Source organism: Taudactylus pleione, unplaced genomic scaffold, assembly GCF_031769625.1.
Source record: "Taudactylus pleione unplaced genomic scaffold, aTauple2 ptg000140l, whole genome shotgun sequence".
Taxonomy (NCBI): domain Eukaryota; kingdom Metazoa; phylum Chordata; class Amphibia; order Anura; family Myobatrachidae; genus Taudactylus; species Taudactylus pleione.
In genome coordinates, this window is record NW_028284542.1 from 2,661,440 (window position 1) to 2,783,335 (window position 121,896).

At 47.1% G+C, this 121,896-nt stretch overlaps 1 protein-coding gene across 2 annotated transcripts; it reads right to left on the reverse strand.

Moving 5' to 3' along the window:
• Positions 1-28,087: 28,087 nt before the first annotated feature.
• PAK1 (p21 (RAC1) activated kinase 1) lies at positions 28,088-120,294 on the reverse strand. 2 transcript variants are annotated; one of them, XM_088473813.1, is made up of 15 exons: positions 120,075-120,294; positions 86,759-86,977; positions 82,267-82,367; positions 74,202-74,349; positions 72,906-72,943; positions 65,989-66,105; positions 64,234-64,405; positions 62,471-62,534; positions 54,565-54,613; positions 53,092-53,204; positions 52,039-52,156; positions 50,968-51,067; positions 49,604-49,800; positions 49,242-49,379; positions 28,088-28,461 (listed from the first exon to the last, which is right to left on the reverse strand). In XM_088473813.1, the coding sequence occupies exons 2-15, from the start codon at positions 86,952-86,954 to the stop codon at positions 28,375-28,377; spliced, it is 1,638 nt and encodes a 545-aa protein (XP_088329939.1). In that variant the 5' UTR covers positions 86,955-86,977; positions 120,075-120,294; the 3' UTR covers positions 28,088-28,374. The 2 variants fall into 2 exon arrangements, with proteins under 2 accessions (XP_088329939.1, XP_088329940.1); XM_088473814.1 differs by lacking the exon at positions 120,075-120,294 and adding an exon at positions 94,283-94,376.
• Between the last annotated feature and the right edge of the window lie 1,602 nt (positions 120,295-121,896).

Below are 121,896 nucleotides of genomic sequence, written 5' to 3' on the forward strand. Positions count from 1 at the left end.
AACCTAACTATAACCTTACCCTAACCTAAACTGTAATCTTGCCCTAACCTAACCCTAACTGTAACCTTACCCTAACCCTAAATGTAACCTAACCCTAATTGTAATCTTACCCTAACTGTAACCAGGGGTGTAGAGAGCGCCGCCGGGCCCAGTTAAAGTGGGGGTGTGGCCTAATCACGGGAGGCGTGGCCACACCCCCTGAGCAAACCCCCCCCCCCAAAAAAAACAGGCGCTACATGCCGGGGAGGGGGCGCTGTGAGCCCCTCAGCCCAGCGCAAAGTCAGGGGGGGGCGCGATCAGTGTGATAGCTACCCCCCTAAGGCCTAGGAGATTGCTGTGGCTGCTGCTTAGCAGCCCCGAGCAGTCTCCCACTGCATCGGCTGCTGCGAGGGAGGGAGGAAGGGAGGGGGGGGCGGTCCCGGGCCCCTCTGGAAGCCCGGGCCCGGGTAAATTGTACCTGCTCCCCCTGACTGTAACCCTAAAATCAGGTGTCGACATTCACGATGTTGCCATTCTGACAATGTTGAGATTATTTACTGTTGACACATTGAATGTCGACATTCTGACTGCATACCGTTCTGGGTCCTGTGTTGTTTTATCTCCCTCTAGGGGAAGAAAAACGTATTTATTTATTAAGTAGCACACGCCTGTAATAATTATTTGTTTATTTATTTCCTAACACTAATTTATATAAGTGTTACTAAATACATAAGCAAATAATAAAACTTTCTGTAGAGAAATTGACAATTGGGAACACATAAAACAATGGGGGCTCATTTATTTAGTTATTGGGTTTTTGACACGATAATTCTAATTTCTTATAGACGCTAATTCTGATAGTAGTCTGTCCCTGCGATATGTGTGTGCGGTCACTTTAATTTTAGTTTCCAAGGGCCGCGGCGCTGCCGCACGTGTTATCCACTGACCGCGGATCCTACAGTTCCCTTTCCTGGTACATTTTGTGAAGTGTAGCCTATAGGATACAACAGCTAAAGCCATATTCAGGCAACGTTAGCTACCAGGGCCAAGCTCCGGAATGCCAGACCTCTGACGTGCTACTGTGCATATGTGCCCTGTTCATGCCTCTGTCCTCCCTGGCATTCCTAGTGAATGGAGGCACCTCTGAGTCTCCGGCAGATATACCAGCCCTGCAGAGCCCAGTGTACCGCAAGCATAATATATCACAGCTGCTCATTAGAGGGGTATAGTACCACTATCCACAGGTGTATTTACCACTCTAATGCCCGGCTCACTACATCGCCCAGCCATACCCTAATGCTCCAGGCTGCATCAATACAACTATTTGTGCTCCTGTTATATCCCTGTGTCTTATGCTACTTGTTGTACTACCTAGTGCAATAAACCGAAGACCTGGCTAAGCTGTACCACGTGTGGATTAACCACCACCAGCGCCAAACAACTGCGCTACACATCTATCACCTTATACACTCTGACACAGTGTACTGACTTATCTAATGGGACTATTTACATAACCTTAACTCCGCCCAGTGCCATTCCTCTGCACATCTGCGCTAATGCTACTCTGCTAATACATAGGTTCTGAGACCAGCAGCTTCAACCAGTGAGCTTGGCAACACGCTCTGACCAGAGCGCTCGCTCTGAATCAAGGCCGGGCTACCTAAAATTGGAGCGGCCCCTTGGACGCTCGCATAGCTGTGGGTTACCACCCACAGCTTATGCGAGCGTCCATGATGATGGTCGCGATGGTCAAGACCATCGCGACCATCGGGCTTGCGACGAGACCCTTGCGGTAGGGTCTCATTGCTGCAAGCCCTGGAGTGATTTTGGCTCTATCAGAGCCAAAATCATTCCCACTGACATCACTAGTGATGTCAGTGGGGCCGGACTCAGATGGTAGGCGTTCCCATGGGAACGCCTCCGTCTGGGCAGCCACGCCCCCGGCACGCCCGCCAAAGGGGGCGTGATGTCACTCACCATCGACAGCACTCCCCCTTTGGTGCGAGACCCCGAGTGACGAATTCCTCGTCGCTTGCCGGGTCTCGCGCATGCGCACGACGGAGCTCCCTCCGTCGTGCGCATGCTCATTCGGGCACCATCGACCCGCTTGCGAGCGGGTCTGAATTAGGCCCACAGACATCAGTGTTGGCATTTAAAATCTTTGTCAAGTTTATTTCGACAAATAACTAGATTTTTAACTATAAGTTAATCATAATAATGGTGCATACACACGGTCAGATTTGTTGTCAGATATGAACGATAAAAATCATTCAATCGTTCATATCTGAAAGAAAAGCTGGCATGTGGGCCTGCAACGATGAACGATGCGCGTTTCCGCATGTCAGGTAACGTATCTGACATCGTCTGTGTTTGCAGTCAGATTTTGAGGATTTCATTCATTTTAATAATGTCCGAAATCGTTCAAATCGTTGAAATATTGAACGATTTTACCATCTCACAGCTCTGACCGTGTGTATGCACCATAAGGCGTCTATAACTTTATTGCAATTAAAGACACTATAACAACTTACAACTAACTTATACTAAAATAAAGACACGGACACAGACTGCTTTGGTTATATGATCATAACTTGCTTTTATTGAAGGTATGACCCTGAGCTTTTAATTTAAATTTGGGAGGCAAAGAGGGATGCTACAAACACTCAGCTCCAGCCATATGTTACTTAACCAATATTAGGGAGCGACTGATACGCCCCCCCTTTGCAGGGTGAGGCCCCCCACATCAAAGGCATGCGTGCCGGAACCTGCAATGGGCTCTCGCTGAGCAGCTGGAACCGTTGAAGACATAGCACTGTCCTGTGTTTGATTAAGGGGGGGGCCCCCCAAAAGGGAGTTTGCTCGCACCTAGGGGCAGGTACTGAAGGGGTGGGGGCCGGCTGAGTCACCTCCAGCCAAACCTCCACATCCTTGCAGCCAAAATCAGCGATCGAGGATCCCGACTGCTTATGCCTGAACTCGTCATATGTCCTCCAGGAGGAGTTACTCACAGAACGAAACATAGAATGCATCAAGTGAAGATACCTGATGACATTCAAGTGTTCCTGAGGGCGGGATTCCATATAGCCCGCTTGACAATTATGGTACAAGCAATATGCCTCCTCCCCCATACCCCCGCGTCGCGTAGACGCCCTGAAATCCTTTTTAGCTTTTGCCGTAAGGGCAAAAACATTAACATATTTACCCTTGTGAATCCCGACACTAATCCTCCAACGCAGTCCTCTAAGTACCGCCGTATTATCGCAGTGCAGCACTGGATTCCACCCTTATATGTCCCCGGGGAAACCGAACTGTCCTCACTAGAAGAGTGACCAGTGTTTCCCAACCTCGGCCCTCAAGGCACACTAACAGTCCAGGTTTTAGTGATATCCATGCCTGAGCACAGATAGTTAAATCAAATAATTGAGGTACTATTTAAAACATATGTGCTCAAGTATGGCTATCCTTAAAACCTGGACTGTTAGTGTGCCTTGAGGACCCCCTGACCTGGACCGACGATGGGTTCAGCGGCGGCGGTGGTGATGTGACCGCTTCCTGCCTCTATCCCCTCAGCTATCAGTATCTGAGCTGGATGAAGAGGACAAGGAACACACCCCTTACGAGCAGGCGCTATGGACTCACCAGGAGTATCGAAACAGACGCCAGTAGTCGACTCATTGCTCACCGCAACAGGCTCATCCGCCATGGCCTTCGAAGGGATAGGCATAGGTGTAGGGGAAACCGGAGGAGGTGGGAGAATGGGGGTCTGTATACCCAGCGCAGTGAGGAGCTGGGCAGCCAAAGGGCCCAGCTGCGCTGGAACCTGAGAGGGCAGTGGAGATGACAACTTCGGTGTAGGCGCACCTGGAGAGACCACCGCTGCTTAACGAAAAGGGGTCAACGTGCCAGCCAGAGATGCCAGCATAAGTCGCGTGGTCTACGCCTCACCAGAATCCGGGGAACTTTCTGGCAATGCGGGAGCTAACACAGGCGGAACCACGGCAGAAACGTTGGACAATCAAGCCCGCTGCAGACAAGACCGCCGCGCTCTACGCAGGGGGGAAAGGCCAACTGCCAGCGCACTGGAGAGAGGGGCGCCCCCTCTGCATGATGCATTACACCATGTAGGTGGGGCTATAATGAAGGGATTCACTCTGCCCCACCCCACGGTGGCCACTGCATCACCACTTTGGGACTCTCTGAGGAGGAGAAAGAAAAAATGTCTGTACGTATGATTTATACCTCTCAGACACATATATCGTATAATTAGGCAGGGTGTCCTGCATAGTCATTCTTCTCAACGTTTACACACATGCCAAATCAGGTCAAAATAGCCCTTGCCCCACCAAAACTCCACCGCAATCCACCAAAACCCTGACCCACTCCTGCCAGAAATGCACACCATTGGTCAAAATTCTGCCCCTTTCGTGGCCCACAACTTCCCATAAAAATCAGTATACTTGGGAGGTAGGCATATTGAGAATAAAGGTTAAGCCTATGTACTGTGAACTACAATTATGTATTTCGTTGTGTGGTATTTTACATGTTCTTAAATGATGCCAGGTGGAAGAGCCATAACTTGACTTTGAACAGGCTGGCTAGGGGTTAGGGTTCCTGCCAGATTTATTTAGGGTAATATCTGCTAGACACCCATGGACCTTGCTACTATGTGGACCTGTCAAACGCAGGAAGACATTAGGCTTGGACTCTGCGTTGCTGGCAGAGAAATTAATGGTGTGGCTTGGTGGCAGGGACAATGGCCCAGAGCAACAGTGACAATAACCAATAACCTCTTTAGGGTGGGGTAGTCTAGTAGGTTTTTAATACAGCGAACACCCTCACTGTTATTAATTGTATGTTCATATGTTTGTGTGATTTCTATAAATATATATATTACTTGAGTGGAATATAAGGCACTCCGGGGTAGCCGACCGGGCTAAGTGATTAGCCATGTATACTCACATTTGGTGGTAGAAGTGGGATCACTGAGTACTGGGCACTCATCCAGGAGAACTTGTAAGAGATTGTATGCGAAATACAGCCCAGAGCCCTGCAAAACCACTGACTGTCTGGAACCAAGTACCGCACAGAGCTAAAACACATCCCGGCTCAGAGACAAACATGTTATACAATGCCAGTGTAGAGGTCCAGTCTGAACTGGAACAGCCTAAGAATCCACTTTTGCAAGAGATGTGTCGGGTAAGTTTTAATAGCGTCACCCCTGCGAATGTAGCAGACACACTCATCAGTCGGTTGGCAGAATGCAACTGGTAACACCAAAGAAAATCGGGGAAACAGATGGTAGTCACGCCAGCTCCCATTACAAGAAAACCAGAGAGAGAGAAACATCCAGGAGCAGGGACTACAGTGACTTTTACAGTTGTTTGCAGTGCTAGGACCACAAGCAATAGAGAGGGAAGGGGTGTGCGAAAGTATAGGCTTTGATACAGAGTTGCACCCACCTTTAATAAAGCCATAACAGGCTTATGTACATCCAGGCCTTCGAATCCATGATGACTGCCTGCAAGCTTGAGGAGTCAGCCAAGCACCCAGTACTTGGAACCCAGCTTAAAGAGTTGATCCTTGGAAGCTTGCCACACCGTAAGCCCGAAGGAATTCAGTTGCTATGAGTAGGTGAGAGGGGCCTTATTAGCTCACTGTCACAAACTTTAGCCATGTTTGTGCTTACTTCTGCCCTACAGCACACATATGCTCTCACAGCTAGTCTATATAGAGAGCCGCCTATAAGAGATAACTCACATGATTTCTCCTTGTCGGCTTCCAGGCTTGGGTGTGGTGTGGGTGGATGGTCGTATTACACGGTGACTAGCTGCAATCCAGCAACCGTCTTTGGGTGATGGTTTGTGGGAAACCAACCAGTGTGGCAAGGATCTTCCGTGCCTGACCACTGACGGCCCCAGTACTTTACCCTAGATCCTGAGACGACACACTCAGGATATTTCTCCAGTACAGTGATCCTCAGTGGCACCCATTAACCCACTGAGGAGAAACACTCCAGAATTCCCAGAGCCCCTTAGATGCCATCACTGTAACCAACTCCTGGGCACCTGCCCTGATTCAACTATGGTGGCTTTCTGCCCAGAGGCGCTTCATTTGTCCCAGGAGAGCTATACCACTTTAATGTGCCACAAGTGAAAGAGATTGTTTACTAGTCATTACTCTACTGGTTTCTCCCCATTACAGTTTCTATATGGCCTTAAGGTATGAGAAACCTCTGGGCTCAGTCTGTGATAGCTGGGAGGAAAGCTTCAGGAAGGAGAGGTACCTGCTACAGGAGTAACTTAACTGATTACTTAAATCAACTCGCTCTAGCCACTGGGTAGCATAGGCTGGGCTGGCCTTAAGCAGGGCTAAAATAGGTGCACATGGGACCATGTGTTGGCCACAGAACCACCAGGAAGAATACGTTTCAGACTATCTGGGCAGACACTATATGATGTCACTGAGACATGGCAAGATGGATTACTCTGTGGTCCTAGATTGTGCAGGCACCCCACATCAACTGGGCCAAAGTCAGAAAGGTGGGAAAACCGCTGTCTACTGCCAGCCCATGGACAGCCCCCAAGATCAACCCAACTTGTTTGCACCTAGCAGCAAGAGTGTTGTTATTGTCCAATAAGGACTGGACCACCTGGTTCTTCATCGACTACCGTAGGCTGAACAAGGTCACCATGATGGATGTCTATCCCATGACCCAGGTAGATGGGCCATTGAGCAGACTGTAAGCAGCAAGCTATGTACTCACCCTGGATCTTAGTAAGGGGTACTGGCAGACACCCCTTACTTAGGAGGAACAGGAAAAGGGTATCTGCCAGTACAAATACATCATTGCTGCAAATGACTCCCTTCAGAAAGTGTCATTTAGGAATATACTAGGAAAGCCTACCACCAGTGGTGGCTTAAGAGGTGGGGCTGCAGAACAGTCCAAGATTCAAATAGGGGAGCCACACCAACTGCCAGTGAGTCCTGTCCGGTGATGATTAACAGCATTTGGGGTGGCAGTTGGTGCGGCTCTCCTATATAAATTTTGGACTGCACTGCAGCCCCACCTCTGGGGCCACCAGTGCCCACCACGATATTATCACCTTATCCTAAAATCACTTTGTGGAATGTTGGGTGTATAATGAAATAATGAACCCATTTCATGATTGTTTTGTGTAATATACAATGTGCTGGACCCAATGTTCTAAGTACAATATAAAATATAGAAACGAGACAGGTTACCGGATATGGAAGATATTAGCAGTTGTTTGGCATGAAGCGTAAATACTGCAGACTATTTTCCTTCTCTGCAGAGCGAGTGGGTGACATTTTCCCTAAGCCTCGTCATAATAAAATATTGTGAAATCACCGGAAAGTCATTTATATTGTATTACAAAGTCGGACTAATGTATCCTGAGCTGCTGCACCTGCGGTATCCACTCTGCAGACTGTAAATGACAGCATGTGGGTGGGACACTGCAGAGTAAATATAGAACGTTAGAGCAGACGCCTCTGTAACCTGCCAAGCGGGGACCCGATTTGTCCCAGACGTAAAGTAAGACAAAATATAACAATACAACATCTCCATGCATTCAGCTTTCCCCATACGTGATAGCACTTAATAACTCCCTATGGGGCCCATTTATCATTCAATATCTGCGGCTTATTCTCGAAAACACACAATTTCGAGGAGTAACTGCAAATATTTAGCATCACCCATATGTATGAAGGGGGTGACCATTGCAGTGCTTAAAGTGGTCCTAGAGAAGTGGTGGAACTCCCCCTCCCCCTTGGCGCTTTTCTAAAAAAAAGGGACAGCCGGCGTGGTCTCAAAAGAAATGGGCATGGGCACACAATAGTATTCCCAATTCAAATTACACCACACAGTAGCACAATCTTGATTCACCCGATTCACATAACACCACATAGTAGTGTCCCTTATACATGTATGACACACAGCAGTGCCCCTTTTACACAATGCCCACATTTGTGCCCCTTATACACAATGCACACAGTAGTAGTGCCCCTTATACAGTGCCCACAGCAGTAGTGCCCGTTATGCAATTGCAATGCCAATTGTAGTGGTGCCCCTGATGCAGTGCCCCCAGTAGTGGTGCCCCTTATGCAGTGCCCACAGTAGTGGTAATGCCCCTTATGCAGTGTTTCCAGTAGTGGTAGTGCCCCTTATGCAGTGTTTTCAGTAGTTGTAGTGGCCCTTATGCAGTGCCTACACTGGTAGTGTCCCTTAATCAGTGACCCCAGTAGTGGTGCCCTTTATGCAGAGTCCACAGTAGTGGTAGTGCCCATTATGCAGTGCCCCCAGGAGTGGTGCCCCTTATGCAGTGCCCCTTGTAGTAATTCCCCCATAGTAGTGCCCCCAATAGTAATGCCCCCAGTAATAGTAGTGCCCGTGTGTAATGCCCCCAGTAGCAATGCCTACTACGCTTACACACAAAAAAATAAATACAATACTTACCTTAAGCCCCGCTCCTGTGTGCCTCCGGTCCGCCTGGCTGCTCAGAGTTCTCTGAAGTTACTATGGGAGAGACATCATGACGTCTCTCCCATAGTGCTCGTGGGGGGAGCAGAGCCGGAAGCCGGAGGTCAAGAGTGAGCTCCAGGCTCCAGCTACCGCTGCGGGGAGGGAGCCGGGCGCCCGCTGGTAACAAAATCTCAGCAGGCACCCGGCAAATGGAGCCTCCCTGCGGTGCTGGGCTGGGGTGGGCTGGAGAAAGCGGAACTTAATTCGTCTCCAAATAGAAGTGACGGAACGCAGTTCCGCTCCGTTCCGGCCCACTTTGACACCTGGACCACTGCAGCTATCTCCGATACCTGCTGCGATCCCTTCTACCCACTGGCAGCCACAGCCCCCATAGGTGTCTATAGGGGATGCAATGATGCCAGATTTACAGAAGTTATGGAATGCAAAGCTCTCTGGAGATTGGTCCCCGCAGCTAACGCCATGTGAGGGTGGTGTCAGTCTGTTGTAGCCTATAGTCTACACTTCTCATAATTAGCCGGGAGAGGGTTCCCCCGGAAACCTCCCCGGCAATGGCGGCTGTGCATGTGCAGTCAGCTGGAGTGCGCAGTAGCCCCGGCAGCCCTCCGGGCACATTGCGAGCCTATGTCCCTGCGGGTGCTGGATAATACATTCCAGCACTGTGGTTGCATTTTGCATTGATCATGGGCGGTAATACTGTGCAGCATCGCTTCTTTCAACAGTCCTTGACCAGAAATGGATCAACCTGAACAATGAATAAGAGGAGAGAGAGCGCACATGGTAATATAAATCCCCATCAGTATTGCACAGTGGCAACTCCATGTACTGGGAACGGAATGTAGTTATGAGACTGGCAGCCGCGATGCGGCCGGTCTCAATACCGACAGGGGAATCCCGACAAGGGAACTGAGATAGGCACAGAAATACCGACGCCTATCTCAATCCCAACGCTGGAACGTCGAAGGACGCCAGCCCGAACGAGGTAAGTCCTGGGCGCCCTTAGCATTAGCTGCGAGGGGGGTTGGGGGGGTGGTTAGGTTTAGGGAGCATAGGGGGTTGGTTTTGGGGGGGGAGGTCAGAGTTAGGCACCCCTAGGGGGGAGGGTTAGGGTCAGGCACCACTGGGGGGGGTTAGAGTTAGGCACTAAGGGGGAGGGTTAGGGTGCGGGGAGGGTTAGGCTACAAAAAGGGAGGGTTAGGGGGGGAAGGGAGAGGGGATGTCGGTATTCTGGCAGGAGGCATGCCGACAGCCGGCATTACATACCCATTCCCTGGGAACAATATATGCGCAAACTCATCTCCATAAGTCTGTCCCTGGGTACAGGTCACTCATATAATGTTTGGAACAAGTCATTTTCCATCATCATCATCACGACCACAGCAGATATCAGAGTCCATCCGTCTCCAACTTCACAAGCAGCCCCCATAAGTTTGTATGGGGGCTGCTTAATTGGGGAATTTACCAAGCTCCAGAATGAGAATCAGCCTTGGCCGCGGCATTACCCATTGTAGCCTATGGGTGGGTCCGGCGCTACCATTAAGTAGCTTTAGGCAGCTGCCTGAGAGCGCCGGAGAGTCCACCTAACAAAAAAAACCAGAAGGATGCCTCCCAGAAACAGCCTTCTATTACATGGTGCCGACAGGGCCGGATACTGGTAGGGTGGCCGCCAGGGTCCCCCTCACACAGGGATCATCAACAGGATGGTGCAGAGCCCGGAACATAAGCCTCCATTTGCCAGGCGGTACCTGATCCCGGCAGCATCGTGGATGTGATGTAATGAGGTTGCAACGCTGCCACAATTCTGGACCGGAGGAGCCGGCTGCTGAAACACAGCGCTGCACAATGTTAGGTCAGTGGAGGCAGAGCAGACACAGACGATGAGTGGAGGAACACAGCACTGCAGAACGTTAGGTCAGTGGAGGCGGAGCAGACACAGATGATGGAGGAGCACAGACGAGACAGGAGGAAGGCCTGAGGTAAGGGAACAAGTGGATAGAAAACTGGGGGGAGCAGGGGCAGCAGAGTGAAGCTTTGTCTAGGGCGCTTGCAAACCTAGCACCGGCCCTGCCTACGGGCTAAATTACGCAGAGGTAACCAGGAGAGGGATTTGGACGATCCCTCCCTGACACTTTGTGCATACGCAGTAGTGAGCTGGGGTCCTAAACAAGCTGCAATGAGAGAGAGAGATAGAAGATTCCTGCCACCACGTGGGCAACACGGGATCGCATTTGCTGAAATATGCTAATGCCCTCCAAAGCTGCCTCCTCATATTCGTCCGAAGACGTGCAACAGCGCAAACATCGGTAACACTGACGCAAATCAGGCAGTCACCCAGCATGTAAGTCATGTCTGACCAGCCGCAGACTCAGCAGCTCTCCTGACACACAAAGGTCTCATGCTGCACAGGAGGACGCAAGGACAAATTTATGCACACCCATGGTTTAAATGGTCAGACACGTCTGCGTTTTTCTAACCCCCACAAAATGCTGACTGTCACTCACTTTGCGTGTGATTCCTATATACGATCGCTGTGCGTGCACAATAGCAAACAATCACTCGTTCTGCAAAAATATCACCATTACGGCCATCTCCGAATCAGGCACTGTGTGTACTGTACAGGGCAAATGTAAATTAAAACATTATTAGATCTATCCATGTACTAATATAATATATTTTATTTGTTTACTTTTGCATCAAGGAAATAAAATGCATTCAGCGACCCTGCACTAATAATGGCATAAAAAATAAAACCCATGTAACTTGCAGTAGCTGATGAGATAAACTATTTGTACACTAGATGGTGCTGTGACCTAACAAACCATATTCCTATGTCTACATTTCATTTTACAGTTCTACTCATACAGTATACACACACATACAGTATATATATCATGGGTCAAGGAACTTTTTTACCTTTTACCCCAAAATATATTTAGATACACCGACGTTACCCCCTTGATTTGAAAAAAAGGAATTCATATAGTGCCCCCATATAATTCCCCTCTAGTAGTGACCCCATATAATGTCCCTGTAGTAGTGCCCTCATATAATGTCCCTGTAGTAGTACCCCCATATAATTCCCCTCTAGTAGTGCCCACATATAATGCCCCTGTAGTAGTGCCCCCATATAATGTCCCTGTAGTAATGCCCCCCTAGTAGTGCCCCCATATAATGTCCCTGTAGTAGTGCCCCCATATAATGCCCCTGTAGTAGTGCCCCCATATAATGCCCCTGTAGTAGTGCTCCCATATAATGCCCCTGTAGTAGTGACCCCATATAATGTCCCTGTAGTAGTGCCCCCATATAATGCCCCTGTAGTAGTGCCCCCATATAATGCCCCTGTAGTAGTGCCCCATATAATGCCCCTGTAGTAGTGTCCCCATATAATGCCCCTGTAGTAGTACCCCCATATAATGCCCCTGTAGTAGTACCCACATATAATGTCCCTGTAGTAGTGCCCCCATATAATGCCCCTGTAGTAGTACCCACATATAATGCCCCTGTAGTGCCGCTTGTGCAAAAAAAAACAACCCAAAAAAACACCTTAATCCCCGCTCCTGCATCTGCCGCCGTCCTGTCCGCCCGGCTGCTCCTCGCGCACGCACACTGTGATGCATATGCATGTGCAGACGGGCAACAATCGCCCATAGCGAGCGATCGCAGCTTAGCGTCCGGGTCTGAATCAGGCCCACAGTCCATTATCTTCCCAACAACGTTTAATCCAGCCACATCAGGCAGCTCTTCATCACCACCCAGTAAAATTAGTTAGCATTAAACTCCCAGCACAATCCACCTTGCTATCAACAGCCTTCAGGCTGATCCATAGTCACCCAGCATATGTATGATGCCATGATTACTTGTGGATACTTAATTCACCAAATTAATAAAAGTTTTTCTCTTTCTTGAAAGACAGTGCCCTCTTGACCGTGGAACTATATATATATTTATTTTCTGTTTTGTTTAAAAATGTTGCCTTGTGCTATCATGGCAGCTTTCAGTTAAGGCTATAAAAGGCCTAGTTGGATGTGGCTCACAGCCAGCCCTGTATAGATGTGTCCCTCTGTATCTAGGAGGTGAGTACATGTAACTGCAATGTAATGATGTGCTGGGCATATATGCTAGTGTTATAGATGTGCCCCTCTGTATCTAGGAGGTGAGTACATGTAACTGCAATGTAATGATGTGCTGGGCATATATGCTAGTGTTATAGATGTGCCCCTCTGTATCTAGGAGGTGAGTACATGTAACTGCAATGTAATGATGTGCTGGGCATATATGCTAGTGTTATAGATGTGCCCCTCTGTATCTAGGAGGTGAGTACATGTAACTGCAATGTAATGAGTGTGCTGGGCATATACGCTAGTGTTATAGATGTGCCCCTCTGTATCTAGGAGGTGAGTACATGTAACTGCAATGTAATGAGTGTGCTGGGCATATACGCTAGTGTTATAGATGTGCCCCTCTGTATCTAGGAGGTGAGTACATGTAACTGCAATGTAACGATGTGCTGGTCATATATGCTAGTGTTATAGATGTGTCCCTCTGTATCTAGGAGGTGAGTACATGTAACTGCAATGTAATGAGTGTGCTGGGCATATACGCTAGTGTTATAGATGTGCCCCTCTGTATCTAGGAGGTGAGTACATATAACTGCAATGTAATGATGTGCTGGTCATATATGCTAGTGTTATAGATGTGCCCCTCTGTATCTAGGAGGTGAGTACATGTAACTGCAATGTAATGAGTGTGCTGGGCATATACGCTAGTGTTATAGATGTGCCCCTCTGTATCTAGGTGAGTACATGTAACTGCAATGTAATGAGTGTGCTGGGCATATACGCTAGTGTTATAGATGTGCCCCTCTGTATCTAGGTGAGTACATGTAACTGCAATGTAATGAGTGTGCTGGGCATATACGCTAGTGTTATAGATGTGCCCCTCTGTATCTAGGTGAGTACATGTAACTGCAATGTAATGAGTGTGCTGGGCATATACGCTAGTGTTATAGATGTGCCCCTCTGTATCTAGGAGGTGAGTACATGTAACTGCAATGTAATGATGTGCTGGGCATATACGCTAATGTTATAGATGTGCCCCTCTGTATCTAAGAGGTGAGTACATGTAACTGCAATGTAATGAGTGTGCTGGGCATATACGCTAGTGTTATAGATGTGTCCCTCTGTATCTAGGAGGTGAGTACATGTAACTGCAATGTAACGATGTGCTGGTCATATATGCTAGTGTTATAGATGTGCCCCTCTGTATCTAGGAGGTGAGTACATGTAACTGCAATGTAACGATGTGCTGGGCATATACGCTAGTGTTATAGATGTGCCCCTCTGTATCTAGGAGATGAGTACATGTAACTGCAATGTAACGATGTGCTGGGCATATACGCTAGTGTTATAGATGTGCCCCTCTGTATCTAGGAGATGAGTACATGTAACTGCAATGTAACGATGTGCTGGGTATATACGCTAGTGTTATAGATGTGCCCCTCTGTATCTAGGAGGTGAGTACATGTAACTGCAATGTAACGATGTGCTGGGCATATACGTTAGTGTTATAGATGTGCCCCTCTGTATCTAGGAGGTGAGTACATGTAACTGCAATGTAACGATGTGCTGGGCATATATGCTAGTGTTATAGATGTGCCCCTCTGTATCTAGGAGGTGAGTACATGTAACTGCAATGTAATGATGTGCTGGGCATATATGCTAGTGTTATAGATGTGCCCCTCTGTATCTAGGAGGTGAGTACATGTAACTGCAATGTAATGATGTGCTGGGCATATATGCTAGTGTTATAGATGTGTCCCTCTGTATCTAGGAGGTGAGTACATGTAACTGCAATGTAATGATGTGCTGGGCATATATGCTAGTGTTATAGATGTGCCCCTCTGTATCTAGGAGGTGAGTACATGTAACTGCAATGTAATGATGTGCTGGGCATATATGCTAGTGTTATAGATGTGTCCCTCTGTATCTAGGAGGTGAGTACATGTAACTGCAATGTAATGATGTGCTGGCCATATATGCTAGTGTTATAGATGTGTCCCTCTGTATCTAGGAGGTGAGTACATGTAACTGCAATGTAATGATGTGCTGGGCATATATGCTAGTGTTATAGATGTGTCCCTCTGTATCTAGGAGGTGAGTACATGTAACTGCAATGTAAAGATGTGCTGGGCATATATGCTAGTGTTGGGGACCTGCAGAAAAATGGGGTCCCTTGATGCTGGGCTGCAGGCTTAAATGCTTTGATCAAATCATGACAAAATCCCCTTTGTTTTATTTGCTGCACACACATAAATTTGCAGCATATTATTGTTAGTGCCGTTAGCAAAAGTGTTTCTGTTTTGTATACATTTATGGCATTACTATTGCCATGCTGCTGGTACCAAGTATGATATGGGTAAAACCCAGCCATGCCTACCCTCCCGATTTGGCCGGGAACTTCCCGAATATTGAGTGCAGCTCCCGGTCCCCCGGAATGGCAGGCAATCCTCCCGAATTCCTCCAACCCTCCCGACTTGCCCCGTAGAATAAACTAGAAATCCCCACAGCGTGACGCGATTTCGTGATGAATCGCGTCATCGTGGACCCGCCCCCTGCTTCACAATAACGACTTTGTGAAGAGTGGGCGGAGCCACGATGACGTGATCACTTGGACCCGCCCCTGGCTTCGCCCCCAATGTGTCACTGCCTGGACACAACCCTCGCTGTTAGCCGACAATGAGCTGATTGTCAGCAAGTATGGTAAAGTCAAGCGCGGGCATATTTCTTTTATATATATATATATATATATATATATATACACACACACATACAGTAGACATGCACACACAGTATATACACACTATAAATACACACAAAGGGCTAAATGTAATAGCCTGCGAGCCAGTGCTGCTGCGGGAATACATGCGAGTATGCCCGTATTTTTGGAATCGGTATGTAATACCGGCAAACAGGATCCAGGCGGTCAGAATCCCATCGCCTATTTCCCAACAGGGTTAACATACCGAGACTTGGTGGCTGGTATGCTAACCCTCTCCCTACCCTAACCCTCCCTCCCTGGTGCCTGAACCTAATTCCCCCCTAGTGCCTAAACCTAAGCTCCCCCTCCCCACACCCTTAACCAAACCACCCCCCCAGTGCCTAACCCTAACCCCTAAACCTAACCCTCCCCCCATCCCGCTACTTACCTTCAGCATCCTGGAGGTCGGGATGCCGGCACTGGGTTTCTGACCGGCGTCGGTATTCTGGTGCTGGTAAGGTAAGCATCGGCATCCAGAGCACCAGGATGCCTAACGCATATCGTATTTTTAAAGCAGCATGATAAGAGGCTGTACTCCTTTACATGCTTGCTGCTTTAATTTGTTCCACGCAGTTCGAGGTTCTGTTATTCGACCTCACTTTTGCGATGGCCTTTCATGGGACTTTTCGCATCAGCAAGCTGGTCGCGGCTTCACGGCATGCCCAACCCTCTCTACTTCATTCCCACATTCTTCTGTGCGATACGATGTTGTGCCGTATTCGGCGTTCTAAGACCGATCAGATGGGTAAGTGTTGTTGGGTGTCCCTGAGGTATTGTCCTGATGACAGGATTTGTCCGGTACGCTTGGCCTCCCGGTATTTTCACTGCCGTCCTCCGCTGCCGGGGGCTTGGCTCATGCTCGAGGATGGTTCTCGTCTGACTAAATTTAAATTTCGGTCGGTCTTTCATTTCATCGCTGAATACGGCACCTCAGGCTTTCCCGTTCGGTGTATGGCACACATTCTTTTAGAATTGGTGCTGCGACTTTTGCGGCCTCTTCGGGTCTTTCTTCACAGGAGATCCGGGCTCTCAGATGGAAGTCCAATGCCTACAGAAGATATATTCGTGTGGAATCATAAATTGTTATGCTTTATTCGGTTGACTTGAGTGCTTCGGCCAACTCGCCACCATTCCGGTGGGGATCTCGAGGGATTTTGCCCTGTTTTTTTGCCCTGTTTTGTACATTGATTGGTTAGTTTAAGAAAAAAAAATAAAATATACAAAACACATGAAAGAAAGTATTACAAAATGAAAAGATCCAGCAGGTTTTTTGTAGGTTTTTACCTCGGGTCAAGTCTTCCTCCCCCTTCCCAACCTCCTCCTTTATGTTTTGACATGTTGCATATTTATTTACTCATCTATTATTATTTCTGTATATTGCAGGTTTCCTGGATGCTAGGCCCATTTGGTTTATTGGCCACTCTTTTATTTTTTGGGCTGGGCAGTCGCGCTTCTCAACGGATGCCTCTGTGTTCCCTCGTTGGGATTGTGGCCCTGATTCAGAGCCAGATGCTTTGACAGAGCGCTCATTCTGAATCAGGGCTGGCCTCCTTGATTTTTAGAGCGGCCTCCTGGCCGCTCGCATAGCTGTGAGTCATCACCCACAGCTATAGCGAGCGGCCAGGAAGATGGTCAAGACCATCGCGACCATCGGGCTTGCGACGAGACCCTTGTGGTAGGGTCTCGTGGCCACAAGCCCCAGAGAGATTTTGGCTCTCAAAGAGCCAAAATCTCTCCCACTGACATCAGTCGTGATGTCAGTGGGGCCGCCCCCAAACGGAGGCGTTCACATGGGAACACCTCCGTTTGGGCAGCCACTCCCCCGGCCCGCCCACCAAAGGGGGCGTGCTGTCACTCAACATCGACAGCATGCCCCCTTTGGTACAAGACCAGGAGCTATCCAGGTCTCGTGCATGCACACGACGGAGCCGGCTCCGTCGTGCGCACTGGGCCACCATCGATCCGCTTGCGAGCGCATAGCGCTCGCGAGCGGGTCTGAATCAGGCCCAGTGTTAGGTGGTTGGGACAGAGGGGCATGCTGTGGGAAGCTTTGTTGCGCAGCTTACACAGGTCAGTGGCTGAATTCGGAGCCCCCTTAGTGTTAATTATTCATCTCAGGGGCAATGATTTGGGTCAGTGAACTTCTTTAGAGCTGCACCATGCGATGGCTCGGTACTTGAGGGAGGTTGTGCGGCTATGGCCTAACTGCGTGGTAGTGTGGTCCTCTATCATCACCAGGCTCTCCTGACGCTATTGTTATAGTAGTGTGGCGTTAGACAGATCCAAGAGGAAGGTGAACAAATGGGTGGGCAGGCATGTGATGGAGTTGGGAGGGCTAGTGGTGCATCATCCTTAAATTCGGATCCAGGATGCCCATCTTCTTCGTAGAGATGGGGTTCATCTCACTGAGGAGGGTAATTTTTTGATTTTGGAAGGCATGGTTTCGGTGTTAGGTTTAGTTAGTTAGTATGGTGGCGGATTGGTTCTGTACTGAGAGCTGCTGTGGTGGCAAAGACCGGCAATATTGAAGCGTCCATCTTGCGGCAGTAATAGCGGTGCGCACCCCTTCAATGCACTGGTTAGGCTGATTTCACCCTATTAGGGTCAGCGGCACCTCTCGACCGAGCAGGATGAATGGTGCATTGGCATGAGTGTTGGCGCCGCATCACTTGCTTTGAAAGGGATAGTTGGCCCTTGCAAGTTTTAAGATCACACTTGCCCTTATCTGGGATAGTTGGCCCTCGTGAGTTGTGATATACTTTTGACCTAAGACAAGTGGATGCTGGTTGTTTGCCGTTCCTTCTTCTGCCACCATACCTACCATTGTAACTAAATAAAGCTGACCCCTTATTTTTTCAAAGGCATAACTTGGTCTCGTGTGTTTATTTTAGTTAAGTATAGTTTAAGTTTATGGGTCACATCTATCATCTGACGATGGAAAGTCTATTGATTTTTCCCAACTAATAGGGAAAAAGGGAAGTTTTCCAACTTTGCCCCAAACTGAACGATAAGTAGGCGGACGCTGGCCGGCAGTGTCCGTCTACTTTTTCACTAGCTGCCTGTACCTTTTAGCCCGGTATCCAGATTCCCCGGTGGCGGCTCAGGGGTGGGGAGATGGAGATAGAGGAGGATCTGTGTTTTTGCTTCTGCTGCCACGTTCCCTCTGTCCATGTAGCACCCGTCACCCTGCACCCAATGCCCTCCAGTTTGATCTCTAGGGCGCTGGTGGTGCAGTGTCAAACTGCCCAAGCCTCTCACCCCCACCCCCCTCCCAGCGCGGGTCAGCGGCAGAGATGGAGATAGAGGAGGACCTGGGCTGCTGCTTCTGCTGCACGTTCCCTCTGTCCCTGCAGCACCCGGCTCTCTACACCACTGCCCCCAATGCCCAGTGTCCTCCAGCATGATCTCCGGTGAAGTGTCAAACTGGCCTTGCCTCTCATACACCCAACCCCCACCCCCGGGACCCCTTCCCTTGATGACCTTGATCCTCTCCACGACGTACGCTATAGTCCCTGCTGCCGGTGTATGCTCTGCTGGGGTGCTGTTGATGCAGGTACCCAGGTTATTACACAAAACGCATATACAGCCTTTTGCCCTCCACCACAATAGCACCCTGAATATTAACCCCCCCACATGATAGCTCTCTGCATTTATCCCCCTCCCCCCCTCAATCACTTTCGAAAAGGCTTAGGGGGGCCATTTATTTATGATCGCATTTGCAGTGCGATCCGGGTGCAATATAAGCGCCCATAATCGCATTGCAGGATGCAATCATACCGCCCAGATGTTACAAATAGCACCCACATGTACAGGGGCTCCGAAAAGGAGCCCGTCCCTCCTATGTGCTGTAAGTGAAATGACCACATCGGCGGTCTCTCCACTCCTGTGCCGGGACTCCTGCGCACGCCTGGTCTGCAGACCATCTCCCGGCTCGCTATGCTAGTATCAGCCAGTGATATATCTCAGTGTTGGGAATCGTGGATTCCCAATTGGGCACAGGTCAGGCCCAGTGGGATTGTTATGGCGCTGAAAGACCGGCGGTTCTAATCCCGTCAGGTAAGTATTTTAGTATTTAGTAACCTAACACCCCCCATAACCCTAACCCTCCCTTAGGGGTGCCTGTGCCTAACCCCCCTGTAAGTGCCTAAACCTAAGTCTCTCCGGGGGTGCCTAACCCTAACCTCCCCTCGGGGGTGCTTAACCCTTCCTTCCCCTAGCCTAACCCTCCCTATCAAGGGCTGTCCGCACCTAGCTTACCTTCGATCGGGATGCCAGGCGTCGGGCTCCCGACCTATGTAAATTTACAGGTGTCGGGATTTCGATGCCTGTCATTAGACCCTTGCCGGGATTAGACCATCGGCATCCCAACTGCATATCGACCCAGCCAGTAGCGCACGCAGGGGGGGTTTCTGAGTACCTAGAAACCCCCCCTGCTCTCCAAGCCATCGCCACAGCTGGCCGTTTTCTGGGGGGGGGGTTTGAGACGTAGATCTTTGTATCCGTCTCTTCAGAGATGGGCTCCTAACGGACTTTGCTAGTGACAGCTCTGAACGGGCTGTGTTAGTGAAAGGAGCTGCTGCGCATGTGCGGCTGCTCCTCGTAGCCACAGCCATGAGGGAATCTCTGCGGCCGCGTGTAACTCCTCCCAGCAAGTTCCCATGGACCTCTGCTCCGGTGGCACTGTGACTGCACTGTACTCCTCCGATGCTCCTGTCTGCTTCAGGTAAGATAGATGGCTGCAGACCATATTAAACACTGTAGGCATATTATTATTACTGTGTGTTAGGGACAGCAGGTATAGGGCTGGCTACTGAGTTACATTAAATAGGACTTTGTACATGAAGTGCTAAATGTAGATGCTGCCTAGCAGAACCCAAATGGAAGCAGAGCAGAGGGTGTTTCAGTTTTATATGTGTTTACCTCTCCCTCTGACTCCCCATGTGTGCCTCTGCCCATACTTGCCGACATTCAGCTCCAGCCTTCCGGGAGGGAGCTGATTGTCGGCTAATAGCAGGGGGCGGGGCCAGCCATTGGGGGCGGAGCCTGGGGCGGGGCAGCCATTTGGTGTCACACTGAGGGTGGGACCGGGGGCGGGGCCGCACGAACGCGTCATCGTGACTCCGCCCCCTCTTCACAATGCGAATCGTGTCACCGGGCCCCCTGCTGCTGGGGTTTCCGTTTTTTTCAGGGGGAGGTCGGGAGGGTTGCAAGCTTCCGGGAGGCTTGCCTGCCTTTCCGGGGGGCCGGGAGCGGCACCCGAAAATCGGGAGGGTAGGCAAGCCTGCCTCTGCCACCTCCCGACACAACACACACTTTGTATATGTGTATGTATGTTTTATGTGCACATCTCTGTCCAACTGGAGGGGTCTCACTCTGTCTCTTCTTGCCTGCCCTCCATCCACCAGGGGTTTGTGTTTCTGTTATTCCTTCTTTGTGTATGTATTTTGCCCTTTCATATCACCTATACCCCATATGCACATGTAATGGAGCTTTCTTTTGGTCAGAATTCCATCCTTGTGCTCCAAACATGCCTTTCTGATTGGTGCAAATTACATTTATTTAAAAAAATTTACAAATATTTGATAGGGTAGGGTACGGAATGCCGGCATTTGGGATCCCTGGGGTCAGAATCCCGAAGCCAGCATCCCGTCAGGGTTAGGATACACACACACTTGTAAGTCAGTAATCTAATCCTCCCCTCCCCTCCCCCCCCCGATGCCTGACCCTAACCTCTCCCTCTAGTGCCTAAACCTAACCTCCCCCTCCCCCTCCCCGCACCACAAACCTAATCCTCCCTCTAGTGCCTAACCCTAACCCCTAACGCTAACCCTCCCCCCAACCCCGCTACTTACCTTCGGGATTCTGAGCGCCGGAATCCCCAGTCGGGATATTGACCGCATCCCATTTGAAAGCCTTTATTCAATTTAAAAAATCATTATTCAACAATAATACACATTTTTTAAATATATTACTCTGTTACTACCATCTGTAGATGGCAATGTCATAACAGTTATTGGGTGGTACAAGTACCGCTGCAATATTTGTTAAATAGTCTTCTCCATTCAAGCATCTGGAAACCCCCCTCTGGAAATCCTGCGTTTGCCCCTGGACCCAACCTATTTTCATACACACAAGTAAAACATCTACAGTACATGACATTTCAAGGACTTCTCATAACAATCTCGTGACAAATTGGTTATTTTTTCATTAAAGTCAGCAGAGATAAAACAGGGAGGAAGGCACCAGGCATCAGCACGGGCACCGATACATGCAGGGTATACTGCCAGCTCTCTGTGAGATACCTGATGTATGACGCACTCTGTACAGACGCCTTCTCCCCCCACACACACACACACACAAAACCTGCTCCTTCTCCTCCAGGATCCAGCTCCCACCGTCTGTCACCCAGTTACTCAGCTACAGAGCTGAGAATCATTTTAACTCTTCACTACAAGCAAAAAAAACATTTAAAACATGCGGAGAAACCTGAAGGAAATAGAACAATTTTCTAGTTGTATAATAAAGTGCATCTAAATAATGTTTTCTAGAGAAGACACAATCTATTGCAAAGAACAAACATTTAAAAAAAAAAAATAAACCCACAAAAATGCTTTGGAACGAAGGGGGGCGAAGTGATACTTTAACGTCAAAGCAGATATTTAGGGGCTTATTCAGTATTAGCACCAGATGATCTCACATAAATTATGTATCCAACTTGCTGCCAGTCGCGGTGGCGGACACCGATGAAATGGTGCAATTCAGCATTGCTCTGGTGCCAGGACTGTGGCTCCGAAAGGCAACTTCCCTGCCGGCCCTGTCACCACTAGTTCGGCCGCTAACTAGTAGCAGAGAAAGTTTATACAGCCTGGAAGTGTTCCTGTGCATGCGTGCGAACGGCGAAGGCCGAAAGGAGGTGAGGGTATATTATCCGCTGATCCAATAGGAAGGAATGGGGCACAGCTAATGCCATGTGAAATTAGCAAATTTCTTAAATGGACTTCTTTCTATTAATTAAAATCACTACGCTCGATGTGGTGTGTGGGAAACACCGTACAGCCATTCTCACTGTTCATGCCTGCATCTGGTGGGCATATAAATAAAGCTAGTAGAATGAAAAAAATTGTATTTGAGCACATATCCTTAAAGGTTGCTCACTGAGCGCTGCTAGATTACTATAAAAATCAGTCACAGATTATAATCTACTACCAGGGATAAGTGACCCCCCCACTCTGTGGCTGGTTTGATGCTTCCAGCTCCTAGAGTATATACCTGGGTGGGAGTTTATATATCAGAACGGAGATCACTGGACTAATGGAGGTCTATAATAATTACACAGTAGGCTGATGCAGAGATGTACGCTAATGCTGCGTCTGTGTACGCAGCTGGTATGCGAAAATATGCAAATGACGTAGATGATGTGAGACGAAGGCAGCTTTGCAAATCCACACATCTGTGTACAAAGACGCAGCATCAAACGCAGACCATTCGATTATCGCAGTCCTGAGTGAGTCTATGGGCCCGCAAAATGCCACGGGAACGGAGAAGCTGCAGTCATATTTATTGTGTACAGGACCGCAGACGCAGGGGGCGTCACCCACTAAACAGCAGCGACACGCCTGCGTTCTATGCTGCCACTCCGTTACCTCCCCCAAATGCTCCCTGACAGTCAATCACACGGTGAGTAATGTACCTTGGCACATACGCAGTGCCGCTTACACTCCTGCGCGGTTCACTGATAATTCCTCAACTGCGTAAACATCAGCACTGCCCATAGAACATTAACGAGACATGGGGGGGAGGGGGGGGTTGTAACAACCTCCCATTTTTGGAAAGTGGTGCTTTTCGGGCGAGTTTCCAGTCAAGAATCTTCATCCACCATTTTCAGCACGAGACAATGCGCCCTCCAGATGTTTCTAATGTGGAACATACAAGTCGCCGGATGTAATAAGTACTGAGGGCCTGATTCAGCAAGGAACGCACGCTAGCAGATGCACGCACCCAGCCGCTGCGAGAATATGCTAATCAATGCACACCCAGCAAAACATAAAGCCGCCTACTAATGCCGTGATTGACAGCGTAAACATCGGGAACATCGAGTGCCATCGAAGCTGCGTGTAAGCTAAGGGCAGACCTGACCCTGCCCCAGGAATTGAGAGATTCCCACACATAGAGAGGCGCTCGGCTGCGTGCGGCGCCGCTGAGATTAATTTATGTACACTGTGCAAATCCACAGGCGCGCCTGCGTTCAGCCGACCACCCCCGTCACCACCCACTAACGGCACTTCCTGTCAATCAACATTGAAGGTCTCTGCGGGCTCCCTGCACAGCCTGAGAGAGCCCTTACCATACTCAGCGAAATTTGGAGGCGGGACTTTGTGATCGCATCCTTCGCGGCCATCGTCACTGTGCAGTCGGAACCACGATGACGCGATTCAGTGTGAATCGAGTCATTGGCTCCCCTGGACCTCCCGTTTACAAGGGGGAACGGACGTCGGTGGTGGGAGAGGAAAGTGGAAAACGGGGGTGAGGGGTGCGGGCGGGATACTTACCCACTCTTCCAGGGGGCCAGGAGTGCCACTGGATTTTCAGAAGGCTCCCCACTGTCCTGGGAGAGTAGGCAAGTATGGCATAGACTAGACTGGGTCAGTCACTGCCTAAAGTGTATTTGCGTTGCTTCAGGCTGTTATTTTCAGAGACTCAGGGGCCTATTCATGTCAATTATCCCCTTCTAGGTCTGTCCCACCTCCTCGTCGTTGTGTGTGCGCATTCAGATGATACAGACCTTACAAAATGATTAAATAGGTGTACGTCTTCTTACTTAGAGAAAATACTTGGTATTAATAACTTGATATACCAGCAACGCCAAAAGGGAATTATATTTGTATGTACTGTATAAAAAGTTAGAACATGTCACTGTAACCCTTGTTAGGGTTACGGAGATGTATTATATATAAATATAATTCATATATACAATTGGAATAGGTATAAAAATATGTGACACTTTACTAAGAGTGGATTTGTGTACAGGTATATATTTTTATTCATATATATGCAAGTCTGAGGTAAAATGTATGTACCGTATATACAGTATGTGATGTCACCTTAGAGAAAATGGAATTGTTGTGAATTTATATTTACCGTGATAAGAAATATGTATACCATGTCAGTCATAACTGTATATATACTGTATTATGTTGGACTGATCTTAGTCAAAACTAAGATAAAAGGTAGGGGCCAGCTTGAGGTAGATAGAGCGAGCTATAATAGGAGAGGGGAGAGTGTTCTAGAAGCAGTGCGAGCATCAGTGGCTCGCGCTGCAGGCGGGAAGGAGAGGGTCGCGTGCCTCTCTAGCCAGCTGTATAAATAGAACAGCTGGCGGCTCTGCCGGCCAGTCTGCAGGTCCCTCCCTCCGATGCCTGCCCTCCTGTGACCTGGGCAGCCAGTGAGCGGCTATATGTTGCCGGGCGCAGGGGGGCAGATTCGGAGAGGGAGGGACAGGGGAAGGAGGGACAGCGGCACTGTAACACTAAAAGAAAAATCTCGGTAGGAACACTCTCCTTGGTTTCCATCTTCAGGCTCACATTAACGATTTAAAATTCGGCAGTGTCACCCGGCAACCCCCATAGCAACCACAAACTCTTGCTGTAAGCAGAGAGGCTTTAATACACCCCTCTGAGCTCGGTCTATTGTGAAGCATACTTGCCGATGTTTTGCCAGGAGGAGGCAGCCAGGTCAGCACGGTAGGGGGGGTTGGGCATGGCGGAGGTAAGCGGGTCTGAGTGAGGAGGGGCTCAGCAGAGAAGGCCAGGTCTGGAAGCGCGGTAAGTCGGCATTGTGGAGCGCGCGGGAGGGGGCGGGGAACAATGATGCAATTCAACGCAAAATGCGTCACCGGTCACCAGTGCCCTGTGGAAGTGAGCCCGAGCCCCCAGGAGACTTTCCGAGTGGTCAGGAGCACCACCTGCTTTTCATCATAGCCTCGCCCCCCACTATGCAATGCCCAGATTACCGGGAGGGGGGGGGTGGCAACAATGACACAGTTCAACGCAAATTGCATCATTGGTCACCTGTGCTGCTAACTCTGGGGAAGTGGGTGGCCGCGGCTGGGTGGCTCAAGCCCCCAGGAGACTAGTCCAAATTTCTGGGTAGCTGGGAGCACCACCCGATTTACAGGAGTCTCAAAGTAATTCCGGGAGGGCAAGTTAGTATGTTGTGAAGCCTTCTCCTCCTACCTCTGACATCACATGACATGCTGGGAGGGGCATGCGGGTGCAATGTAAGACTAGCAGCCACTCAGCACCCTGCAGAGACATTTTAAAGTTCTATGTATTGGAGCATATATGGCTTGTATCACACATTGCAGTAGCTGCGTAGATTGTGCTCTGGCATCTATCATCGGGCAGAATAATCACAGAATTCCCCTGTAATGGGGATATCAGACAAAAGGGTTAAGTTTGCTGATCAGGGGCAGGTTATTCTGTAATCACCTAGGCATGTCTGAACAAACACTCTTCCCAGCTAAATTTCCCCATGAGCGGTGATCCGGGTGACTAGGCAGCAGGATCTGTACACAGCAGGCTGCTGGGCACAGGAGCAGTTGTACCTGGTGCTTAGGTAAAGGAAGCAGCTTATACTGAGTCATTTCTTACCTCCTAGAGACAAAAGGACAAAACAGGGTTGTGTTATTGTGTAATACAACAGCACAAGCTGAGGAAAGATAATTCTTGAATATAGAGCTCAGCGTGCTTAGGGCCTGATTCAGCAAGGGACTCATGGATGCAGACGCACGCACCCGTCCGCTGCAAGGATATGCTAATAAATGCATACATGTACCCGTCCGCTGCAAGGATATGCTAATATATCCCCAGATCCACAATCACCGGTAATATTCCCCAGATCCACAGTCACCGGTAATATTCCCCAGATCCACAGTCACCGGTAATATTCCCCAGATCCACAGTCACCGGTAATATTCCCCCGATCCACAAAAGTTGAAAAAAGAAGACAGAGAGCGCGGGGTGGAGCGATACTTCCACATCTCTGACCTATAACTTACCTTGACCTACTGGGGCTACTGAGCAGCCCTGGCAGTCTCCCTTTGCCCGCACCCGCAAAAGGGTCAGGCCTCGCCTCAAAAGGGGCATGGCTACATCTCACTGGGGAGTTTCACAAGTCACTGTGGCCTGGCCTCGCAGCATGCCCCCCTTCCATCAGTATCCTGGCCAAGCAGAGCTCCCAGAGCTGCTTAGCCAGGGTTTAATGCCGGTCCAGCCCATTTGGCATTTGCCTTTTGCCAAATGTGAATGTTGGTGTGTTGTTGGGTGGAGATCTCAGTGCCGATTAGCGGTCAGTCCCCGCTCCGTAACCGTGCGTGCCGTTACGGGTGTTCTAATGCCACTGCAACAGCAGATCGTGGCCATCATTGTTACTGAGCGGTTACCCCAGTGAGGTTTCCATTTTCCACTTCTAGGTTACACCCCATACCCTCTATAAGGTGAGAAGGTTGACTTCTTGCCCCAAGTGACTTAGAGTTTGGAAGAACATACTTGGTCGGGGAAATTGCTGGCGCCTGTTTCTTGTCCGCTTCATCTCATGCAGGTTATGCATCAGCACCGTGACTCCCTCATGCTGAACAAAAACACCAACCTGTGGACATCGATGATTGGATTTATGTCAGGGAAATGGGGAAAGTCAGCATGTTAAAATCCCTGACTTGCTGACTCTGACCATTTTTTAGGGTTGGAATCGGAGAATTGAGATTGCCCAACATGTTCGATTTCTCCGAGTCACCGAGCCAGGCATCAGCAGAGCAGGGAATTGGGGCAATCCATCGCAGATGTTTGGGAAACATAAGACCATAAACCTCTTTCTGTTTCCATCAAGTAATTACAGTTCCTGACTCACTTTACTTGTGTAAATTGGAAGGCGTAATTCATTGCTGGAATCCTACCTGACCCACCCTTTCTTTTCTGCACCCCAACCCTCCTCTTTACGAAACGCTACTCTATCACAGTCTCCAAACTACATCACAGTTTGTCGTCGTCAAGTTTCTTATTTCTTAATATTTCTTGGTTTGTGAGAGACCAAGCACCGGCAATCCCTCCTAAACACCACATAGAAGCCCAGCTAAATAGGAACAACCATAATTATGAGGGTATGCAGTCGGGAAGCCGGCAGACCTAATCCCAACAGCCGGCTTCCCGACTGTCATATGCTGACGCATGTCATTAGACATACGTCGGGAGCCCGACGCCCGGCATCCCGATCGAAGGGATGCCGGGCACCGATAGTCGCGCGGTGGGTATCATTGTTAAGGGCTCCCTGGGGAGCCTTAGTAACCCTAAGGCACACCCCCGGGAGGTTAGGTTTAGGCTAGGGGAAGGGGGGTTAGCGTTAGGCTCCCCCGGGTGGGACTTCGGGTTAGGCGGCAGGGAAGGGGGTGGTTAGGTTTAGGCACTGGGAGGGGGGGGGGGTTAGGGTTAGGCACCTCTAAGGGAGGGTTAGGGGGTAGAAATAGGTTAGAGAATACTTACCTGGGGACGATCGGGATTTCCTCCTCTGCCAGGATGCCGCTGTCGGGATTCCAACCGCTGGGCAGGGTCCGGCGGTAAATCATACCAATTCCATTATGAAGGAGACTTGCATGCAGGCTGAAAAGCAGAGAGGTGAGGACCTTTCATATTGATGCACAGACCGGATTAATGACCCTTAAGCAATGACACCATCTCCATGCTATGCTCGGAGAGGTGGGGTCTTTAAAACTCTGTACTGAGAAATGCATTTGGAAAAATATGAAAACAAGGTGGTTTCATTTATTTGGATCATCAACAGTCAAAGCTCCAAATCATAAAAAAAAATAAAAATAAAAACACAGTTAAAGACTTGCACAAAATCCTGTGTTTGTCACATATAAAACAATGTTCACAGTTCTCTCTGTAAGAGTCCAGAGAAAGTCCCTCGGTGCCCTCTAAGAGCATTTTGTGCTTGTATCACTCGTTTCAGGGGCGCAGCAGCTTACGGCACAGGAAACGGCGACTTATTGAGCCAGGAGTCCGTAAAAATCAAGATGGCTTCAACAGTTAGTGGCTGCTCTTAGTGGCTTCCTTAGCTGCAAGTATCAGAGGCGTCAAGCTAGACAGGGGTTTGGCGATCTTCAGGAACGGGTGCTGTAGGGGAAAGGAATACAAGATAAATGCATTAAAATCATTACTGCTGAGAGGATTAGACCTACATCTGGAAGTTATGCTATGTACAGAAGCAAATTTACAAAAGTCATATTCTACTATAAAAAGATCCCCAAAAAGCACATCATCACTTTAGAGCAGTGGTTCCCAAACTGGCTGCGGTGGCACCCCGAGGTGCTGCGGGGCACTTGCAGTGGTGCCACAGGACGGTCGTCCAGGACTAAATTCAATTATTTATGGTCAACGTGATAAGTAGCCACCAGCTCTGGTTTTGCCTATCATAAAACATGTAGGCAAACAGAAGCACAACCCTGTCCACCACCACATAGCTAACCCTAAAGATGAGCAAACAGAACACAACCCTGTCCACCACCACATAGCTAACCATAAAGATGAGCAAACACAACACAACCCTGTCCACCACCACATTGCTCATCTTTAGGGTTAGCTAACAGAACACCACCACATAGCTAACCCTAAAGATGAGCAAACAAACACAACCCTGCCCACCACCACATAGCTAACCCTAAAGATGAGCAAACAGAACACAACCCTGTCCACCACCACATAGCTAACCCTAAAGATGAGCAAACACAACACAACCCTGTCCACCAACACACAGCTAACCCTAAAGATGAGCAAACAGAAACACAACCCTGGTGAACAAGCCCTTGCTTTACAGGTGAAGTGTGAAGCTCCTCCCCCTCTATGCCCCATCAGCCCTCAGTTTAGAAAATGAAGACCGAGAGGAGATGGAGAACAAGCGGAGTAAAAAGGGAGAGAACACACAATAATCAAAACATACAACATATGGAACAAACTTAACAGGCAGGCTAAGAGCACAGAGGTGGGCATCCAGTGTCCCCTGTGGAATCAGAGAAAAGGATTTACCGGTAGGTACCAAAATCCCATTTTCTCTTTCATCCACTAGGAGACACTGGAGGTGCTTACGCTGGGGACGTCCCAAAGTTTTCCCCACGGGCGGGAGCGCTCTGCGGGGCCTGCAGAAAAAGACGGCCAAAACGGGATGCCGAAACCGCGAACGTATCAAATTTGTAAAACTTGACAAACGTGTGCACAGAAGACCAAGCGGCCGCACGGCACAAGTGTGACGTGGAGGCTCCCCTACCGGCTGCCCAGGACGCACCCACAGAACGTGTGGAATGAGCTGAAATGGATGAAGGAGGCCGGCGTTCGGCACCAACATAAGCCTGATGAATAGTCAGTCGGATCCAACGTGCCAAAGTCTGCTTAGACGCTGGCCAACCCCTCCGAAACGCATCATAGAGGACAAAAAGTGACTCTCCGAGCTCGAACCACCAGAGTCCTCCACCAAAGACGGTACCACAATAGGCTGATTAATATGAAAAGCCGACACTACCTTTGGAAGGAAGGCGGCTACCGTCCGGAGTTCCGCCCTATCAGCATGAAACACAAGGTAAGGTGGCTTATAGGACAGAGCACCCAATTCCGAAACTCTACGAGCCGAAGCTAGAGCCAAGAGAAGGACAGTCTTCCAAGACAAGTACTTAATATCAACCTCTTCCAAAGGTTCAAACATGGACGACTGAAGAAACAAAAGCACCAAGTTCAAGTCCCAGGGAGCAATCGGAGGTACAAAAGGAGGCTGCACCCGCAAGACCCCCTGAAGAAACGTCTGCACCTCAGGAATGAGGGCCAATTTCCGTTGAAAGAAAATGGAAAGGGCAGTAACCTGCACCTTTAAAGTTCCAAGACGAAGGCCAGATTCCAGACCCGTCTGAAGAAAAAGCAGAAACCGGGACAACCGAAAAGTCCTAGATGGAAGATCCCGACTGGAACACCACATGCGGTGATAATGCGCAGCAGAAACTGGTTTCCTGGCGCGTAGCATGGTGGGAATGAGAGTCTGGGATTCCTCTGTGTCTTAGGATATCGGCTTCAAGAGCCACTCTGTTAAACGCAGTTGCGCTAGGTTGGGGTGTACTAAAGGACCTTGCTGTAGCAGATCTGGGCGCAGAGGAAGGGGCCACGGATCATCTGACAATAGGGACCGAAGGTCCGCGAACCAACTCCTCCGAGGCCAGTTCGGAGCCACGAGAACGACAGAGGCTGATTTGTGTTTTATCCTTTTTAGCAGTCGAGGAAGAAGTGGAATCGGAGGAAAGAGGTAAACCAAGTCGTAGTTCCATGGAACTGAGAGAGCATCTACTGCCACTGCCTGCGGATCTCGAGTTCTTGACACGTATACCGGGAGCTGACGATTCAATCTTGACGCCATGAGGTCCACCTGAGGACATCCCCATCGACGTATCAGCGCGTTGAACACGTCTGGATGAAGCTTCCATTCCCCGGGGTGGATATCCTGTCGGCTTAGGTAATCTGCTTCCCAGTTGTCCACACCCGGGATGAATACCGCCGACAGGATTACTGCCTGGCTCTCGGCCCACCTGAGAATCTGAGTTACTTCTCGCATGGCCTTGCGACTCCGAGTCCCTCCTTGACGGTTGATGTACGCGACAGCCGTCGCGTTGTCGGACTGAACTCTTACCGGACGAGTTCTTAGAAACTCTGTCGCGTCTATCAGAGCATTGTAGATCGCTCTGAGTTCCAACACATTTATGGGCCACTTTTGTTCTAGAGGGGACCATCGACCCTGTAAATGATAATCGAGTACTACAGCTCCCCATCCTCGAAAGCTGGCATCCGTTGTTACGATGATCCAGTTCCACACTCCGAATCTCCGGCCCGCAAGAAGATTGTTGGATTGTGTCCACCAGAGAAGGGCCACTCTGGTAGCTGGCCTCAGACGGATCTGGCGATGTAGGAGCAGATGAGACCCTGACCCCTGTGTTAGTAGGTCCAGCTGAAACACCCTGGAGTGGAACCGCCCGAACTGTATTGCCTCGAAGGCCGCTACCATCTTCCCCAGGAGACGCAGACAAAGAAGGAGGGACACCCTCTTTGGTCTGAGGACCAGCTGAACTAACTGAGCGACCGCTGCGGTATAAATAGATCTTAGCGTTGTCTCCAATTTTACGATCCGAAGGATCTTTTAGTACTGTAGCTCCCGGTACTGGGAGTGCTGTTTTTTTTTAGAAAGACGGGAGACGGACGCATCTACTGGAGGAGGTGTTTCCCACTTCTCCATCATGGATGATGGAAAAGGGTAGCTAGAAGGAAACCGGCGCGGTATTTGGAACCGTTTATCCGGTTGCTTCCAGGCCACTGAGAGCTGTTGTTGAAGATGCAGTGAGAACGGAAAAACCGCCGAACTCTTTGGTTGTTCATGAAATAAATCACACTCCTGGGATGCAGGAATAACATCCTCAGGTAAGTTAAGGATTTTTCTGACCGCCAAAATTAGAGATTCCACCCCGGGAGAGGTGGACTCTAATTCTAGAGGGGTATCGTGTAATGCTTCCTCCAATTCCCCTTCCTCAGTATCCTCCGTAGCAAGGAATTCCTCGTCAGACTCTTCTGACTGGAGAACAGTCGATAAAGGACGCTTTTGTGTCGGTCCTTGTAGGGAAGTGGAGGGTGCAGACACAGCTGTACCCATAACTTGTACCAGGGTGTCAAGAGACTTGGGGCCTGATTCAGACCCACTCGCGAGCGGCTGTCCGCTCGCAAGTGGGTCGATGGTGTGCACTGCGCATGCGCACGACGGAGGGAGCTCCGTCGTGCGCATGCGCGAGACGCGACGAGTGAAGGACTTTCCTTCGCTCGTTGTGTCTGATCAAAGGGGGCGTGCTGTTGATGTTGATTGACAGCACGCCCCCTTCGGTGGGCGTGCCGGGGGCGTGCCTCCCAGACGGGGGCGTTCCCAAGGGAACGCCTACCATCAGAAGCCGGCCCCACTGACATCACTAGTGATGTCAGTGGGAGTGATTTTGGCTCTGATAGAGCCAAAATCACTCCGGGCCTTGCGGTTGAGAAACTCAACCGCAGGCTTCGGCTCGCAGTGGCGATGGTCAAGACCATCGCGACCATCAACCTGCACGCTCGTATATGCTGTGGGTGGTGACCCACAGCTATACGAGCGTCCAGGAGGACGCTCCATAATTATGGAGGTGGGCCCTGATTCAGAGCGAGCGCTCTGGTCAGAGCGTCCGGCTCTGAATCAGGGCCTTGGTTAGCCCAGCAACCCAGGGAGGCTGAGACTTCCGTGCCTCAGCTAACTCAGACGTTAAATCCGTCATTACTCCTACCATGTCAGGGGCCCATGTAGGCGCAGGTGAGGTAGTATTAGCCACAGGTGGATCAATTGCTATACAAGCATCACATAACGTGGACCCAGCAGCATGCGGCTTGGAAAGTTTGTTGTTACACCTAGAACAAACAAACATCTTTTGAGACGCCTTTGTTCTGTTTGACATGGAGGGACAGAGTATATACAGAAGTAAAGAAAAGCAGAAGGCTGACTTGGGACACAGAGGAGGAGATACACCCCACTGCCTCCCACAGATCAGATTCCCTGCACCCCCAGTGTATTAAGCACCAGAGCCTTCTGTGCTTAATTTGTTGGGGAGCAAGAGAATTCAGCCTCTGCAGATCTGCTGCACACTTCCTGTATAAGGGAGAGATGCAGGCATGTATTAGTTGAAAAACAGCAGCCACGCTGTTTAACACAGCCGCTTGCTGCGCATAGGAGAGCCCGTGCTGATTAGGCTCCGCCCCCTTCTTCATGCCCTAAGGGCTTCATAATGGCTGCTTGGCCATTGCCTCCCCCTCCGCGCTACATCGCGTGTATCAGCGGGGAGAGGGGAGAAGCAGGGAGCCGCGTGTAGCGCTGTGTACACGCAGCTTCCCCAACACAGCAATTCCCCTTCTGCAAGGCTGCGCCGACAGCGGTACATTGCCAGCGCTGTCTAACATCGCTATGCACACCTGACACAGCACAGCATGCTGTGTCAGCGCCAGGCAGCGGGGGCAGGAGCCGGGGGATGCGCAGCTTGTTACTCACTGCGTGTCCCCAGAGGTCTCTCTCGGCAGGTCAGCAGAGTCTTCTCTTCTTGTTGTGAAGACTTGCTTTGGCGGTAAGGAGCTGTCAGGAACTCTTGTAATGAGCCCTGTGCACTCCTTTGCTAAAACACCAGGGCGCCAGGTACCCGAACCCCACCTTTTAGATAGGTGGCGAAGGGTATCTATAGGAGTGTAAAAGATGCATATAAATAAAAAAAAAAATTAAAAAAAATTAAATGTATTTGCTGGAGCACAGCAGGTAGTGACCAGCTCCTAGAGGCACATTTTCTAAACTGAGGGCTGATGGGGCATAGAGGGGGAGGAGCTTCACACTTCTAAATTATTTAAAGTGCCGGCTCCAGTTATCCACGCCTCTATACCTCCAGCGTAAGCACCTCCAGTGTCCCCTAGTGGATGAAAGAGAAAAGTTATTTGTGAACACTTAATTTGATTGAATTTTTGTAGTGTATAATTCTGAATTACTGTGAATCAGTGTTTCTCCTTTTAACAGGATAATTACAGAATCATTGCTGCTATGAAAGTATATACAAAAATATTTTTTCTGTTTATTTGTTGTGTCTGGATAAGATATAATTAGACGCATGAGTATTGGATTTATGAATATATTTAATATCATTTTCTATCTGGACACTTGTTGCCATTATATTTTCTATCAGATAGTCAAATAATTTCATTATCAATTCTCTCCTTACCTTGATAATTAAAATACCTATGTATGTAGGATCAATTCTGTGAAAATTTTCACCCCATTAGGAATCACCAATTATAAGGGAATACTTTCAGAGTATTGGTATTCCCTTTTATTTATTTGTTTATGAAGAAAAATCTACAAAATATAAATCTTTTCTTTTTGCTCCTAATATTTAGGAAATAATTTTATACTTATTAAAAATTAAATTTTAACATTGTTATATTTATTACAAGTTGTGCCCCCAAAAAGGGTTTTTCTCCCTTTGTTCTTTTGTTCACAGATCTCTTGTCTGTTTACAAGAAAACTCTGTAGAAACACAACCCTGTCCGCCACCACATAGCTAACCCTAAAGATGAGCAAACAGAAACACAACCCTGTCCGCCACCTAGCTAACCCTAAAGATGAGCAAACAGAAACACAACCCTGCCCGCCACCATATAGCTAAGCCTAAAGATGAGCAAACAGAAACACAACCCTGCCCGCCATCACATAGCTAACCCTAAAGATGAGCAAACAGAAACACAACCCTGTCCACCACCACATAGCTAACCCTAAAGATGAGAAAACAGAAGCACAACCCTGTCCACCACCACATAGCTAACCCTAAAGATGAGCAAACAGAAACACAACCCTGTCCGCCACCACATAGCTAACCCTAAAGATGAGCAAACAGAAGCACAACCCTGTCCACCACCACCACATAGCTAACCCTAAAGATGAGCAAACAGAAGCACAACCCTGTCCACCACCACCACATAGCTAACCCTAAAGATGAGAAAACAGAAGCACAACCCTGTCCGCCACCACATAGCTAACCCTAAAGATGAGCAAACAGAAGCACAACCCTGTCCACCACCACCACATAGCTAACCCTAAAGATGAGCAAACAGAAGCACAACCCTGTCCACCACCACCACATAGCTAACCCTAAAGATGAGCAAACAGAAACACAACCCTGTCCGCCACCTAGCTAACCCTAAAGATGAGCAAACAGAAACACAACCCTGCCCGCCACCATATAGCTAAGCCTAAAGATGAGCAAACAGAAACACAACCCTGCCCACCATCACATAGCTAACCCTAAAGATGAGCAAACAGAAACACAACCCTGCCCACCACCACATAGCTAACCCTAAAGATGAGCAAACAGAAGCACAACCCTGCCCATCACCACATAGCTAACCCTAAAGATGAGCAACAGAAGCACAACCCTGCTTCTGCCCATAGCTAACCCTAAAGATGAGCAACAGAAGCACAACCCTGCCCACCACCACATAGCTAACCCTAAAGATGAGCAAACAGAAGCACAACCCTGCCCACTACCACATAGCTAACCCTAAAGATGAGAGATAAGCACAATTTACTTAATTTATTTTTTCCTGAATTTCTCAATAAGAAACGCTTGGTCTAGGGTGTGCCATGAAAAAATGCTGATATCGTAGGGCACTGGGATTCAAGAAAGTTTGGGAACACCTGCTTTAGAGGAACGATTAAAGGGTATGTATTGTTCCTCAATACTATGAACAAACACCTGAAGCCTATACACAGTAAGGAGGCTATTTGTAGCAGCACTTTAGAAGCAGTCACAGCGGAGGTCTGCAGGCTGTGGCCACATACTCACTGGCCGGTCTCTACTATATGCTCAACACAATAAATACTATAACCAGGTACTGCATACAGTATAAAGAGAAATATCAACTGAAGACTCTGTTCCTATATATGTAAATATCAGGAGTGTTACAGAGTGAGTCGGACACAACTGGCGCAGATTTCCCCTCCAGCCGCGATCGCCTGCTTATTATCCTACGCTAATGCAATCATCTGCCCGCGTGTCAGCATGCCACCATCCTTAGTATCGGGACTTACACCCACTCCATGCTGGGTGCAAGAGGTCCATCAGAAATAAGTGAACCAACTCAGTCTGCTACGAACTAGCACGACCTAAATGCCCACAAGACTGAAAAGTTCAGTGCAATGGCATGGTCGCTGGCCAGAAACGCTCATTTCACCCAAAGAGTGATCCTGTAGCAGGGCCCAGAAGAGGGATGCAGCCCGATGGCAACTTTGGGCCAGACGGTGGACCTGGAGGACCCAGTCCCTTTCTGCGCCACAACAGCAGAGATCGTCAGTGGGCGAGGGTGCAGTGGCGGTGAGTGCCCGCTGCCACCCCACATTGAGCATGGCGGAGGGCCTGAATCTGTAATGATTCACGCCCCACCAGTCACAGCAACCTAAACAGAAAAGTGGCGCAGCGCGCAAGCCGATTGCGGCTCACTGCGTCATCGCCCGAACCCCTGGTCCTGGCTTATATTAGACAGCGCGAGGTGCCATGAGTGAATCCCGGCTGCCGAGAAGGAGCACAGAAGAGCTCCTAAAAGACTAAAGAAGCTGGAAGAAGACACTGGAAGTCCTGGAGGACGGCAGCCATTACAAAAAAAGAGCTTAAGCAGGACACTGCCCACCACGTGAAGACAAAAAAGAGCAGACCCCTGCCTGGGGCAGTGAAGCCGTCGGAAGCCCCGATGCAGCAGTGGCCATATTGAAAGAGCTTAGGCAGGCTGCCGCCATGTGAAGATGTCAGAAGCTGGATTTGCGGAGGGTGCCGCACCCTAGGTGAAGAGACCCAGAAGCTCTGAGGCAACAGTGGCCACTGCTCCCCATGTGAAGAGTACAGGAAGTCCTGAGGCGGAGGGGAGTAGCCCGCCTCAGGCAAACGCAGCGGAGTTGACAGTGGCTGAGCCAGGCCTGGTTCAGTCGAAAACAACAGGACTGGTAAGTCCATGGCTTGTGCATTCCCCCTAGACCACCAGGGTTTAGGCACAAGGACCGTGGGCACCATGAGGCACTAAGCGGGCAATAGGCCCAGGAGAGCATAAGGGCGCAGTAGGACCATTAAAAGTCATTGTTAGACGGGCAGTAGGTCAGATGTGCAGAGGAATTAGTCCCAGTAAGATGATTTTTTTTGCTCCTGGATAGGCAGGCACTAAGCCTGGGCCACCAGGGGCATTATGTCTTATATAGAATTATACATAAAAGCCCCCTTGGTAAGCGGCAATAGGGCGGGGTCACAGTAGGGCATTAAGCCCTGCAGAGTTATTGTGTGTTTGCCCTTTTTTTAGGCAGGCATCAAGCCTTTAGGTGTGGTGGGCATTATGCCCTATAGGTTGTGTAAGAGGCCACAGTGAGTGCGAAGGTCTGATGAGTAGGAAGGACCCCATGGTAAGCAACCTGGTCACCAAGTCATTAATCTCTTGCAGTGAGGTCTCCATTAAAGGTAGGCTGTTGGTAAGATACATGCCTGTGTGTATATCTAATTCTGTAGCTGTACTGTTGCCTATTATGAATAGGTTACTGCAGTGTTCAGGTAAAAGTCTTCCAGACTCTATGGCAGTTGCACGACGAAACCAGTTTCCGAGCCCACAACATCGTCCCGATCACTGAAGGGGAAAACCCCATAGCTTTTAAGAGCTCGGTCTCAACAACCAGGCCGTCAAAGCTAATCGAGGAAGGTCCTTGTGTCGGAATGGAACAGCCAGCTTGAGGAGAGTGGCGAACCACCACCTGCGGGGCCAGTTTGGAGCGACTAGGGTCACTGGAACCTGTTGCTCCCTGACCCGCCGGAGTATCCGAGGTAACATGGGAATCGGAGGAGAAAGGTAGGCCATACGGAGGTTCCAGGGAACAGCCAATGGCCAGTAATAAGGAATGATAACCATATTACAATTGCTAGTTCCAGCTCGCTTCTTTATTCTGTGCCCTGGTCTTTGGTCAGCATTATATCTTGTGATAAGTGTGTTCGATCAGAAGCAGGAAATGTAACAATGCTGGAAAATACCAGTTACTTTGATGCTACAGTATGACCGTCATCCTCCCCATAGCAATCACAGATTACGTCCGTAATAGTCTGGGAAGTCTGTCACCGGTATACACTATATCACTTTCATCTTACTCATTTTCTGTACAGCTATAGAACGTATGCTTCATCCCCCACCATGAGGAGCAGGATACACGGATGACTGTTCTACTAACTGTTCATAATACGGCAGGATAAGATGTTGGCAGCCCGGTCACCGGTTATGTGGCTGTAACCTGCTGGGATTAATGCACCATTGTCATGTAAAATAAGTGTCTATTTATAAAGGGAGAGTCCAGCAGTATTTCTGCTCTCTCTGTGTGACTGGCAGCAGACGTGGTGTGAACAGAAGTCCGTCCACATGCTCCCAACACGGGAAACACTAAATGCCAGGCGTCACACAGGAGGGGGAGAGTAACCATTCCTATACAGCACAGAACAGACAGTCCTACATCACCTGCTACCAATACAGCAGTCACTGTCTATATATCATCACACAGGAGGGTGGGGAGGAGTAACCATTCCTATACAGCACAGGACAGATAGCCCTAAATCACCTGCTACCAATACAGCAGTCACTGTCTATATATCATCACACAGGAGGGGGAGAGTAACCATTCCTATACAGCACAGAACAGACAGTCCTACATCACCTACTACCAATACAGCAGTCACTGTCTATATATCATCACACAGGAGGGGGGCGGGGGGGGGGGGGAGTAACCATTCCTATACAGCACAGAACAGACAGTCCTACATCACCTACTACCAATACAGCAGTCACTGTCTATATATCATCACACAGGAGGGGGAGAGTAACCATTCCTATACAGCACAGAACAGACAGTCCTACATCACCTACTACCAATACAGCAGTCACTGTCTATATATCATCACACAGGAGGGGGAGAGTAACCATTCCTATACAGCACAGAACAGACAGTCCTACATCACCTACTACCAATACAGCAGTCACTGTCTATATATCATCACACAGGAGGGGGAGAGTAACCATTCCTATACAGCACAGAACAGACAGTCCTACATCACCTACTACCAATACAGCAGTCACTGTCTATATATCATCACACAGGAGGGGGAGAGTAACCATTCCTATACAGCACAGACAGTCCTACATCCCCTGCTACCAATACAGCAGTCACTGTAAATATATCATCACACAGGAGGGGGAGAGTAACCATTCCTATACAGCACAGAACAGACAGTCCTACATCCCCTGCTACCAATACAGCAGTCACTGTCTATATATCATCACACAGGAGGGGAGGGGGGGGGGGGGAAGAGTAACCATTCCTATACAGCACAGGACAGACAGTCCTACATCCCCTGCTACCAATACAGCAGTCACTGTCTATATATCATCACCAGTGGCAAACACAGGATTTCTAGAGGGGGGTTTCCATATACTTAATTTTAGAGCGAGTGTGGCCTGTCCATGAAGAGGGCAGAATTAGTACTTAACCAGCTTTAATATGCATCATACAAAGTGTATTCTGTATCATAATTCCACCATATATACAGGACCAGCGATCACAGTAACCCATTAGATGCGTCAGTAGGGCCATCCTGCCTGAGCGGAATGTATTTATTTTAGATGTGGCCACCATTCCAGACTATTGGAGCAAGTCCGGGAGCCTGGAGGAGCAGCAGAAGAACCTAGCACTGCCCTGGACAAACTGTAAATGTACATATTGGGCAAAAGTCCAGGACAAAAGTCCAGGAATGATGATGTTCGTCCATGCAAGATGACGTTTTGCCTCTTTCTGAGTTCCGTTTTTTTGGAGGGAAAAATCCGAACTCAACGTGCAAACTCGAACCTATCCGAGCCTGCACATCCCTAGTTTCTATATGTGCCTCCCACTTCTGAGGGAAAGGAGACGCCTTCATTCTGGATTAGCACCCTTCCTTATTGGTTTAAAAGCATGCAGTATGGTAATGTATATGCACACTGTATTAGGCACAATTCTAGGTAAGTCCTACAAGTTATATACTGTAGTGCAACTTTGGTTCATTTTTGGGGTGTGGGTCCCCCTGGATTGCGTTGGTTAATCTGTCTCAGGGCACCGCATTGTAACACATTTTCCTTTATAACACATTTTAACCCTTCACTGTGTGTGTTTAATATATATGTACTTCACTTTTTTATTTTCATTCTTTATATGCAGCTGCAGCTAACCATCTCTTTACACTGCACTTTTCTTACTATGGTGGTGCCCTGGGGCGGCTTAGCTGGATTTGAACCCTAGTATGTTAGGGACCTACCCGAATGAGGTTACCTGGATATGGTGGGTAGGCCCATAACCTTGGCCATGATTATGCTAAAAACCTCTATTGATTGCAAAATGTTATTGTATTTATATATATTATTAATAATTTGGAGTTGTGCACCTGAGATTTGTCTGTTTCTGTGCCTGCAATTAGTCTCATAAGGTAGCACCTCCCATCATATATAGTCAGGTTGTGCAGTCCAGAAATCTTTCCCATATAATAATCCCATAAGTCAGGATACACTCTATTATACAACAATAAAAACTTACAAGCGTCTCCGTACTCAGACAAGCTTCCTTCAATCTCCGTGTTGCTGCGCCTTTTTTACCACAGATGAAAAATTCAAAGACCGGGACAGATCCTTTGAGATATGAACTCCCAGAAATGTAAAGGAATCCACCTCCTCAATGACCAGATCATCCAAAACCACCGGTAATTTGGGTCCACAACCCACCCTCCTAAAATCAGTTACCATCTCTTTAGTTTTTGTGGTATTTAGGAGTAAACAATTTTCCCTGCTCCATTCAAGCAATCTTTGCACCTCATACGGATAGGCTTCCTCCCCCTCATTTCCTATCAGGCCCACAATGGCGATGTCGTCAGCAAACTTCACAATCTTAGCAGACTGTGAAGTTGAAACACAGTCATAGGTAAATAGAGAACATAATAGAGAGGGCTCAAAACACACCCCTATGGGGCACCAGTTTTCAACTAAATTTCCCCAGAGACACAACCCCCTAACGTAACCACTTGGGGCCTATCTGTCACAAAATTCAAAACACAATTGCATATATTATACCCATTTAATCCTAACTGAAAAAGCTTTGAAACCAAAGATGCCAGAATAATAGTATTAAAAGCAGAACTAAAATCAACAAATACAATTCTAGCATCAGCCCTCTTTTGCTCTAGGTGAGTCTGCACCGGGTGTAAAACTGTCAAAACAGCATCGTCCGTAGAACGATTTGCCCTATAAGCAAATTGGCGAGGATCAAATCCAGCAGCAAAGTGGCCTTTAATATGTTTCAGCACTAAACGCTCAAAACATTTCATAACAATGGAAGTTAGAGCAATCGGGCGATAGTCGTGTAAACATTTAGGCACACCTTTTTTTTGGGACAGGAACAATAATTGTTTCTTTAAGACATTTTGGAACTTGGCAATATTCAAGTTACACATTAAACATCAATGCAAAAATCCCCGCTAACTAATTATAACAATCTTTTAAAACCCTCCTCTGAATCCCATCTGGGCCTACAGCTTTACCTGGGGTAACACTGGGCCTGATTCAGAGCCGCTCGCAAAAAGCGAGCGCTCGCTCTGAATCAGCGCGTGTGTTTTGTTTTTTTTTTGTTGCGGCCTCTTGGCCGCTCGCATAGCTGTGGGTTACCACCCACAGCTTATGCGAGCGGCCTTGCGGTAGGGTCTCATTGCCGCAAGCCCCAGTGGACTTCCTGCACTATTAGAGCAGGAAGTCCACCTACTGACATCACTAGTGATGTCAGTAGGGCCGCCCACAAACGGCAGGCGTTCCTGCAGGAACGCCTCCGTTTGCTCAGCCACCCCCCTTCCCAACGGGGCAGCTGTCAATCAACATCGACAGCTGCCCCTTTTGGATGCGAGCGCCGGAGCGAGTGCTTTTTGCGCTCGCTCCGGGGCTCGCGAGTGCGCACTGGGCCACCATCGACCCGCTTGCGAGCGGGTCTGAATCAGGCCCACTGTGCAAACAACCTTCATAATGGATAACCAGCAATTCTTGCAGCACTTACAGCAGTTCTCCATCCAGCCTGCACACTGATGCCCTCCTTCAAGCAGCCTACATTACTACGGGGGAGATGTATCAAAGCATCTACTGGGTGAAGAGTAAAGTGGAGAAGTTGCCCATAGCAACCAATCAGCTTGTACCTTTCATTTTATTAAAAAAGTACTGGAAAATGACAGCTAGAAGGGGATTGGTTGCTTAGGACACGGTCTCCACTCTGTAGAAGCTTTGATACTTCCTGAGACGTAAAAGACGACCATACAAAACGCTTCCAATGCAATCAGTGACTCTACAGATAATGTGGAACTACAAGTCTCAGTATGCCCTAGCAGGCTTGGCCTGGGATCTGGAGAGAGAAAGGTTTACCCAGCGGCTCTCATCCTACTGAGATCACATATTACAAGCTGCATTTTTAGTTTAAGGCTTTTGGTCAAGATATACTAAAAAGACTCTCTAGAATGAAAAAAAGCTAACGTACAGAGAAACCGCAATAAGCAAACGTACAGAGAAACCGAAATACAGAACCACCACTTATAGCAATAGGAAATACTAATCCGGAGTTATAAGGTCTCCTGTAATTCGGGAAGAGAATGGGGACAGTCTAAAGGGGCCTATCCATTAGCAGATGTATTTCTGAGCGATGAAAGACAAAAATATGAGATATGGTAAGAACTTACCTTTGATATCTCTATTTCTACGAAGTCCATAGGGTTCCACAGGATACCTTGGGGTATAGGTGATGACGTCAGGCATCGGGCACCATAGAGTTACGTTTTCGGTCCTCCCAGGATGCACTAGGGTCCCCCTCCTATACCCCGCCCCCGAGCCAAGGCACCTCAGTTAGTTATCAAGCCATAGGCCGGAGGAGGAGAAGGAAGAGAGAGAAGAAAGATCTGGACACACGCAAGAATCAAATTCTCACCAGAGGGAGACAGAAAAACCGGTGACCAGAGTAAAGCCCATCTGCAGCACAGGTGCGACAGGGCGGGAGTCCTGGGGAACCCTATGGACTTCGTAGAAATAGAGATAACAAAGGTAAGTTCTTACCATATCTCATATTTTCTACTTCAGGGTCCATAGGGTATCCACAGGATACCTTGGGGATGTCCCAAAGCAGTATCCTTTAAGGGTGGGGACGCTCCTGTGCTGAAAGGAGAATCCGCCGCCCGAAGGAAGCATCCTGAGAGGCGAAGGTGTCAAACCTGTAATACCTCACGAAGGTATGGACAGAGGACCACGTAGCAGCCTTGCAGATCTGGACTGCAGAGGCACCACGTCGAGCTGCCCACGAAGGACCCACAGACCTAGTGGAATGAGCCTTCACAGAAGGAGGAACCGGCAGACCTTCATGAAGATAAGCTTCAGAAATAGCCATATGGATCCAGGCTGCCAAAGTTTGCTTTGAAGCAGGCCAACCCTTTTTACGGAAGCCATAGAGGACAAACAAGGCATCCGACTTCCTAAACGAAGAAGTGCGGGCAACATAAGTCCTTAAGGCCCGCACAACATCCAAAGTGGCCTCACCCACTGAAAGGCCAGGTGAGTTAAAGGCCGGAACAACTATTTCCTCATTAACATGAAACTGGGAAACAACTTTGGGAAGAAACTCAGGACGAGTGCGTAGCACTGCCCTGTGCCATGAAAAATCAAGAAAGGGAGTCTACAAGAAAGAGCCCCTAAATCAGAAACACGTCTGGCCGAAGCTATGGCCAGGAGGAAAACAGTCTTAGCTGTTAGCCATTTAAGATCCACTGAGCCCAGTGGTTCAAACGGCGGTCCCTGGAGAGCCCTCAGGACCAAAGCCAAATCCCAAGGCGCCACAGGTGGAACAAAGGGTGGCTGAATGCGTAGAACACCTTGCATAAAGGTGCGCACGTCCGGGATTGTAGCAATCCTACGATGGAACCAGACAGACAGGGCCGAAACCTGCACCTTCAAAGAAGCAAGGCGAAGCCCATGGTCTAGTCCCGCTTGCAGGAAGGCGAGAATCCGAGACAGACGAAACTCCCGCGGTGCATAACCTCTCGGCCGACACCACTGGAAGAACGTATGCCACACGCGATGGTATATTCTCGCGGAAGACGGCTTCCGAGCTCTGAGCATGGTACGCACTACAAAGCTGGAAAACCCCCTGGACCTTAACATGGCCGTCTCAACAGCCACGCCGTCAAAGACAGTCGAGTCAGGTCCGGTGAAGACAAGGACCCTGTGACAGAAGGTCCGGACGTAGCGGCAACCGCAGAGGACTGTCCACGGACAGACCCTGAAGGTCTGAGAACCAGTGTCGTCTGGGCCATGTGGGAGCTATCAACAGGAGCGTCCCTCCTTCCTGTTTGAACTTCCGGATTACCCGTGGAAGAAGGGAAACCGGCGGAAATAGATAAGCAAACCGGAACGTCCACCAGAGACGCCTCTTCGTCTCTTGTGCGAGACCCGTACACCGGCAACTTGTTGTTGTGCCGGGACGCCATGAGGTCGATCTCTGGAAGACCCCACCTGTCCACCAGCAGTTGAAAAATGTCCGGGTGCAGGGACCATTCTCCCGGATGAAAGTCCTGGCGACTGAGAAAGTCCGCCTCCCAGTTTAGCACTCCCGGGATGAAGACAGCTGATATGGCCGGAAGATTGCGCTCCGCCCATACCAGGATCCTAGACACCTCCACGAGAGCCGCCCAACTTCGGGTTCCTCCTTGCCGGTTTATGTAGGCCACGGTGGTAGCGTTGTCCGACTGGACCTGCACTGGGTGACCTTGGTGAAGCCGACGTGCCTGCTGGAGAGCGTTGAACACCGCTCGGAGTTCCAAGATGTTTATTGGAAGCTCTGCTTCTGCCGGAGTCCACCTGCCCTGGAACAAGTGTGGACCCGAAACTGCTCCCCAGCCCCGAAGACTGGCGTCCGTCGTCAACAGGACCCAATTCGCCACCCAGAACGGACGACCCTTGTTGAGATGGGTCGTCTGTAACCACCAGGCAAGGGACAGGCGAACCTCCGGAGTGAGCACTATCGTCTGGGATTTTAGAGACTGAGGCAGTCCATTCCACTTGGACAGGATCAGGTGCTGCAGAGGTCTGGAGTGAAACTGGGCATATTCCACCATGTCGAATACCGACACCATGGAGCCCAGTAACCTCATTGCCGAGAGTAGAGACACCCGGCGGCTCTGCAGACAACTGTGCACCCTCGACTGTAAGGCAGAGATCTTTTCCCCCGTCACAAAGATCCTTTGCTGTCCCGAGTCCAATAAGGCTCCGAGGGGTGCAGAATCCGCTGAGACGGGACCAGGGTGGACTTCTGCCAGTTCATTAACCAGCCGTGCCGTTGCAGTAGCGCAATGGTCAGGTCCAAGTGGCGCAGAAGGAGCTCCGGAGATCCTGCCACTAATAGAAGGTCGTCCAAGTACGGCAACATGCGGACCCCCTGCAGCCGCAGGGAAGCCGCCATGACCGCCATCACCTTGGTGAAAACACGTGGTGCTGTCACCAGGCCAAAAGGTAACGCCCGGAACTGGAAGTGGTCGCTGCGGATTGCAAACCTGAGGAACTGCTGAAGGCGCAAAAGAATAGGGACATGCAGGTAAGCGTCCTGTATGTCCAATGACACCATGTAGTCCCCAGGTTCCAGCGCCAGAATGATGGACCGTAGGGTCTCCATCCGAAACTTCGGTACCCGCAAAGATTTGTTGAGAGCTTTGAGGTTGAGAATCGGACGAAACGACCCATTGGGTTTCTGCACCAAAAAGAGATTGGAATAGAAACCCTGGCCCCTCTGGAAGAATGGAACAGGCACTATAACTCCAGCCTGGAGCATAGTGTGCAAAACCTTCCGCAGCTCCGTGGCTTTGTTCCGGTCTGATGGTAGACCCGTGGTGAAGCATCGAGCTGGGGGTCTGTGCCGGAAGGAGAGGGCATACCCGTGTGAGACCACCTCGAGAACCCAAGTGTCTGTCGTGGTGACCGACCAACACCGGGCGAACTGCAGCAGGCGGCCTCCCACTTTGGGATCCCCCAAAGGGAGGCCCGGACCGTCAGGCCGCAGGCTTGTCATCTGGCTTAGGGACCGGACGTCTGGTACTCCAGGCCTGCTTCCGGGGCTTGGCCGATTTTTTGGGGCCAGCCTGACTGGGAAAAGACTGTGCTTTAGGCCTACCCTGGGCCCTGTAAGCCCGAAAGGACGATGTACCTGAACCAGAAGGAACAGCAGCCGACGGGAGACATGCTGATTTAGTTGCTGCCAGCGTGGCTATAATCTTGTCCAGGTCCGGACCGAAGAGAACCTCTCCGTTAAAAGGCAATGCCTCCAAACCCTTTTTGGAATCAGCATCCGCCTTCCAGGATCGCAACCACAAAGTGTGAAGAGCAGCCAGGGTACTAATATATAAGGCCGCTTTGTTGATATAAGTGGCCGAATCCCGGAGATTGCCTATCAACTCCGCCTGCTCAGCCGAACAGTTGGGATCGAAGGACGCCTCCAACGTATCAGCCCAGCGCTCCATAGCTCTGGCGACCTAGAAAATGGCCATAGCTGGCCGTGCTGCCCCCCCTGCATGGAAATAGACGGACTTCAGGCAGATCTCTACCTTGCGGTCTGTAGCATCCTTAAGGGAGGACATGGATGGCATGGGTAACGTGGCACTACGGACAAGGCGTGTCACATGAGAATCCACCTGTGGAGGTGATTCCCACTTAGCAAAATAATTGTCTGCAAACGGATACGCCACTGCTAAACGCCTTTGAGGCTGATATCGTTTGCCTGGCTGTTTCCACGCTTCCTCTAAGTGGTCAACTAATTGTCCCGAAAGAGGAAACACTGTGGCATCTCCTTTAACCTCTTTGAAAAAGGCGTATTTGGACTTAGATACCGGAGGTTCCTCATACTCAATAACTAAAGCAGTCCGGACTGCACGAATAAGGCCAGGTATGTACACCTTAGACTTAGCGTCCGACTCTTTAGGACGGGGAGGTTCCTGGTCAGAAAGATCCAGAATCTCCTCATCATCGGACGTCCCGTCGTCATCCTCATAAGGAGCGGACAGAGACACCATCGGCCGCTTGTGGGGCCGCATCACAGACTCCCACTGCAACACGTCTGACAACTGCTGTACAGAGCTTGTTAACGAATTAACCCAAGCAGGCTCATGAGAGACCTGAGGAGGGGAAATAGGGAGACCGTGGGGTACCATTAATTGTCTCGAGAAACCCTGCATGGGTGACGACACCACTGACTGCTGGGATAATCCCATCTGAGTGAATGGAGGCTGCGGAGCTAACTGGCCCACGAGGGTTGTAAGCGCCTTGGCGAAACAAGCCCAGGGCGGCTCCTGTACCGGTGCTGTGACCGTAATAGGTCGCCAATAAATAACACGGACGGCATAGCCCTTCCGCGCTACCCTCCCCCTCCGCTATAGGTGCCTTGCACGTAGCACACCGAAGCTGTACAGGGAAATCACTCTCAGACATAATGGTAAATATGTGACCCCTCTCAACAATACTTGTTCGTATAGTGAGAGACCACCCTGCAGCACCGCACCACGAGGGCTTTAGCAGAAAGACAGGGACAGTAATAAGGCTGACAGTAATAGAAGTAAAGTACAGGCAGCAGCGCTAGCACAGTCACATACAATGCAAAGAAATCAATTCCTGCACTATCAGCGCTGATTCTCAACTACCCAGACACAGAGTCTGGTAGGACACAGCGCTGCATACACAGACCTGTACCAAATCGAAGGAGAGGTATGCGGGGGGACACAGACCGCGATGCCTCTGATTCCAGGCTTCCAGCAGCGTTCACCATGCGGTTGTGAAGATGGCCGCAGAGGAGCTTAGAGGAGGCTGGCCTGGGGGAGGAGCGCTGCCACAGGGCCAGTCGGCGTGTGCAGCGGGGGAGGCGCCGGCTGTGAGACAGGGAAGGCGCGCTCCCCTGGCATGCATTTAACCCCCCGGGACGCCGCAGCGCTACCGCTCTGCTGCGGTCCACTGTCCCAGGGGGGTAGTGGAAGTGCAGGTTATATACCTGGCTCCACGCTGCAGCCAGTCCCCAGGGAGCCCCCTGCCTGTGGACTCTGGACCATGTAACAGCGGGGACCCACCGCGGGACCCCGCTGCTTTCCTTGCTGTCCCCCTTGATTCCGGCCATGGTCCTGAACATCTGGGGTCACCGCTAGCTGTGAACCCAGATGCTCACCAGCATCCCCGGATCAGGACCGGCGTTCTGGTACCGGCGGGGGTGTAGGGAAGACAGCATGGACGTCAGGACTGACTGTCCATGCTGTACTTCCAGATGTGCAGCCACAGCTGCTTGAAGAAAACTTCAGGGGCTCTTCTTAGCCCCCACTCCAACAGGTGCATCCGACTCCGGCCGGGCACCAAACTAAACTGAGATGCCTTGGCTCGGGGGCGGGGTATAGGAGGGGGACCCTAGTGCATCCTGGGAGGCTGAAAGCTTAACTCTATGGTGCCCGATGCCTGACGTCATCACCTATACCCCAAGGTATCCTGTGGATACCCTATGGACCCTGAAGTAGAAAGATATCCCTTGAACATTCCGGTGGCTGTGCTGAACGATATCGGCCATGTACATGACAGATTTTGGCAAACGACGGACGATGAACGATATCGCATGACATCATTCAGGGAGTGGATTCTTTTTCTCTGCAGCGCTCTGCAGCTGCTGCTATCTTTCGTCGTTCGCTGTTTACCGTATATAAACTGCGCGATATTGCTAATATCATACAGCTATATGCGATAATTGACCAACGGGAGTGCGCATCTGTCATCGTTCAGGGCCTATCCATTAGCAGATATAATGAACGATATATCGTTTATTTTATCTGCTAATGGATTTTTAGTGTCACCAATCACTAAATGACCTGCTCATCATACTTATTACAATTTAGAAGAAGTGTGTATTATAAATAAGCAGGTTCCAATCTGCATGGGGGACTCCAGATACAAATTATCCGCAGTTACCCATATGAGCAAAGAGGGGTCCGACATGAGTTTCCTAGCACTGAGAAGTATTTTGTGAATCAATTAGAACAGTGAAAAGAGATGAGGAGAAACAGAAGCCATCCCAGAGGCACACACTTCAATTCAGGCGACTCTTTCCCCCGTTACATGAAAATGAAGGTGCTGGTTGAGTGGATGAGGTGTTCTGCATGGCAGGTCGGATGTTTGGGAGTTGGGGAAGAAGGGGGTGATCTTACCTCCAACAGATCTCTGGCTGATCCTCTCTTCTCCACGTCCATCTCCAGACATCGGTTAAGGAAGTCTCTAAACGTAACAGACAGCTTCTCTGGGTTCTGCAGCTCTGGGGTACCGTTTGTGGCGATGAGATACAGCGCCTGTATATACGACAGTGACGAGTTAAGAAACGTCTGCTCTCATTATAACTGATACAGAAACTGGCGTGGGAATAAATAACAAGTAGCTTTCTTCTGCAGGGTTTCAGAAAAACACACACACACACACACACACACACACACACTTAATTAGTCCGGTCGCACACAGTGTTAATCCCAAGCACAAGACAAAGGGGCAATCAGGGAGAGTTTTCAGAGGTCCTTACCCTGAGAGGATTCTCATTTAAGTATGGAGGTTCTCCCTCTACCATTTCTATGGCCATGATCCCCAGCGACCAGATGTCCACTTTAGGGCCGTAGGCTTTACGTGTGACTACCTCCGGGGCCATCCAATAGGGAGTACCGACCATCGTACTGCGCTTGCTCTGCTCAGGGGTAATTTGAGCGCAAAAACCGAAGTCCGCTAAAAGGAAAAAACAAAAAACCACATTAACACATTTCCGGTGTCAGGTTCCTCACAAATGACATTTTCCTGAGTCTGTAACATCTATAAGTGAAGGTGCCCACACACATGGCGATCTGCACACGATCAGCCGATGTGTACGATTTCCCTTGAAACTCTCCCCGGTAGCTCTGCACACAATTTGGTGTCCAATCTTCAACCGATCTCTCCTGCACCCAGACTTTCACAGTGCATCGGGTCCTAGATTGTCAGATCTGCCCTGCATCACGGCAGATCTGACGATGCAATGTGCGACCAGCGGGGATGCGCATCGTGAACGTGAGCTCACGATTTCCTTACGATTTTGGCATATTTTACACGATCTGTCGTTCCAATGCGTCAGAATCGGCCAGAACGGGTAAAATATCGCTATGTGTGTGGGCACCTTAAGGCACTTTATTGCAGACGATCGAGAGCAGGAGCGGACACATGATAACTGTGGTGCCTTTATGCACTGAAAGATGTAAGGAGGTGATCTTCATTTCACAGCCTGGGGTCGGCAGAACAACGGTTGGGTTTGATAACCAATCCGAATGATCCAGACCGTTTCTAAGGTTGTGAACAATTATCTCTCAGGGTATGACCAGCCTAAATAAAAAATGTATACGTCAACAATTATATTTATGATGACTTTACATTAAAACAAGTACCACCAGCAGACCAAAAAAGAAACCAAACATATGAGTTATAGAAATTAGGGTATTCACCAGCTAACTTTAATAAATGTTTGGTGGACTGTTAATCATACTGATGGACAATGAATGTGAATGGTCGGGAACCCATGGCGCCTGTTCCCTATCACACCGGTCAGTAATAACTGTCTGAGCCAGGTTTGTGATCCCTCCTTTAAACCAAAAAAACCAACCTCTCTAATCACACGTGAATTCAGAAAGCGGAATCCCCAGATAATTTATAGGTAAGTCCTGAATGGCACAAAACTACTTACAGTACAATCTCTTATATTACTACATCTCCTACAGACTTATGTTCCAGAACACAAAACCTGTCTAACTCTAACAAAACTGCGGTGAGCTTGGGACATGGTTAGGGCTGGCTAAGACCATAATAGTGTAACAAATGTAAATGGGACATCTGTTTGATAACATGTAGCGTGTTACATGAACATACTTAATTTCACTGAGCCGTCCATCCCCAGTAGGATGTTGTCGCTCTTGATGTCCCGATGGATGACTTGGTTGGCGTGAAGGAATTCTAAGGCCTGAAGACACTGGAGACAGGAGAAGGACATGAGACTAAATGTGGCAACAGAAGAGACCAACCTACTTCTATCATGTAACAGGCATCAATAAACCCAGCGTATTCGACCAGGGGCGCTCATTAACTCCGAAATAGCTCTCTGTACAGCTCATCCGCAGCCGTGAGACAGTACCGTGATCTGTAGGAGAGTCACTATATGTTCCTACAGGTACATACACACATCATGTCTAACAACCGATCTACCACCCGTCAGCAGCAACACAGAGACCCATTTATAAGATTCAGCAATGTGTTACAGCACAGGTCACATATACGATGCAGGAGAGATGGACTGATCAGCCTAAGCTCCAAACAGCTGGATCTCATCCACAAATGTGTGCAGCCAGGCTGGGCTCTGGTCCTGCCGTTCCAGCGGTGCAGGACATTGTGTGACCAGCAGGGGGCTGAATCTCACCCAGAACAGTCTGCAGTACAGGATATATTCCTTCCACATTACTAGTGTTAGGATCACTGGACTACAGACACATTTTAAGTGGCATTTGCCTCATGCCTCAATTATAGCCCTGGCTTGTGCCTCAAGGATTTCAGTGGCTCATAGCGAAATACATTTTACATAAAGTATTTCAAATGAGCCAGCCTAGGTTCATACTAACCCCCCCTACAATACAACTGGGGATCTAATATCACTAGGGACGTTGGGGGTAATGTTAATAGACCTCCATTGCCCCTGGAATGACAGGAAGGGTAATCTAGGAATAAGTAATTAGGAAATTTAATGGGATAATATTTTGACCCTTAGTTACAAATGATACAAATTAGCAACAACGCAATCTGAATTAATATTATATACTTTCAGCTCACAGAAAAATTAATGTGCAGCAAAAGATTGTTTCTTCATTGGGAACTAAAACCCAACTAAAAAACTAACAAACACAAAAAACACAAAAAAAGCAAAGACACAAACTACGGCAAAAAGGTTACCTCTCTGCAAACCGCTGCGATTTGTCCTTCATCCATACAGGTCTCAGTGACCACATCGGTGAGAGAGCCGCCTGCCAGGTACTCCATCACCACCCATAGCTCCTCCCCAACCAGGTAACTGCAGGGTGACATCACTCTGGTCAGTGAGGTCATTAACATTACAGGTGCATACGGACATTTATGTGTCACATCTGGCAAACGTATTTTCTGTGTTACAATATTCCACAATACTGGCGTGAGAACAATAATGAGCCACGTGCGCCTGTGTCGCACTATAGAACGGGTTATATAACAAGTTTTGTTGTACGAGATAATCACCACATCACAGAGGATGGGAGGGGACACTACGCCTGTTTATTAAACATATACGAGAAAGCTTCTGATCCTTAACCAATACTTACAAAGAAAACCAATATACGGCTATTTTTATAAATCAATCTATTAAAAACTGATTTACATATGGGTTGAGTCTCCCATATCCAAATATTCCGAAATATGGAATATTCCAAAATACAGAATTTGTTTAGCATGACTGAGATAGTGACACCTTTGCTTTTTGAAGCCTCAATGTACACAAACTTTGTTTAAGGCACAAAATTATAATAAAAAAATATATAAAATTACATTCAGGCTTTGTGTATAAGGTGTATATGAAACATAAATGAAACATAAATGAATTTCGTGTATGTTCACAAACTTTGTTTGAGCCACAAAACTATTGAAAATATTGTATAAAATGAGCTGCAGGCTGTGTGTATAAGGTGTATATAGAACACAAATGTATTCTATGTTTAGATTTGTGTCCCAATCCCAAGATATATCATTATGATATGCACATATTCCAAAATATATTCCGGTATCCAAAATACCCCTGGTCCCGAGCATTTTGGATATGGGAGACTCAACCTGTAATTGATATAGTAATAGTAGAGCTGAGAAATGAAGGAGCCCCTCTCCCAACCCAGAAATACATATTGTGTCACATCTATCAGCACAAAAGTTGTCTAAAGTCTGGGGGAGAAGCCCGCACCCCTCGTTCCCCCAAGGACTCACCTGTCCAGATAGTTGACAATGTTTTGGTTCTTGTTTTCCCTCATTACGAGGATCTCGTTAATAATTAACTCTTTCTTTGGCTGCTGTTGCAAATTCATTTGCTTGATGGCCACCTGCGTGCAGAAGACGGAGATTAGTATACACATCTCCTGTATTGCTATAAGCGGTCCTGGTAACGTAACTAACTCCTGACAATGATGAGATTCAGCTTCGCAGCTGGCAGCCTGGACTGGGGATTTTCTGATTATTATACATGAAACCGTACGTGTGACAAAACAATGTGCATTGTACAGTGAGAGAAATAATAGCTATAGGTTTCTTTATAGAAATAAGTATCCGTTAATTAATTCTGGTAAACCATTAATTACATCTTTTTGGAACAAAACTTGAGCCATCAGAGAACAGGTTTCCCACTTCCTCTCTATGCTTATATTACTGTATTTAGTGATTTGCGTGCTATGTGTTCCGAAACAAAAAAAAATGGTTGCCTACGGTCCTGTCCACACATGTGAGGACGTAATAGGATTCTACATGCCAACAGCTTCATCCTGCCTTCCTGGAGCTTTGCAGACTGCGCTATGCTAATCGCTGGGCTCTGGCAGTTCTAATGCTTTGTTATACGGAGGGATGGGAATGGGGTGAGGGGGTATCACACTTTTATATGCTGAGCACAAAGTCCACAAGACACTCCATATCGCAAAGTAACAAGGCAGCGAATAGCCTGGAGACAGTTTAATTAAGTCTGCAGTAATAGTCAAAGCCTGGTCTCACACACACACACACAGACACGCAGGAGATGTGGGCAGGGTTACAACAACCAATAGGCAATCAGAACCCTTGAACGATACCAGCAGCGCAGAACAATGCAGCATATTTATATACTGCATGTCCTTGTTATAGGCATGTGAGGTGGGAGGGGCTAAGGCAACGAGTAGCCAATTAGAGTGCATAAACATTAATGACGGTGCAGAATAGTAAGATTGTCACACAGGGGCAGGAAGGCTGACGTCAAACATCGGTAAGGATGCAAAGTTCATCAGAGATATTTTATGCGAGAATACCTAAACTTTTAATTACATTAATGAGCCTTTAAACAAATATCTAGGGGACCCTTACTCTGAATGACAGGTTAGTAGAGACCTGCATGGATAACACGTGACTTCCTGTAGCCTCTTTTAAAAACCACTGAATAGCAACAACTAATGCCTTATATTTTCAGCTTGGTGTCTTCAGTCTGTGTTTTTCAGCCTTGACTTTATACAATCAACCAGAATTATATTAATATACCCTGCAACTCGACTCTGATTACTGGACACAAATGCACAAAGAAAGCAGCTGTGTGTCAAAGCCTGAGCTCAACCGAATGAAACCATCCAGCCTGATTATACGAAGACACCGCTGAAAAGCACAGAGAGGAAAGGAAGATAAAGCACTGTTTTCAGTAAAAGTTGCAGAACAATTGTAAGTTGTTACCTCTTGTCCAGTCGCTACATCCACTGCAATGTAAACTGTACCGGATGCCCTGTAAAGGACAGAAGACATTTCATGCAGCCGTAATTACAGGATGGCGTGCAATGTGTAAATTATGTACTACAACAGAAAACATCATATAAACCAGCCACGGATATGGAGATGAGACAAGCATGACGGCACCTATATCCAGAGACCTACATATGATGCCATAGAATACATTTCCAAACTATACTAGAAAACGCTAGGCGAGACGGGACTGGTCGCTATGGTTACGGTACTTTTTGCTCCGTTACCTGTGCACCAGTTTCATGAACTCGCCCATGCGTTGTGAGACTTATGCAGTAATGTTATCTGTGGTGTCTTGCTTTCAACAAGTATAGACATGTATAACCATTTTTCTTTATAAATTAGCCAGCAGAGGGCTCTGTCCCACTGACATTTGGAGATCACCACAGTAGAAAGTAAATGGCATTAATAATACACTGAAGTGTACAGCAGCGGAACTCTCTGCATACAATAAATCAGTAGGTAACCTGTGCACTCCAGCAGCTGTGACATCCCAGCATCCTTCCTATATATAGTTTTGCCGTTAGAGCATGCTAAAACTGTGACAGGGCATCCTGGGTTGTGTAGTCCCACAGCAGCTGCAGTGCCACAGGTTATCTACCCCTGCAATAAATTATACGATGTACTTACAAATAGAGAATTCTTCATCTATAAATTAAATCTAAATTCTTTTACAAAAAAAAAAAATAAGATAAAATAAAAAGGAACCGCCTTTTGAAAAAATATAAATGTGGCTTTAACCACAGTGGAAGAATTATAATATAATGCAGTACTGCCTATATAAACACTAGCGGTGTGGAACCTAGCATGAAGACACTAGTGAAATTAGGAGAGACAGTCATCATCCGTACAGACCAATGGCGAGAGCTGTTCCCCCACTATATGATAGGTACAAGTCACATGCCATGTCCCATATATGTGCAGGAACAGATAGCATTGCAGGCTGCTGGCGGACAGCATTTCATCTATTGCCAGAGCTACCCGGCCTGAGAATCTGCTGACAGGAACACAAAGAGGACATTCACGCAGATAATCTAGGCAGGGGCATTCCCCGGCTGTGAGCAAATGCACAGTGTCCACTGGCCCGTGAGTGGCTTATAAGGAATTATTACATCCACTGGCACCAGCCTGCTCTTCCTATGTGCTGGGCCCAGGACAGCACAGGAATTAGTGCTACTGAAAGCGCTGCCAGCAGAGCGCTTAATGCAAACGTTCTGCATAACTGAATGCCTGACCTCAGAGAGTGACAGCGCTCCTGCATGACCCAGCACAGTGACCCCCCCCATAGAGTGGCAGCGACACAGTTGTTCCTGCACCTTGACCCCCAGAGAGTGACAGTGATACAGCCGCACTCCCGCACTGTTAATCTGCCCATCCAGACAGGGAAATGGCATCTCGTTAAAAGTTATTTGAAATTAAGGGCCTGATTCAGAGCCGTTCGCTATTTGTGGTCGTTCGTTCAAAAACAAGGGGTGGCTATTCAAATGATCCGTTCACAAATTACAGTCTGTTCCCACCTCTAAGTCTGAACGAGCGAGCAAAACATACGCTCGTTTTTTTGATAAAAACGCCCCCTGGCCGCACGCACCATACGTCATGTCCGCTATTTATTAGATTAATCGAGTACATCATACAGCGTATGAACTGCTCGCTATTCTTGTGGTTGGTGTTTTCAACCGCTATTTTGCGAGCAGTTCTGAGTTAAAAAAAAACAAGTGACGTGGTCAATGACGCTGCTGTATTAATTATGCACTCCCTTAAAACGCCCGTTTTGACCTTTAAGCACGCCTGCGTTCGGATCTCCACTCCCCGTTTTCAAGCACCTTCCCCTGTTACCACCCACATACGCCTCATTCTGTCACTCAAAATAGCAGGCCCTCGCTATATTGCGTACCAACGATTTTCGGCCGCACTGACTGGTTCGCGCATGCGTACTAAAAACCGTACGCATGCGCAGATGTGCGAACATCGCTCGGAACGAGCGTACTGCCGCTAGCGAGTGGCTCTGAATGAGGGCCTAAGTGCGACTTTAGGAGATACCCGGCAACGCCACCATTGATGCAATAGCGACTGATCGTTACACTATTTGCTCCTTGTACACAACACCCTGTATTCATTGTCCTAACATGGGTCTCAGCTGCAGTATTTGCCATCCGGCCCAGAGATCCAGAAAGATGGGACACAAACTTCGTTTGCAACATTACCAGGGTTGGCTGGATTAAACCACCTGTGCCCAAGCTCTGTTTGCCAGATACCTGTCAACTATGTATGTATGCAGAACATAGGACATTTGTACAGAGCAAGGCTGAAAATCAGTCAGTCACTCTTTGCCTCCTGTTATACCGTATGAGACTCACCTCCATCCTAACATAGCAGCCTGCTGCAGAGGAGTGAGAGACATGTGAGAGACATATGTGGTTAAGTATAAACCCTCTGGTATTTCATTTACATCATTCACTTAAGTAATGTGCAGTCTTCAGTATCTTTAATAGTGGCTTTACCAGGCCAAGTCCATCCCTAGTTATTGCAGGTTACATCACAGTGGTGTAATGTCCAGCTTCAATAGTATGTGGCCCATTTATCAAAGTATATTTGAGGTTTACCTCAAATATTAAGTATCCCCCCCCCGCACGTATTAAGGAGGGACCACAGCAGGTATCTTCGAATGCCCGGAACTCCTTCCCATAGGAAGGAGCGGGAATCTAAGAACAAGCGCTGTCTTTCAGTTTTCGGAGTTTGCTGAATATCAGGTGGTTCTGATGAGTCGCCCGGTAACCTAAATATGAGGAAACTAGTGTTTCCGCATGGTTACTGGGCCATTTATCGTTAGCTGAATAGGCCCCTATTTCCTTTCCCTGTGTGCTCTTCATTAGGCCAACCCACTATGTAAATTACAGGAAGAGTTGGCACATTGCACAAAGACGATCTGCCAGTGTGTACGGAGTAAAAGATTAATTGGCCAATGTCGTCACAACAGATATATCATTAGATGGCAATGACTGTGTATGAACAACCATCATCTGCAGACATCTGTAGATCGGTTGATCTGTAGATGTATCTTTCAGATGTGTACCCAGCATTAAGTGGCCCATACACGGTGCGATTTTTTGCACGATGTGGACGATTTCGATCAATCGTAATGATCAATCGTGCACATCATGTGTCGATTCTGTGTTTACGATGCGCGTCCCTGCCGTCGTATAGCTGGATCGTAGATCTTACAGCAAAACCGTAAGATTGCGACCTATTGTGCACAATGTGGTACACATCAGCATCCGTATCGTATGATCGTAACGAACAATTGTACACCATTTGAACACATCGTATGGAGAATTTCAAGGGAAGAATCTCAAGGGAAATTGTACAACACATCGTGACGTTTCAATATCGCACCGTGTATGGCCGGTATTAGTCTCTGTGGTGTCACGAGTATCATCTTATGAATGGTGGACGAGCAAAAAAAAAAAAGCGCAATTGAAAAAAAGCTAACCCCAATGTATTTCCCATTATTTAACAACTTCTGACTGCTCGGCGTCTTCAGCTGGTGTAGAAAGAATTTCTTCTTCTTTCAGTTTAGTTAATTCGAAGCTTCGTAACAGACTGGGAACTGAAAAGGCCTCTAAACTAGTTTTTATTCAAAATGTTTAATGCCAGTGACATCTTCAGTTCTAACGCTTAACTCCTTTTTTGGTGTTTGTGTGTTTCTCTGAAAAGTGCTTTTACATGTTTTAATTAAGTCTAGTCTAAAATTGGTTTTATTGAAAGATGTCAAATAAATCATATCAAACCCTAATAACTTTGGTTTGTTCATGTTAGAAAGCATTAAAACATGATTGATCAAGGTTTCTAATACATAGCAATATTAATTTATTTTTCCATTCAAACGTTAATGCAAAAAAACTGGTTTAAACCCCAAAAAAAAAAAAAAAGTTTAAACAAAAAAAAACAAAAAAAAACAGTTTAAACAAAAAAAACCAAACAAAAACAGTTTAAACAAAAAAAAACAAACAAACAGTTTAAACAAAAAAAAACAAACAAAAACAGTTTAAACAAAAAAAAACAAAAAAAAACAGTTTAAACAAAAAAAAAACAAAAAAAAACAGTTTAAAAAAAAAAAAAAAAAAAAAAAAACAGTTTAAAAAAAAAAAAAAACAGTTTAAACAAAACAAAACAAAACAAAAAAAAAAAAAAACAGGGTTTTTTTTTTTTGTTTTTTTAAAACTTTTTTTTCCCCAATCCTGAACATTACACGGACCTGGCTTTCTGCACAGGACACGAGTTAGGTCTGTACCACAACCTATATTATGAGCTCTAAGACAAAATACTAACTGGTCTATTTACTAGAAAACCCAACAGGTGTGTTTATCGCCAGAGCTTCACCCTATTTATTAAAGCCCCCAGGCGATCGCTATCACCAAGAACTGCCTGTTTAACAAGGATAGCAGTGGCACAAGAATCGCCAACCGGCCTCTGGTCGCCATCTCAGGACAGCGATCACAGAGGCCCAGCACAGGAATAACGCATCATTATTAAATCAACGAATTAGAAATCAAGCTTGCAATCACCACCAAACACTAACTAGGCACTTCAGCCTCCGTGCGGAGCACTGCGGGAGATGGGAACTGAAATGTGGGATCATTAACTTTTAAAAGAAACAAGGATCTAAAGGTTTATAATTAACAATCCAACAATGGGCAGCTACAGAGCACGGCTAAGCCAAAGGTTTCCCGGGTAATTACAGGTGTCGGTGAGAATGAAAGTGGCCTTTGTTCCCGGACATCTGATCCACCATTGTGCTCAGTCAGGGCCCAGGCCCAGACGCAGAGTCTCTGATCATTATTACAGAGGCCGCCTCAGTCCCGGATAAAAAACAATCACCTGATAATCCCTTATACAGCGTCACAATGTCTTCCTGACACCACCTGGGTAACAGCGAGGTTATACAATACCAGCGAGGCAATGCTACGTATAAGGAGGCTCTATTTTCCCCCAATGCTTTTTTTTTTATAATAATAATTATCACAGCACATTTTGCATCAAACTGTGGAAATTTAAATACAATAGTAAGTAAAAAAATGCATTAATTTTGACGATATCGTGGCGCCGTTCAAAGTGTGTTGAAAAAAAGAATATACCTAAAACCACAGACGCAAAGTATTTAAGAATGTTCAGGCAAAAAACTTTTATAACGTAAGTGTGACACCTGCAGGATACGTAAGAGGAAACAAAAAACATAGTTGCATAAAGTGTGTGTCACAACAAAATACATACAGATAAATGTTACTAGAGTGAATTTTTAGATTTGACCTTAAAAATAAAAAAATAAAAAAATGCCCCCAAAAATAAAGAAAATAAAGAAAAAAAAACACTAAAAAAAAAAAAAAAAAAAAAAAGCACAAAAGTAACTAATGACAGACAAACCTACAAATCTATTTTTTTTATATTAATCCTTTGCAGAAAATTACTATACGGATCTGTCACTACAAGGGTTTTTTTGCGCATAAGTTTTGCAATATTTAGCGATTGTGCATGCACCGGTCCCGAGCGTACATGCCTATGGGTGATTTAGAGCTGTGCGCATCGACCGTCACATCTCCCACTCGCAGCTTAGTGGGGGTAACTGGATGGCAACGGGGCAAGCAGACTTTTGCAACTTGTAGATGGATTGCACCATGGGTGCATCGTCAGAATAGGGGGCTATGCAGAAGTGTCCGAATGTGCGATTGTCAGACTGATCTCTCAGACCAAATATAGGTTGCTGCAAGTTTGCTCTCACAGTGATCAGTGATGAAGCCAAGCCGGCGGATAAGGGCGGTGCAGCTGCATGGATTAGTACATTATCTGCATTCATCTCTTTGCACACAATGTGGGTGCGCAATTGTGTGTGACTAATGGGGCCCATACCTCTAAAATGCATTGCGCTAATTCTACGTTCTGCTGACACTGGGCAAATTAAACATGCTGGAAATACTCGATTCACCGATCCCAACCAAAAAAAATGATTGGCTAGTCAGGGATTTTTAACATGCTGTTTATTCCGAATCCATCGATGGACCGCCGATCATCAATGCTCACGGGCCTGCAGATCAGTGTTGGCAGAATGGGGAATCGGGGCGTAGATGTATACCCCGCATTACAGTAGTCTTCCCAAATGTTATATATTTTTTCATCAGATATATACAGGGTCTTCTTTTGAAGCATAATGAGATCTTATTATTATCTATTATTTATAAGGCGCCACAAGGGTTCCGTAGCGCCGCACAAAGGTTTTATTTATTGGGGAAAGGAAGAGAGTTAAACATTTTAAAAATGCTTTTTCCATAAATATTATGATCATCTACCTTTACCAGTATGCATGCCCATACACTACCACTCCGCATTGAGACCGATTATCGCGGCTGTCACAACTCTGTTAAGGCTGGTTATGCCCATACACTACCACTCCGCAATGAGACCGATTATCGCTGCTGTCACCACTCTGATAAGGCTGGTTATGCCCATACACTACCACTCCGCATTGAGACCGATTATCGCGGCTGTCACCACTCTGATAAGGCTGGTTATACCCATACACTAGTACTCCGCATTGAGACCAATTATCGCGGCTGTCACCACTCTGATAAGGCTGGTTATGCCCATACACTAGTACTCTGCATTGAGACCAATTATCGCGGCTGTCACCGCTTGGCTGGTTATACCCATACATTAGTACTCCACATTGAGACCAATTATCGCGGCTGTCACCACTCTGATAAGGCTGGTTATGCCCAAACGCTACCACTCCGCATTGAGACCAATTATCGCAGCTGTCACCGCTTGGCTGGTTATACCCATACATTAGTATTCCGCATTGAGACCAATTATCGCGGCTGTCACCACTCTGATAAGGCTGGTTATGCCCATACACTGGTACTCCGCATTGAGACCAATTATTGCAGCTGTCAACACGCTGACAAGGCTGGTTATGCCCATACACTACCGCTCCACACAGAGGGCCCGATTCAGACCCGCTCGCTAGATGCGTTCACACGCAGCCGTCAAAGTATGCAAATCCAGTGATCGCATGGCAAGACATTAGCACGCCCACTATGTCTTGCCGTGTGATCACAGTGTGTATTTAGACGCCCACAAGCCTGTCATAAGACGCCCACTTTCCTTTAGTAATACACGTCATCTCCAGGGAGTGTATTTAACAATCGGTAACATCGGACCCATACACAGCACTTGTGGCTGACCATACCCTACCGCAAGCACTGCGAGTGCTTCAGTGTGTAATTCAGCCATGTGACGTGTATTATGACGCTGCGTCTTACCCCGGAAACGGCGTTAAGACGCACAGACACGCCTGCATTCGCATCACCACACCCCCATGTCCACCAACCAACCCCTGTCACCACCCACAAACGGCTCGTCCCGTCAATCATTCTATCGGGGCGTCTGTGTACAGGGTGCGAATGCTTCCCAATCGCATGGTCTAGTTCGCGCACGATGTCTTGTACGCATGCGCACATTGCAAACATCTGCAGGCTACATGTGAACGCAGGCTACCTGCAAACGCAGCCTAGCAAATGGGTCTGAATCAGGCCCTGAGACAGATTATCACGGCTGTCACCACTCTGAAAAGGCTGATAATATAAATGTTTGCTGATTATATGTCACACACCAATAGGACGTGAAACTTCTGCGCAGGAAAAGCACAATCACACGCAGCGACCAGGAGTTTTCCTTCAATTTTCGAACTAGAAAAATCCCAAACTCTAAGCAAGATCTTTTTCCTCTGCACCAGATTTATAAGGTTCCCCCACGTCACGAGCAGCTTAATGCGAGTTATGTTACTTACCCCTGCCCGATCTTTTCAAACCGTGTGTATTTTTTCTTGGGGTCTCCTACGCTGACTATGCTTCCTGTAAGCACAGAAGGGAAATAAAACATTTATACCACTCACTGATCAGTGTTACTCAATCAACTCCCATGTACATTACCTACATCACACACTTTCTATCGCTATTATGGCCAATTTGTTAGTAGGCCTGCGTGCAGGGCCCTCTTACCGTCGACTGTTCACAAAGAGAAAGGTTTGATAACTGTGTTACAAATTGTAAAGTATCGATGGCCACCGACATTCAACGTTTAGCAAACATTGATGGTTTGCCACTGATAGTCGATGGTTTTGCCATGGATGGAAGAGGTCAGATCGTTCTCCTGCATCGATGGCAGAGAATTATCCCGTGGAAATCCCACCCCCGATGAACCACTTAGCCACTACCCCTCCCCGTGACTGAGAGCACGAATGCCCATCGATTATTTAACTTATCAGTGGTTTACTGACATCCATGTAAAACAGCGACAGCACCATCAATGGTAGACTCGCCAATCCCTACTGTTAAGCGCAACAAAATATACTAGTGCTAATGTTAACTTCATAGTATATCTATTAAAATCAAACTGGAATGAGACCAAACCAGGCCTTCAAGAGAAACTACATTTATGATGAGAGGCCTGAACGCTTAAGTTTACATATATTAAATTCTGGGGACAGGATCATTCCAAACAGCAGTGTTTTGGGACAATACCAGACTTCCAAAGCAAGGAATAAAAGTTTATTTTAATGAGCTATCAATATATGCACAGTCACTTCTCAAAACATCTTTAAAGACATGACATCTACCTATAAAGAGTGATAAAATATGACTGAAATCTGATCAACGACCAGAAACCATTCAGTGATGGATGGAAAAGGTTTAATATACATGTCAGATATATTCCTATCGCCCTGAATATCTACGGTAATTAAATTGAGGATTTATGATTGCCAAACCAATCTGACTTTTGAGTGGGGTTATACGCTAAAAAGCCCCAGGAAAGGTTCAGGATACTTGTTTGATAGAGGTCTTAAAAACACTGAAACAATAAACCCTTAAACTCCTTGGACGAGTGGTTTTACATGTTCACGGTAAACTCTTAAAAGGGCGATACTTGCCCTTTAAAAGCAGACCCGTCAAAAGATCTACTAGCCTTGCAGACTATGTAAAAGGAATAATTAAAAAAAAAAAAAAAAAAAAGCACTGTGGGCCGCGTGTGCATGAAGTAATTAATCTGGTGAAGTGGTTAGAGCATATTTGCAACGTGTGTCAGCCGATTCTAGTCATGCTCGCTGCCAAGGCCGTCACAGCTACATACGCTGCATTCTGGTGGCTTACAAAGATCCCACATTAAAGGGAAGATAATTCCTTAATAATCACTACAGTTTAGTCTGTGGAAAATATAATCTTTACAAAACATACAGTGCCTATCCCAGTGCATCACCAGCTGCCATAAGATCACTTTGGAAATACAGGCAGATAGGGATACCGCAGCTTAGCAAGCGTAGGTAAAGCTGCTGTGGAACTACATATCCCATCAGGCCTTGCCAAAGATTTGCTGGCAGGGCATGCTAAAACTGTGGCAGGGCATGCAGGGATGTACAGTTCCACAGCAGACGAGGTGCTGCGCGTTGCTCATCCCAGAGCGATAGGATCCCATCATTATAGGGTGAAATTAAATATAAATGGTTTATCAGGGAGTCCCGCACTGAACGCTCAGTTACAAGAACAAGGCACATACTCAGCTTCTCCAGGATCTCTTCATCAGACATCTTGGGCTTTTTCTTTGCTTTCTCCGTGTTTTTCGCTGCCGCCTCTAGCGGCGACGAGCTGTTTTCCGACGGTTCTGAAGGTAGCGCAGCGGGTTCATCTTTAACTGGCGTTGACGGGAGAGTGACAGGGCAGGTGTAGATCTGAAAGGCACGAGTATGGCAATCAGCACCAGCTCCCAGAGGAGGGCACAGACTTATGCGCAGGGGAAAACGCAAGGTACAGTACTAGCGGAGTGGAGTCAGCTTAGTGTCTGCAGGCGGGCCAGTGATCTAGGAAGTCTTCCATGTGACCCTAGTTATACGGCCGGGGTTTAGCAGGGCCCTGCAATAAGTGATTATACAGACAATGAAGATAAACACGCGGCGTAAATGCGAATCTGTTTGCTAAATCTGAGTACAAGGACTTCTAGGCAGGTTATGGTAATAAAACCCACCTAAACCGAAAAGAAGCTGTTACACGAAAGTCTTGCAGCATTTCCATATACAGATTTGTTTAATGAAGAGAAGCCAAAGATTCAAAAGTACATTAGTGGTATTTGCTCCTTGCTAACAAAATAGATCTTGAATAATTATCTGCAGACTTTTTCCATTACACTTATCCCATCCTGAGCAGAGGGCTTCAGCAACACTCAATTGAATATAGCCAATCAGGTCACTAGGAACATATGACATCACTGAGGGCTGATTTCCAGACCACACACTGAATGTGCATGTTCCATTGGTATAATACCCCCGGGAAGTACACGCTTTACATTATACCATGCGGACAGCGCTACGCAACTGCCCCTTTGGCTCAAAAGTTCTAGATGCAGATTTAAGTTCAGCAACTACACTTTTCCCAAGCCCTTAGGAGGCGATCCTGTGTATTGTCATCTATTTTTTCTCAATAGGTAAGGCCTGTGTATATCTATGTTATATCCCCGAGCTGATTGGCATTCAGTGCTGGGGCTCAGCTATAAAAAAAAAATAGGAAAAGAAAACCACCAGTGAATTAGGGAAATGTAAGTTTGTGCCTCCGCTGTTTTGCATTTTGTATATAACTTCCTTTGTGACTAGCGGTGTATTCATTATACTTTTCTTTACCTTGTTGAAAACATACAAAGAATGAAGTATTAAAAGGTCATTCCTACATGATGTGCGAGTTGGTTCAGCCCACAAAACAGATGCTTGCAGGCCGCAGGAACACTAACTATGAAATCTGACCCTCGCCATGCCTGATAGACGTCCCTTGTGTTCGGGAGATGGTATGAAATCTCCATCTAGACGTATGATCCTACAGAACCAATTTACATTTAGTCGGCTGTAGACATGACCATAATATGTTGCCCTAATTGAATAGTGCTTTTTGGCTGGCTCGACGGATGAATAAACAAAGCGCAAGGCGGCGATTACCTATGGACGCTGCCCAAACAGACGTAATCACTACAAACTGACTTTACCATGACATGGCATGAGATTACAGCACAGAGACCCCAGCGTGCAGGAACACTTCCCATATCCTGTGCAGTTTGTAATCCGCACACCTGCAATTTTCTGCCTGTTCCCTTCTAATTACAGACAGATTGGGGATAGGCACCTACACAGCACGTATAATGTCAGCTTGTTACACAATGACACCCTACCAGACTATTGTGCAGGGGGGACTGCCTCACTATTAGTACCGCCTCGCACCCTTACAGAGCAGTGCTGCAGTATTGCTGATCATCAGCCACTTGTACACCCACCGATTTCGTATGCTCAGGACGCGGGGCCACAATGGGAGGAGGAGCCGCCGGTTCATACTCATCTTCGTCTTCAGAAACGGGCGGCACATCAGGGGTCTCGGACACGACTTTTGAATTCTATGGTTAAAACACATAAATATCATTAAACTTTTATAGAACTACGGCGAATTAAGCACGCATAAGACGTCAATTGACAGCAAAGTGTTGAATACAGTACGTTGGCTAGGGCCTAGAATTCAGTATTGAACACAACAAACCATACATTAAAAGGACTCTTCCATGTTATAATTCGGATTTGTACTTCAGACGTCATCGCAGATCCGGGGATCATGTGCACATGGCGAGCACTAAGGGGCAGTGGGGGGGGGTCACACTTTAGCAACGCCCTTCCAATTGCGACATATGTAGCGCCTACACAAGAAGCGCGCAGAGACGTTACCATGCACATGCTCTGCACCTATCTGTGCGCTGTACTTAGGGCTGCGTGTATTATCACATTCATCATGCGTGCATTTAGTGCTTACTCCCATTTGTATAAAACAAAATTCTGACCCCAACTCTCTCAAATTAGGTCCCATCTCCGAGACTTGCCTACACTCGCCTCACACTTTCATAACTCGCATAACTTATTGCATCCAATAAGTCAGGGGTCTTCAACCTTGGCCCTCCAGCTGCTGTGAAACTACACATCCCAGCATGCACTGCCATAGTTTTAGCATGCCGTTATATCAAAAAGGTGGCAGTGCATGCTGGGATGTGTAGTTCCACATTGGACAACATTGGAGGGCCAAGGTTGAAGACCCCTGACTTATTGGATCCACTTCAGTCAGGCTTTTGCTCCCAACACACTCCAAAGACAGCACTGACTAAAGGCACATACACACTGCACGATAATTGTGAACGATATAGGAATAATAAGGATATCATTGAACGATATATCGTGCAGTGTGTATGCAGTAAACGACAGACTATGCTCGCTCCCGCGGGTCGATAACTATATCCTCAGTCGTCTAACCATGCAGCACAATCTGGGGATATCGTTAGCAATGCCATGCTGCCGAATGCAGCATGGCCCCGCTCCCCCTCGCAGTTATTGCCAGCATCGGCAAGTGTCTATGCACTTAACCCATGCTGGCACCCCTGCCGCGGCCGATGTCACTCACTGGACACATTGCCAAAAAGGAAGATTTTTATGAACATTATGAACAATGACGTTGAACGATATATCGTTCAAATCGTCCAGTGTGTATGAACTTAACGAAAAACGGTGTGAGCTCCCGCGGGTCGTTAACGATATCCCCAGTCGTCTGTACATGCAGCTTGATATCGTCCAGTGTGTATGGGGCTTAAGGTGGTAAATGATCTGGTCACTGCCAAGACTAAAGACCACTCACTTCTTATTCTTCTAGATCGCTCTGTTGCCTTTGACACTGTTGACCACTCTCTTCTCATACAAACATTACAATCCCTAGGTCTTCAAGACAGTCCTTTCTTGGTTCTCATCCTACCTATCTAATCGCTCTTCTGATTCTGCCTCCTCTTCGCTACCTCTATCAGTTGGAGAACCGCAAGGCTCTGTTTTTGGTCCCCTCTTTTTCTCAATGTATACCACCTCTCTTAGTAAACTATTCAGCCTTTTTTGGTTTTCAGTACCATCTAAATACGGACCTCTCTCTTCCCTGGCCCATTCCCATGAGGCCATGCCCCTTTTTCATGTGCATTATGTCCCTATTTGAAAAATAAGGGGGGGGGACGCCAATGCTCGTTCTGGCACGGGGCACCAAAAAGTCTTGTTACGGTTCTGATCCAGCTGCTTCTGATTGTGGATTCTCACCAGTGTCTACACCAAATAATAGTGTTCTGCTGTTGAGTATTTACCCCTAAACCTAATCCTTGTACCCAACACACCACCTAATGCCTAACCCTTAACTAGCCCCGTCTCAGCCTAACCATCCTGGCACGCCAAACCCTAACCGTTGGCAGTCTGAGAATGTCGACATTTCAGATATTAACATATTGGACCATGTCAACATTCTAATGTCGACCATGTGAGAGGATCCCATCCCAGTCTAGTTACACGCATGTTTGTATTGCAAAACATTGATGGATATAAAACCTTCTCAAAATAATTCTAAAGGTCTCACCAGCTTCTTAAACGCTTCGAGAAATATCTGTGAATGGTTTTACTAGATCTGATTTACAAACCAACTTCTATTAAACCAAAGCGATTTGGTGTCCACTTACATAGATCAGAAGTTAAAATAAAATAATAAAATACATAAACAAGAACTACACATAGACTATAAAAATAAACTAATAATAATAATTTGAGTATAAAGATTCCATTAACATTATTTCCTGACAGAGAAATCCCCTAACACACAAAGTTAGTTACACACAGTCATCGCTGGAGCTGCCAAGTTCCTGTGGGCACGGACGTGAAGCCTCTGCTAATTCCTCACACATAAAAAGAGTTAACGCAGAAATTATTCCCAAATGTGCCAATACCAGTTAACTCTCAGTAACCCGACAGGATTTTCCAAGACAAATTAACCTTGAGAGATTACAGTTTCCTGCTTAGAGATCAGGGATCCATCATAATACATATGGTCATGAATTCGGCGAAGGTGTAGTGCCGCACCCATTGTAGAACATTCTGGTTGCCAGAATAAGAGAAGGGGGTTGTCTGCGTTACATATTGGTGAATGGGGGGGAAACGGTTCTTCTCACCACACTGCCATAGCGCATACAGAGTTCTGATAAAGTAATCCGGATGGTGGCGGGGGAATGGCATTACCAAGTTCACACCCCTGTGGCGCAGAGACGCGTTTCCTGACATATACTCTGCCTAGAACGCCACGGCACGTTGGTCATAAAATGGAGACTGTGCCCTGGCTCTTAAGCTCGACACAGAAGTAGCAATTACAGCCTGAACAATTTGGCAACCCAATTGCCCCATCCATTGCTTTGTGTGGAGCTCAAATGTCCATTTACAAACATACGAAAAAGGAGTACTCTCTATTTCTAACAGAGGATTGATTGATTGGGAGACAAGTAACAATCCTGCTAGTCATTAGATTTTATAAAACTAAATATGTGACAAATAGTAGGTAACAGAGTTTACTTTCAGGTCATTCCACACCAAATCAACACAGGGTTTCAACCTGACCATTTCAGATTGTAATGCGAAGATAAATTCAAAATCTTAGGCTGATATGTACAATGGTTTTGAAGTTATATGCCTTTAAAAGGGTCCAAAATTTGCTATTAAGTTTTTGAAACTGCTTTTGTAGCTCACCTAATTGAGCTGTAGAGTTGGGCAATGCCTCACTTTAAACCTCTTTTTATAGGCTTTCATCCGATATATAACACAGCAGTATGTTTCAATAAAAACAATAAACAAAAAAATTAAAAACTCTTCTAAAAAATTGTTCATACTGTTTTTAATAAATCCCCAAAGTTTTATTTTGGGGATCATCTGCTACATAAAGGTTTTTACTTTGGACTGTTCGTTCTCATTTTCATTATTTTAACAATTTAGGCCTGTTCTTTACTTTTAATGCATTTCCGTAAACAATCCCTCGGATGTATATTATGTACGAGTATGTTAATCCTATATTTAAAACTTTTAGGACTTTCATATATTTTAAGAAAGCTTACTACAGATCATTACCATTTGGTGCTGCTGATCTGGATGGATGGTGATACTTGGTGGGTTGGAACTGGCTGAATTTGTTTCATTTGTTTTTAGTATTTCCATTTGAGAAAGGGTGTACAATCCACCTGCTGGAGTTAATGGATTCACCTTACACAGAACATCTACCGTAGGAATCCATAAAACATTCGGCTTCCCTTGGTATGGAAAACATGGTGATGGACCAGTTGGATGGAGGAATGTCACCTACACTGCATCGATGTTTCCATCTTTCTCCAGAATAAATGCGAGCCACCATTTGTTGTCATAATCAGCAGTGACATGCCCTCTATGGGACTACGGCGACAGCGCTGGTCGCTTAATCAGACCGCGGTGCAGCTGCTTACCAGGACAGTCATCAAGGCTGTTTTGGCCTTGGGGTTCAACAGTTACTGGGGCAATGCACTACTGGGCAATAATTCCCATGAGACTCTGCTGAGGGGTGAGAGGAGCATGTGCTGTGCTCTGAATGCAGGAGCCCATTACATGCTCCTCTGACCCGTGGAGACCAGCAGCAGCCCCATGGTCTATGCCTTCTCTTCTCTGCCTGGCCGGGTGACTGAGGCTTCATCTTGTGAATGCAGAGTTGCTCCCAGTCTGCTGTGTCTTTCCCTCCCAGCACCCCTTCTGCAAGTTGCTGTACCTCCCTGTTCCCAGTACACATTATCCCAGTCTGATACTCCACTGTAATTAATCACTCCGCTTTTTCATATGTGACACAAATGGCCCAGGGACAGGTTAGGTTTGGGTGAGCTTAAAAATTAGTGACCGAGGGGCTTTTCTTCACAAATTAATTAAAGCCCACCCAAACCTAACCTGTCCCTGGACCACCGGAGAAATGTAAAAGGCGGCCTACTGAACATAACTGTTGCGGTCTTTGCACATGAAGTATCTTTCCACTTAAGTTCACGAGCTTGCGCAACAGTGGCCAGGCGATGTCTACAGAATCTCGTCGCCAAACACACCTGAAGAGAACCGTCCATTCTTCTAATGAAGTGAACTGGAAAAAAATATTGCTTTGTCCATTTTCTCAGGTGTGTAGTGCCTCAAATAATATTTTCAGAGATCACTCAAAAATGAAAGATCTTATAAGCAGTGATCCCATCATGATCCCAAAATAAAAACTTTGGGGATTTATTAACAACAGTAAGAACAATTTTTGAGAGTTTGTTTGTTTTTTTAAATGTTAAAGTTGGCTTGAGAAAAAAAATCTAAATTTTGATTTAGAAAATGTTTAATTTTTCATTTCTACTGAAACATTCTGCTATGTTGTATATCATATGAAAGCCTTTAAAAAGAGGTTTAAAATGAGACCTTGCCCAACTCTCTAGCTCACAGGTTCTCAAACTCGGTCCTCAGGACCCCAAACAGTGCAGGTTTTCCAGGTCTCCTCACAGAATCACAACTGAAATAATTAGCTCCACCTGTGGGTCTTTTAAAATGTGTCGGTGAGTAATGAATGCACCTGTGCACCTGCTGTGTGACCTGGAAAACATGACCTGCGTGGGGTCCTGAGGACAGAGTTTGAAAACCACTGCTCTAAGCTCAATTAGATTAGCTGCAAAAGCAAAAATGTAAAAGACTTAAAAGCAAATTTTTTGCTAAACAAATTGCAGCTTTAAAGGCAAATACCTTCAAAACCAGTGTACTTATCAGCCTAAGATTTGGGGTTTTCTTTAAACCCATGGCATGATTTATTCTACCAAATTTAAATGAATGTAAAGGGGGGTATCCACTAGACGATAAAGTTGAACGATTACGATAAAATTGTTCGATAATCGTTCAAACATCGTTTGCAAATCGTGCAGTAATTGTTTCTAAGGATGTACGATACGCGCTCCCGCTGGTCGTTTGATCGTCTCCTCCATCGACTGAACATGCAGGTCAATTTCACTTGATTGCTTACAAATCGTTTACACATCGATTACACATCGTTCACGCTGAACGATCAAACGATGAACCACTATCTGCCCACTACAGCTGAACGCTCTCAATCACAGATTAAAACATAGTTTAGTGTTAAATCTTTTGCAAATCTTTAGCAAATTGTTCAGAGTGGAAGATCATATTTCAAGGGAAACTTCAAGGGAAAATCGTTAAGAGGTTGGACAGGGATAAAATCGTCTAGTGGATGCCCCCCATAAGGTAATTTTTTTTTTCACAAATTGTGTTGAATTGATGCGAAATGACCCTTTACCATCGCTAGTTTAACAAAGCATAAACCAACATAAAGATGCCATGTATGAAATAGAGATGTGCAGACTCTGATTAGTTTGGATTTTCCCGCCAAATTCAGATTATTATTTTTTTCCCGCCAAAATGGGTCTCAGAGGCAAAACGTCATCTTTCATGGACAAGCATCATCTTTCATGGACTTTTGGCAGGAAAGATGATGTTTGTCCATGAAAGCTGACCTAGTGCCTCCTTCTGAGACCCGATTTTCGTCGGGAAAAATCAGAATTTGGCGGGAACATCTGAACTAATCAGAGTCTGCACATCTCTAATATGAAATAGTACCTGAACCTTAATGGCTTCCATATAGAGAGATCATTTGTGCCAATTGCTGCTAAATGGGGGGCACTCCCTTCTCCCGGGTAACGTATCTGGAGCGAATCAAATTAGATGCGCACAACTAGCCCCGGGGCAGCAGTAAAAGCTCATTGCTGCTCTCACCCCTCGGAGTAAGTGAAATCTGCCCCGTTGCGTACATCCTTTATCACAGGTGGGTTTATGGTGGCTTATTTTCGATGACATAATGACAAAGTAAAACCTGTAATGGTCATTTGTCGCATTTTAGGACTGAGCAAGGGACTAGATGTTATGTCGTTCTATGTACAAAGATATAGAAATGTGGTGTACTTTATCACAATTCTCTATCAAAATGAAAACAACAAAACCAGATTGGATGCTCGGAACAAGAGAAACGCGCTGCATAGAGCCTCATGGCACGACGTGCTGTATACGGCCTATATAATATTATACACATGTCCCATATACCTAAAATAGGATCCAGGGCAGAGGTCCCACTGCAGAGGGGACTCCTACAGTATAAGCCCCAGTAGTCATTTTGTTTTTTTTAGGCATATGGGCGAGCTGGCTCCTGTGTTTTGTACTGGGCTGCTTGTATAGAAAAAACATTTTCTTAATTTTTAGACCATTTTTTTGTATTTTGGGTTAAATTTTACCTATAAATGTGGCTTGAAAATAGTTAATCAAAACTTACCAAGTTCACGGATGAGCCATAGACGTCAAGTGAGTTATCTGCGGAAATAGGAGCGTTATTATGGAAGCATGCAGACGTGTCATAGCGACTTTATAAAGTAAGAACATATCGAAAATTATGCAAAATAAATGTATTACTTTATGCGTCTATAATTGTAGTAACGGGATGTGGTCATAATACCGACCGCTGGGATTACGGCGGTCAGAATGCAGGAATCGGAATCCTGACACCCGCCAGAATCCCGAAGGTAAGGAGGTTTATGGTGCAGGGAGGGGGAGGTTAGGGAGAGTGGGAGGATTAGGATACAGACTGCCGAAAAAGATGCGATGCACAGATCGAAACAACCATTCTAGATAATGGTCTTCATGTCACACGAAAGGTTGAGTGTCAAAAAGTGCGCAAATGTGAAAACATATAAATAAATTGAGTCATTCCGATAAGCAACTGCAAAATGCTTAAAGGCGTACAAATGTCCTCCCTACCCCATTCAGTGTCAGTGTTCAGCATCTGTGACTGGGGATTGTGTTACTGAGTGCAGCCATTACTACACAACGCTGCAGCTGAGTAATCACGGTAGCAGAGTCAGCAGCAGAGGCTCTCGCCAAACCAAACAATGCAGACACGTCTGAGGTCGGGCAGAGAGCAGCGCAGGGACAGATCCGGAGCGAGGGAAGAGAAGGGCGCTCATGAGTCATATCGGAAACAATTACAATCTATTGCTTGGCTTGTAAAAATCCCCGTGCACAGAGAGCGGGGCAGCTTATCAGAAATGCCTGGATGAGTTAGGAAACTGCTGACAACCCCACAATGGAGCCGTGCTCAGGGATAGCCTGAACGTGTGAGGAATTTCATTTAGACCTATTACAATACACACAGCGGGGGCTGCCAGGTATTCATCGGGGACTGATCTCCTCCTGAAGGAAGCAGCCTGTCAATTTACCAGGGAATAATGAAATCACTGAGGCACTTTGCGCCTCGTGCCTCAGCGGAGTCATTCATTCCTCGTGAACAGACAGGATGACGGCTAAAAATGGCCGCCGACGTGCTGCTGTAAGGAAGAAACGCACACATGAAATACTTTGAAGAGTAGGTGGCTGTTTTAGGTTACCTTAGGATTGAATGCAGCCAATTACCTAGCTATTACCGACATCACTCAGACATGAGGCACCCAGAACCCCATGCCTCGATGTTATACTTCAGTGAGGTCTCTCGTTAATGGAAAGGCTGCACGCTCATCATTATTGGCTCAGACGCTCCATGCTAAGCGTAGAACGGAGGCCATCCGGCTGAGGTTACCTGTGAAGCTCATGTACTTCTGACTGTTGGAGGTTTTTTTGGAGTTGTAAAATTCCAGCACGTCCAGGACGGCCTGAGGGTTCTTCTTCTGCTCCGACTTGGTGATGTTGGAGGTCTGCAGCAGCCGCGCCCATTGCTCCGGCATTCCCTGCACAGTTACAGGATAAAGGTGGGTTAAATGAAGGAGTCACAGAACACGGGCAGTGCCCACTCACATTGCCAGTATCCTCAAAGTGGATCAGTCATACAGGATGCAAGAGGGGGCATTTATTTACCATCCTCTTGTGTTCAAAAGAATAAAGGTAAAATCTAAAAAGAGCCAATCCAACTCTTTCACCTACAATATTGGTAACAATCGATACGCTAACCAGTATAGGACGGCTGTAGGCTAAATGACATCTCAGCCCTTCCAAGCCGTTGTGTTTCCAAGCCAGCACCAGTGTCAGGCACTGGAGAGGTTCAACTCTGCTTTTTCAACTTATTAGTATGCAAGTCAAGTACACAGAGACAAGTGTCTCCCCCACCAGCCACCCTCCCACATATGGCAGCTATTCCACTGGTTCTTACTGGCCAGCAGACTGAGCTGATCAGGACTGGGAAACGTTAGGGGCAGTACAGCCCAGGTGTTCTATTTACTGTATTAGGTGGAGAACACACTTTTGTATTCTAAAATAAAATCCATCCTCTTTTATAAACAAAACCTCACTCCCTCCTACTAAGAGATATACAGTAATCACTTCCTCACTGTGACCTACAAGCACCCGTCACCCCCTCATTGGGTTGTTGGTGCGACTGTGACTTCAGGCATGGCGTAGAGGAGGCAGAAACCAAATCATTCAATGTACAACACCTGAAATCCATCCACAATGTAAAGACAGGGCTGTTTTATTCCAGACGGCGGTTATTAATTACCTGCCATCATTGGTCAAAAAGCAGAAGTAGCAAAGCATGCATGTCAGTTATTTCATGTAAATGTTCCTGAGTGATGGAATCCACACAGAGCGCATATCTGTTTAACAGAACTGTAAACGTATCAATGAGACGCCGATTTACTCTTTTTTTCCCTCCCCGAGATACACGGCAGAGAAGCGTTACACCATACCACAACCCTGCCAGCTTTCACCAATGGGACAGCGCAGATCACAATATACTGTAAATAAGCAAGAACACAACTGTTGTTTCAGATCGATTTAACCCCTTAATACACAGGATTAGATGCAAAGGTGGCCTCTTGCCACAGCCGAATCAGCCAGTGAGCGTGAAAGCGCGTAATCGCACAGCACCCACGTTATCTCCTGTCCAGGACAAGCGACGCCTGCATGGCAGCCGGTCTAATGGGTCAGTGCATAAGAGAGATGAGCGGGACCTCTGCTGCAGCGTTACGTTCATCTCCACAAAGATCTAAGGCCGTCATTCAGAGCCGCTCGCTATTTGCGGTCGTTCGTTTAAAAAAAAGGGGTGGCTATTCAAATGAACAGTTCGCACTTTGCGGTCTGTTCACGCCTCTAAGTCTGAACGAGCGAGCAAAACTTGCGGTCGAAATTTTGAAAAATACGCCCCCTGGCCGCTCGCATCCTACGTCATGTCCGCTATTTATTAGATTAATCGAGTACATCGAACAGCGTATGAACTGCTCGCTATTCTTGTGGTTGGTTTTTCCTACCGCTATTTTGCGAGTAGTTCTGACTAAAAAAAAAACAAGTGATGGGGTCGCTGACGCTGCTGTATTAATTATGCACACCCATAAAACGCCCGTTTTGACCTTTAAGCACACCTGCGTTCTGATCTCCACTCCCCGTTTTCAAGCACCTTCCCCCGTTACCACCCACATACGCCTCCTCCTGTCACTCAAAATAGCAGACATTCGCTATTTTGCGAACAAACGATTTTCGGCCGCACTGACTGGTTCGCGCATGCGTATTACAATCCGTACACATGCGCAGTTGTGCGAACATCGCTCAGTGCGAACGAGCGGCCGCTTACGAGCGGCTCTGAATCAGGCCCTAAGTGATTTATTAATATGACATTGCTGTGTCCACAGCCAACACGCCACAAGTAAGGTAGATTTTCCCTACTGGAAGAGGCAGATATAGCATCAGAATGACAAGACTGATTGCATGCACTTTGGGGCTCGAAATCTCCTTTTTAAAGAAGCTTGAAAACTTTTTTCTTGCATACAAAATTTCTTTTTTTACCCAGCTTTAACATGACCTATATCGGTCACCTTCTGTGTTTTTGGATAACAATTTGATGTGTGATATAGGCGACAGGTAAAAAAATATAGTGGTCGCTCACATCAACTTAACAGGTGTAAAGGTGCCAAAACTAAAATGTGCATCAATATAGAGAACCCATAAACGCAGTTTAATGCGTCATTGGACATCATACAAGTTGCTAAATCAGTATTGAATGAAGTGGTGGTGGGGGAAGAATTTCTGCCTATGCACGCCAAACACCCTGTCTAATGTAGCAGGAGGTGTCTCTAGGAAACACGACACCTCCTTGCTGCATCTGTGGTCCCAGCGCTGCGACCGAGGCCGCGATGGTTGCGCCTTTGGCCAGACTGTGGAGGCTGAAGCTTACCGCAGCCTGACCGGGTGCTGGCAGCTTACGAGGTCAGGAAATCTGCATCCACAGACACTGGCTTTGTCACTGCCGGAAATCGGAGCCGGCATGCCCTCGTTTCCAGGAACGGTAGCCAGCCACGCCCCCGCTCCCCAAATGTGGCAGCAGGTCAAACATCCTGTGGCTCGGTGGAGTCTGCAAGAGAGTTCGCAGGACCCATCCTGCACCTACGCAGACCCCAAAACATTGGAGATGTGCGCTAACCATCGGGCTAGTGTACATCTCTGAATCAGGCCCTCAGTCTGTTGAAAGACGCTGCAGAAAGTCCCTCATCCCCTGAACTGACCCAGAACAGAACAGAGACGTTTACAGGAAATAGGGACATAGGATAACAAGTGAAGGTTTCATAGCGCAGTACAGACCATTTTCCATGGAATGGGTGGGGATAACAATGGGTTTCAAAACTTGGTGACAGAGGAATAGAGATGGTCATGGTTGGAATCATAATAGAGACTTAAGCTACACACTATACAATTATTGGGCCGATTTTCACACTAATCGGGTGATCGGCCCAATTTACTGCATAGCGTGTAGGCGTGTGTGTTTCACCAACAAAACAGTTAAAAAACTACCACAAATGCATTTGATTATCCGTCCGGTCAAGAAAGAACATCCCGGCCTCCACCTTCCCCGATAGTGAGTGTGCAGTCTCAATTATCTGCCCATGTTTCCCTACGTTTTCCCGTGACTACGTCATCCTCTTGGTGGGCGGACATATGCAAAATCGGTGTGGTGCGGCCGAAAATCGGTAACTTCTAATAATAATAATAATAATTAAAAAAAAAAAAAATCATGTAATGTGTAGCACAGATATCGGGGTTTTCGATTTTCCCAAAAAATCCACCCAATTGTCGGCCTGATCAAAAGAACAAAAACCGGACAGTGTGCACCTAGCTTAGGGATTGCTATTCCTGTCCAGCAGGGCTAAGCAGGACATTCCGCCAGTAGCCGCGGCAGAACGTAGATTCTGTGACCTGCTGGAGTCTAGGACTCTTATCGTAGTTCCCAATCAGCTGCGGATACCAAGACCTACCCAACAGAATTGAGAACATTCATTAAAAGGCCTCCCTTAAGCGGTGAATGTTATTTCCTTACGCGTGTTTGAATGGCTGTTATTGCGCCAGTTAAATGTTTCTCATTCCTGTATTGCATCTTGAGCCATCACCTAAAGCTGTGCCGATACCAGCCATCATCTTCCCATTGTGTCCGGTGTATTAACCCCATTCATGCAGGGCAGATGGAGACTGAAACGTGCACACAGGAGAGAATGAATGTTTGCATTCTGGAGCGGTCGCGAACGGGCCACGTTGCTAAATGCAGAGATCACGACCTTGCGAGACAGATGAGGCGTTAATGGGGCGGACAGCACACCGGCAAAGGTGTCAGAGTCATTAGGAGTAATGAAGGACCCACCACATATGTTCGCTTTGTTTCCAGAACAAAGGAGAGCGTTCTGCCAGGCGGAGAGCGGATGGTCCCTTCTCACAACGGACACAGGGTTCATTCACCCACGGCTTATTTCTCTATAACGTTCTCCTAAGCATCTATTTTGCATTCCATTATCTGTGCTATAGCAATGTCCCAAATAGGGAGAGACTGACTATCCAGATGCTGAGAAATCACTGTTTTCCCGAAGTGATTTATTTTTTTCTGGGACACCAAAAAATGCAGTTTTGGCAGCAAAATGGAATATAAATGGAATGGGATCGAAATGTTGGCGGCCGGTTCAAATCACGACAGCGGCTGCCCGACAGGATCAAGATCCGGGCAGGGGCAGGTAAGTACTCTAACCTCCACTATCCCCCCCCGCACTTCCTAACCCTCCCTTAGTGGTCCAAAACCTAACCCCGCTAGACTCCCTAATCTTAACACCCCCCCCCCACCACCACCACCCCCACCACCCCCACACACGACTAACGGTAAGGGCGACCCGGACTTGCCTTAGTTCGGGATGTCGTCCTCAGCGTTCCGGCGTCGGGATTATGATAGGCTTCGGTATTTCGAGGCCTATCATAACTCCCTAGCCGGCGTTCTGCTGTCGGGATTGTGACCGGCGGCATCCCATATAAATATTTAAAGTATATTTTGGACAGAGGAAAAGCTGGACAAAGCTGGCGTTGTGCTCATCCTTATTATTGTCACACAGCGAGTGCGTTAGTCACTCAAAAACCCTGTTAAAATCATTGGTGACTTGGAATGCGCCCCCGGGTGCTACCTCTCAGCTTCTGGTATGACTGGAGCTGTAAGCGTGGATGATCACCTGTTCTGATCACAACAATCTGCAGTCAACTTCCGATCGCAGTGTCCAACATCCCCAATACCAATTGTATTACCAAACATTGCAGTCGATAAATATACTGGATATGATGTAATAATGTGTGTCCAGCACTTCATACTACTGATTGCAATGTACATGGTAGGAGCTAACCTTGTAACCAAAACAAATCTGCCTGGACAACGAGGTGCTCGGCAGAGGTCATTGAGAGCCAAGCTACTGTAACAAGAATTAAGCCATTGCTCTAATGTTAGGTGAACTGTGTGGAGAACCATCTAGACCAGCGGTTCTCAACTCCAGTCCTCAAATACCACCAACAGGTCATGTTTTGTGGATTTTCTTTAACCACGCACAGGTGAGTTAATCATATTTTGCCCGCTTCTGAACAAAGAAATCCAGAAAACATGACCAGTTGGGAAACCTTGGGGGTTGAGGTTGAGAACTACTGGTCTAGATATGAAATCCTGGTGACAAAAACAGATCATTGTACTGTAAGGTGTTCCGATTAATGTATAAGTGACAGGCGAGCTATAACACATCTGTCAGAGCATTTAAAGGGAGACTAATTAAAAACACAATAAACCATTATTTATATAGTGCCTACATAATATGCAGTGTTTTACAGAAAATCAAACATCAAACATCATCACTGGAGCTTACAATTAACATCCACTAAAATACAGGCACACACATGTTAATTTTGTCTGGAGTCAATGAACCTACTAGTCTGTCACTGGAGTGTGTCCGGTAACCCACACAAATATGTGAGGACATCCAAGCTCCACACACTTAAAGGGCCCCGGAAAAGAACCCATGACCCCAGTATTTACCACTTCTGAAACCGAACTGGATAATATTCAGCGATCAGTCATTACTTTAAAACCACCTGCCTGATATTGTGTAGGTCACCCTTGTACTGCCAAAAACAGCTCTGATCCATCGAGGCATGAGCTCCACAAGACCTCTGAAGGTGTCCTTGTGTTATCTGGCACCAAGACATTAGCAGCAGATCCTGTAAGTTGAAAGGTGGGGCCTTCATCGGCTTGGACATTATTTCAGCACATCCCACAGATGCTCTATAGGATGGAGATCTGGGGAATTTTGGAGGCCAAGTCAACACCTTGAACTCATGGTCATGTTCCTCAAACCATCCCTGAACCCCAGTGTGGCAGGACGCATTATCCTGCTGATAGAGGCCGCTGCCATCAGGGAATAGTTACTATGAAGGGTGCTCTTGGTCTGCAACAATGTTAAGGTAGGTGGTACGTGTCAAAGTAACATCCACATGAATGCCGGGACCCAAGGTTTCCCAGCAGAACATTTCTCCGCCGGCTTGCCTTATTCCCATAGTGCATCTTGGTGCCCCAGGTAAACTAGGCACACGCACCCGGCCGTCCACACGATGTAAAAGAAAACGCGATTCATCAGACCAGGCCACCTTCTTCCTCTGGCCCAGTTCTGTGAATCATATGCCCATTGAAGTCGCTTTCGATGGTGGACAGGGGTCAGCATGGGCACAGTTATTAGTCTATGGCTGCGCAGCCCCATACACAGCACGCTGCCATGCACTGTTCTGACACCTCTCTATCCCAGCCAACATTAACATTAATCAGCAATGTTTGCCACAGAAGCTTCCATGTGGGACAGGACCAGACAGGCTAGCTTTCGCCCCCACGTGCATCACTGAGCCTTGGGCACCCATGACCCTGACCTTTGGTAGGCACTAAGCACTGCATACCGGGAACACCGCATAAGATCTGCCATTTTGGAGATGCCCTGACCCCGTCATCTACGCATCACAATTCGGCCCGTATCAAAGTCGCTCAGATCCTTACGCTTGCCATTGTGACAAGATGATCAGTGTTATTCGCTTCACCTGTCAGTGGCTGCAATGTTATGGCCGATCGTTGTATATGGACAACTCAAGTTGATTATGGTTATCGAAATCTGTCCACCATGATCTCACCATTCAGAGAAATCAAGCTTTACTCGGAGTGATGCTGCTCTATATTACAGCAGTTCAAAGATCGATCATGTGAGACAAATTACTTTCTAGCACAGGCCTGGCCAACCTGTGGCTCTCCAGCTGTTGTGAAACTACAAGTCCCAGCATGCACTGTGCTGTTTTGCTTATAAAGGAATGATACAACTGTGACAGGGCTGGGACTTGTAGTTTTACAACAGATGTCACAGGTTGGCCAGGCCTGCTCTAGCTACTGTAATATAACAAATGCTTTGCACAGGCTGCAGATTAGAGATTAGGGGATCCATGCACAGGAGTCATGGTGCGTACACACTGGGCGATTAAAGTGGACGACTGAACGATAACGATATCGTTATCGTTCAGTCGTCCACTTTATCGTCCATTTTTAACACAAAAAAGATGAAAGATGACGACGACGCGCGTTCCCGCGGGTCGTTCGTCATCCTCGTTCATCGGGCTGACATGCAGGCCAACCTGACGACCTCGTCAGGTTGCTGCATGTCAGGGAATGGGTGAGAGAGCCCGGCGCTGAACGATATCGCTAATGATATTGTTCAGCGGCTGTGCTCAATGTCATGAACGACATTGAGCACAGCCTGCCGGGGACACACTAGACGATATCGCTCAGGGAGCATATCGTCTAGTGTGAATGCACCTTCAGGCCTCTGATCTGCCGTCCAATTCTATGTTTATGTCACAGCAAGCATAACTGACCTGCTATGCTTTGCAATTCTAGCCTTTTGAATCATATCCACTTGCAGTATCCTAAAGATATGGGGATATGGAACTCAACCGTCTAAGTAAGGAATTGCCTAGACCCGCTTTATATTTTAATAGTGGAAAGTCCAAATAATACAGGGAAGCATTTATTTTTGTTTTTACAATCAGGCTTCTTGTAAGAAAACTTAAAATTGGGGGTTTAGTTGCGCTTTAGCTAAATGAAAAATTATACGCGTTACTTCTGCACTTCATTGAATGGACAACAAAGTAGGAATATTCCACCAAAACTACAGGGTTACGATGCGTAAAACATCTGATGTGATGAAGTCTCTCCAAGTAAAGGAGAGGACCATGCAGAAATCAGTGCACTATAGAAAACACAAGAGAGCAGGTACAATGTGCTGCATCAAAAGTAGCACACTACAGTTACCTGCCCCAAAATAATCTCCCCCCGGATTTACCGTGAACTCGCCCGTCACAGAATCAAAGCCGACGTGAATGGTGTGCTCAAAGTCCGAGGGGAGGGAGATCTCCGGCCTTTCCTTCTCTTTCTTTTTGTTGTCTGGAACAGAAAGCAAATGTACAGTAAGTTATCGTATACTGCCCGGTGGTAGCGCGAGCAGTTTAGGCAAGCTAAGAACTCTGCATATTAATTTGGGCCCCCACTCACCCAACGCCAGCGGAAGTATGTGAGAGCTAACAGGAAAGTGAGGGGCCCACTAGAAATACTGAACGATGCAAGTAATTAACTTTTGGGACCAGTGATCACTTACAATAACATGAAAGTGTTAGGCGGAATTATCCATCAAAATGTTCCTCTGTTAAAATGGGATGGGTACGGGATGCAGACACCTGTCAGTAGGTATCCTAACCCCCCCCCTCTCCCTATACTAACCCCTCTCCCTATACTAACCCCTCCCCTGTACCTAACCTCCCCCCCTAGTGCCTAAACCTAACCTCCCCCTCTCTGCACCCTAAACCTAACCCTCCCCCCAAAGCCGCTACTTACCTTCGGGATGCTGGAGGTTAGGACACCGGTGCCGGGATTCTGACAGGTGTATTCTAAGCGACCGGGATATTGAACATATACCGTTATAATTAAATAATCTCCTATAGAGTCTCTAGCTGCAGGTAAGCCCTGCCCTCATCCTCTCCCCTCACAGCTCTCACTGGCTGGCAGACTCCTGGACACAGCCTCACTTCTGCTGCCTCCCCCCAGCACTGTTAGGAAAGGGCTGTCCCCCCCCCCCCCCCCCCCCCCTGTCAGCACCAGTAGCCAGCACTGCTTTCATTTAGAAAAACTTTTTGCCGCTTTTGCCTATGAAAAAAGCAGCAGCTAATAGGATAGTGCGATACCCATTTTGTGCGGAAAGTTAGCACTGGTGAAAGCTTTTCGCACAAGCGTGGCTTACCGCAGCTAATTGGATATGGCCCATAGACTGTAAGCACCACTGGGGCAATAGATAGAGAAAATAATAGAAGAGGGCACTGAAAACAGCAATATTACAAATATATTTATTAGAAAAATAGCATAAAATTATATTATTATAATTAATATATAGCAATTGCCGGCCAGCAACAACACATTCCAATAATTGGTTATTGATCTGAAAAAAATTAAATTATAAACACACACAAATTTAAACATTTTTTCCAAAGGAATAAATATATGTATAACCTTTTGCATTCAAGGGATGTTCAATAAGATTTTGTATACCCACTAAAAACAAGCCATAAATAGAGAGGAAAAAAAAGCAGCAGTATGTGCTGGGATAATCAGTTATAAAGATACTTTTGTAGCAATAAATATCGCTTTTTTTTTCAGGAAAAAAATGATACACAGTTTGTCTCCTGTATAATTTGGTGTGGAGCTGTCTGATAGTACACACGTTCTCCGTCTGGAATAGTTCAGCAGCTTCACCTGTGTAGCAGCTAAAAGCAATTTATAAAGTCTTATGGCAATGTAATGTTTCTTATGTTTTCAGCTTAAATAAGCATTTTACAATATACAGATAACTGTAAATGTATATTTGCCAAGGATAATATGTATCAATCCTCTATAATGTGCAGTTATGTTAGATATCCATCATGGCCATGTGGTAAAAGAAATATATATATATATATATATATATATATATATAAATACTCTTTTACCAGGATCCGCTCCCAATGTCTGTCACTCCATTGTTCCTCTGTAGGGATTATAGTATTCTGTCCCTTCTCCGTGTGTAGACGGCATGCATGAATCCGTGTCTGCTGGCGTCACTTGGCAGGCAGACGGTGAGCCCGCTGTATGTACTTCGGGCTAAATGCTCGTCTCTGGGGGTTAAGGTTAGCAGTTCCCTCTATGCGGGTAGCGTGTATCCAGTCAGTGTGGGTACGTATCTGCCGGCGTCACCTGGCAGCCGGACAGTGAATCCGCTGTACTTTCCTTCGGGCTATTGCTCGTCTCTGTATTGTGAGGTAGCAATTCCCTCTTTGCGGGTAGCGTGTAACCAGTCAATAAGATGTGCATCTGTCGGTGTGCATGGCGTAAAACGCGTTTCTCCGCCTACAAATTCAGCGGCTTCCTCAGTCAGAATATCCTTGCATTAAGCAGGACCCTCCTTTTATCTGTCTGTCAGAATCAACACATGTGCAGCTTTGTTCCTTAATCAGAACTCTTTCACTATATGTATCATACTGTGGATTTTATAGAGACGTATTTGTTTCTATTTCTAGCTTTCTATGGCTCTCCAAAACACACCCCCTTTCACGCTACCCACACACGCTACCCGCATAGAGGGAACTGTTAACCTTAACCCCCAGAGACGAGCATTTAGCCCGAAGTACATACAGCGGGCTCACCGTCTGCCTGCCAAGTGACGCCAGCAGACACTGATTCATGCATGCCGTCTACACACGGAGAGGGGACAGAATACTATAATCCCTACAGAGGAGTAATGGAGTGACAGACATTGGGAACGGATTTACAGACTGGTGGACCTTTTAAAATTGTGGGCTCAACAGCCTGGTAAAAGAAAATATATATATATATATATATATATATATATATATATATATATATATATATATATATATTTATTTCTTTACCACATGGCCATGATGGATATCTAACATAACTGCACATTATAGAGGATTGATACATATTATCCTTGGCAAATATACATTTACAGTTATCTGTATATTGTAAAATGCTTATTTAAGCTGAAAACATAAGAAACATTACATTGCCATAAGACTTTATAAATTGCTTTTAGCTGCTACACAGGTGAAGCTGCTGAACTATTCCAGACGGAGAACGTGTGTACTATCAGACAGCTCCACACCAAATTATACAGGAGACAAACTGTGTATCATTTTTTTCCTGAAAAAAAAAAGCGATATTTATTGCTACAAAAGTATCTTTATAACTGATTATCCCAGCACATACTGCTGCTTTTTTTCCTCTCTATTTATGGCTTGTTTTTAGTGGGTATACAAAATCTTATTTACAGCCCTTACATGCAAAAGGTTATACATATATTTATTCCTTTGGAAATTATTTTTATATGTGTGTGTTATAATTAATTTTTTACAGATCAATAACTAATTATTGGATTGTGTTGTTGCTGGCCGGCAATTGCTATATATTAATTATAATAATAATATAATTTTATGCTATTTTTCTAATATATTTGTAATATTGCAGTTTTCAGCGCTCTCTTCTATTATTTTTTTCTGTTTACCTATTAGGCTAGGAGGTTTTGAGTAGATCTCCCACCTAGAGAGCTGCAGAATCAGCATTTATTAATTAAATTTTTTTCTTAATCTAAGTTCTAATTAGATTGGCGCCAGGTATATTTTGTGCAATAGATAGAGGACTTGCACTACCAATCATGCCAACGTCACATTGAGTGTATTATGGGACTAGTAAAAGTAATATAGGGAACTAACTTGTACACCTATGATATAACATAATAACGCTGCTGTATACAGCATGACTAAAACCGTTGTCTACATAGGGCAGTATTACAGCACAGACATGCAGAGACTCTGACTGCAGCAGCACCTCCGGGTTATCTGTCTGTGGTCTATTAGTGATTAGAGATTTTTTTTGATAGCTGCCAACTAATGAGTAATGTTTACTCTGATAATTAGAGTGATCCGTCTGCACTCATTTCTCTTAAATGACTGCCTGACAGATTTGCAAAACAGTCTTAAACAGTAATTAGAAGGCAGATATGCTTCATTTAAACTTACATGGGGGTCCCTCAATAGGATGAGGCCACAATTCAGTGAGAACACTCGGGGGCTATGTGACAGGAGCCCAAGAGACTATGCAAACACAGGATCTCCTGGTGTGCGGGGCATCCTCTGAGTTCTCAATGAGATCCCAGTTCTACCCAACATAAAGCAGATGGGAATATACACACAGATGCGCCACATCGCTTGCCGCAGTCATGTCTCTCTTTATTCTAATGCAGGACAAAGCCCTTCCCCCAGGGGTACATCTGTGCACTGGTGAAATGAGGTGAAAATCCCCTTTAAAGTGTATTTTGAAGCTTTAATATTTTAGTTTACGGCTTTAAAACACAAACAGCACTAAGGTTCTGGGTTCAATTCCCAGTAACCCACCATCTGTGCAGAGTTTGTATGTTCCCCCATTTTTTCATGTTGCCCCCCCCCCCCCCCCAGAACTCAGAACTAAGGTTCTGGGTTCAATTCCCAGTAACCCACCATCTGTGCAGAGTTTGTATGTTCCCCCATTTTTGCATGTTGTGCCCCCCCCCCCCCCGAGTGCTCCAGTTTCCACCCACATTCTTAAACATGTGTGTGGATTGTAAGCTCCACTGGGGCAGGGACTGATGTGAATAAAATAATATTCACTGTAAAGCGCTACAGAATATGTGTGTGTGCTATATATAAATGATAGCAAATAAAAAAGAAATAGGAGGAAGGAGCAAGTTGTACTTTTCTCTCCAGTTCCTGGGATTTTAAACCGCATGGGCCGGTCTGCTTTCTTTTTCTTCTCCGGGTTTGGTGGCAGTGGTTTTGAGCCGTGGTTTAAAGTGTTGCTGTCCTTGGCATTAGCCCCAGTTAACGTGCTGGTGATCCTCAGGGGCGGAGCTGGGGGCCGGTCATCGATGTCTAGGGCATTGTCCGACATCTTCCGCAGTCCCAGCTCTGCTTCTGCATCAGAGGAGAAGGGTCTCAGTTAGAGGCAACAAATAGCGCAACATACAAGCAAGGGAGAAAGAATTCAAGCTCAGGTGGGTTTTTTTTTTTTTTTCTATAAACCAAATGTACTTTTAAATTATATAAAAAAAATTAAAAAAAAAAAAGATCCATCATTACAATTATAGACAAAAATCCAACCAGTCTGAGAATCGTCTTCATACATGATTGTAGGAAAATGTTATTTATTCATTCATGACCAAAGGATTATCATAAATAAATGTAGCCAGTCTGGGCTAAGCATAATGACAGTCTGCTAAACCTTTATGCTCACAGGTGGTAAAATGTTGAAGTATAATTAAACATTCTTAAGATAACAGTACTCACACTTTTACAGGGACAGCAATATCAAATATGTGATTTCATTAGGACCACTGATAAGTTTTTTTTTTTTTTAAGTTAAAAGAATTTGACTGTTTCTAAATACATTTAATAAACATATACTGTACTACGGTATCCTACTCTACAGTACACACAGACTGCTTATGGGGGGAGAATTGCTTTATCGCGCACACTCTCCCATCTAAAGTGACAGGAGGGCGCAGGGGGGGGGATATTCAATTGTTTTTCGGCGCCCATGCTTTATTGCACCCAAATAGACAGGTTTAGCCGATTTATGCGGCTAAACCCCATCTAAAAGTCCAAATTAGGGTGCCTACAAAAAGCATCTCTGTCCTGTCACAGGTTCCCCGTGATCTGATAGGCTGTGCAGTGGGGATGTGCACACTAAAACTGTTGGAAAGAATTATAAAGTGGGGGGGGGGGGGCATGGAGTCACATTCAATACTACTATTACTACTACAATAGACCACTGTATACTACCCGACACCAGCATTCATTGTAAATATGACTAGGCACCATTCTATAAATGTGACCTCTCCCTGCATTGTACACACATACAGTGGGGCCTGATGGTTAGCGCACATCCCCGATGTTTTGGGGTCTGCACATGCGCAGGAACCGTTCTGCGATCTTGCTTGCAGATCCCCCCCCCCCTCCAAAGCCACAGCATAATTGACTTGCTGTTGAATATGAGGGGCGAGGCAGGGGGGTGGCTGCCCATCATTCCCAGAATCGGGAGCACGTCGCCCCCTTTTTGCAGAAGGGACAAGGCCAGGGTCTGCATCGGTGGATGCAGATTTCCTGGCCTTGTAAGCGACCTGGACCCCGCCAGGCTGTGGTAAGCTTCAGCTTCCACAGCCTGGCCAAAGGAGCAACCATTGAGACCAGCTGCGATGGTGATCTCAGGTTGCGACCTCGCTCGTAGCGCTGGGATTGCAGATCTGCCGTAGGGAGGTGACAGTTTCCTACAGACACCCCGCTGCTGTTTTTGCATTTTAGATGGGCACGGAATTGCACGGCCCCTTGTGTGCGGCTCCACAATTCCGTCCTTCTTAGAATGCGTCCCAGAGTCTGCGTTACAATACTTACACACAGGAGTGCTGACAGCGGAAGGGGCAGGTACTGATTACAAGAGCCTGGGGCTTGTTGGGGGGCCCAGCGGGGCCCCCCCCCCCCCAAAGTCAGCTGCTGAGGATTTGTATAGCAGTTTTTCTTTGCTTTTTTTTTTCTCCAGAGTGGACATTGCCAATGATTTGGCTGCACCCCTCCAAACAGTACCCAGGCATCATTCAACTCCCAACGACCACGTGTACTCATGACAGATTTGATAAACGTTCCCCAATTATTATTTTTTCCCTGAGAGATTAAAGGATCCTGAAAACACAGTACTGTATTGTCTATCCTAAAGACCTATGGTGATATTCCTGGGTGCTGTGTGCACACTGTGCAATAATCGGGTCTCACAAGTAAGGAGAAACAACTTTTGTATTCAAAAGCCACTGGAGTAGCTGAAATATTAGTAATAGTTTTCTTACTGATCAGCTCAATACAACAACAAGCAGAAGCTCCTGCCACGTTTTCAGGTCAGTGCCCTAACTGAATCGAATGCAGTTCAAAAGATCAGACATATCACGGGCACTGCCCAAGCATGAATCAAACAATCCTCCATGTGTATTTCAGCAGAACAAGCCTTACAAGCCGTCAGTCACCTTGTGCCTGCTCTGTTACAGATGCACTTCCCCACCATTCATTTCAAAGTGTTACATAACTACCCCGCCGGTCATGTGACATCTATACCAATAAAATAAGAACGTTGTGACTGTCTGTTTGTTCCAAGTTGGCGCACAAACTACCGATCCAATTTTCATGAAAAGTGCACCATTGAGTAGAGGAAAGTCCTAGAAATAACCTGCACTTTCTATCATCGCGATTAGTCAAGTTAAAGCTGAGCAATAACAGAAACAAATTATTATTGACATCATCAATGCAAGAGATCAGTGCGGTACCATGCACACGGCTGGTAAGGGTTAGGGGAGAGCTGCATTGGGCCCGCATTCACTTGAATAGGATAGGCTGCATAGCAGTCTGTGCACAGGGCACACAGTGACATTGGTGTGAGTGGTGGGAGAATAGGATAGGTTACATAGCAGTCTGTGCACAGGGCACACAGTGACATGGGTGTGAGTGGTGGGAGAATAGGATAGGCTGCATAGCAGTCTGTGCACAGGGCACACAGTGACATGGGTGTGAGTGGTGGGTGAATAGGAGAGGTTACATAGCAGTCTGTGCACAGGGCACACAGTGACATTGGTGTGAGTGGTGGGGGAATAGGAGAGGTTACATAGCAGTCTGTGCACAGGGCACACAGTGACATTGGTGTGACTGGTGGGTGAATAGGAGAGGTTACATAGCAGTCTGTGCACAGGGCACACAGTGACATTGGTGTGAGTGGTGGGAGAATAGGATAGGCTGCATAGCAGTCTGTGCACAGGGCACACAGTGACATGGGTGTGAGTGGTGGGAGAATAGGATAGGCTGCATAGCAGTCTGTGCACAGGGCACACAGTGACATGGGTGTGAGTGGTGGGTGAATAGGAGAGGTTACATAGCAGTCTGTGCACAGGGCACACAGTGACATGGGTGTGAGTGGTGGGAGAATAGGATAGGCTGCATAGCAGTCTGTGCACAGGGCACACAGTGACATGGGTGTGAGTGGTGGGAGAATAGGATAGGCTGCATAGCAGTCTGTGCACAGGGCACACAGTGACATGGGTGTGAGTGGTGGGTGAATAGGAGAGGTTACATAGCAGTCTGTGCACAGGGCACACAGTGACATTGGTGTGAGTGGTGGGGGAATAGGAGAGGTTACATAGCAGTCTGTGCACAGGGCACACAGTGACATTGGTGTGACTGGTGGGTGAATAGGAGAGGTTACATAGCAGTCTGTGCACAGGGCACACAGTGACATTGGTGTGAGTGGTGGGAGAATAGGATAGGCTGCATAGCAGTCTGTGCACAGGGCACACAGTGACATGGGTGTGAGTGGTGGGTGAATAGGAGAGGCTACATAGCAGTCTGTGCACAGGGCACACAGTGACATTGGTGTGAGTGGTGGGGGAATAGGAGAGGTTACATAGCAGTCAGTGCACAGGGCACACAGTGACATTGGTGTGAGTGGTGGAATAGGAGAGGTTACATAGCAGTCTGTGCACAGGGCACACAGTGACATTGGCGTGAGTGGTGGGAGAATAGGATAGGTTACATAGCAGTCTGTGCACAGGGCACACAGTGACATTGGTGTGAGTGGTGGGGGAATAGGAGAGGTTACATAGCAGTCAGTGCACAGGGCACACAGTGACATTGGCGTGAGTGGTGGGAGAATAGGATAGGTTACATAGCAGTCTGTGCACAGGGCACACAGTGACATTGGTGTGAGTGGTGGGGGAATAGGAGAGGTTACATAGCAGCCTGTGCACAGGGCACACAGTGACATTATTGTGAGTGGTGGGTGAATAGGAGAGGTTACATAGCTGTCTGTGCACAGGGCACACAGTGACATTATTGTGAGTGGTGGGTGAATAGGAGAGGTTACATAGCAGTCTGTGCACAGGGCACACAGTGACATTGGTGTGAGTGGTGGGGGAATAGGATAGGCTACATTGCAGTCTGCACAGGGCACACAGTGACATTGGTGTGAGTGGTGGGTGAAGGCGCTGCTGCCACCAGTCTGTATGGCGCTGCTGGTTACATGGGCCTCTACCGCGACAAGGCCCCTATGCAAAGCAACACAACTAGAACACCTCAAATAAAAACAATGTTGGCAGAAGCAATTTCATCGTGGGCGAAGCAACGGGCAGCAGCTAGTATGATATATCGAATACACTTTTTTTTTTTTCTTTTGTAGAATGCTACGGAAACAGACAGCAATTATCCCTAAACATGAAATAAGAATTACTACATTGCAGTAAGTTACAGCATCATAGCTTCTCCATTACAAATGTTTTTGAAGATAAATATGGGCAAAGAGGGTGGACATGGTGCAGCTACTGCCAGGGTTGTAGTGTACAGTGGCATGTGAAGAGAAGTATGGGAGCTAGGCATGGACGTAGCTATAGTGCAGGGATGGGGAACCTCAGGCCCGGGGGCTGTATAAGGCCCTCGGAATCCTCTTTTCTGGCCCTCTCAGATTTTTTCTGCTAGCCTCATCTGGATAGCAGGGTGCCGGTAATGTCACCCTGCAGCCAGAATCTATGCAGCAGTGATGCCTGAAGAGTCCTTTGGACACTTCAGACGGTCACACTGCTGCTCTTACAGCTCCCCGGAGCATCCTCAGGATGCTCCAGGCATTGCTGTAATCACTGGCGATTGTGGCCCCGTCCCCATGTGACATCACACAGAGGGGGTATGGCCTGCACCAGGCCCACGAATAAAGTTATATCTATCAAAATGGCCCTTGGCAGAAAAAAAAAGGTTCCCCACCCCTGCTATAGTGAGTGCCATTGCCATGGGGCCCAGGTTAGACAGTCAACTACAGAGTTCCCAGAACTGCCTGCTAAGCAATTGGGTCTGACCCATTGCAAGGCCTAAATGGGACGACATTCCATTTTCAATGAGTGATGTGTGTTGTGGATGTTACAATGGTAAGGGGTGCCTGTAATACGGCATAATCTGAACCAGGCACTGTAATGTGGTATAGTATGAAATGGAGGGCACTGCCATGTTACAGAATATGAGCTGGGGCACTGTAATATGACACAATATGAACTGGAGGCACTAAAGTAAGACATAACATGAACAGGGGACACTAATGTGGCATAATATGAACTGTGGGCACTACATTGTGGCATGATATGAACTGGAGGCGCTGCATGGTGGCATTATGAATGGAGGACACATCAATTTCTTATTATATGTACTGGGGACACTGTGGCATAAGGTGTACTGGCAGCACCACAATGTGTCATATTGTGAACTAGGGCACTACTATGGGGCATAATATTAACTAGGAAACTACTATGGGGTATAAAATGAACCTAGGGCTTTACGATGGGGCATAAAATGAACAACTGCTGCAGAGAAATAGGGTCAATCTAGAAGCATTAGGGTGGGGGCCCTTTCAAAATGTTGCTATGGGGCCTGCAAAGTTCTGGCTACGCCCCTGGAGCTAGGCTAGCTTATCGATCGTAAATAAGATAGCTTCTCTTTAGCAAAGATCACTTTCTTACATCACTAGACCTCAGAGATAATGCTGGCCACAGACCTGCACGATTTCGGGCCGATTGGCCAATCTTCGACGCGCCGGACAATCAATCGTGAAGAAATCGGTCATTTTTCAAGAAGGATACGATCAGACGCGCGCTCCCGCAGCTCTTAAAACGTATCGTATGATCAGATTTGCAGCCGATATGTTCCGTCATATTCGCATGCTGATCGTGCCCTGATTTTTCAGCATGCGATGAATCGTGCGTCCGAGACTGATGCACGCACGGGGAGATCCGTGATGCATGCATCTGCCTGTAATAAAATAAGCACAGATGCAGGGAAAAAGTCTGGTGCTGGTTCTGGAAAATACAGGGGAGCCCTACTCATTTATTTCCCCTGTATTTCCGGAACCAGATCAGAGCCCAGTGCTGGTTGCACAGAATACGAGGGACCCCCTACGTCGTTTGTCCCCCATATTTTGGCAACCAGGGCTGGTTCTGACTAGCCCGATGCTGGTTGTGCTTACTTACGGGGGGACCCCTACATTGTTTGACCCCCGTATGTTGCCCAACCAGCACTGGGTCCCTAAAAGTCTTGGGGCTGTTTGGGGAGGGGGGTTGGTGTTTTAAAAACACTTTTTTATTTATTTTTTTCAAAGATGCACGGATGGTTCTCACTGAACCATCCCTGCACCTGTGCTTATTTTATTACAGACAGATGCATGCACCACGGATCTCCCCGTGCGCATGTCTTTTTTTTTACAAATGACGTCGCTCAGACGACAGACGCACGATGCATCGTATCGTGTGATCGTATTTCAATCCTCTGGCCGTGACTGCCAGGGAGTTCAATGGGAAACGTAAGATGATTCCTATCTTCTGCTGGTCGTACTAGTGCATGGCCAGGATAACACTCTTGTGTTGCGGGATTGTCATGCTCTTCCACATATAAAAGTGCTGGCATGCTTTGTGTTCCTGGCTCTCTCCTAGCATCATTCCCGACTGTGAATAATGCAGTCACCGACTGAACCTCTGGTGTGTCACAATGAGCAAGGACCCACATTCACCCACTACGCACATACAGGCCAGGCCAGCAGCAGAATACTCTGCCCAACACGCTTCCCATTGTGACGAACGCCAAGGAATCAGGAATATCAAATCAATAATCTTCGTTTTGTACCAAACTTATTTTCCGGAGTCAATGATCTCCATTCTAACACGGTCCTACATGAAAGGGCGGCAGCTTTTACCCGCTCTGCAAAGACAATTCATAGACAGGGTAACGCATTCAAGTCAGTGAATAAATTGTATATCGGGATATCCTGAATAAACTGTATATAGGAATACAGGCAATCATACAAGCTTTCAATGAATTATCACCGGGACCCATCTCCCTGAGATAAGCTGGCATCGCAATAACATACTAGTGAGATTTGTTAATCACCAGTTGCTCATGTAAAAGGCGATTGGCACAGACCTCAGCATCTCCTGGAGCTTTGCTGGGCTTTTAGTCCTTCCCCAACACCACAAGATCAAAGAACATCTGAAGTAGACGTCTCTGAGGCCGATGAATGAGCACAAAGACAATATATTGGGCAGTCTTAAACCATGACAGCCAAGCAAACCCACTGATAAATGCAGCCCTCGGTGATTTGTAGCTTATAAAATATTTAGTGCAAAATGCCCTTGTTGAAGAGACCCCAGGGAATCCCCTCACCTGCCGGCCTGTTCTTGTGCTCCAGCCCCTGGGACACCACCAGATGGCAGATGCAGGGAGTTACCCACAGAAGACACCAATTTGCATCTAAAAAGGTGACCAGGCGGCAGTGAACTCGGGATGCGGTCACCTGCTTTTACACTCCCGGGGGAGGGAGCCTCAGCTGTCTGCACTGAACCGCACAGGCTGATAGACCAAGCGGCAAGTCCACGTCTTGTTTTACATTCCCTATGGAGGAGTGAGAGTTACTGCTACCCAGGATCTACGGATAATTGTTTATCATTTAAGGTTCTCTAATTTGTTATTAGTGTGAGAATAGGGTTCGATTCTCTGTAGGATCTGTCCAACTCTAGAAGCAGGATTACACCTGTATCCTATAACATGAAGTGACTGCATATGCCTTGTGCTGATGGTTGTGCAAAATGCTAGAAATCGATCCATCTTTTGCCACTGCATAATAGGTAAGTTTCAGCAGCTGACTATATGCTGCTACCCTGCTAATCACTAACCAGGAGGAATGTCACATACGCATGCCAGGCCTTTCATATATCCCCAGCAGCACTGTATTTACTCTCAGATACATCCACAATCTGAAATAAGTGTCAGCTGGTTAGACATCGTTAGAGGAGGATTCCTACTGTACTTTCGCAGTATAACACACACATATATATATATATATATATATATATATATATATATATATATATATATATATATATATATATAGGCACACACACACACGCACACACACATTTCCTGCAATGCTGATATATAGGGCTGTGCTAATATGGGTAAATGTAAAGCATTGGCCGCTGCAAACCTAAATTAACAAAATGTTCTTGAAGCTGTATACTAGGCAGGCATTAAAATCGGGCAATTATACAGCTGTAAAAATATTGGCAGATCGATAGATATATTTCACTTTCGGAGCTGCGCTCATACATTAGCAGCGCTGTTCTTTTACCTGTATTTTTGAACATTAACAACTTTTATCCACACAGCCCCCACGTCACACAGCCCCCACGTCACACAGCCCCCACGTCACACAGCCCCCACTCGTTTTCATCTCACTTATAACCTCGTCCACAGCATGAACAACCTTTCTTCAAACATCGCCCATATTCAGTGTCCACATAATCCCCTACTTTATCCCTATCCTCCCCCTCTTGTCTCCTCCACTTCCCGTTCCCCCTATTTTCTCTCCTCAGTCTGCTTTCCAACCCCCTGCTTCTTTCCCCAGCCTTTCCTGTTCCTCCACTAAGCCCCATTCCCTCCTGGTTCTGCCTGTCACCTCCAGGGCTGCCAAGAGAAATTCTGGGCCCAGGTACAGCAGCATCCTGTGGGACCACAGCATGTTGGGCATGGCTGCACCCATCTGTGGGTGGGTTTAGCATGTGAGATGCACCCACTCACAGGAGCATGGCATAGCACCCAGCAGCTGGGACTAAAGTAGTGACTACTGTACTAGGATGGCAGGACAGTCCCATAATAGCTGCATCTTTTATCAGGATGTATTTAGATGCTAAAATGTAACAAACATTAAATTGCTACAACTTTATTTTGTACATCTCTCAAATAAATAACACAAACAAAATCTATATTTTGTCAGAGATAGATGAATGAAGGACTTAACTTTGACATAACATCAGGTCATCTTAAACACACACATTCCGCAGCACATATCCTAACCCCATCTCTGTCACCCCTGTCTGCCCCTCCCCTTATAATGTAAGCTCTCACTAGCAGGGCCCTCGTCCCTCACGTGCTTCTCCTCCCCCTGCTTATATTATCATTTACTTCTAACTGCCCAATTGGCGCCTAACACTTGGTTGCTGAGGTCCTGCTGCTTGTGTTATGCAGCAATGTTTATAAACCATGTCCTTGTCCTGCATTGTATTGTATTGTTTTACTATTAACCGTTTCACTTGTGTGCTCATTTATGTACTGTGTAAGGCGCTGCGGAACCTATGTGGTGCCATATAAATAAAGGATAATAATAATAATAATAATAATAATAGAGTCGTGCACAACGTGATAAATATTCCCCGGCAAATCCTCCAACATACCAAAGCAATGTTTGTTTCAAACCCAGCAAACAAGAGGTTAATGTTGAATTAAAGAGAAGCGACAGTCCACATATACCGCAAAATCCACAACTGTCCCGATATCTAAGCATCAGGCACCATAATGATGATTGGCTACGCTGCTAAACCCAGCTGGAAAGGGAATATCGCCGACCTGCACTTGGCTATATCTCCTAAGTGCACCGAAAGGCACTAGCGTAACCGAGCCAATAGCAGGATCTCTCCGATGACATCATCAATGTGTGTGGTCAGACTACGCAGAAGGGATCAAACTTTCACCAGTTCTCAAGCAGTTGCTTAAAAATAAAATGTAAATTCACAAAGGAACAAGAGATGGGGGCTTCTCTCAGTCAAGAAGTTTGGATGACAATACGCCAAAATACAGCTGTGCGTCCACATCAAGAAGCATTGTTATATATTGAATTACAAGTGGTAATCCTGGTCTTATCCCCACCTTAGTCAGCGTCGTGCGAGATCCAATATTCCCAAAGTCATCTGCTAACGTGCAGTTGGAGCTGTCCAAAGTTACTGAGACTTTGGACAAATATTAAGGATCTGCCAAGAGCCCTTACTGATGATATCAGCGTCCCATTATCTTCATTTTTTTTCGTTGCCCTCGCCTGCCCCAGGGGCGCAGAGACATTGAATGTGAGTGTGAAGATGCTGAGGGTGTTTTAAGGAAAAGTTGTCAAGGGCACGGGAGGGAGTTTTGGGGTGATTGCCAGATTTTAGATTTAGGGGTGGTCTATTCTACTAGCATGTGGTGTCTCTTTGGTTAAATACATTATTTTAACACTGGGATAAAGAGCTTTGTGCAGCCCTAGTGACTGTGTGGGGGCAGCACATGCAGACTTTGAAGTGTAGGCTGTTTATCGCTGCTCCAAAATTAATTTTAGACAGCGAAATCAAACACTAAACACCTACAGCCCTGCTGTGACGTTACGCAGGGAAGCGCTGAGACCTTCTGTGCTAGTAAACCCTTCTGGCTGATACAGGAAACACGGGATCCGACACTGAGCAAACGCCAGATTTATTCTCTTAAGGAGCCACCGAATCCTAAAACGTGTTCAGGAAAATACTCTGAGCCCAGAAACCTAGATCCACGTTTTCCTTTCGTTTTAATGCTCAGGATATAATACAATTAGAGATAAAATTATCCATTTATGCTGCTCCGGCTTAATTTGTTTGTGCAAATTAGGTCTTAGATTGGGTATTTAGTGAGGATTCAGCAATAGGCCAAATCAGAAAATAAGCCTTTAGTGCATCATTAACGAGGAATGAGCTGGAACAAATCATTAAACAATCATTTAGCACAGCCATCTTTGCAGAGCAGGAAATGAATAGTAAGAGGCAGGAGTATAAACAGAAGATAGACCGTTCCTTCATAGAATTACCTCTGTATTCACAGGCAAAAAAGGGACTGCTCACTACAGAGCGGTGTGTTATATGGATGTCAATATGGACGTTATGCAGACAAGAGGTAGCGTTTTTACAGTGTTTGAGTCCTAACCCTGCACCTAACCTTATCCGCTGCCTAAACCGAACCCTAACATGTACTGTCGGACATAATGGCCATGTTGACATTCAGACCATGTCAACATAATGACTACATACCATATAGAGGTACAATAGCTCCGTACACAAGGAAATTCTAAAGTAAATCTCTTTCCATGGAACGCTCAGTGTCTGTTTGCGCCCAACGAGCCATGGCGGACCGCTGAAAGTGACAACCGCGCAAACATTTTATGCATGGATCCAAATAGTGTCGCCAAGGCACGAGGGCTGTCACAAATGTATTTTCCTTTTCCGATATGGGACCTATTGTTAAACCAGGATGTTTTTGAACCTGCAACATGTTGAAGATATATACAAAATAGTAATTATAAAAATCAACCCAGTCTTTCCACATAAGTCTCTCCGCACTCTGCCTCCTCAATAAACTTGTCTAGCAGAGCTGCTCCTAGCACCTGTGGAAAGAAACCCTCTGGGACTGATGAACGTATGTCCATTGGCGTAGCGCGTCACGCATGAATACAGTATAGTACTGTATACTTGCAAGACAAATATATTTGTGTGCGTGCGTGACAACATGGGGGGGGGGGGATTGTTACCATTAAAATTATATTGTTTTATCAAAAGAAACATTAGTGTGCAGAGCTGAATGGGTTCTTAAGCCTTTCAGCACCAACCACTATATAAAATCTATATCTGATCAATTCACTATATCCCCGCCAGGACTAATTTTACAACATATGGGATGAATCTGTAATATAATATTGGTGCCAGTCACACACTACGTTAATATTTGACCATATTTTGCTGCCCTTTAACCAAAACTCCACTCTTATAAACTGCTGATATGATAACTGTTCCCTTGCATTTAGATTTATATGTCAGAGGCCTGGAATAACCTGTATTTAACAAGATGACTTTGCTCTTCACGCCTCTGCCGCGCCCCTAGTTCTTGGTGAACGTAGAGGCTGAATAACCCTGCAAGATGGCCGCCCCCCAGGTCTGCTCCAAGGACCCTGAGGGACCAATTTACTTCTGACCTGCACCCGAGGTGCCTGTGTCACTACCCCACATAACCACTAGCACTGTAGTGCTCCATGGTTTGAAGCAGCAATTTAATAGCGATACATAAAACACATGGTATATATAACCATATAACAACTTAAGAGTTAATCATAAGTAAACTAGCAGTAAGAATAAAAACAATTAACGTGCCAAGTAAGTAAAATGCAGTTGTTGTGATTCTACCGTCCCAGACCACAAATCCGGGCCTGGGACAATGAACTATAAAGCACAGTCCATTTTGCATAAGGGTTAAATAAAATGCAGAAATAAAACTAGGTTGTTTTCTTCCCAACAAGCCAGTGTGCTAAATATATCAGCCGCCTAGCTGTGTGCAATGCGTGTCATTAGAGAAAGGTGTTTTACATCCAGCATCAGGCAACGCGGCACAAGCTTCTGATTCAGAGCTACAAATATTCTGATTATACAGAACGGCAGATCGCAGCCACAAACCCTCTATATACAGATGCCCTATGAGAACATATACAATATGTGTACATTGATAACACGAGCATGGAGCACAAGTAGCCACAATACCCCCTAGGAAAGCAGACCAGTGTGGAAGAAGAGTTGCTTGTATAGACCACCTGCTCTGAATCTGCGGTATTTCAGTTCTGGCCACGCCTCCTGCGCCTGACTTATGTGACTGAGGGCTGTAATCAACTCTTTTCGCACCCACGATACTTTTTTGCATGCCGGCCTTTGCCAACATTGCTAGTTTTGCATGCGAAATAGTATTGCGCGCGCTGCCGCTATTCGCCGTATTCAATTCCAAAGGACGCAACAACGCGTCCCGGTGAAACTAACAGGCGAAAAGTGTTGGCAGAATTGGGGCAATCAGCCTGACACCCCCCAAAAGATGCACTAATATTGGGGATCAATCTAGATGTCCCCGATTAGCCCTACTGACGCTATTCGAGGTACTTAAGTGCTGTAAATTGCTCCAAAAAAGCGGCATTGCAAAAGTGGGGAAGAATAGCATAAAGTAATTTTTTTTTTTGAGAAAATAATTAGTCCTGCCAAATTTGGGGTACTTGAAAATGGGTGCAAAGCATAGTTAAAAATCGCTAAAGTCAAGTTTTAAGTGCCGCAAGAAACGCACATTCAGCAAACACCTGGAATCAAAAAACACCTCCCCCATACTATCAGACCCCCGAAAAGTCTATTTTGCACGTTTTTGCGTCTGCACCCCCACTTTGTACTTTTTCGCCCCCATTTTCAAATTGCTTTTTTGGGGTGTTCCTCTTTTTTTTATTTTGACGCAGTTATCCTTTGGGGGGCTGTCCAAAGGGTGCAGAGTGGTTTCTGCACCTTTGCACCCCAAAACCGCAATTCTGCATTTTTTCCCACCGAGTATTCATAGGCAAAACTTTTTCGCCTATTACATTGCATTGACTTTCCGCGCACGCGAAAAGTGTTTGCAATTGAATATGGCGAATAGTTTCCGCCTGGTGAAAAGCCGCAGTCAGCGATACTTTTTTGCCGATCGGAATCTGTATATGAAGTGCTACGATGCAGCAGCCGCTGCTTCTTTCCACGCCAAGTTCCGTTGTGCTTTGTATACAGACTCAGTCGCACAGAGATATACAAAGTGTCGCATATCAAATAATCAGTGAAGTCTCGGGAAGCGGTTTTGTTGCATCTGTTTGCGACTAAAGGTGCGCACCCACTACCAGACCATGGAAAGACCGTACAATTACGACATTGTAATCGTACAATCGTTCCTGATCTCCTGTAGTGCCGATATGTCGTTCAGTGCAGGCACCCTCCCTCATCCCTGAATATGGTCAATCTGTCGTTAGCGGATTGATGTTGGAAACGAGCAGATGCCCGATTTATTCCAGATTAATGAGCAATTGAAAGATTACAATGTCGTAATCGTTCAATCGCTCATTAAAATCGACTAATGGATACGCCGCTTAAGACATTTCAGTCGAAAGACAAAAAATAAAAAATACAGACGCTAGGCACAAGTCAAGTCGCAGGGGACGTGGTGGCTCACTCATGCCAGGCGTCTTGCTCCGCATGGCGTTTTGAGGCTGGATGTATAGAGGACACGTGTTAAAAAGGTACCATAGGATTCCACTAAATTCATGTCTTCTGTCCAAGGTTAGCTTTAGGTTATCATCATCATACACAATTATTTATATCTGGCCACATTACTCCACGGCGTCTGCAACTAGGAAGACAGTAATAATAACAATACGGAGGGCCTGATTCAGACCCGTTCGCAAATTGCTTGCAAAAAGGGGCCGGATATTTAAATTAAGCGCTCGAACTGCGTCTCGTAAGGACGCCCTCTATGTCTTAGCGAGCCCCAGCAATAAGCGCTCGCTAGTGTATAAAGACGCCCCCTTGCCACTCGCAACACACGTCATCTCCGGTATGTAAAGGAATAAATCGGTAACATCGAGAGCTATCGGAGCTGCTCGCAGCGCTTTAGGTAGACCTTACTCTCCCGCAAGCACTGCGAGCAGTTCAGGATAAAAACCAACCAAGTGACGTGTACAATGACGCTACTTTGCTAATTATGCGCACCCATTAAACGCCGTTCTGACGGTCAGACACGCCTGCGTTTGCAGCACCACTCCCCAGTTCACAAGCACCTTCCCCAGTTACCACCCACAAACGGCGCTATCGCTCATTCCACTGGGCAGTCTTTTCAGGGCGAGCAAGCAAAATCCGATCGCTCGTACTAGTTTGCACACACGCACTGTGACTTATACGCATGCGCAGATGGGCGACCATCGCTCAGAGCGAGCGCAACTTAGCGTCCGGGTCTGAATCAGGCCCTGAGTACTAAAGGGGTATGAGGGCGCTCCTCGCAGGTCGGCAATTTAGTATTACCTAGACTAGATTTGCAGGGCAATGGTAACACTGCATTCAATTATTTTCAGCACTTAAGCTGCGTACACACTAGACGATATATCGTACGATGCGGCCGATATCGGCCGGGTCGTACGATATCTTCACATCGTCTAGTGTGTACGCACTATATCATGTATGATGCGCTCTTGCTGATGCCAAGATCCCCCGTCGGGTCCCGTCGCACGACAGGTCGGCTGGGTACACATCGTTAAGTGTGTACCCAGCATTAGTGTCAGCTCTTTGGGACAAGGGGATCCAGTCAAAATAATGACAGTCGGGAAGACAGAGCTTAGAATGCCGGCACCGGAATCCAGGCACCTGTCAGGCAACCGGATGGTAAGTACTGGGGCTAGGGTTAGGTACTAGGGGGAGGTTTAGGCACCGAGGAGGGAGGGTTGGGGTTAGGATACTGACTGACAAGTGTTGGTATCCTAACCCTGTTGGGATGCTGGCGTTGGGATTCTGATCGGCGGGATCCCGAGCGTCAGCATCCCGTACCCAAACCGGGACAAGGTCTACCTTATGTTTCATACTTTGTTTAACTGGGAGGTTGCAGTAAAGTTCAGTCTGCTTTGTGTACCGTAGAATAGCGATTATTTTGGTCACTGGCTCATGGTAATACCCGCCGCATCATCAAAGTCTATTTCTTACAAAGAATCCTCTTGTCAGCCAGAGCAGGGTTACATTTTACTCATTCCTGACAAGTTTGGTTTTCTGTCTAACCTCTACATGTCACAAGACGTCCACCAGTAATTTCGACATCTGTTTTGGACGTTACCCAGGAGACGATAAAACACAAAGTTACAATTTGCTTTAGAATGACAGCAGGTCAGCAAAACTCTGCAATGTCTGCAGTAGGATCAATGTCCCTGCTCCATGTACTGCACATGTATGTAACCCGTAGGTTCACAGGGTGGCGAGGGCACAGACAACAGGAGAAAGGACTGGAGCCCTAGAACGCTCAGGGTAACCTACCAGATCAGTTGTTCACAGCGCCTAAAGCTTTTATCAGCATTTTTGTCATATGTGCGTGAAATCTATAGGGCACTATTACATTTAGGGGGCATTCAATTGCTTGTACGACCAGCCCTTTACTCGCGCGAGAATGCACAGGATTAGGCATGTTCAGCAGCTTTTTCTGTGCTAAGTGCCAGGGGCACTGCAGTTACGGGCACTGGCACACACGACCAGCCCCAAAGTCCTACTGAATACTTCCCACTATGCTCTACGTATAAACCCCTCACTACTTTCCTGCTCAGCAACATACAACTTATAATGCTTATTAAAGTCTAATATTGGTTTTGCCATTTAACCTTGCTAGGGGAAATTCAAATTTTTTCGCCGGTTTCTCTGCCTTAAGGGCGTCCGACGGACCGATTCAATTGTTGCTCCCTTCGGCTGCGATAGCCGCCAGCATTTCCGCTCGCACCCTCGGAAGGCAGCGAGCCGAAATGTGCAGTTAGTCCTAATTTTGGTCACCCAAACTACTGTGTGGGTTTAAATGCTTTACGCAGCTAAACCCTGTCTCTTTGGATGCGAAATGCAATTGAGCATCGCCCCCCTTCGATCTCCAGTCACTTTAGACGGGAGACATAGCGCAATAAAAAAAAAATTTAATCGCCCCCTATAATTGCCCCTCTCTATAGGATAAGCTGTAGACCTCACACAAGCAGTCATTGCGTTTCCTGCAGCATTCGGAAGAATTGGACGTGGTGGCATCTGTGTGGGCATCTTTTGCCGCGGACGCGTCAACAATTTTATGATAAATACTAGGGGGAGCCCTTGCCTTGTGCGCATCCTTGCGCCTGAATGTGCAAGGACCCAGATGCCACTTTGTGCGTATTTAAACTATACATCATTAGATGCTACCACTGGACGTGTGACAAATATAAAATTATATATATATATATATATATATATATATATATATATATATATAAACAATAACATAGTGTAGTACAATTAATCATTGAAAAATACCCTTGTGTTGAATAGATGTCTTCCAGCTGTGGTAAAATAGGATTTTGGTACTTACCGATAAATCCCTTTCTCCGATTCCACAGGGGACACTGGAGCCTCAGTACAATGGGGTATAGGAGTGTGTTAACCGGGAGCTGGCACCTTTAAATAAAAAACTACTGGTAGCTAGCTCCTCCCCCTCTATACCCCCCCCAGGTCAGTCTAAAAACAACTGTGCCCGAGGGGAGCTGGAAAGTAAGGAGAAGGAAACAGAAAAGCTACATTAATCACATATACATAAGAAAACAACATATACATGAAAAACAAGAACAGGTCAGTCAGACAACATTAAACGCAAACCAGCGTCTGAACCTGTAAAACAGGAACAATGCAGGTAGAACAGCGTAGGGAGGGTGTCCAGTGTCGCCTGTGGAATCGGAGAAAGGGATTTATCGGTAAGTACCAAAATCCTATTTTCTCCTTCATCCACCAGGGGACACTGGAGCCTCAGTACATTGGGGATGTCCCAGAGCTTACATCCCGGGTGGGAGAGCACTGAGAGCCCTGCAACACCGCACGGCCAAACTCCGAAGCGGAGGCCACAAAAGTATCAAAACGATAGAATCGTAGGAAGGTATGTGTGCCTGACCAAGTGGCTGCTCTACAAAGCTGGTTTAAGGAAACCCCGCGAGCAGCCGCCCATGAAGGACCTACCGAGCACGTAGAATGCGCCGTAATAGGACCAGGTGGTTGTCTGGAAGCCACCACGTATGCTTGCTTGATAGTGAATCCATCTAGAAATGGCCTGTTTGGAGGCCGGCCAACCTGAACGGGCCACATCAAACCGAATGAACAAAGCATCCGATTTACGGAGGGAGGCAGTCCTGTCAACGTAAATCCGGAGTGCTCTGACTACATCCAAGGATCTTGAATTGGAAGAGTCATCCTTAAACACCGGAACCACGATAGGTTGGTTTATATGAAAAGCTGTCACCACTTTTGGAAGAAAAGCCCTTTGAGTACGCAGCTCCGCCCTATCTTCATGGAAAATAAGATAAGGAGGGCGGCAGGATAAAGCACCGAGGTCCTCATTCAGAGGCGGTCGGAGGATGCAAGCGGTCGCTCAGAAACTGGGCGGCCACTTGCATCCTGACCGCCCGCCTCTGTTGCGGTCGTTAGAGCTGTGGGTTAACACCCACAGCTCTAACGACCGCTCGGGTGATGGTCGCGATGGTCATAGACCATCGCGATCATCGGGGCTTATGACAAGACCCTAGGGTAGGGGTCTCACTTGTCGTAAGCCCCGGAGAGCTTCTGGCTCTGTCAGAGCCGGAAGCTCTCCACTGACATTACTAGTGATGTCAGTGGGGCCTCCCCCAAACGGTAGGCGTTCCCATGGGAACGCCTCCGTTTGGGCTGCCACCCCCCCGGCCCGCCTTCCAAACGGGGCGAGCTGTCAATCAACATAGACAGCTCGCCCCCTTTGGATCGAGACCTGCTACGACCGGCGCTGTCGGTCGTAGCGGGTCTTACGCATGAGCACGACGGCGCCGTCGTGCGCATGCTCTGTGGGGGGCCATCGACCCGGTCCGAGCGCATCGGCGCTAACGACTGGGTCTGAATGACCCCCTGAGTTCTGACACACGCCTTGCCGAAGCGAGTGCCAAAAGCAGAACCACCTTCCAGGTTAAGTACTTTATCTCTACTCTCTGTAATGGCTCAAAGGTATCAGACTGGAGGAAGGCCAACACCAAATTCAAATCCCCTGGTGCCAAGGGAGGCACAAAAGGAGGTTGAATCCTCACAACTCCTTGGAGAAAAGTCTGTATATCCGGGAGCAAAGCCAATTTTCTCTGAAAGAAAATGGACAAAGCGGATACCTGTACCTTTAATGAACCAAGACGAAGGCCTGCTGAGAGACCAGCCTGAAGAAAAAGAAGGAGACGTGAGACCTTAAAGACTGACGGAGGAGAATTACGTGTCTCATACCAAGCCACATATGTCTTCCATATGCGGTAGTAATGTTGAGAAGTGACTTCTTTCCTAGCCCGAATCATTGTGGGAATCACACTAGACGAAATACCCTTTTTTCTGAGGACGGCCCTTTCATAAGCAAATGGGCCCCGAAGAAGGAGGTCATCCTTAAGAGGCAGTGGCCACGGCTCGTCTATTAACAGATTCTGTATCTGGGAGCATCTGGGCCAATGGTGCTATCAGAAGCACCTTGATCCCTTCTCGCTTGATTCTTTGAAGCAGGCGCGGAATGAGCGGAAACGGAGGGAATAGGTAGACGTAATGAAACTTCCACGGAGCCGTCAGTGCTTCCACTGCAGCTGCTCGTGGGTCCCTTGTTCTGGAGTAGTAAACTGGTAGTTGGTGGTTTAACCTTGACGCCATAAGGTCGGCTTGAGGATAGCCCCACCTCAGAGTTAGTTGCTGGAACACCTGAGGATTGAGTGACCATTCCCCTGGATGAACATCCTGCCGACTGAGGTAGTCGGCCTCAAAGTTTTCTACTCCTGGGATGAAGATCGCAGAAATCGCTACTGCAAATTCCTCTGCCCAAAGCAGAATCCTTGTTACCTCCCTCATGGCGGCTCTGCTTTTTGTGCCGCCCTGCCTGTTTATATACGCCACTGCAGTGGCTTTGTCCTACTAGACTCTGATTGCCTGCCCCTCCAGCAGCGGATGCGCCAGCTGGAGAGCATAAAATACCGCTCTCAATTCTAGGATATTTATGGGCAATCTGGCTTCCTGCTGCGTCCAGTGCCCCTGAAAATGCTTTCCCAGAGTCACTGCTCCCCAGCGTCTCAGGCTTGCGTCCGTGGTGAGGAGGGTCCAATCCCACACCGCAAACCTTTTCCCCGCCAGCAGGTGGGGAAGGTTCAGCCACCAAATGAGAGATGTTCGAGTCTGAGGCACCAGGAGAATTCTCTGATGGAGTAAGAGGTGGGATCCTGACCACTGGGAGAGGAGATCCAGTTGAAAAGGACAGGCGCGAAATCTTGCATACTGAATCGCCTCGAAAGCCGCTACCATCTTGCCAAGAAGGCGGATACAGAGATGTACAGACACTTGGCGATGTTTTAAGACCAGGCGCACCATATGCTGAATGGAGGCAGCCTTGTCTTGAGGCAGGAAAACTCTTTGCTGCACTGTGTCCAGTATCATTCCCAGCAATAGTAAACGCTGTGTAGGGATCAGGGAGGACTTTTTGAAAATTTAGTATCCAACTGTGTTGCAGGAGGATGCTCTGAGTTAAGCGAATGTCCCTTAACAGCCGAGCTTCCGAAGAGGCCTTTATCAATAGATCGTCTAAGTATGGAACAATGACGACCCCCTGACCATGCAGTAGGGCCATCATTGCCGTCATAACTTTTGTGAATACTCTTGGGGCCGACGAAAGTCCGAAAGGTAGGGCCTGGAATTAAAAATGCGACTCTAGGACCGCAAAACGAAGAAAGGCCTGATGGGGAGGCCAGATTGGGATGTGGAGATAAGCATCCTTTATGTCACCAGAAACTCGTTCCTGTCGAGACCCGCTATAACAGATTGGAGAGATTCCATCTTGAATTTGAAAACTCGAAGATGAGTGTTTAAATCCTTGAGATTGAGTATGGGTCTCATGGAGCCGTCCGGCTTGGGCACCACAAACATCCTGGAAAAAAACCCTTGACCTCTCTGGTGGGTCGGAACATTCACTATTACCTGAGACAATAACAGTTTTTGTATTGTCTCCTGAATTTCTCCTCGTTTTTCTGCAACCAGAGGTAAACCGGTTTTGAAAAAACGAGAAGGAGGTTGGACCCTGAAGTCCAATTTCAGGCCGTGAATAATGATGTCCCTGACCCAGGCGTCCTGGCAAGACTGGATCCAAATGTCCTTGGCAGCTGCCTTGTCCTGCTGAGTGTTGGAGGCGGCTGCTGCTGAAGGTCTACCTCGGCCTCTGGAACCTCTTGAGAAGGCTGGACCTCCTCTGGAACGTCCTCTAAATCTTCCAAAGGCACGAAAGGAGGGACCTGTCAAAGGTCTTCTAGTAGGAGGAGGAGCTGCAGATGGTAGGTAAGTGGATTTCCCACCTGTAGCTTGTGAGATCCACTTATCTAACACCGATCCGAAAAGTACCACCCCAGTAAAGGGAAGGGCCTCTACCGATCTCTTGGACTCTGCATCTGCCTGCCATTGACGCAGCCACAGAGCCCTTCTAGCAGATATAGCTAATGCTGAAGATCTGGCGGATAGATTACAAATGTCCTTAGACGCTTCTCCGAGGAAAGCGGCCGACTCTGCAATCTGTTCAGCTAACTGAATTAAGTCGTCAGTTTGCGTACCTGTCTTAATCCCCTCAGCCAGCTGCAACGCCCAGGCTTCAATGGCCTTATTTACCCAACAACTAACTAGTGCTGGACGCATCAAAACCCCTGCAACTGTATACAAGGATTCTAATGTGTGTTCCATCTTCCTATCCGAGGTTTCCTTTAGGGAAACCGCGCCAGGCACCGGAAGCACCGTTTTCTTAGAAAGACGGGCTACTGACGGGTCCACTGCTGGAGGAGTTTCACATAATCTCCTACTGACGGGTGGGAAAGGGTAATAAGACAGATATTTCTTAGAAATTTGAAATTTTGTGTCTGGGTGTTTCCATGCGGAAGAAAGAATCTCATCCAGCTCTTCTGATTCTGGAAAGGTAACAGACTGCTTAAATCTTTTACCGAAAATAGATGGTTTTTCAGTAACCTCTAAATCCTCTACATGCAACACCTGGCGTACTGCTGAAATTAAAGCATCCACACCCTGAGATGCAGGTTCGGGGTCCTCAGGAATCTAAGTTTCCTCTTCCTGAACCTCGCCCTCTTCAGTGTCCTGCAACTCCTCATCTGACTCATCCCAGTGCAAGGGGTTATGAATCAATCTCTTACTAAGGACCTGAGCAGGAGAAGAAGAAGCAGGTGGGGCCTGGGACATTGCTTTTGTAAGTCCCTCAACAGATCTGGCCAGAGAGCGAGCCCAATCTGGTTCAGCTGCTGTTTGTCTCAGCCTCTCCCTGTCCTTACGAGCTGCTTCCAGCTCTGATGACAGATTTGATATAACTGCAGTCAATTGATCAGGCCACCTAGGCTGGACTACAAGATCAGTATCTTGAGGTAAAGACACACATTTATCACACAGTAAGGAAGCATTACATTGTCCCTGTGTGAATTTTTCACCACAAGTCTTACATAAAAAAGACTTTTGTGCAGCTTTAGACCCCTTGGTAGACATGTTTATAGTACAGACACCACACCCACACAGAGAAAGGGACAGTAATGCAATGACAGATTTTACAATCACACTACACAGAGACCCTTCTGAAAGGGGCACAGAGGGAGATAAACTATAATGCTCGCAGCGCTAACAGAATAGTGCCGATAACAAGAATAAACATGCAAGTGCTGATACACAGAGTACTAGCCTGACTCCTGACACAGCTCTCTCTCTACCCTGTAGTGCGTGTAAAATGGCCACCAGCGTCCTTCTGGAAGCGCTGAGGCTGCTGGGAGGCAGGAGGAGAAGGAAAACTTAGGCTCCGCCCCCCCCCGGTATGGCACTCTCAGCGCTAGCGGAGCGCATAGTGGATGCCCGCCTAAAAACTCGTCCGGGCTCCTCTGCTAACCAGGGAACACTAACCTTATCCCTGCCTGTGCTGCCGGCGGCGGGCATATGCTACTGTGTCCCGCGATGTGCACTGCATGCAGCGCGTCTTTGGGTACCCAAGAGACTGAGGTCTCTGTAGCAGGAGACCTCAGCGCAAACCGCATGCAGCAGCGGTGAGGATCTTTCCGGCAGCTCCCTCGGCGCAGACAGGCAGGGGCAGTAGGCTGCCTGTCTGTCCTCTTGCTGATAGGGCTCTGAAAATTTGATCTCTAAGGAGGCTTACGTCCAGCTCCCAGGGCACTTTTTTTTAGACTGACCTGGGGGGGGGGGGGCATTTGTATAGAGGGGGAGGAGCTAGCTACCAGTAGTTTTTTATTTAAAGGTGCCAGCTCCCGGTTAACACACTCCTATACCCCATTGTTCTGAGGCTCCAGTGTCCCCTGGTGGATGAAGGAGAACTAAACATTTAGAAACAATATGCCCACTATTCACATCAGACTGGGATGGGTCTCAATGGCTACATTTATTGTATGTTATTACACTTTACCCAAGTGCTATTAAATGACTTGTGCAACACTACAAGGCGGGATGTCACTATTGTGGCTTTCTAATCTTCCCATGAAATCCTTGATGACGTGAAAACCTGGAGAAAAAAAAATTCTTAGTGAATGAGAGAAAGGATAATGATGAGCCGAGAGATATAGAGATACACCTACAATGAGATGTAGTTCATATTCCAGCGATCGGGATGCCTGCGCTCAGAACGCCGACACCAGTCAGAATCCCGGCGCCAGATATCCGACCGCCGGCATCCTGGCGTTAAGTATAGGGGTATGGGGGAGTGTTAGGCACTAAGGGGAGGGTTTGGCTTTGGGGGTTGGGGGGAGATGGGTTTAGGTTGCAGGAAGGGAGGGTTAGGTTTAGGGGTAGAGTTAGGATACTTACCTGCAGGTGTCTGTATCCTAATCCAGCCGGGATGCCAGCGTCGGGATTCTGAGCGCAGTGATCCTGTACCCAACCCCCTACAATAACCCTTTCATTCAGTAATTAGTGATGATCATCAACCTTCTGCTGGATGAAATATTATCTACAATGGAAGAAACATCCAACTATTCAACGTAATGGTTAATTGTACTACACTATGCTGTTTTCTTATTTTTAACGTATTTGTCACACATTTGGATTACGATATGAAAATGTCCCATCTAAAAAGGGAGAGGGAGAAGAATCTGCTGCATGCTCTTCTAGTAAGTAGCTACGAATACAGTATGTATGGGATTGTTTTATGATGTGTTTGGCTAGAGGCTAAGCACATTATTGTAAGCAGTCGTAAATCCCTGCTTGGCTGCATGTCCGCAGTTGCATAGTGAATGGGGATAAAGTAACCTGTAGACTATCGTCAGACCGTTCGCATGTTTGTAGCAGCATAGACTAGTTAGATGAATGAGCTGATCTTGTGGGAGACCGTAACCTGGCCACTTGTTATGTTACAGAGGGCAAGACTGCATGTGACAGGGGCAGTGACATGATGTGAGGAGGGGAATGGAGGCAGCAGGAAGCCACAGGCTGAGAGTTATATAGTGGAAGGAGCAGGGTCCCCAGCAGCACAGAGTATATCAGGAGATGAGTGATGTGTCAGTGAGGACAGGGCTGCATGTGACAGGGGCAGTGACATGATGTGAGGAGGGGTATGGAGGCAGCAGGAAGTCGGGATGCAGTCAGGAAGCAGACGGTTGAAATGCCGACCACCGGCTTCCCGCTTGTGCAATCCCGACAAGGGCATACCGAACGAAGGTAAGCCGGGCGCGGGTGGAGGGCTAGGCTAGGGGAAGGGGGGAGGTGAGGGTTAGGCACCCCCGGGGGGAGGTGAGGTTTTGGCTGCGGGGACGGGGTTTAGGCACTTACGAGGGGGCGTGGTCTTCCGGCGTCGGGATTTGGTCCGGCGGTCATTCATACCGATCCCCAGGAAGCCACAGACAGTTATATAGTGGAAGAAGCAGGGTCCCCAGCAGCACAGAGTATATCAGGAGATGAGTGATGTGTTAGTGAGGACAGGGCTGCATGCGACTGCGGCAGTGACGTGATGTGAGGAGGGGAATGGAGGCAGCAGGAAGCCACAGAAATATAGTGGCCGGAGAAAAAGCAGAAGCGCAAACACTGCTGTGTATAAAAAGTGCCAAAAAATATATAGTAATTAAAGATATAAATAAAATAGAAAATATACAGGATACAAAAAAATGAAATGCTTAGTGGAAGCATTGGGAAATGAGGAGTACAGTAATATATTACAAGGAAACAGCCAGCCAGTGTCTTACCCTAGGTTCTCTCCCCGTGTAGCGATAGTCCGCACGATTCCCTAACATACATATCATCACTGGACTTTGCCTCCATGTGGTAGGTGACAATATGAAATCAATGTTACTGATAATATAAAGCTGGCCTCCGTATCATGGACCAGGTTAATTGTGAGAAACGGCAGCTCTGTAGCCACAGCGATTCCAAAGTTCAACAATGGCATTCGCTATGCGAGCCTGTCACTCCGTCCGTGTGCCAGACCTATATCCATCTATATACACACACATACATTTAATTAGTTTCCCTTTCTTATCATGCTATTAACAGATAATTAATTTAGATGACTCCTATTCATTCAAGAGGCTTAGTAAATGCTGCCTCGTGTTTTGTTTGGAAAGGTCTTTGAGCGCTTGATGTACAACGCACATCCCTAAAACAGGATGCATTCGGCAGCCTGGCGGTTGGGATGCCGACGCTTACATTACCGGCGCCGGAATCCAGACATTGGTCGGTATCCTGGCTCCGGCATTCCGTCCACTGGAATGCCGAAGGTAAGTAGTGGGGTTGGGGGGAGGGTTAGGTAATAGGAGGGTTAGGGTTAAGCACTAAAGGGGGGGGGGGGGTTAGAGGGGAGTTTAGGTTCGGGCACTAGGGGGGAAGGTTAGGGAAGTTAGGCACCAAAGAGGGAGGGTTAGGGTAGGTGGAGAGTTAGCATACCGACAAACAAGTGTCGGGATTCAGGCCGTCGGCATTTCATAACCAACCCCCTTAAGAAGCGCACTCTTTTTCTTGGGGGGAAGGGGGGGGGGGGGAGATTAAATTGTTTTTAGGTGCCCTTAGATCCCATCTATAGTGATAGGAGCTATTCCATTATTCATGTGTTACTTATCGCGGATTTCTGCACGCAGCCTCCCGAGTATTACGGAGTCATAACTAGCTTTGCGTGGCTAACTACATGCATCTTGGGAGTGACAACCCAGATAGTGATGGGCGTCCAAAAACAATTCAGCAGGTCCCACCACTTTCAATGGGAGCTGCGGCCACAGTAAAACTGTTAATTCCCTCTCTGAACAAGAAATGTTCTTTGTCTGCTACCATTAATGAGTAAGAATTCAAATCAGAACACAACAATCTTAAAATTTCTTTAAGAAAAGTGAAAGTACAAACACAACAACAGAGTCAGGGATCTCCAACAAGGACACAGCAGACCAGACTGGCACACCTTATGTGAATCAGTGTCTGTTTCACATGATAAATGTTTCTCTAAGCATCACACATCAGGAGTAAGCAGTGACTGGTTTCGGACATTTCAGTGGTTGTAGGTAAAAGATAATGGAATGAGGTGTTCCACGTGTATAAAATGTGGAAAGAGACCGACCACGATCAAGGAAGTGACTTTGGTGACTGTTCCGTGCAAAAGGCATCGAAAATAAAAGGTTTACTTGACCGTGAGCAAAGTGCTGCATACACACGGGACGATTGTCCTGAACAATAACGATATCGTTCAACGATAAATCGTTCATTTTTATGCAGTGCACGATCGACCAACGATGCGCGTGAACGATAACGATATCTATGGTCGACCGTACATGCAGGCCAACTTGGACGGTTTTGTCAAGATTTGCCTGTAAAGACATGACTTCACTGTAATATCCATCATAGATATCTATCAGTGTGTACACCCGAAATCGTTTGCCCTGCACTACAGAAAGTTGGAGGGATATCTATCAGCGATATCTTTGGTTGTGCAGGTTGTACCGCGTGTGTGCAGCATAATGGTGCGTACACACGTAGCGATTTAAAAGAACGATTTGGTCTATATCAATATAGTTACCGTTATCATCAGGGCTTGACAAATTTTTCTAAAATCTAGGAGCCAGGATGAAAGTGTAGGAGCCAGACCACCGTCGCCCCCAAAAAAATTACAGGAGTGAGAAGCACAGCTCTGTGTGTTATGCAACCTTTATACACGCTATACTAGTCCACAGAATGGTCACAGTTGAATGGATACAGTAACATGGAGGCCCCCTCACTGCTCTGCACAGCTCCCCTGCTCCACCCCCCACCCTCCAGTAATAACGGACCACATTTCACATAAAATAATGGTGCCAGAAAGTACAACAAAAACCCCCTCCCCTCGTGGTCACACCACTATCCCTCTGAAGCCGCTCCGCAATCCCTGGCCACGCATAGACCCTACTACCGGAGAGCGCTATACAGCCGGAGATAGGAGACAGTAGACATTTGGGACGTACAGGAGGGTCAGCGTAGACTGGGACAGACAGCAGGGATTAGAGCAGGCCAGGATGGAGAGGAGTCGTCAGCGCAGGCCGGGACGGACAGAGGCACAGCAGTCACCACTCAGCACATGCACTCCTGTGCATCATATGAACACCGCAATACTATAGGCACGAATTTCTGCCGTAGCTGATGAGGATCTGCTTCCTCCCTCACTGCATAATCTGGTCGCCATGACGACCTGGCCCCCGGGATTTCTCGAGCCCTGGTTCAAATCACTCATTTAAATGGTCCCTACCAACTTACCATCGACCAGTGATGCGCGGCCATGTGTGGACGATAGCGATATCTTCCATGCATGCTGGACAACTTGCTCGATATTGAGCAAGTTACTATAGGGACCCGCGATCGATATAGCCGCCGGTAAGTAGGTGGTGTGCTGGATGATCGATCATCCAGCACACCAGGGAGGGTGCATAACGATCTGCCAGCGATATCGTATTGCTGGCTAATTGCTACATGTGTATGCACCATAAGTTACACACTGATTTGTGTTCTAATGGTGTTTTTGAAGAAACTTCTTCGGAGAAATTGAACGATCAATTTCAGTCTTGGATTAATTTGCAGAGAGCTGCTTTTGTGGGAGCTGTAAGAACTATGCATTGGTTGGCAAAAAAAACAACCAAATCAAATACTTAATTTTAAAGAAATGTACTTGAGCACTGCAAGGGTGTGGGTTGTACATAATTCCAGCACCTTGATATTGGAAATAATGCAACTTACACTTCTTATATATAAAATTAATTGGTCTGTTGTCTGTTTTTCATTCGGACACCCCTGCACAGATTGGGATGAAACCAAAGCGAGGTGGTGGAGTTAAATCATGGCCTGGTTTTAGGGGGGTTAGGGTCCCGAACCTCCCGTTGTTGTACTTTGACCCAGGGAGCCTGTTCTGAGCCTTCCACTGGATGGAATTGTACAAAAACTTCAGAGTGGTAACATTGGATCCCAGAAGACATACTGGGGGGGTTGAGGTCCTGGTCGGACCTCCTGTTGGGCAGAACTGTGACCCGGGGTCCCTTTCTAGACATTCCACTAGATGGATTTGGATGAAAACTTCACAGAGGGGTGGCAATTGGTCTGGGATGCCCGGTCGGACCTCACAGCAGAGTGCGGCGGGCAGAACTTTGACCCAGGGAGCCTGTTCTGGGCCACTGGATAGATTTGGACGACATCACATAATAAAACTTAATAACTTGAAGACAGTTGGAAATAATAATGCAAGAATTGCATGACATCCTGGCTTAACAAATAAGATGCGAAATACTTAAATATTTGCGTTGGGAAGATTATTTCCGTGTTCTGTGTGATGAGACGTCAGAAATCTCAGTTTTTAAGTAGTTTATTGTATACATTAAATTTGTTTGTCAACTTGAAAAAAAAAAAAAAAAAGAGATTACTGTTCGTTTTATATCAACATTTAGTATCGCTGATGGCAAAGCGGATACTATAACCATCAAAAACACATACCTAGGGGGTGTTTTGCACCTTTGTGTCCAGAGGTCCCCATTGTAAAATCACCTACCAACACTGCATCAGAAACAGCCAATTAAAAACAAAATTAAAACCTATTGTGCGCATCACGTCGTCGGACGCCCGGGCGGCCCACTTCACTCTGGAAGTGGCGGCGCTGGGCGGACGCAGGCAGCTCCTGGACACTTGAATACTCTTCCGGTAGGCTGGGATCGCCACCAGGGATTCTGGAGCCTCCAGGCCCTTCAGGTAGAGTAGGCATATCTAAGTAGCATGCATAGGGTGCAGTGCATGAAAAATTGTTTATTCTGAGGCACAGGTGTGTATAATAACAAAAATAGGCAACGAGGGCAGACATCAAAGTGGTTATTATATGCGATTCGCAGCATAGCACTGCCCAGGTAACGTGGCCAGTAAGGAGTGACCAGCAGGTGCGAGGTGGAAAATAACCGCATGTTTAAAATTTTGGCATTAAAGTGCCGTTTTCACGCAGCCCACAATTTGCAGATAGCAGTTATTTGGAAATGTTTTATGCCCAACTCATCTACAATATAACGGATGAGAGTCACGCGTCTGACATGACCACCGGAATGGAGTCCACAGAAGAGGCTAATGAACGCTCTCTTAGGGAGTGATCGGCCTTTTCCCGGCTACCTAATGTTTAGGGATTTAAGTGGCCTTGAAAGCACAGAATGAATCATTGCTTAGCTAATAAATAGGTCATTTTTACTCATCCGCTCCAGCGGTTCCTCTCTTAAAGCATTAATTATTGATAGTCACTTTTTGGATTAGTACAGCTGACCATTGTATAGGAAGAGAGAAAGAAAAAAATATATATTTGACCAGTAATTAGTATTAAATAAAAAAATATAAAACAGAACTGCGCTACAACAAACCGACGGCGCTCTCTACCATAAGGAAGAAGCGAGTTACCGTCATGCCAGGTTTGTGCGCTTGTGATCCATCTTTCTCCCGGCAGAACCCATAGCACAAAGGAAGAGTTCTACGCCCTGTCACCTCTGCGGACTGATGCACGCCCTTTACCTACAGTAGTAAGCGATTTCACTGGACTTTAACATTTTAGCCATCCTGAGATCACCTGGCGAATAACTTTGTTTCGTTTACAGCAGACTATTCACAAACAAACAACGCAGATGACAGCAAATATCCGGAAACATTCGGACAAAGACTTAGGAGCAGCTTCTTAACACGATGCATGGTGCAGGCAACGAGCTGCTTGGAGAGAGAGAGAGCTGACACCTTACTGTGCAAATTTCACAGGTCCCTCAGAAACGATCCGTCACCAAGTTGGAATCATATACTGGATCTAGGAGGAGGAGCGGAGCATGTGTGAAAGACTAATACCCCAACCGGAAACTGGAGAACATGAGTAGCTTCCAATACCAGTGGTCCCTGCTAATAGGGGGATAATACCGTTTATTTAGAAAGGCACCACAGAATTTCACAGCGACTTACCGAAGCATCGGCAGTAATGCCGGTTAAACTCAGCCGACAGCTGCCTCCGCCGTGAAGTCACCTCTTCTATATGACACCAGCGAGTTTTGTGTGAATGTATGGGATGCTCCATTCTACGCATAGGTGTGAATGAAGTGAAATGCATTGGATGAGGGAAGAGGGGTTTGTAAAAAATTAGGACTCCGAGAAGAAAAGAACAGATACTGGATTATCAGATCCCTATAGACCAGGCTTGTCCAACCCGCGGCCCGCTGGCCGCATGCGGCCCAGGTCGGCTCGTAATGCGGCCGCATACCTCTCAAGTGTCCCGGATTCAGCGGGACATTCACGATATGTCCCGCTGTTCCGGGATTGCTCACTGTAGTCCCGGCGCCCCCAGACCACGCCCCCACGCTCTCCTTCACTCACTGTGCCGCCAGCGTAATTGCGCATGCTGGGCGGTCACAGTGGAATAGCAGTACTATGTGGTGGCCGCGGCCCCGTCGGGTGATTTCTGCGCTCTGCTTACAAGCGATACTGCCTGGTAAGCAGAGCTTGGTACAGTAGCTGTGTGGGGGTGTTTGACTGGGGGTACTCAGCTTGATGCAGGGGATTTGTGGGGTGTTGGGGTAGCTTGGTACAGGAGCCGGGGGGGTGGGTGACTCAGCTTGATGCAGGGGGTGGGGGATGGGTGAGAGAGCTTGGTACAGGAGCCGGGGGGGGGTGGGGGACTCAGCTTGATGCAGGGGGTGGGGGATGGGTGAGAGAGCTTGGTACAGGAGCCGGGGCACTGGCATGGCATATATACTGGAGGGGGCACTGGCATGGCATTATATAACTGGAGGGGGGACTGGCATGGCATATATACTGGAGGGGGCACTGGCATGGCATATATACTGGAGGGGGCACTGGCATGGCATATATACTGGAGGGGGCACTGGCATGGCATATATACTGGAGGGGGCACTGGCATGGCATATATACTGGAGGGGGCACTGGCATGGCATATATACTGGAGGGGGCACTGGCATGGCATCCGAACTCGCAAGTAAGTTTAATATGTTAACTATGTTTTCTATGTTTTTTTTGGATGATCAGGTATCATTACTGTTATTTTATTTTATGTGCGGCCCAAACCAAATTTTCATCTTCTAATGTGGCCCAGGGAAGGTGAAAGGTTGGACACCCCAGCTATAGACCATGTCAGCACTTCCATTACAGGTCCCGGAATAACTCTCATCATTCTGAGAACTCAAAAAATTAGGAGATTCTCCCCAAACTGATTTCTGTTCACATGCAACACCTCAGTCAACCCACAGAGAGCACATTGCTGGGAAAGGCCTATGCTCCTCCCTAACTATAGTTCCCCACTGATCAGACACCTGCATACCTGTGATAGGTACGGACGTCATTCTGAAGGAAGTAGATAAAAAAACAAAAGAGCTGCCAGCAAACATGGGACTCTGTGCCAACGTTACAGCAGAGGCACAGCCAGGACAGGAAGTGGCACGGTAACCCCCCAACATTCTGAAAATATCACCTATTCCAATACAACCCTAGCAGCATAGGAATAGGTGATATTTTCCCGCAACTTAGAGTGTATATAACATAGCAAAACAATTCATCGTTCCCCAGGCCGATATAACAAGGGACAAGAATGTTAACAATTAGCAGTAATGTAAAAACGTGTCAGCTTAGGATGGTGTAAAGTAAGCCTTTCGTCATGGGGGTTACAGTCTATCCTCCTATACCCATCATTCAGGTGCAAACAGGAATAGTCAGAAGTAAAGATTTACAATGGGAAAAAATGTAAATAAGGCGTTTAAATATTATATATTAAATACATATAAAGCCATTTCCTATCATATGGATGTAGCTATCAAGTCCTTTTATTTTCTTCTCCACAGGACATGTGCACAGTGAGTCTGCCAGTCCTCTCTCCCCCCCCCCCCCCGGCCTTTGCACAGACAGCTCATGTCTATGTCAGCATTGTACTTGTATAGAGGGATAATGTACACTCACCATACAATGTCCTGCAAGCCTGACACACCTGCTCACTGTCTACTGATAGAGATGTATAGTTATGGGAACCACAATGGTGCAATATACACATCAAAGTCCATTCACACAAACATATGACATGCACAATACTCAGGTCTCACACTGTGGTGACAACAATACCGGGCACAACACATCCCACTCCCTGCATTATATGTCAGTCAGCATGTGGCGGTCCAGTCAGTGTGTACGTGTATGAGGCGGTCCAGGCAGTGTGTACGTGTATGAGGCGGTCCAGGCAGTGTGTACGTGTATGAGGCGGTCCAGGCAGTGTGTACATGTATGTGGCGATACAGGCAGTGTGTACATGTATGTGGCGATACAGGCAGTGTGTACATGTATGTGGCGATACAGGCAGTGTGTACATGTATGTGGCGATACAGGCAGTGTGTACATGTATGTGGCGATACAGGCAGTGTGTACATGTATGTGGCGATACAGGCAGTGTGTACATGTATGTGGCGATACAGGCAGTGTGTACATGTATGAGGCGGTACAGGCAGTGTGTACATGTATGAGGCGGTACAGGCAGTGTGTACATGTATGAGGCGGTACAGTCAGTGTGTACATGTATGAGGCGGTACAGTCAGTGTGTACATGTATGGTATAAGGCGCTACAGGCAGTGTGTACATGTATGTGGCAGTACAGGCAGTGTGTACATGTATGTGGCGGTACAGGCAGTGTGTACATGTATGTGGCGGTACAGGCAGTGTGTACATGTATGTGGCGGTACAGGCAGTGTGTACATGTATGGTATAAGGCGGTACAGGCAGTGTGTACATGTATGAGGCATTACAGTCAGTGTGTACATGTATGTGGCGGTACAGGCAGTGTGTACATGTATGTGGCGGTACAGGTAGTGTGTACATTTATGTGGCGGTACAGGCAGTGTGTACATGTGGCGGTACAGGCAGTGTGTACATGTATGTGGCGGTACAGGCAGTGTGTACATGTATGTGGCGGTACAGGCAGTGTGTACATGTATGTGGCGGTACAGGCAGTGTGTACATGTATGTGGCGGTACAGGCAGTGATACCAGGCATGTCTAAGGCACATATGATCATCCCATGTCTGCCAGCCACCCCGGTCTCACCTCACACTGGGATCCAGCAGGTGTCACCGCTGCCCTCACCTCTCACCGGTGACCTGAGCTCTGGTGCTGAGCTGCTCACACTACGGACTCAGGGTCTCCACACACGGGTGCTGCCGCTGCTCACACTCCGGACCCCGGGTCTCCTCCTCACACACCCACCCGGCTCCCAGCCTCTCACCCACAGTGACTGACTGACCGCCACTCACACAGCCGGGACCCGCCCTCTCCACATGGCGACCAGTCACAACCGCCTCTCCCCCTGGCCCCGCCCCTCGTCCTGTGGGCATTGAGCTCACCACGTGGGTGGCAATTAACCCCTTCCCGGCCAACTACTACAGACAGAGAGAGAGAGAGAGAGAGAGCGATCTATTCTATATATAATATACAGTAGATACGGTTTAAGGGTACTGTATATAGTTATTTATATGTATGGATAATATATATAGACACATATATTCACAAATATACATGTTATAGATGGAGATGAGGATAGTTATAGAGCGGAGGTGGATCTACTCGTCAAGTGGTTTGAGGATAATAAGCTGCTGTTGCATAGTAAGAAAACTATGGAGGTTGTGGTAAATATTAGAATCCTGGGAAAAGTGCCCCCCCACCCCTATTTCTGAGCGGTTCTGAGGTAGAGAGGGTTAGTGGGTTCGAGTTTCTAGGAATTCATTTTTCTGATGACTTATGGTGGTCCTCACATATCTCATCAGTGGTGGGGAGGGCTCCTCACATATCTCATCAGTGGTGGGGAGGGCTCCTCACATATCTCATCAGTGGTGGGGAGGGCTCCTCACATATCTCATCAGTGGTGGGGAGGGCTCCTCACATATCTCATCAGTGGTGGGGAGAGCTCCCTCCTAACATATCTCATCAGTGGTGGGGAGGGCTCCTCACATATCTCATCAGTGGTGGGGAGGGCTCCTCGCATATCTCATCAGTGGTGGGGAGGGCTCCTCGCATATCTCATCAGTGGTGGGGAGGGCTCCTCACATATCTCATCAGTGGTGGGGAGGGCTCCCTCCTAACATATCTCATCAGTGGTGGGGAGGGCTCCTCACATATCTCATCAGTGGTGGGGAGGGCTCCTCGCATATCTAATCAGTGGTGGGGAGGGCTCCTCGTATATCTCATCAGTGGTGTCTCATCAGTGGTGGGGAGGGCTCCTCACATATCTCATCAGTGGTGGGGAGGGCTCCTCGCATATCTCATCAGTGGTGGGGAGGGCTCCTCCCATATCTCATCAGTGGTGGGGAGGGCTCCTCACATACCTCATCAGTGGTGGGGAAGGCTCAGCACATATCTCAACAGTGGTGGGGAGGGCTCCTCACATATCTCATCAGTGGTGGGGAGGGCTCCTCACATCTCATCAGTGGTGGGAAGGGCTCCTCACATATCTCATTAGTGATGGTGAGGGCTCCTCACATATCTCATCAGTGGTGGGGAAGTTTTAATTAGCAGCCAATGAGAGTCTGTCAGACTTTCATTAGCTGCTGCGCCCTCTGCCGGAGCCGGGCTCCATCTTCCAGCTCCCGCAGTCGGTAATGGGAGAGACGTCATGACGTCTCTCCCATAATGTAGAGCGCCCGGCCCAGGAGGACGGACTGAGGAGCGGATGGCGGCGGCAGGAGCCGGAGCGGGGATTCAGGTAAGTGGTTTTTTAACATTTTTTATTACTTATGTGTCTACTCGGGAGGGGGAAGGTCAAAGGAGGGAGTACTACTAGGGGCACTATAAGGGGGTGGCTACTACTGGGGCACTGCATAGGGGGGGAACCTCCACTGGGGGCACAACAAGGGGGGGACTTCTACAAGGGGGG

Bases quoted from the DNA above. Each gene is read 5' to 3' on its own strand.
- PAK1 (XM_088473813.1), bottom strand. From the start codon at position 86,954: ATGTCGGACAATGCCCTAGACATCGATGACCGGCCCCCAGCTCCGCCC. The intron at 66,106-72,905 runs GTAAGTTTTGAT...TTTTAACCATAG, and splicing joins ATGGCTCATCCGTGAACTTG to AATTCAAAAGTCGTGTCCGA. The intron at 52,157-53,091 runs GTGAGTCCTTGG...GTCACCCTGCAG, and splicing joins ATTGTCAACTATCTGGACAG to TTACCTGGTTGGGGAGGAGC.